At 37.7% G+C, this 132,896-nt stretch overlaps 2 protein-coding genes across 3 annotated transcripts; one reads left to right on the top strand and one right to left on the bottom strand.

Annotated features, from left to right (window-relative positions):
- The first annotated feature begins 68,180 nt into the window (after positions 1-68,180).
- LOC108704959 (apelin receptor early endogenous ligand) lies at positions 68,181-84,494 on the top strand. Of its 2 annotated transcripts, XR_001933712.2 has the most exons (4): positions 68,181-68,516; positions 71,775-71,864; positions 81,069-81,134; positions 81,592-84,494. XR_001933712.2 is itself a non-coding variant. In XM_018241706.2 (3 exons), exons 1-2 carry the CDS (start codon positions 68,441-68,443, stop codon positions 71,861-71,863), a joined length of 165 nt encoding a protein of 54 aa, XP_018097195.1. In that variant the 5' UTR covers positions 68,189-68,440; the 3' UTR covers position 71,864; positions 81,592-84,494. The 2 variants fall into 2 exon arrangements, 1 of the variants encoding a protein (XP_018097195.1); XM_018241706.2 differs by lacking the exon at positions 81,069-81,134 and having other exon boundaries at positions 68,189-68,516.
- Positions 84,495-91,937: 7,443 nt separating this feature from the next.
- On the bottom strand, positions 91,938-130,760 carry tmem192.L (transmembrane protein 192 L homeolog). Its single transcript, NM_001093002.1, is given in 6 exon segments — positions 91,938-93,216; positions 93,983-94,085; positions 109,268-109,402; positions 122,161-122,419; positions 123,991-124,137; positions 130,725-130,760. Coding segments are annotated over 6 exon segments (786 nt in total). The 5' UTR covers positions 130,749-130,760; the 3' UTR covers positions 91,938-93,098.
- Between the last annotated feature and the right edge of the window lie 2,136 nt (positions 130,761-132,896).

Raw genomic sequence — 132,896 nt, 5'->3', positions numbered from 1 at the left:
TGACCTACTTCCACTTTTTTAAATAAAACCTTTTCTTTCTTCAATTGCTTCAGGCACTCCAAAGAGTACTAGCGAGGAAGACATACATTTCGGGGATTGCAGCCTCACACAGTGTACATTGTATGCTCAGTATCGTATGCTTGAACTTTAAACAAACTCAACAGTGAATCTTCAGTTCCAGATATATCTCTCTGTGTCAGAAAAATAAATCGAGAGGACTTTCTGTTCAGGTACATTTGTATATAAAGATCATTGCATTCCATATTACCAGCAGCCAGTACAGCCGGATGTAGGTAGATGTGTTCACTGGTTCTGCACATCATCTGCTTCTTCGTATAGGAGCTTTTAATGCAGGTCGGCTGAAATAACTTATTAAAAAGATACTCTCACACGGTTTTGACTGCATTCCACTGAAAGGCACAGTGAATCTAACACTATTTACTCATTAACTGCATGCTTATACAAATCAGCATTATTGAAATATTTAAAGGGATTCTTTTTTCAAAATGCAATAGTTTATGCTAGGAGACATGTTTGAAAATACATGTTAGTCACTTTCCCAATTGAATAGAAACAGTGCAGTTATACTTCATGCTTATGCCACGTGTAGCATTTCTCAGATGCTGGAGGAGAAACGCCCAAAAAGCTCCATGCCCCCTGTTATTCATATGAATGGGCCGGTTAAACAGATATTTAAATGATATTTAAATGAACTTGGCCTTGTTATTGGGAAATATAAATGCCCCCTAAGCTTCAGTCTGTTTGCAGACTCTCTCTTTCAGTATTTTCCTGGATTTTGCATTATCCATTAATCCATAGTCTCTGCGAAGAATAGGTAGTACCACCACTATACTTCATGATGGAGACATTCAACAAAATCCGACTGCCCAAATGCAATTCAATCTTTTTTGTATTCTCTTGCCTGGCAGGTTAACAAGCATCTCTGTGAATCACATGTGTAGATTATTATTAACATGTATTTATATAGCGCCAACATATTGCGTAGCACTCAATTAACATAGAACTCCAAACCTGCACCAGCCAGTTAGATCCCTGACTACAGGCTTTATAGATTGTATAATCTATAGTAGATAAAGGGTTAAAGGAATATTAACATCTTAAAGCATGTAAAGGCAAAAAAATAAAATCCAATTTTTACTTTCTGTAATAAAAAAGAAACCTTTATCCACTTTATTTAATTAAAAAATGTGTACCATTTTTACAAGAAACCTGACTGTATGCAGTGAAATTCCCCCTTCATTTACTGCTGTGAATAGGAATTGACAGACGGTCCTAAATGCTGGGCAGGGAAACAATCATACTTTTGAACAGCAGGGGGAGCCCCCGCCTTACTTCCCATCCATGCAGAACTCAACAGCTTTGTTTGTTTCCCTGTAGAGCAGTTGGCGACTGTGTAGAGATTTGTGTTGGATTTTATTTTTGCCTTTACATCCTCTTTACTGTTTCCAACTGCAGGGACAAAGATCATGGAGCCAGATTTAAACAGAGAAACAGGGATTCTCAGAAATAAACGATGTTGCTGTATCCCTCAGAGAGGAGGGGGAGATAACCGAAAATTTATATAGTGTAGTAATTTCAATGTTAAGTAAAATACACCCAGCAGAGAGCAGGAAATGTTATCGCTCAGGAGAAAGCCGATAGGCGAAACACGTCAGCGTGATTACGCTCCTACGCTCTTACCTTGCAGAAGCACCGAGCGTGTTTACGCCTGCGATTTGGAGCAGCGCCGCTCGTGTTTTTTAAAAAAAAGTAGCACAAAGTTCCAAGGGACGCCGAGGAAACCTAAGTGCTAGAAGGACTTTACAAGGACATTTCAATGCGACATACCAGAGTGTGTTTGTGAGTGTGATTTTACTTTTTTATTAAATATGTTTTAAAAGCGCTTCTGCACAGGATATCTGTTTTATCTCCCCATCAAGAGATTCAGGAAGAAGGAGCCTGGATGAGAGACCATCCTGTTTGTGTTTCACATTAGTTGAAACTCACTTCTTGTGAGTACATAATACCACCGGAAAGCAACAATCCGGATTTTTGTTGCTAACCTCACTATCCCTAAGTTACAGACCCACCCACCCCTGTCTGTTCTCCTGTTTAAAATAAGGGTGAAAAAGCTATAATTTAACACACATGGTGAATAAGTTAATTTAACACACAAGTGTATGTTCTTTTTTGCATCACAGTAAAAAAGTGTTTTAGTAAGGTTTGGAGGACACTGTGGGTGTATTTTACTTAATATTGAAATTACTACACTTATTCCCTAGTTGAAACTCACTTCTTGTGAGTATATAATACCACCGGAAAGCAACAATCCGAATTTGTGTTGCTAACCTCACTATCCCTTAGAAACGGACCCACCCACCCCTGACTGTTCTCTTTTCTTCCTGTTTAAAATAAGGGTGAAAAAGCTATAATTGAACACACATGGTGAATAAGTTAATTTAATACACAAGTAAGTGTATGTTCTTTTTGCATCACAGTAAAAAAGTGTTTTAGTAAGGTTTGGAGGACACTGTGGGTATATTTTACTTAACATTGAAATTACTACACTATATAAATTTTCTGTTATCTCCCCCCTCCTCTCTGAGGGATACAGCAACATCGTTTATTTCTGTGAAGCTTTTGTTTGGGCAGAGGAGGGCCCTAAAAGAAGTTGCTGGATTTTGGGGGAACTTCAATCCCGGATTCGTTTTTTACATTTAAACTGGGATTCTATTTGGAGGATTATTTTGCTGCAGCCACTGGTTCTGCAGAGTTGGAGAACGTTTATATTAAACAATACAAAAACTATAAAATCCACATTAGATTACACAAACACAGGACCCAGTGCAGTCTGCCTATTCTGATTATTAATCAGTCTTGCTTTATCAGTTTCTGGTAGATATTATTTCACTTGTGCTATATTGATAATTTATGACGATCCCTAAGCAGCCCAGACCACACTGAGCATGTGCACAGTCTTGGTCTTGCAAAGATGTTTAACATAGTTACAAGATGGTGACCCCCTGTGGCCTTTGAAAGCATAAATTATTTGTTTGATTAGGCTTGTGGTGCAGTAAGTTCATGTTTATGTTTAGTATACAAAATACAGCATTTCTAGCCTTATTTTATTTTAGACTTTACTTCACCTTTAAAGCATGCTGAAACAACGGTAAATGTTAAAATTTTGCATTTTCACTTGAAAGAAAAGTTTGTCATTTCATATTTTTTTTCTCGTTGGTCAGCTTTGCTCTGATTATATCACATAGGCTCTATTTTTGAGTGCATGTGCACATTTATAAAAGTGTCAGCAATCATGGTAAACACTAAACAAGCAGGTACATTCAATAAGATACTCATATTTTTCCCCTGGGATGTCGTCATTTCCAGGACTCATTGTCAAAATTACTTCTGCCCTCAAATCTTTAGGCCCAAGTGTGCTGCGTCAGTAAATGCACAGGAGGTAGTAGCCGCCCAAGAGTAAAATGCAAGGAACGTCTTCAGACGCAAGTATGGTATCCATTATCCAGGACCCTATTATCCAAAAAGCTCTGAATTACGTGAAGGCAATCTCCCATATATTTCCTTTTTCTCTGTAATAATAAAACAGAACTTTTTTGATCAAAATAGAATTCCCAGGCCAGGTCATCAGAGGTGCAGCTTCATTGCTCCTCTATAACTGCTCCTCTATAACTGCAGGCAATTGTCAGACACACTGGGACTGCTGCTTCCAAGTGCTGTGCATCACTGGAGACATACGGCTGATTGTAAAATATCCTGTAGTTTGAGACAGATAAATAAAGAAGGTTACATCTATAGATATGTAGATACAGCGTATCCTGCTGCACCTACATATAACCAATGTTCCATGCAATTGAAAAAGACAGTCTAGAGGCAGAACTCATATTTCTATAGCATTAATTAAGGTTGTATAAATCACTCAAAAATAATTAAATAGGAAGGGGGCAGGATTGATGTGGTGACAGTATGCATCCAGTATATTGGGTATAATTCACAAAGCAAATGTTTATAGAAAGTCAATGGTTAGATGACCATTTTTTTAAAAAAAACAACAAAAACATCTTTGCAGCTCATTTGTCCTTCGGGCTGCTTTTCAGGTCTGGGTAAACAGTGCTTGTTTAGAAATAAAATTTGAATTGGAACTGTATCCCAGTTTTGCCTGTGGGCTGATCGGAGGGATGTCCCTAAGGTTAGGCATATTTACCAACAGTAACATATAAGCAATGAGTTAATAAGCCTCAGTAAAGCTGTTGAACTTGTTTTTGTACTTTCGAATGCCTTTCTGTGTAGGCAACCTTCAAACATCTTGTCCCTGTGTTACTTGAGCAGGTAAGGACCACTTTACATATTGTCTCTTTCTTTTGTTATATATTTAAAGGCTGTATTATCTTTTGTTGCAGATTAATGACAATATCTGCACATGGAGTTGCCATTCAGTAATCTGGAAGTTGCTTTCATATTGTTGGCCTTTACTGTTTTCTCCATATTTTCTCTGGCTTCGGTCTACAGCGAACCTGAGCAAGCCAACACAGGTAATAAAAAACCACCCTATAAAACACCCATAACTAAACTTATATTGGATTTTTTTTTTCAGTCTGAAATAGTTGTGTAATGTGCATTGTGTTCTGGGGGGAGCAGTAGATGTGATCTATTTGGATTTTGCCAAATAATTTGATACCGTGTCCCACAAACGACTGCTTTCTAAACTAAGGTCTGTTGGGCGTAATGAAGTCGTTTGCACATTGATAGGAAACTGGCTACAGGATCGGGTACAGAGGGTGGTTGTTAATGGTACATTCTCTACTTGGAGTAAGCTTCTTAGTGGGATCCCTCAGGGATCCGTATTGGGTCCACTTTTATTTAAAGGGATCCTGTCATCAGAAAACATGTTTTTTCCAAAAAGCATCAGTTAATAGTGCTACTCCAGCACAATTCTGCACTGAAATCCATTTCTCAAAAGAGCAAACAGATTTTTTTTATATTCAATTTTGAAATCTGACATGGGGCTAGACATTTTGTCAATTTCCCAGCTGCCCCTGATCATGTGACTTGTGCCTGCACTTTAGGAGAGAAATGCTTTCTGGCAGACTGCTGTTTTTCCTTCTCAATGTAACCGAATGTGTCTCAGTGGGACATGGGTTTTTACTATTGAGCGTTGTTCTTAGATCTACCAGGCAGCAGTTATCTTGTGTTAGGGAGCTGTTATCTGGTTACCTTCCCATTGTTCTTTTGTTTGGCTGCTGGGGGGAAAAAGGGAGGGGGTGATATCACTCTAACTTGCAGTAAAGAGTGATTGAAGTTTATCAGAGCACAAGTCACATGACTTGGGGCAGCTGGGAAATTGACAATATGCCTAGCCCTATGTCAGATTTCAAAATTGAATATAAAAAAATCTGTTTGCTCTTTTGAGAAATGGATTTCAGTGCAGCACTATTAACTGATTCATTTTGAAAAAAATGTTTTTTTCCATGACAATATCCCTTTAACTTGTTTATTAATGACATAGGGGAGGGTATTGTAAGTAATTTATCAGTGTTTGCAGATGACACAAAACTATGCAGCCCAATTAATTCTATCCAGGATGTGACATCTTTGCAACACGATCTTGACAATCCGGCAATCTGGGCAGCTAAGTGGCAAATGAGATTCAATGTTGATAAATGTAAAGTCATGCACCTGGGATGTAAAAATATCCAAGCCATGTATGCCCTTAAAGTGGACTTGTCACCCAGACATAAAAAGCTGTATAATAAAAGTCCTTTTCAAATTAAACATGAAATCCAAATTCTTTATTTTATTAAAGCATTCATAGCTGTTGTAAACCCATTTAAAAATCTCAGCTGTCAATCAAATATTGTCTGCCCCTCCTCTGTGCCTTACTTTCACTTTCCATTCAACACTTTCTAGATGTCACTGCGCTCCCCACATTTCCCCAGTTCTGTTAACCATTTAATTGTGTAGCCAGGGCATGGGGATGGACATCAGGTCCCCCATTCTGGTGCACAAACAAGATTCTAAGATGATGCAAGGCTTGTCTTAATAACAGTGTCCACAAAATGGCTCCTGCCTGCTTGCTAGAATTATGAGTTCCCAGACTAATGAAAACAAGATTCAAATAATTTATATAGTGTAATTAAAAATAATTTTGCTTGACTGACATGATAAAATAGGATTTGGAATATTTTTTCTGGGTGACGGTTCCCCTTTAATTTTAATGCACTAGGCAAATCCATTATGGGAAAGAACCTTGGAGTCCCTGTAGATGATAAACTTGGCTGTAGCAAGCAAGGCCAGTCAGCAGCATCAAGGGCAAATAAGGTCTTGAGCTGTATTAAAAGGGGCATAGATTCAAGGGAGGAGGGGGTTATTCTTCCACTTTATTGACCACTTGTATGGCCCCATCTAGAATATGCCCTACAGTTTTGGTCTCCATCACTCAAACAGGACATTATTGTATTAGAGAGGGCACAGAGAAGTGCAACTAAGCTGGTAAAAGGTATGGAAAATCTTAGCTATGAGGAAAGACTGGCCAAATTGGAAATGTTTAAGCTGGAGAAGAGGTGATATGATAACTATGTATAAATATATAAGGGGATCATATAATAATCTCTCTAATGCTTTATTTACCAGTAGGTCTTTCCAGTTGACACAAGGTCACCCATTCCGATTAGAAGAAAAGAGGTTCCGCCTTAATTTTCGGAAGGGGTTTTTTACAGTGAGAGCTGTGAAGATGTGGAATTCTCTCCCTGAATCAGTTGTACAGGCTGATACATTAGATAGCTTTAAGAAGGGGTTGGATGGCTTTTTAGCAAGTGAGGGAATACAGGGTTATGGAAGATAGCTCATAGTACAAGTTGATCCAGAGACTAGTCCGAGGCAAATGTGTTGATAGATGCATGTATCCAGTTATTCCAATAATACATGCCCAGATAAAGACTAGCAGTGTGACCAATGTCAACCATACTACCTGACCATTTGCCCATATATGTCAACTAAGGGTCAGTTTCAACAAACTATTCTGCAATCCTGGAAAGGAAATGAGAGGAGACTTATAGCTCACATGAACAGAACAATATTATTTAGCCATATCTGCGTAAGGCAAGTTGTGCAGATCTGTCCATTTGGCTCATTGGGTGGATACCTTGGTAATAGTGATGTGCAGGTTGACCACCGGTTTGCGTTGAAATTTGGCCAACCATTGCGGGTTAGGGTTGGGTGTGGGTCAGACTGGAGAAGTACACTCCTCTACTTCTTCTAAAGATTCCCTGTCTTGGAATCAGAGGCAGCAAAGAAGTAGTGTTGAGAATGAGTAGATGCGGGCATGTGTCATGTTATACAATGGCAGCATTTTGCAGGTTAGGGTCGGGTATGGGTTAAGGTTTTGTGGGTTACGGTTGGGTGCAGGTTACGCTTGGGTGCGGGTTGAGTTTTTCTTACCCACACATCACTACTTGGTAGGGTAGGCCAGTGTATGGACATCTTTAAGGCTTTTGGCACACTAAGGTGCCTATTTACTGACATTCATACATAGTTACATAGTTAAGTTGGGTTGAAAAAAAAAAGCCATCAAGTTCAACCCCTCCAAATAAAACCCATCACAACAACACCCAGCAGGGCACAATCTCACTGCCCTCACTGTGAAGAACCACCTACGTTGCTTCAAATGAAAGTTCTTTTCCTCCAGTCTAAAGGGGTGTCCTCTGGTGTGGTGATCCTCTTTATAGGTGAAAAAAGATCTCATGTTATGCTTTCCAGAGAAAAAAACCCCAACCTTGACATTTTACCCTCATAATTAAAATCTTCCGTTCCGTCTAACCAGTTTAGTTGCTTGTCTCTGCACTCTCTCCAGCTCATTTCTATCCCTCTTAAATGAGAACTAAACCCTAAAAATTAATATGGCTACAAATGCCTTATTTTATATACTGAACTTATTGCACTAGCTTAAGTTTCAGCTTCTCAATAGCAGCAATGATCCAGGACATCAAACTTGTCACAGGGGGTCACCATCGTGGAAAGTGCCTGCAACACTCACATGATCAGTGGGCTCTGAGCAGCTGTTGAGAAGCTAAGCTTAGGGGGTGTCACTAATGATCAAGCAGAAAATGAGGTTGGTCTGTGACAGAAGCTGATGCTACAATGTTGATTATTAAATTCTGAGGCTAGTTGCACTGGTTTCTGTACTGCCATGTAGTAATTATCTGTATGAATTACTAATCAGCCTTATATTGTGACATTTCTATTCTATGTGTACTGTATATTGTAAGTCTGTCCCTATGCTCAGTAAGTGACAACAGCACAGAGCATGTTCAATAAATCAGCAGAAAAGAAGATGGGGAGCTACTGGGGCATCTTTGGAGGCACAGATCTTCCCTGCTTAAAGGCTGTGGTTGCTTTGGGCTGGTACTGAAGCCTAAAACAACATGTACAGCCTTACTAGTCTACTTCTTTAGTTAAGCTTTAGTTCTCCTTTGAGGACTAGAGTCCAAAACTGCACTGCATACTCCAGATGAGGCCTTACCAGGTACCTAAAAAGAGGCAAAATGATGTTTTCATCCATTGAGTAAATGCCCTTTTTTATGCAAGGCAGTTATTTGCTTTAGTGGCCATAGAATGAATTAGACAACCTGCTATCTACAAGATCGCATTTGTATTGTTTTAATGAAGCAAATTTTTCCCTCTCAAAAATAGTGCAATAAAACACTTTGGCAAGTAAAAGCAGTTGAGGTCCTATATAAGTTAATGGGAGCTGCACTGACCCTAAGGGACCTTTTTTTTAGCCATTCAGACATTTATAGATGTTTGTATTTTTTTTTTCACTAGTAATTGTTGTCCAAACAACTTGAATTTTTAGAGGTTTTCTTATTTTTTAGCTCATGGTTTAGCGTTTATTTTTTCATTCATACTTTTTCTATTCGATCTTTTAAGAAATTACAAGGCATTCAGGATTTTAAAGAAATATAGTTTAATCTTAGCTTTTAAAAAAAAACAACTTCTGGCTTCTGCTGTATTATATCAAGAGTACCAGCAGTGCAGGAAGGGGCAAAGAAATATCACTTTCCATTGCTATTACATTTACAAATAACTTTAAAGCCATCAAACATGTTTAATTCATGTACTGTATATACAGTTACTGTATTGTTTAAAAAAAATACGATGATGGTATTCTCCTTTCATAATCAGTCCTGTTGCATCAGTTTTTGGGACAGATGAAGCCTCACTTTTTGTATGTTTGACATAAGTATAAACATGATGATTCAGATCTGCAATGTACACAACTACCAAGCAAGTCATGGGTGGCTAGAGGCTAGTTTATAAATAAAAATGAGTCTGAAGATCATTCTCTTGGATTTTTCTCCAAACATGTTTTATTCTCTTGATTATTCTAGAATGATTTATTGGATTTTATCAGCAGTTAATGGAAATTGATTGAGTTTTCTCATTCATGTTCTATGTACTGGCACTTTTTGGCTTTGAAGTGGCCGGTGACTCAGAGTAGCATCAGTATAGGCTAAATACAGTAGCGGGTGAACAGAAGACGGACAGTGATAGATAAACGACTATCTTAAGGTCAAGCACCAATAAAGCCCTGGCGCTTCCTTGGGGGGAATTAAGTGGAGTAGGCTGGACTCTTATCTGACTCAAAATGCTATTTTTGCTTTATATAAGTTGAAGGAAAGGCACCACCAAAAGTCAGTTAATGTTTCTGAAATGCTTTAGTAATAGTTTATCACATTGAATACTTTATGCATGATGCATTTATACTTCCATTATTTTTCTATAAATAAACAGTTTTACAGTTTCTACAGGATACAGTGGCATCAGGGTTGCCACCTGGTCGGTATTTTATCGGCCTGGCTGGTAAAAAAATTATGGTTGATCCCAATGTTATTAATAGGGAAAAAAGATAAATATATAGGAACACCGGTATTTTTTTTCCAGAAAAGTTGGCAACCCTAAGTGGGAGACGTAACGGACCTCATATCCTGTAATATGATGATTTTTATTTGTGGTGGCGTAGGGCATGTCTTAATGCACTGACACATTCAATTTCCTAGGGTTGCCTTGGGGAGTAGAGGTTTATACTTCTGAAGAACAGAGGGGTGCTTCTGTAGACCCACCACTTGCCTCAAACAGTTTTCAGTGATCCACATTGATAGCTCTGCCGTGATATTACCTCTTTTTCCCTACGGCACACATAGCAATCCCAGACACTTTGACATCCATGGTTATTCATGTTTGTTTGTCAGGTAATTCTATCACATCTCAAGGCAATAATCATCTGACAAGTAATGATGGGTGAATCTGTGCAGTTTTGCTTTACCGGAAAATTAGCGAAATTCGCGAAACAGTGAAAATTTTGCGAAACGCATAGATGTCAATGGCGCCAAAATAATTTTGACGTACATCAATTGTGACGCGCACGTCAATTTTTATATGTAAGACTATTTGGTCCAAACGCATTAAAGTCAATGGGCGTCCGAATAATTTTGGCGTGCGTCAATTTCTGTGCGTCAGCTTTTTTTGAAGCAGTGGATTTTTCACCTTGCGAATTCTTGTCTGCCGAATTTATTCGCCCATCACTACTGACAAGCACTAGAGGGCAGTTTGTACAATTATTTTAGTCCTACTTGTTTGTTTGGGCTACTAAAAAATAACTTGCTGTGCCATATGGCCAAAATCATTGCCATTGTCCCAGGCTTGAACCTATTCAGTTAAAGGAGAAGGAAAGGTTAAAACTAAGTAAGCCTTATCAGAAAGGTCCATCTAAATATACCAGTGAACCCCCAAAGTAGTGCTGCTCTGAGTCCCCTGTCAAAAGAAACACCACATTTCTTTCCTTCTATTGTGTACACATGGGCTTCTGTATCAGACTTCCTGCCTTCAGCTTAAACCTCATTGCCCTGGGCAAGAGCATGCTCAGTTTGCTCCTCTTCCCCACCCCCCTCCCTTCTCTACTGTAATCTGAGCCCAGAGCAGGGAGAGACTCAGGCAGGAAGTGATGTCACACCATGTTAATACTGCAGCTCCTATCCTAAACAAACAGAGAGTTTCTAGAGCTTTTTACTCAGGTATGGTAAAACATTCTACAGAATAAATATAGCATTTTAGCTTGCACTATTGCAGCTAATCAATTGGCAATAAAATGCATCCGTAGCTTTCCTTCTCCTTTAACCCCAAAAGCCTTGACTACATATATTATATAATTAATAATGTTTTATATATTAAAAAATGCAACTATATAGCCGATTCATACAGTGGGGGCCGATTCAGAAAAGGTTGTTATTCCTTAACGGACAGTTTTGTGCATTATTTAAGACGCATTATTTAAAGGAGAAGGAAAGGTAAAAACTAAGTAAGCTTTATCAGAAAGGTCCATCTAAATATACCAGTAAACCCCCAATGTAGTGCTGCTCTGAGTCCCCTGTCAAGAGAAACACTGCATTTCTTTCCTTCTATTGTGTACACATGGGCTTCTGTATCTGACTTCCTGCCTTCAGCTTAAACCTCATTGCCCTGGGCAAGAGCATGCTCAATTTGTTGCTCTTCCCCCCCCCCTTCTCTACTGTAATCTGAGCCCAGAGCAGGGAGAGACTCCGGCAGGAAGTGATGTCACACAACATTAATACTGCAGCTCCTATACTAAACAAACAGAGAGCTTGTAGAGCTTTTTACTCAGGTATGGTAAAACATTCTACAGAATAAATATAGCATTCTAGCTTGTACTATTGCAGCTAATCTATTGGCAATAAAATGCCTCTGTAGCTTTCCTTCTCCTTTAAGGAATGATTCATCAAAGTATTTTCGCATGCGTTAAAAGACAAATCGCAAATGTTAATTCTATGTTTCTGCCCAGAAGTAGGCGTTACTAATCAACATCAGATGCATTAATAGAGGAAGACGTAGTAAAGAGCTGTAGGGCAGCAATTAAAGACCTTTATGAGGAACTGGAGACTTATCTACAGCCACTAACACATTTTCATGATACCTTGGGCAGGTCAAGAATGCACTACCTTCTGTGTCATGGAATTATATTAAGTTTCCCAGGGAAAGGAATGGCTTGAATACTCTAAAAAGAGACTTCTACTCTGCCCGTGGCATCCCGAATGTCATAGGTGCTATAGATTGTACTAATAACGTGTGACAATATCAAATGCCTTAAAATAACGCACAAAATAATGCATGTTATAAAATACCGCACACAATTCAGCTAAAATGAAAGTAAAAATATTGCTTCTTAAGTTAGACAAGTGAACTTTTAGTGAATCGATCGTTAATTCTAAAAATATAAGAAGTGATATAATGTAAGGAATGCTATAAGTAACACTCAATTTTTCGACCTTAGTGAATCGGCCCCAGTGTCTCACAGTAGAACTCTATTCATCATGTTAATGAACAGAAGTTATTGTTTCTTTTAGATAAACCAACTAAAGCCAAGACCCTGACAATGATAACTACGTTCATGTAATTCGTATCTTTTACACATACCTAATGCTAAGCAGCAGTGTTACTTAAACAAACTTGGCATTAACTGAATCAAATTGTAGTTTATTCCTTTTTTCTTTAACAAAATATTGAGTTGCTATTGGGTGAGTCTGTATGACTGTGTGTATGGCAGTTCCTCACTGTGATTGTGAACAGACATTAGAGATCAGTGAATCATTCAAAGTTATATTTTTTGTAAAACATTTGAGGGTTAATTTTTAATGCCCCACATAGTGCACAAATGAGGCTGCAATATCCCTCTGTAATAATGATGATGGCATGAGCATCACATGACCATCGCTTGCATCATCAATGACCCCTAATTCCTGCCTCCAGAATCATCATTGAACATGGAAAAAACACACATAACCGCAACTCATTTGATGGGATTTTCAAACCTGCCTGATTGGAATCTGGATGATTTTTGGCCAAAAAATAGGCCTGGCAGGCGCGTTGGTGGGACCAATAAGCTGCCAATCAATAAGTGGATGCCAAACAAGGGTTGTGTGTGGGTATTTAGTAGCCCTTATGTGAACTGGTACGCTAAAAGAGGCCCTGTACAACCAAAACTTACCTCCAACCCTGTAATTCAAAAATAAACACCTGCTGGGAGCAAAATCCAAGGGGTTGGTGAGCAACATTGCATACCACTGGTTGGGGAACACAGATCTAGAACATAGGTTTGGGGCCTGTGCCAATTTATGCACTAGCTTATATCAGAAAAGACTTGGACAGATACTGTAGATGCCTCACACAAATGAAAATCCCCCACAAAAAAGTATTGCTTGAGACAATTCATCTGAATTCATTTGACACTCTTTCACTTGCTAAGTATTTTCATGCAAATTTTCACATTTTATTTCATGTCTAAATCTACCCCATACTGTCATGTTTCCTTTGAAAAACACCTTTATGATCAATAATCAGCTGTGCATTTGACTGAGGCTGAAGAATTGATGTTACTGCTATAAGAATATATAAGTAATGTACACATAAATATGTACAAACTGTTGTTTTAATGCAGAATGACTATCAAGCAGCAGAGGGCACATTTCAACCAAGAACATAATGTATGCAATGCGAATGTGACTTCATATTCTTTAGGTGCTTTGAAACGGCAGTTATCACCAATAGTAAGCTTAGAGAGGAACTACCACTATTATAAAATATCCACTTACCTGTTTTGGAAGTTTATTTTTTGCATACGGAAAAAAATGCAGTTCTAAGTATCTTTCCAATATTCATTCATTAACCATTTCCAAAGGTCTTAAAGGAAAAAGAAAGTCTTCTTTTAGACTTTAATTAGAATTCTTTTAGAATTTAAAAAATTAGATGAATTCGGATTTTAGTATATAACCCCCCGCATTTTTTAAAAGGTGCAGACAGACCAGCATCACAGATGCAAATGCTATGCCCAGGCAGATACACTAGTTGGCACTAGGACCATGGATCAGATCATACAGTGGGTTCTAAAGAGACCCATTAAACAAAGACTGTATCAACACGCTGATGTATTCCTCATCTGATGGATTTGCCTCCCAGCCAGGAATTCAAAAATAAGCACCTGATTTGAGGCCACTGGGAGTCCAAAGGGTTGGTGAGCAACGTTTTGCTTGCAAGCCACTGGTTGGGTAGAACATAGATTTTGAGGTCTGTGCCACTTTAAGCTGGCCACTATCCCAAAAATGCACTGACTTGGGCCTTTGGATGTTCAGTATTGATGGAGAGTGAACCAGAGTATGATAGGTGAAATGGAACTAGGCACGCTTTACAGATTTGGTGCATGTTTTGCCAGCCATAGAATAATCTGTCACTTTTGCACTTTAAATATACGTTTTGGCAACACATTTTACATTTTGTATGTTTCCCCTCACAGAAGACATACACGGTATACCAAAAGACTGCATCAATAGGACCAGATCCAAGAAAAAAAAGAAAAACAGCTCAGTCAGAGCTGACATTGTTGAAGCAATTGAGGTTAGTGATATATCACAGAAAAAGACCAGTTTCCCCAGTGCCTGCTGCCCAGAGCAGATATGAGAACTGATCACCTGGAGTCAGACACATGAAGGATGAGCTGAAGTAGATGCTTCCCCCTGATCAGCAAACAAGTCATGGAGACACGAAAATAATAGGGGTTGACAGACTGCATCCCAGTCAAGTGTCTTCGGCACCTTTTCATTCCTGGGCCTCTTGACCTTCTAATAAGGCACTGGCTGGTTTCTACCAAACAAAGGAAGCGCCGGGGTCAATCTGTGTCATGAGTTACAGGAATTTTACTACTGAATGTGCAATAATCATTTTTCCAAGATCTGAATTGCGTAATCCACATTGTTTTTGAGAAAATCTAGCAATCAGAACATTGGGATATTGCACCAAAGAACTCTTGTTCCAAGGAAATCATCTCTGAAAAGAACTTACCATCTACTGCAGAAAACAGAAGCATAATTTCCCTTCCATGACTAATAGTTGTACTTCCATGCATATGTCAGAGCTGGGAATATTATAATAAACAATAGGCTTTCTATCCTCATCCAGTTTGCCAATGGGCCCAGTAGCCAAAATCAGTTCAGGTGTGGGATCCATTATCCAGAAAGTTCCTAATTACGGAAAAGCCAATCTCATGGACTCCATTTAACCAAATCCAAATTTTTATAAACGATTTCTTTATTCACTGTAATAATAAAACAGTACATTGTACTTGATCCCAACTTGAAGGCAAAACCAGCCTATTGGATTTATTTAATGTTTACATGATTTTCTAGTAGACTTAAAGTGATACTGACACTAAAAATTTTCTTTTCAAAATATCAATCTACATTAAAAGTTACATATAGGTCACGTTGATCGTATTTTGCTGATAGTTATTTTTTATGTTCAAAACTGTCAAATTCAACTAGGGAGTTATTCAAATTCAATTCGAGTTCTTAAAAAAATTAGAATTCAATTTTTGAGATTTATCATACTCTGCCCCTTTAAGAACTCAAATTCCACTTTTCGCCACCTAAAACCTGCTGAATTGCTGTTTAAGTCAAAGGGAGATGACCAGGGATCAATTTGGAGATGTTTGCAGCCTTCCTGACATATTTTTGGAGAAAAAACTCGAATCCATTTTTTTTAAATTCAAATCGAATTCAGTTCGAATTAATTTTTCAAACTCATCCGAGTTTGAAAAATTAGATTTTTTTAATAAATTTCGATTGGTCGAATTTCGAATTTATGGACGTTTAGGGGAGTCTTTGATAAATGTGCCTCGGGGGCCCATGTATACTTTCCCAGTAATCAGCTATAATATATTCCATGAATATATTAAGTCTCCCTTTTTGTCTGTTTAACTGCTGTTATTCATTATTGACAAACTCTTTTATAAGAGTTCACTGTAGACCTCAGATACTACACCACTCCAGTTATAGAACCAAGACAAGTCTTTACAGTGTTCCTTTGTAACCTTTTTAAACGGATACTTTATTGAAGAGTAGCTGGGACAAACCATTTAGTTCAAGGACCCTTAAGGGAGGTGATAGGGTAATGTAGTTTGCAGAAGAGAAGGGACTGAAAAACATGATACAAACATTTGTGACAGTTTTATTTAGACGTTGTAATGGTGCCCTTGAAATATAATATTTTTGTGCAAATTGTTAAAATAACAACTTTTTCCCTATATTATCTGGTGTTTTACAGACATTTAGGGGGTAGTAGGCATATAATAGTATATATCAACCATATCAGTTTCCATGGCCTAATAACATATATGAAATGATATGCCAATATGCGAGTTCATAGGTCAGTGTTACAATCGGAGGAGTAGGACAGGAATATAGAAATATGCTATGCTCCTATGGAGATAATGTCACATGGTTTTCAAGTTTTTGTTATGAGTTTTAAATGTATTGATGAATGGGCTTGATGAATGATCTTACACACTGCCATTTTAACAAGATAATTAGATGACATCTATCATAAGAAACAGAATTCAAGGTCGGGATAATGACACGGCCCAGCAGGTCAATTGTTCTACCCATTAGATCGCAGTTATGGACAATTAGATCTACTTACTAGAAGATATTTTCCTAAAAAATATTCAAGAAAAAACAACCAATTGATCAAACGTTTCAACGCCTGACAAATCTGAAAGAAATGTAATTATTCTAAATTCCAGGAAATTAACAATGCAACTCAACTGACATAATGGAAACAAAATACAATATTATAGAGAGATTGCATCACTGGTGAATATTCTATATACAGTACTAATAACCAAAATGCTTAAAAGTGAATATAACGAGAAAAAACATAGTGTATATAAAGCAAAATATTTTCATTTTACTAAATAATTCCTGATAAAATATCTGCTAGCCCCAGCATACAAAATTTTAAGAGATCTTAATAGACCACAACTGGAAATGAAAAACTCTGATAGCTTAGGCTCTGTTACACCCATTCATCTGTATAAATAATGTGCAGCTTGTAATATTAAAGGGACCTTTCACTTTAATTCTTTTTCACTAATAGTTTTTATTATATTTTTTTAAATATTTTTTTTTAATTTTCTTTATTTGAGATATAAATGTTTTATTTCTGTGCTTCCTTTATTTAATATTTTTATTTTTTACCTAGCCATGCTGTTTGTCCGTAGTGTATTGTAACATGCTGTCTCATGTTGGAATCAGCCAATCAGAATAGGTGAAATCTGGCTCACAGCATAAGTGTATTGTATGCAACCAAAAAAATTAAATGTTAGGTTGATTAGAGAATAATAATAATAATAATAATAAATCGACGAAACAGTGTGTGTGCATTTTGTTGCAAATCAAGCATATTTGCAGTATAGTATATAGTTTATGAACTACACACATGTTTATATTCATAAAGAAGGAACTGGATTGGGATGTGGAGGATTATTTCTCGAAAGGAACTGTGTAATCTCTTTTAATGTTTCATGAAGAAATACAAAACATATCTATAAATATATATTTGCTTCAATTCCATTGAATCTTAGTTGAATGCTCCACCACAATGCTTTAAAGAAAATGCTCACAGGAAAATATACCAGGTCACACATAGGTCACTAAATGTGACTAGTTACCCTTTGTTTATTCAAGTGCAGACCCTGTGTTTGAGTGAATAATCATATATAATTACCGTATATTAGTCTGCAGTCTCTAAGGTGCCAGAGTGTGGTCAGCAGCAGGGCACAACTGTAAATATGCAGTCTGTCTATCTATCTATCTATCTATCTATCTATCTATCTATATCTATCATCTATCTATCATTTATCTATCTATCTATCTATCTATCTATCTATCTGTCTGTCTGTCTGTCTGTCTGTCTGTCTGTCTGTCTGTCTGTCTGTCTATCTATCTATCTATCCATCTGTTTATCTATCTATCTAATCATCTATCTATCTATCTATCTATCAGATATGTATCTATCTGTCTGTCTGTCTGTCTGTCTGTCTATCTATTATCTATCTATCTATCTATCTATCTATCTATCTGTCTATATATCATCTATCTATCATCTATCTATCTATCTATCTATCGTCTATCTATCCATCTGTTTATCTATTTATCTATCTATCTATCTATCTGTCTATATATCATCTATCTATCATCTATCTATCTATCTATCTATCTATCTATCTATCTACCTATCTATCTATCTATCTATCTATCTATCTATCTATCATCTATCTGTCATCTATCTATATATCTCTCAATCTATTTATCTATCATCTATCTATCTATCTATCTATCTATCTATCTATCTATCTGACTATCTATATATCATCTATCTATCTATCTTTTTATCTATCTATCTATCTATCTATCTATCTATCTATCTACTGTATCTATCGTCTATCTAGCCATCTGTTTATCTATCTATCTATCATCTATCTATATATCTCTCTATCTATTTATCTATCATCTATCTATCTATCTATCTATCTATCTATCTATCTATCTATCTATCTGACTATCTATATATCATCTATCTATCTATCTATCTATCAATCAATCTATCATCTATCTATAAAATTAAACACAAAATCACAGCAGTTCTACACATATAACATTTATTTGGTGCACATACATCAACACTATATTATACCAAACAGCAGAGTTGACTTGGTGCTTCATAGCCCATAGCTCCTCCCTGTTAATGGATTTTTTTGCCATTGGGTTCGATTTAGTAAGTATTGAACAAATTGAACCCTAATACATTTTTAGAGCTCAATGCATTAATGTTCATTAATTCTGGCAATATTTTTTTTAAAAAAACACTCAGTAATAAAATACTTTACAATAGCAAACGGCAAACAGAAACTGAAATTTAATTTACAAATAATCCTAAAATCAGATTGTACATTGCAAAGTGGAATTCAGTTTTATTCCATAGAGCAAGAAAAAGTTTCATTTTTGAGGGGATATCCCCTGTAAGACATTATCTAGAAAGATACATGTTCGGCTTATACTCCTCTTGTATCAGCACAATATATTATAATATCATTGCTCAGCTATTTGCAAATTCCTGCACAAGCCATACCCTCTTCATCTACTCTATCCATTCTGTGTTACTATCTTGTTCACTTGACATGTTCATTGTACTTTGTAGTAGTAGTAGTATATCTTTGCACTTTATACATTTTAGATAATAAACAATTTCCCAAGGTTTATTCTTTTCCAAATGAGCTCGGCTGGATTATATCAGTGAGGTGAATTACTGAACTGTTTCTAAGTAAGTCAATAATAAACTGATTGTAAAAAATATTTCCTGTGACCCATTCACTTAAAAATACATGTATTCACTTGGAAACTTCCTCTCCCTTCCTGTTTTCTGCTTCTCCCTTTCAACCCCATGCTTCCCCGGGAATGTCTGCAGCTGTTCCTGCTGAGAGGACTCCATTCGAGCATAGAGAAGGAACTATGCAAACAATAAGGGACAAAGACTTCTTCTATTACCCATCTGGACTGCAATTCTACCCATATACTCAGTGTTGCTGTTTGTTCATGCAAGTTGCCATGCAATGGCTGAATGACAGGAATCCTGCATGACATCAGATACCAGCATAGTGACATTAATGCTCTGACACCAGTAATAAAAGTGGCAACTGCGGAGGGTACTTGAACATTTCAACAGATGTTCAAGAAGCACTGACACCTAGTTGTTAGTAAAAACTGATAGTCCAAAAAGAGGCTGATGGAATAAAGTGGTTTCCAAGGTATAAAATATTTTTCAAATAAATCTCTCAGAAATGTAGTCTAAAAAACTACACTGGGAAACATAAATACTTCATTGGGCTCTGAGCCAAATTTTGTAGCACACTAATAAAAGCATTTTGTAACGGTTAGTGAGTGAGCTGAAAATGAGATTTAGGGAGTTATTTATTACGGTTCAACATGTCTTTTCCTCGAACAATTCAAGTTTTCAAGGTTATTATTTGGTCAAAAACTTGCATTTTCAGGTTTTTGAAAAAAAACTAGAATTTTATGAGATTTATTATACCCTGGAAATAGCTTGAATCTGAAATTGTATCATCTAAAACCAGTCAAGGTCATGTAGGAGTCAATGTCAGAGGTCCCTTGAACCATTTGAAGATGTTAAAAGCCTGCATGATATTTCAAATTTTTTGGAGGGTTTTGCCCGAAAATTTGTTCAATTAGAGCAATTCAATTTTTTTTTGCAGAAAACTCAATTTATCAGAGATTTTGGATTTTGTAAGGCGAACTTGCAGGATTCCATTCAAGTTTTTTCTTAAATAAGAAACAATTTGATTTCATTCGAGGTATAAAAAACTCTAACATTTCACCTATGATAAATAACACCTTATTATACCAAAAGAATTCACCAACCTAGGTTGGTTAAATAATTTGGACTGAGCCTAAGCAGAAGAGACTGAGCTGGTATTGTCCATGCTCCATGAAACTATGAAATATTCAACATTATAATGGGGAACCTACTGTATATATCTACTGTATGTTTAAAAGCTGTAGTTCACCTTTGAGTTAACTTTTAGAATAACCTATTTTTATCAACTTTTCTTGTTTTGACTTTTTTTAATAGTGCATTATTTGAATTATTGAATTATTTCACGGTGCTTTCCTGCCTCTTTCCAGCTTGAAACTTAAATGCTTTATGGTTTCAAGTTGTTGCTTACCTCAGAAGCCAAAAACAATTCCTACATGGAGCAACAATGTAATAGTTACTGTCACATTTTATTACTGAACTTTTTATTCAGGTGCTCTCCTATTCATCAAACTCAAACAATTACTTGGTCACTAGGGTAAATAGGACCCTAGCAACTATATAGCTGATGAAATTTCAAACTGGGGAGATTCTGAACATAAAGTTAAATAATTAAAAAATTGAAAACTAGTTTTCATTTTACCTTTTGAATAGAACAGGGCTCCAAAAGGCATCATAAAGAGATGGAAAAACAAGAGAGGTTCAGCACTGCTGTTTCTACAATGACATACATTGTAATGTGGGTTTTATCGGATTTATGGAGCACTCAGCTGTTGCAGTTGTCTGACTCTGTTTAATCTCCACTATTGTACAATTGTTTTATTAATTATGCCCTGTGCATTATGTACTTATGTATACATTTTTGACTGATAATAGGACTTATTTACTAAAACAAACACAATGTCACCATGTGAGCCCCTCAACAAAAATAAATAATATACAAGGTAGCTCACTTCAAGCACTTATTAGTGAAAAATAATCACAGCAAACATCAACACCATTGCATCAAATTGTATTAAAACATACCACAAAGCAGTGTCCTCCTGCTATTATTTTTTATTTAGTACTCATTTACTAAGCGCAAATACAGTTGGAGTTGTGCAAAGTTTTTCACTTGCACGTTGGCAGTAAACAGGGCCACTCCTGCCATGAGTCAAGGTAAGACCTGTGCCTCAGGCTACAGTAAGCGGCCAGTTACCGGGGGTGGTTATCAGACAGAAACAGCCATAGAATTAGCACTGACTGTAAATGCATCAGAGGCTTGTGGCTGCTGCATTGTGGGTAAAAAACACTTGCGCCTGAAATTGCATTTGCACACTGCACTTGCTTGTAAATGAACCCTAATATCGTGTACTTGATGTGAACCAGCATAAATCCATGCTAACAACATAACTGTTTTATTGGTTGTTTAATGGTTCTTTAGTAGATTCTTGGCAGTGTATTTGATATTATTTACAAAACCCCTGGCTCCTAGAATAACAGATTCTTATTCCTTTTTCAAGCGAAGACTTCATAGGCCCAGAATGGGACTCAAAATTGGCCCTGGCATTTCAAGTACACACAGGCCCAAACAGCCCCCATCAGACCATCAGATAGTGACTTTCTATGCCCCTCTGGCATTTGCCAGAACCCACAGATTTCCAGTTCAGGCCTGTTGGCTTTTAGCATTACAATCATACCTATTTGCACTAAGCCTTGATGAAAGCTTTAGGAGTCCCCATAACAACCTTAGGATCAAATACGTGGCCAAGTGCTATGACCATCATTGAAAAGCACAGAAAACAAAAAGGATAAAATAAGTTTTTGATTTCACAATACCAGGAATATAAATAAATGTTAACATTGAAGAAATAATAGTATGCAGAAGAGCTTCAAAGCTTAAGCTATAACTGATGGGCAGGCAAATATTAGCTTCAGTGATGTAAGGTGAGAAAGTTCACGTGTACTAAAAGGTTTGTCTCACATGGTGCACCGAATAATCCATCAACATTAGCATTATACCAATGGGGCATGCCATAGCCATCACAAAACAAAAAACATCATTAAAGCTGATATATCAAGTGGGCCTAAGGGCTTTCTGCTGATGCACTGAAGACAAAAGCAATCACCAACATTTGAAGTTTTTTTTGCCTTTTGTTTATTTTTTTACTTTCTTGAACCTTTTGCATGGAGGGGCTTTGCTTTTCACTCTTCAACACAAGTGTCCAGCATACCCAAGGAAACTTACCTACAATTATAAATACATATATTTTGTGGGAGCTGCTCTTTTCAACACATGAACCCAAACTATAGCACACTATATTAGTGTACATGCCTTTAATGCAATTATATGCAACAAGGGTGTATTGAAGGGATGCATGTTAATTTTCCAAGGGCAAGTTTTTTCTCTTTTCTTAAAGTTTATGCAGGAAACCCTGTCCTTCTTAAGATGTACATGCATAGGCTGCTAAAAAGGAATAGTCCTTCCAGAATAAGTTGCCAGCTTATTGGATGTGTATGATGCCTGCCGATTGGCCTGCCCATAATCAGCCAGCTATCTCTCGGTAAGGTATGAAAATTCAATTGGGAGAGGATCGCAATGGCACATTGATACAGTTTTATCTGAATTCTGCCCTTCACTAATTAGATGAGACATAATTCATGGATCATTTCATAAAACATTTTGGAAATAAATTGTGTGTTTGTGTTCCATATTGTATTTGGTTTGGGGCTTTTTTTGTTTGTTAAAGTTTGGCCTTTGTGTAATGCAGTATAATGTATTCATGATCCCCTAGCTAAAGGAGAACTAAACCCCAAAAATGAATATGGCCAAAAATGCCATATTTTATATACTGAACTTATTGCAGCAGCCTAAAGTTTCAGCTTCTCAATAGCAGCAATGATCCTGGACTTCAAACTTGTCACAGGGGGTCACCATCTTGGAAAGTGTCTGTGGCACTCACATGCTCAGTGGGCTCTGAGCAGCTGTTGAGAAGCTAAGCTTAGGGGCCATCGCAAATTATCAAGCAGAAAATTAGGTTGGCCTGTAATACAAGTTGATGCTACAGGGCTGATTATTCAATTCTAATGTTAATTGCACTGGTTTCTGTGCTGCCATGTAGTAATTATCTGTATTAATTACTAATCAGCCTTATGATGTGACATTTATATTCTATGTGTACTGTATATTGTGAGTAGGTCCATAAGCTCAGTAAGTGACAGCAGCACAGAGCATGTGCAGCGAATCAGCAGAAAAGAAGATGGGGAGCTACTGGGGCATCTTTGGAGACACCACTAAAGGCCTGTGGTTGCCTTGGGCTGGTAGAGAAGTGCAAAACATAATGCACAACATTTTTAGATACTTCTTTAGTTAAGCTTTACTACTCCTTTAAGTATGGTACAGTTTTTGTATCCCGATTTTAATTTCATGACCTTACTCTTTCAGAGATGCCAACACAAATTCAAAATGATTTGGACGGTTCAAACCTGAAACGTGGCTCTTAAAGGAACATTAACACCAAAAAAGTGCACTGGTAAAACTGCTGTGTTTCCTTCAGAAACACTACTATAGCCCATATAAACAAGCTGCTGAGTAGCAACGGTGGAAATTGAAAAAAGGCTATATGGCACAGGTTAAATAGTGGATAATAGATAACACCATTATGTTCTACAGAGCTTATCTGCTATCTGCTGTGTAACTTGAGCATTTTCTTCTTTTATTCTTTGAATGGCTGTCCCCATGGCTATACAGCAGCGTATTTATATAAACAATAGTAGTGTTTCTGAAGCAAACACAGCAGTTTTACTAGTGCAGGTCAACACTGCATTATATTTGTATTCCTTTAAAACACTTTCATTTTTTGATGTTACTGATCCTTTAAAGTTACCAGGAGTGGCATTTTCACCACCCCTGGTAACCAATGGCGCTCTGCTTCCTGAAGCGAGTTTCTCAACTTATTGACACAGTGCCCCTGCACATCTGTCCATTCTGTATAGGAATGATCGTCCCAATCTACCCTAAACTAGACCATAAAAGCCTAAATCTAAATTAATGCACCAGGTTAAACTGCCAACCCATGGACAACACAGGCTGTCCACTCATATTCATGGTTAAAATTGTCATAGAATCTTTCCTGATGACTACAGGGGAATCAGAGACCCATTCATATAAAATTGCCTGAATTCCGCGCTGGAAATTATATATCTACATATTTGCCAAAGCATTGAATGGCTGCATATCTAAAGAGTTTTATGTGTGCTTTTGTTTTCTACAACATGTATGGATACTTGCTGCTTTAATTAACAATGTGGACATTCCAGACAGTGATTTGATGAGTCACCTAATTGCACGGGTTTAAAAAGAAATTCATATCATTCTAATGTCTTTTCACAGCACAAACCAAACAGTTCAAGTGGCATCTACTAGGCAGTTGAAATGCTGTACAGCTTGGAGATGGAATTTCACTCAAGGATAATAAAGGTGTATGTTTAAACAGTAACAACAATGAGACACATAACAGACACAATGAGGAATATTCTGGAGAAAACTGGTAGTTTTGCATCATAATCAGATATTAGTATATTAGTTCTAAACCCCTAATTTGTGACATTGATTTAAATCATCCCCGACAATCTAATGGCAGTTTGTACTTTGCAACATGCTTTTCTGTATCACCGAGATGTGTTATATTATTGTAGTTTTCCTCAAAATAAATATTCCTGTGGTTTGCCTTGAAATATGTTTTCAGAAGAAACCGTCTACAGCAAGGCATGTACATTATCTCACAAGTACAAATACTTTTATCCATTTTGAAAACAATATCATATAAATAATAACCTTGGAAACATCCTTACTTTTCTTATGCTAAAAGAACAATACATATATTGTCTATATATGAGGCTTTCTGTTCTCGAAATCAAATTACCTTAAATTACCTTGAACATTTGTATATTGATATACATATATAGCAAAGAATGACACCAACAAATTAACAGAAAATTACCATGGGAACAAGAATTTGTTTGCTGGCATACTTTGTGTAAGCTATGGTAAGTATTACATTAATTGCATGGAGTCTAATTTGCAGAGCTTAATTCTTAGTAGTTGGGGACCTATAGGAAAATATCCAGGCTGCAGCTACATTGGAACAAGGTAACCAGAGTGGCTCTGATGTAACTAGATTATATAGTTGCAGTCAGGCCTGGACTGGCAATCTGTTAGTTCTGGAAAATGCCAGAGGGGCTGCTGTAGTGTTGGACCAGGAAAACTCCCGGTGGGCCCAGGTGTCAGTGGGCCCTCATGCTGCTAAACTTTAGGCCTTTTTCATGGCCATTCCATCTTTCTATGAGAACAAAGAGGCTAAATAGATGGAATAATTGACTATAGTATGTAAAGAAAACAGACTAGGAAAATAGAGTTTGAATGAGGAGATGAAGAATATTAGTAATGAGAGTGGGCCCCTAGTCTAAAGTTTTATGGTGGGCCTCTGGTCTAAGGTTTTTGGGTGGGCCCCTGGTGTCCCAGTCCGACATTGGGCTGCTGTAAGATGCCATATAGACAGTCACTATTATTGAGTTGGTGGGGGTCTCTTAGCGCCATTGTGCACCTGAAATACCAGGGCCTATTTTGATTCTCAGTCCAGACCTGGTTGCAGTGTTGGCCTGATTATTAGAGACTGAATTGGTGTTAAATTTGCACCTAAAAATTACCACTGTTGATTAAACCTTGGGGACAAATAAAGGGTGCTCTTTGATGTTTTCAGTTTAGACTTATATCACATGGGGCTAAAAATCAGAATGCTGATATACGTAGGCCAAAAATCAGTCCCTACACTGGCATTAGCCTCCTTTCCTACCTCCATCCACCTTGGAGCAGGAACAGGAGGCTTTCACATGTGCCTGCACCAAGGCAGACACTATTTTCCCAGGCACAGGCAGGACAGGAGGATGATGCCAGCATAGGGACTGATTCTCAGCCTGTGTATTTTAGTAGGGCGATTTTCAGCTCCCTGTGACATTAGCCTTAACATGGATAGGTTACGTTTATTGGGGACTTGTGCACAGTTTTGTTTGCTGAAGCATATTGTATACGAAAGTGTTATTGGAGGTTGAAAGGACAGAATTTCCTTGTACCCTCCAACACTGTACTCTGCATTTATGACAGATTATTCATCTGCAAAGCACAGCAATGCCCCAGACAAAAATACTTTGTAAATGAGCTCTTAAGGGTCCAACTTGTGGCATTGGTAAATGACTCCCCGTGTGTTTAAGGTCTTAACGATTTTAATTCATTAAAATTAAGCAGATCTTATGATGGCAGATTATATTAATGCCTAAGAGTGGCTTGGATGATTTCTTGGACAAGCATAATATTAGGATATATGTTAGTTTACTAAAGGTATCAGTATATATCTAGTTTAAATGTGTGTATATTTCAGTCTGTATAGGTATGTGTGGTGGGATTGAAAGTGATGGACTTTTGTCTTATTTAATACAAATTCACCTTGTAACTACTGTACTGTCATACAATGCCCCTTGTAAAAAGCCTAATAAAAAGCCTGCAATGTTTTATATTGTGAACACAGTAAAGTATTTGTTATTGGATCTCCACTCTTCACGTTGTTAGGAATGCTATTTTCATATAGTGGATATTGAAGTCACATCCATTTATGTATTTTATACTTTAAACAAGCCAATATTTGGGAACTCGGAGAAGGCTGTCATAACAAATTGCTTTGACTCATTTCTATTGCCATTTTCTGGGGGTCATGTAAAGGCCAGGTTATCTGCGGCTGACATACAGATTTACTCAGCATATCTCAGCTTGATGTTTGGTTTGTGCAGAGCTAAGGAGCAGGGAGTGGAAAGTGTTGCCTCATAAAGTAATTTAGGTGCATGTGAAATGATTGAACTGTGCAGTGAATAAGGAGGAGAGTATTTATTGGTGTCCAGCAGCTGTGATTATACTTTAGGAAGAACCTTACTAGCATATACAAATATATATATAAGCACTGCACACAGTTCTTGACTCTCACATGAGGCAAAGGAAGGAGAAGGGCAAGCGGAGCTCATCTACCCTTGTCCATGGTACTGAATAAAATGCCAAATAATGTGTAATTTATATGTAATTGAGCTCCAGTGGAATTCAAAGCACTTACATCAGTCAAAGCAGCCATCTTTGATTCTTAGAATACTTGAAGACTGACTTGTCCAAGGTCAAAAGGGGCTGACACTTGGATTCTAACCAGGGTCTCCCACATACGATCATGTGTCAGAGGTAGATATTATTGCTAGGATCCCCCCATGCTGGGAAGGGAAGAGCGGGCACAAGGGATTTTACATGTGGGAAAACATGCAGCCACTCTATGCACTACATTAACATTCATGTGCAAACTTGTCCTTTAAACTCCTGGCCAATTACTCTTTACAGTTGGGCATATTTATATTCATAAAGCTGCAGACAATATCAAAGCAATCAGAACAGTAGTCTGTATTACAAGGATACTAGTTACCACATTGTACATTGAATGTTTTCCCAGTTTATATGCTGTTTCTTAATACAATAAAGGGATACAGATTCATAGAACAAATATATGACAACAAAAAGTACACAAATATACATTATGTGAAAGTATGATTATAATGTATAACCATGCAGGACAACTGCTAATACAGGTTAAAAAAAGTAACCCTAAATATTCTATTTTAACTATTGTTGTATAGTACTGGACAGTGTCCTGTTTGTAACATTATAAAATTGTGACATATTTGATTCAATAAGTCACTCTGAGCTTTATGCTTAATTTGTTGACACTGCAAGTGTGTGTGTGTGTATATATATACTGTAAATTACATCCTTCGGCCTTGTGCCTTTATGGTCATGGAACGCCTGAAAATCAGTGGCGTAACTAGAAATTACTGGGCCCCACAGCAAATAAATTTTCAGGCACCCCAAATGTCTAGATATTGACCTGTTTTACCCATATTTATTGAAATTGTATATGAATTAGGACCTCATGGGGCCCCTATACTTTCTGGGCTCCCCCTGTGGCCGCGGGGTCTGCTTCCTCTGTATTTCCCCTGCAGTATAACTGCTGATAATCCTTATATTTTAAAATAGAGGGCATTATTTATATAAATGTTAATTGGGGGGTATATATCATATATGTTTTCCTTCATGAAGAAGTTTTTAGCAACAAAGCATTACGACAAAGGAGAAAATGATTGAAAGACTAGGAACAGTAAAAAACTAAATGGTTTTGTTTGTACAGGTATGGGACATTTTATCCAGAATGCACTGGACCTTGGGTTCTTCAGATATTGGATCTTTTAGAAAATCTATTTAGAAAATCATTTAGACATTAAATAAACCCAGTAGGTTGGTTTTGCTTCCAATAAGGATTATTTATATCTTAGTTGAGATCAAGTACAAGGTACTGTTTTATTATTACAGTAAAGAGGGAAATCATTTTGAAAAATGTGGTTTATATGGATAAAATGGAGTCTATAGGAAATGGTAATTCTGAGCTTTCTGGATAACAGGTTTTCGATAACAGATCTGATACCTTTATCTTTATATATAATATACTGATACTCACCTGTTGTAAAAAATTGTAAAGGGGCATTTATAACAGCAAATGCAAAGTGCAATTTGTACACAAATCGCAAATAAATGTAAGCCACAGCTATGATATTTTTCAGGAGTTTCAGATTCACTTCCACTGGCTGGAATGAAAATTACTTTCTGTGTGATTTTTTTGGGCGCAAGTACAGTATGTTGAGCCTATCTATACAGCCCACTGTAGGAACCCTAAAATTCTCGCCACACTCAGGGCGGCAGGTAACTGGCATATAAACATCTGCATCCATTTTAAAACGACCACACGTACCATTTCTACAGTTTGTCTATATATATATATATATATATATATATATATATATATATATATATATACAGGTATAGGATCCCTCATCCGGAGACCCGATATCCAGAAAGCTCCGAATTCCGGAATGGCTGTCTCACCTAGAGTCCATTTTATCCAAATAATCCAAAATTTTATTTCCTTTTTCTCTGTAATAATAAAAAAGTAGCTTGTACTTGATCCCAACTAACATATAATTCATCCTTATTGCAAGCAAAACCAGCCTATTGGGTTTATTTAATGTTTAAATGAATTTCTAGTAGATTTAAGGCATGAAGACCCAAATTACCAAATTATCCGGAAAACCCCAGGTCCCGGGCATTCTGGATAACAGGTCCATACCTGTGTGTGTGTGTGTGTGTATATATATATATATATATATATGTATATATATATGTTATATATATATATATATATATATATATATATATATATATATATATATATATATATATATATATTATATATATATATATATATTCAAAGCCATGTGGAGCTGGCACTCTCGATAAAATGCAGTAGGTTGCCTGGGTGCACGATCAACAAACATCTCCAATTTGCGATTGTATATATATATATATATATATATATATATATATATATATATATATATATATATATATATATATATATACTGCTGTGTAGCCATAAGGGCAGCTATTCAAGTTAAAATTGGGTTATAGGGCCCACATTTACATAATACATAGCTAAGCTGTGTAGAATGGTTTTAGCTCTTACAAAGAAGGATACACAGGGGTCAAATGCCATTCATGGCTCTATATAGAACCAAAAACCTTAAATAAAACACGCTGAGCAGATTTCCTATTCATCCAAACATCTGTTTGCTAGAAAACAGCTCCATTATTTAATTACATTCAAAGTATAATTATGTTTAGAAATAACCTGCATGAAAGCAGCAGCCTTGTTATAATCAAAATAAACAAAAGGATCTCATCACGAGAGGTTATGAAACTGAGGTGGATATGTGTAATTACCACTGGCATAGGAAATACTGTAGTGTACATTCAATCATGTTCCAATTAACATCATTCAGATAATTCTTTATCAGTGACTGCAGATATTTAGCAGAAAATGCACATCCATTCTTTTGATTTATTCATTTGGTGGAGCAGGGACATTCCATGTCACCCCAGTGAGAGTGTTCATCATTATGTCTTTCAAACTGTAGATAATACCAGTAAGCAGTTCCACATTTCTGAATGCTTCAGAGATAATAAGCCTGGGTCATGCGCGGGTCTAATAAGAGACACTAGTGACAAAGTACTAATTAAAAAGATACATTAATCAGTAGCGCGGTGCCTGCAGAAATACCTGAATGCAGAAGAGATTAAAATAGAACAAATTCCATATTGCAAGATGATCCCATTTCTTTCTCTTGCTTTTCTTTCATCAACAATATCATCTTTAGAATTCAGAATATTCATTTTTCATCATGAAACTAATATTTTCAAATATGGTATTGAAGGATAAATTTAGGCTGGAACAGATGGGCAGCTTTCTCATTTGTGGAAAAAGTCATGAAAAACGAAGGGAAATGAAATAAGTCTCAAATAAAGTGATTATTCGCAGAACAAAAAAAGACAGCAATTGTTCGATCGAACGAATACCGCTAAATCCTTCGACTTCGATGTTCGAAGTCGAAGGATTTAACTTTGTCAGTCGAATATCGAGGGTTAATTAACCCTCGATATTCAACCTTAAGTAAATTTGCCCCCTAATGTATAATATTTGAACAGTTTAGAAAGTCGACAACCAGGGTTCTTGAGACTGTACAATAGGAAGCTAAATGAAGCCAATTTATATTTTGAAATCCTTGATTTTAGAAAAATGTTTAAAAACTGTAAATAGAAAATGAAATGAAAATTGATAGGTTTGTGAGGTGAATTGCCCCTTTATACATGTTTCTAACTTATAAATCAGCCATTAATATTAGAAACCAAACAATCCTCTTTTAGAAAGGAAACTAAACAGTTGCCCATTATCCTTTATGTCACAATCAAACACTTTCCTTTTTACACTCTGGCTGGTTTTCATTCACTTTCTTTGGATGAAAGTTGCTACTTCTGTTACCTGACCTCTCTTTCATTTCTCTGCTAACCCTTTCCTCCCACCATTATCTCTTTGCATGACTTCTTCCTAACCCTAACCCCACATGTGTCACTGACCTCTCTTTGCTATCGATCTTCAGTCTCATTGAATATTCACACTAAATGCCTCTTTCTAGTCTCAGCTTTAAAGGACTCTCAATTGGAAAGAAAAACAAAAAATAGTTAATAACCCCTTTTATAAAACATGGTGTCCTGACAGTGCAGCTATTAGTGCAGAATAGACTAGCAAAAGGAAATTAAGAAGTGTGGTTCCGTTACATATATCTGTTCACCTAAAAAGAACGTTTCTGACAATCCTGCATTCTCCCAGTTGAAATCTTAAATTATAAAACAGTCTGAGCAATGGTAAATGGAAACTGCATGCGGACACTGGTGAATATCTTGATGACTACATATGCTGCTATGCTACATGAAGTGCTACAATATTATTCCTCTTTTTATAATAATATATAAATGTACATTTTCTCACATTTATGCTTTAAATTATATTTTATCAGTGATGTAGTAAAGCAAGCAATTCACTACTAGGAGCAAATCGCTGTGGTTCTGATATCTGGTGCAAATTTTGTGGATCAGTTAGGAATTTGGTGAACTGAATCCATTTTTATACTGTGCTTTACTTTAGTGAATCATCATTTACATGAGATGTAGATATTGCCACAAGACACTTTCCTTTTTTTCTAAAGGATGTGACATAGGACTGTCATTGGGCAAATAAGAAATTCATAGAAATGTATTCAACTAGGAAATATCACCCCAAGTGTGATGAAAGGCACCAAGTTTGCCCAGGTGCTGCAACCCATAGCAACAAATACAATCCTTGCTTTTAAACAGATGACCAGTAAATTCTACCTGCTGATTGGTTGCTAACGTGCTATGTGTTACTCTACCTATATCTGCTTTTTACTATTAAAATATATACCTGTAGTTGCCTCTTTGCCAGGTACTCCTATAGATCCTGGTCAACATGAAACACAGCGTATATCTTTTTCTGCTGTCTTTTGGTAGTGCTCTATCAGAAATTATGTCTTGTAATTCATAGGGCAAAGGGGAAGGTATGAGAAAGTTTAGTTATGACAGAACAAACATAACTTGTGACACATCAGTTGCTGCAAAACCTAGATTAATAATAGATAAATGCATAGTTGTTTAGTATAATAAATACATATCTTAAGAAATAAATTTTGAAAAGAGAAAATAAAAGTGTTCCTTTAACTGCTGCTTACATGCTATAGTATTTATATTTAAAAAAAATGATACAGACCCACTGTGGACTACAACACTTTCCATCTCTGTACTTTTTCCTTAACAGACTCATCAGCTCCTTTGGCTTCCAATTTAATCTTTATGCTGGTCTATCTCTTTTGTCCTGATCTTTGCTCCACAATCATGTCTCAAATATTCACCTGCCTCTCTGCTACGTGCACTTACAGTATATGTCCTCTTGTTTTCTAAAACTCAACTTCGACAACACAGAACTGATCTTATTCCCACCCACACACAAATGCACTACCCCAACACTATTTTTAATTCAAGTACTGTATAGAAGTTTGTGGTTTTGGAGTCATATTTGATTCCATACTCGCCAATCACATTCAATCCTTTACAAAATCTTACTGAGTGCATCTTAAAAATATTAGAAGAAGTCCAATGATTAATTTTCTCCCACCTAGACTATTGCAACATCCTCCTTATTGGCCTGCAATTCACTCATTAATCCTCTCTACAATCAATCCCAAATACCACTGCCAGACTCATCCACCTCACCTGTCCAACCACCTCTGCTGCACCTCTCTAGAGTTTCCTGCATTGGATACAAATACATTTGATTTGATTGTAAGCTCTATGGGGCAGGGAACTCGTCTCCTTGACATTAAGCTCTTAATATTTATTGTAACTGTTCTTTGTATTTATTTATATTGTATTTTGTACTTATTTGTATTCATTATTGTAATGACTTCCTGTTGGTTCTACTAATTTATTGTTCATCTGTACAGTGCTTCATACTCAAGTAGCTCTGTATAAATAAAAATATACATACATACATGCATTCTAGCTACAAAGCTCTCGGTACATCCAGATATTCTCCAATTATACCACTTTCCTCTGCTAATAACCTTAGACAACCTAAAGGGATCCTGTCATCAGAAAACATGTTTTTTTTCAAATCAGTTAATAGTGCTACTCCAGCAGACTTCTGCACTGAAATCCATTTCTGAAAAGAGCAAACAGATTTTTTTTATATTCAAGTTAGAAATCTGACATGGGGCTAGACATTTTGTCAATTTCCCAGCTGCCCCTGGTCATGTGACTTGTGCCTGCACTTTAGGAGAAAAATGCTTTTTGGCAGGCTGCTGTTTTTCCTTGAATGTGTCTCATTGGGACATGGGTTTTTACTATTGAGTGTTGTTCTTAGATCTACCAGGCAGCTGTTATCTTGTGTTAGGGAGCTGCTATCTGGTTACCTTCCCATTGTTCTTTTGTTTGGCTGCTGGGGGGGGGAAATGGAGGGGGTGATATCACTCCAACTTGCAGTACAGCAGTAAAGAGTGATTGAAGTTTATCAGAGCACAAGTCACATGACTTGGGGCAGCTGGGAAATTGACAATATGTCTAGCCCCATGTCAGATTTCAAAATTGAATATAAAAAAATCTGTTTACTCTTTTGAGAAATGAAGGGGGCAGTTTAGGAATGCTGCAGTTTAGAAAGAGCCAGCCCCCCCTTGATAGCACCGAAGATCTTGCGGCCAGCCGAACAGCCGAAAATGCGGAAGTGCCGAAAAGCCGAACAGCCGAACTCCCAAAGCAGCGAAAAGACCCGACGTCACGACAATAGTCGAAGTCCCGAAGCGGCAAAAAGACCCGAAGTCACAAAAACAGCCGGAATTAAAGTCCTGAAGCGGCGAAAAGACCCAAAGTCATGAAAGGAGGCGAAGTTGAAGTCCTGAAGCCACAAGTTCAATTCCAGTGAACACCAATTTGTGTTTTTTGTTTTTTTTTTTAATCCCCTGGCCACCAAAGTATTATTTTAATATTCTATAGGCCCCTGCCACCAATGTTTTTTTTAAAAAATATTTTTTTGGGGCCCCAATTTTTTTTAACTTGTAAGGGGGGACCTGGCACCAATGTCTTTTTTTAACTTGTAAGGGGGGCCCTGGCACCAATGTTTTTTTTTTAAAAAATATTTTTTTGTGGCCCCAATTTTTTTCCTTGTAATATAACTTGTATGTGTGGGGGGGTTACTTTTTTAGCGCTGATGTCTGTGTGGTCTTTTAACTGTGGTGTGGAGTGGCTGGGGTCTGGAGCGGGGCTTGGGCGCCAGGGCGGGTGGGGCCCACAGGGGGCCCCAAAAATGTTGTGGGTGGGGCCCAGGGGGCCCCGAAAATGTTGTGGGTTGGTGGAAGGGGTGGGTGGGGGGGCCCCGAAAGTGTTGTTGTACGGGGCCCCGTGATTTCTAATGACGGCACATCAGCCTTAACACATAATATTCTAATATTGAAAGTCCTTGTGGGCAGGGCCCAAATTATCTTAATGTATTAGTTTGTATGTTTATTAGTATGTGGCCCAATGTAGAGCGTTGCGGAATATGCCTGGGCTTTAAAAATAAATATAATAATAATAAAATGCTTATAATACTATACTCCCTCTCTATTACATCTATGGAAATGTAAACAATGGAAACGTAAACAATGGAAAAGAGTTTATGGATAGAGAGGATCACAATTATCATTCAAATAGCTTTGTGAGGCTATTGTTCTTTTGAAAAAATAGCTAAAATCCAGGCAACAAAGCACATTGGGTTTTGACAAGAAAGAAGTAATTCTCCATTCAAGAAAATAAGTTAACTATAAATTCTTCAGAATCCATGGAACTTAAAGGGGTTGGTCACCTTTAAATTAAGTTTTAGTATAATGTAGAGAGTGATATTCTGAGACAATTTGCATTTGGTTTATTTGTGGGTCCAACATACCCTAGCAACCATGTATTGATTTGAATAAGAGACTGGAATATGAATAGCAGAGGACCTGAACAGAAAGATGATCAATAAAAAGTAGCAAATAAAATGACCCCCCATTTGAAAATCAAGAAGGCAAATAATTCAAAAACTATAAAAAAGAAAAAATTAAGGCCAATTGAAAAGTTGCTTTGTAGCCATTCTATAACATTCTAAATGTTAAAGCTGAACCACTCATTTAAAGTTTTCAAATATTATTTTACTTTGAATGGGTTTGCGAGGCAGAAAATCTAATCATACACTTTAATTGCAGCATGGATAACAGCAAAACGGTTAACATAAAGTTGATGTTGTCCCAGGAAGGGCCTGAGGGTAGGGAAGTCCATATACCATTAATATTGTACTCTTCAGACATTCGACTTTCTCCAGGTTAGAGCAGAAGAATGGTTCAATTAACCTGTTCATAGCTACAGATTTAAACATGCCAATCCAAACCTGTGAACCAAAGTTGCCTTAAGGAGTCACTAGTTAAGGAACTGAGCCCAATATGTTTCAGAATGGAAATTCTGGGGAAAGCTAACTGTTCCATGTGAATTAATGGCAAGAATGCCTGGTTCTATGTAAGTTTTATGTGATAAATTATTATAGGTTTCCCCACTATTACCTTTGTACCGTCTGGAGCCATTTCGCCTGCCTGTATCTGCATAACTCCTCAACCCTAACAGCAAAATCCCCCTCTTCTTTAGTAAGTCAGTTCTTTAATGTGTAATGGCAGTGTCAGAATGACAGGCAGATTTTCTTCTTTTCCAAGCCGATGCAATGTGGTAGTTTCCAATGGGCTTATTTATTTATTATTTTGTATATTTCTTAATCTGACATTAACTGCAGACTAAAATAAATAACGGTATTCTGGGCAGTTCAGGGCATGAAATAACTGTGAAAATGAAAGAGAGAATATAGAGAGGCACTAGGTCATCAAATCGCCGCACAATTTTAATACCTCAAATACAAAAAAATGTTAGCTTTATCTGAACACAGAATTATTTAATGCAAGAAGATGCCTAAAGCCATCTCAAAGCAAATGTAATGTATTTATTGTGTATATTTGATGTTACTATATAAGATCTTTTGTAGATAAAAGGCATGTTCACACTACAGAAGAAGAGTTTCATGACAAATGCACTGAGTGTATGCTGAGCAAATTTGATGGCAGAGCTTGAATCAGTACAGTAGCACTCGTAGGCCTGCCTTCCATTATCTCCAGGGTGCTGCAATGTTGGTTGATATGCAGGGTGGCATATGTTGTTCTTGCATCTGACTATAGTGTTTATTGAATGTCACTGGGCTGTCACTGTGACCACCCACATTACACCACAGACAGTAGGTCCATATATTGAAATCAATTTGCCACCTTAAATATGATCATCCAAAACTTGTTCCATCCCAAAATATTACCTGTACTCTAGATTCTCTAGATCACTCACATAAATTCCTGTCCCCAAGTAGATTAGATTAGTGGGGAGCGTGGGGAGCAGGGATCTTGTACTACCCAAAAGGCTAGTTTTTCCCCAACTGAGAAACCATATTCCGCTGTGCAGGTCTGGACTGGGATTCAAAATAGGCCCTGGCATTTCAAGTACACAGAGGCCCAAACAGTCCCCCAGTAGCCCACTAAATAGTCACTGTCTATGGCAACTTACAGCAGCCCCTCTGGCATTTGCCAGAACCCACGGATTGCCAGTCCGGGAATGCCGCTGTGGATTTATATATTTACAGAAGTATACATTTTCACTCTGAAATCAACCCCTTATGTGCACTGACTTTCGGATGCCAGCATATTCTAAAAATGGGGCAGAAAACCCCCAGCTATAACCAGGGTCTGTAGAGATTTGGAAGGTGGAGAGTGTTCCCCATCCATTGGTTAGAGGACATAAAAATAAATAGTGGGGGTCATTTTTGTTTATTTTGAAATTTTCACACAAATAAAAAATAAACAAAGGATAAGTGGCCAACCTCTTTGCACTGCAGGAAAGGCATTTACCCCTGAAGCAAAGTAAATGGTTTCACCATAAGGGTGGTGAGACTATGGACTATGGATGTTGCATATATATATATATATCCACGAATTTCAAAACCGGCACACCCATGTAAAAATATTCACCTGTTTATTTTAACACATCATATTAGAGTCCTATAATGTTTTAAAATAAACAGCTAAAGATTTTTACATGGGTGTGCCTGTTTTGAAATTTGTGGATATGTATTAATTATAACTGTGCACCCCAATTATACATACAAATTTTGCATTTGAGTGCGGATACTCACCGGACATCTATTCAATATCTGAGTGCCGCACACTCATGTCTTGAAATCAAAAGGTTTTCACAAAGAGTCCAGCCAAAACATCAGTCCTGTTTTGATTAAGACTACAAGCAGCATAGCACACACTGCTTTTTTTTAAAAAAGGAAAAAAAGTGTTTATTTGTGAACCAAGTTTCAGGTCCCCCTATAGATCTTTATCGAGATTATTGTCAAGGTATCAGTGCAGCTACTTGAGGACTTTTAGACACATTGTGCATTAAGCTAGAAGTATTTGGGCTCCCAAAGAATTCCTTGTGAATGTATAGTGCCTTTAAGGTTTATGTTGACACTCCTAAAAAGACTTACCCTTGACTCTGCACAATTCCTTAGTACACCTGAGAATGTTGATGACTTCTGGGCATGTTTGTTCACACTTCAATAAAGGAGCATAAAAATAATCTTTGGCATTCCACTCACTGTTCCTTCGGATGACGAAAAACACCTAAAGGCAATGGAAAACTAACTCTAAAATGCTTTCACTCAATCGAAGCAAAATGTTGCAGCATTTACTGATAAACGTGAATAAATATGTGAATCACAAGCAACACAAATCAGCAAATGCAACCATATATTAGTTATGCATTAATTATGTAGTCCCAATCCCGTAAGGGTAAGGGCCCTTTCTAAGATTCGGGGAGATTTAGTTTGGCCACTAATCTCCCCAAAAAGCCTTCCCGCAGGCTAGAATCTAAATTGCCGGCGGCATGGCACTCGGAGGGCTTCGTTTTCCGAAGTCGTCCGAAGTTGCCTCACAAGGAAACCTAGGGCGACTTTGGAAAACAAAGCGCTCCGAGTGCCATTCCGCTGGCGATTTAGATTCTAGCCTGCGGGAAGGCTTTTTGGGGAGATTAGTCGCACGAAGAAGAGGTGATTAGTCACCGGGCGACTAATCTCCCCAAATCTTCACATCTCTCTCTGCCCTAAAAGTATCATTTTATTTGTCTCCCCACTGCATGTACATTGTAGGGAAGCAGTGTCGGACAAAAACCTTAGACCAGGGGCCCAACCAAAAGACCTTAGATCAGGGGCCCACTATCAATACTATTATAATTCCTCTCCTCATGCAACCTCTATTCTCCTAGTCTCTTTTCTTTACATGCTACAATCTATTATTCAATCTATTTAGTCTCTTTGTTCTCATAGAAATAGGCAATGGCCATGAAATAGGCCAAATGTTTTGAAACAGGAGGGCCCACTGACACCTGGGCCCACCGGGAGTTTTCCTGGTATCCCTGTGGGCCAGTCCGACACTGTAGGGAACTTACACTGTATGCTACTCTGGGGCAGGAAGTAATGGGAAGGATAAACAATTGCTAGAATGTGCTGCATAATATATCACGGCTATATAATTGTGGATTATCATCATATTTCAGTTACAGTAATCTGTAAAAGGAGTTGTTTACTAGGGATGTAGCGAACTGGCGATTTGGTGTTCGCGAACGCCGTTCGCGAACACCGCCAAAAAATGCGAACGTTCGCGAACAGTTCGCAAACTTCGAACACCCGCTAAAATCGTTCGATTCGAACGATCGAAGGATTTTAATCGTTCGATCGAAGGATTTTCATTCGAATCGAACGATCGAAGCCATTCGATCGAATGATTTTCATTCGATCGAATGCTTACAATCGTTCGAACGAATGGAAATCGTTCGATTTTTAGCGGTCGAAGGAATTCGAATGGTCGAATGGTCGACGAAGGAACGTGAACTCAAAATGCGAACGTTCCCAAACGTTCGCGAACATTCGGCGGACGCGAACGGTCGAAGTTCGCGCGAACTAGTTCGCGGGCGAAAAGTTCGCTACATCCCTATTGTTTACCTTTGAGTTAACTTTTAGTATGACGTAGATAGGATAAATCTATATCATACTTACAGTGATTTTCCTTTCCTGGCCATCCCCCTGGTCAGCAGTAACGATCAGGTAGCCCCACCCCCAGCTCTGTGTAGACATGTCCCCTAGCACTCATTTAAATACCCCTCCTCTACTACCCACTGTGTCTATGTACAAAGCAAGTGAGTAAGGGCGGGCATGCTGACCAGGGGGATGGCCAGGAAAGGAAAATCACTGTAAGTATGATATAGATTTATCCTTTCCCTGGCCATCCCTGGTCAGCAGTAACGATCGGGAAATACCAAAGCAATAAGGGAGGGAACAATATGCTTAATGAATTTAATTTCTGTTTGTAGCATTTTGAATAATTTTCTGGCCAAAAGTAGCCCTACTTTTGGCTCTTGTATCAACATGATAATGCTTTATAAAGGTATTAGAACTGGCCCAAGTAGCTGCTCTACAGATGTCATCTACCGAGACTCCTGCCTCTGCCGCCCAAGACGCCGCCATACCCCTTGTTGAATGTGGCCGCACTCTCTCAGGTGTATCCTTTTCTCTTAAAGAATAAGCCTTCTTAATAACCGTCACAATCCATCTCCTGAGAGTTACTGTGGAAGCCATCTCACCCTTCCTTGCTCCCACAGGAATCACCAATAGTCTGTCTGACTTACGAATTGACTCCGTAGTCTCCAGGTAAGCTTCCAGACAACTCTTCACATTTAATGCCTCACTTACATCTGCAACATCCGCTGGTAAGTATATTGGCTCATTCATGTGAAAACTTGAAATAACCTTCGGTAAAAATTCCAGTACTGGTCTGAGTGTCACCCCTTGAGCATTAAAAATCGTATGTGGAGAACGAGCTGATAATGCTTGAATTTCTGAAATTCTTCGACCTGAAGCAATGGCCACCAAGAAGGTAATCTTTAAGGTCAAATTCCACAAAGAAACCTCTTCTCTCGGCCAAAAAGGAGGATTAGATAGAACATCCAAAAGAAGTGGCAAATCCCAAGGAGGAGCATATCTCCTTCTTGGAGGCTTAATTCTTACTACTGCTCTCAGGAATTGAATGATCAATGGTTCTGCCGACAAACTTCTCTGTAATATTGCAGACAACGCCGATATCTGTACCCTCAAAGTGCTAGCACTGAGACCCTTATCCAAGCCCGACTGCAAGAATTCCAAAATTTGTTTTATTTCCGATTTATGAGGATCAATCCCCTTGAGTACTGTCTAAGATGAAAAACAGTCCCAAATGCTCTCGTATCTCTTAGAGGTGCTGCCTTTCCTGGATTTTGACAAGGTCTGAATAACTGCCTCTGAATAACCCTGCTCTCTCAGCCTGCAGAACTGAGTCTCCAGGCCACCAGTCTTAACTGTCCCGGCTCTGGATGAAGGAACGGGCCCTGCTGCAAGAGATCCTCTCTTACTGGTAATCTGAACGGATTCTCCACTGCTAATCTCACTAGAAGCGGATACCAAGGCCTCCGCAGCCATTCCGGCAAGATCGCTATTACTTCCATCCTGGAACAGAGAATTTTCTTCAGGACCTTGAATATCATTGGAAGTGGAGGGAAGACATATGCCCAAAGATTGTTCCAACTCTGAGCTAAAGCATCCACTGCTCGTGCCTGTGCGTGCGGAAATCTGGAATAAAAGTTCTTCACTTTGCAATTCAGTGGAGTGGCCATGAGATCTATTAATGGTGTTCCCCACTTTCTCGTTATTGAATTGAACACCTGACCATTGAGGCTCCACTCCCCCTGATCTAAGCTCTGACGGCTGAGGAAGTCTGCTTGTTGATTCAACACACCTGGAATATGCACCGATGTTATAACCATCAAAAAGCTCTGGGCAAAACACATTATTGGCTCCACTTCTCTCATCAATGTTGGGCTCCTTGTACCTCCTTGATTCTTTATATAGGAGACCGCCACCATGTTGTCTGACCTTACACAGACTTGCTCTCCCAAAATGAAAGGCTTGAGAACCTGCAAAGCTTGGGCTATGGCCCTGAGTTCTAGCAGATTTGACTGTACATGTGACAGATCTTGACTCCAGACACCTTGAACGAAGTTCCCTAGGACATGGGCTCCCCAGCCCAGCCCTGAAGCATCGGTAAATATATCTATTTGTCGCTCCTCTCGTAAAGGCATTCCTCTTCTGAGGTTTGCTGGTGTCATCCACCACGACATTTGTTCCCTTACTTCTCTGGACAGGTAAATAGGTTGTTCCCAGTCCTCTATCCTCCTGTCCCATTGATCCAAAAATAGATATTGTATGCTTCTCATATTCCATCTCCCCCATTTGACCATCGGAATGGTGGATGTCAAAGTGCTCAGGAACCTCATAAACTGCCTGGCTGGAATCCACTGCCGTTGTCTTGTCAATGCTACCATCCTGGTAATCTTGAAAATCTTTTCCCTCGGCAACGATATCAAACCTAGACGAGTGTCTATCAGAGCTCCCAAATAAACTATCGTTTGAGTTGGATCCAGTTGACTCTTCTCCAAGTTGAGAATCCACCCGAATCTTCGGAGTTCCTGCATAACCAGATCCCGATGACTGCTTAATGTCTCCGGCTCTCTTGCTACTACCAGCAAATCGTCGAGGTAATGATAGATCTCTATCCTCATCCTTCGTAGTCTTGCAATAACTACTACTAAGATCTTTGAAAAAGTTCTTGGCGAGGTGGAAAGGCCGAACGGCAAGCATCTGAACTTAAAATGATGGTTCTGGTAACAGAATCGTAGGAAACGCTGATGATCTTGCGCTACAGGAACGTGCAAATAAGCGTCTCTTAAATCTATAGAGATTAGCCAATCTCCCGGGTTTATTACCGCCTTTATGGTCTGCAAAGTCTCCATTTTGAATCGTCGAGGCTCTATATATTGATTCAATCTTCTGAGATCCAAAATAGGTCTCATTTCGCCTGATGCCTTTCGAACTAAGAAGAGTGGAGAATAGAATCCCCTTCCCACTTCTGCTTCTGGCACCTGTATCACTGCCTGCTTCAAAAACAATTTTTTTATGTAATCGAGCAAAATACTTCTCTTTTGCTCTTCCAATGGTGCTGGAGTATCTACAAAACATCTTTGCATGGGTGTCCTTGAAAATTCTATTTTGTAACCTCTTACTACTACCGACGTAACCCATGCATCTTCTGTTTCTTCTGCCCAGACCCCCGCAAACTGCAACAATCTTGCCCCTACTGGAATCTGGACAGGCGTCTCCTCATTGCTGTTTAGACTGAATTTTTAGAGACCTTGTCTCCGTGGACTTGTTTCCTCTAAAAAAATTAGATTGTCCTGCCTTCCAAGAGGCGGCTCGAAAAAACTGTTTACCAGGTCTGTAGGTCTTCACCTCCTCTCTGCGCCTAGATGAAAATCTGTCCTGGCGTCTCTGAACATTCCGGAAAAACGCCTCGGTGTTTGGGGTAGAAAAGTACTCTTCCCTCCGGAAGACTTGGAAATGATTTCATCCAGTGACTTTCCAAAAAGCATCTTACCCTCAAAAGGAAGCTTGCATAGAACATTCTTAGATGCAGTATCTGCAAACCAAGCCTTTAACCATAAGGCACGCCGGGCCGCTATTGAAAAAGTCATGTTTCTTGCAGCTAATTTTGCCAAGTCTACAGACGCCTCCAAACAAAAATTGCACGCCATCTTGATATCATTGAGCCACTGGAGAGCCTGCTCACTCACTGTTGCTCCCTCCAGAACCTGAATAGCCTCCTCAGACCATAAAGACATAGCTTTAACAACTGATATCAAGGCCACTGCAGGCCTACACATGGCCCCTGCCACCATATACGATTTTCTCAGTTCCGTCTCCATTCTCTTTTCTATGGGTTGTTTTAATGCAGACTAATCATCTATAGGAAGTGCTGTCTTCTTAGACAAACGCGCCACAGGGGCATCCACTGTAGGTGGTGTATCCCAGATTTCTGTACATTCTACTGGAAAAGGATACATCTTTTCAAACTTTGGTTCCACTGGAACCTTTCTAGGACCCTTCTGCCACTCAGATGATAGGAGATCCTGAACTTTCTTATGCACAGGAAATACCTGTTTCCTCTTTCTTGGAATAAACAAGGAAGTAGATGGCTGTTCATCCTCTTGAATTACCAGCGTTTAACTGCCCTAATAAGGGCTGGGATCAGCTTCATATCAAATGATCTTTCTGATTCTTCCTCAGAAGAATCCATCTCTGAGTCCTGCACCTCTGGATCTGTCTCCCTGTGCCTTGGCGACCCAGTCCTATCACGTCCAGTAGCCTCCTTAATGCCTTGTGCCACTGCCTGTGAAATCCAGGACAGAATCTCTCCAGAAGATGGATCCCCTGGGACTGAGTCAGATTTAGCAGAAAAGGATTGAGATTCCTGAGACTGAGACCTTACTCTCTTCCTATAAGGGGAAGACTGTTCAAGATCCCCATCAAGCAGTTCCAATATGCATAACTTGCATAATCTTTTTCCTTTGGCAGCAGGCTTACTACAAGCGTTACACAGGCTGATAACTTCAGCTTCCACCTCAGTAACCGACTTTCTCTTGCCGGATGAATCTTCCATCTGCCAAAATATAATAACCCCCAGTCAGTGAATGAACACCTCGCTCTTTTCGCAGAACACTTACCCAACATGACTCACCTTACACCTGAGAGGCGGCTCAATTCTCGGCAGCCAGCTCAACTCACACCGCAGCACAGCAAAAGTTGCAGCTTAGGCGTAGGAACTGACCGCCGGCTAATCTTTTAAAGGTTCGCGCCGCGGGCACCTAGGGTGACGTCATCGGAACGCGACCCGCAACCTCTCCATCAGCAAAGCTGTAAACTCTGTCCCCGGCCGCCACGAGGGACCCCAGCTTGAGGAGGCGCTATGGCCACCACAACAGCTGAGCCTCGGGCAGAGAGAGCGCTGAACTGTGCCCGGTATCCAGCCCAAACAGACTGAGTGAGTCATAAAGAAAAACCTTCTCTTACAAACAGAGGACACATCTCACGTAGCTAAAAAAAAAAGACACAGTGGGTAGTAGAGGAGGGGTATTTAAATGAGTGCTAGGGGACATGTCTACACAGAGCTGGGGGTGGGGCTACCCAATCGTTACTGCTGACCAGGGATGGCCAGGGAAAGTGGTATTCTGAGACAATTTGTTTTCATTTTTATTATTTCTATTTTTTACATTTTAGGTTTTCATTCAGCATCTCTCTAGTTTGCAGCTTCAGCAATCTGGTATCTAGGGTTCAAATTACCCTAGCAAACATGCATTGATTGGAAAAGAGACTGGAATATGAATAGGAGAGGCCTGAATAGAAATATGAGTGATAAAAAAGTGGCAATAACAAAAAATTTGTAGCCTTACAGAGTCTTTTTTTTTTTAGATGGGGTCAGTGACCCCCATTTGAAAGCTGGAAAGAGTCAGAAGAAGAAGGGAAATAATTCAAAAGCCATAAAAAAGAAAAAATGTAGGCCATTTGCTTAAAATTAGCCATGCTATAACATGCTAAAAGTTAACTTAAAGGTGAACCACCCCTTTAAAGAATAATTAGTCGTTAAAGTGTATAAAGGATCAGTTTATAATATATTAAGCCCTTGAATTGTGAAAAGGCAACAAAGGTACAGACTGAATTAAACTGTATAAATTATAGAATGAGTCTAACACAAATCCTAGTGGGGGGGGGAGTGTACAGAAGTTGGTAGTAGTTGGGATTTGTTATTGGTTTTAGGCTGACAGTTAAGTGTAAATCAGAAGTTCTAAAATCAATACAGTGACATTTATAAATTCTATGAGGGGGTCAGATGTAAGAACCACAGATGTGATTGTAACTTTGAGCCAACTGCATACTGAATGTTCCTAATATGAAGACTTGTTTAAGAGTGCAACTAATTATAGCCATGGACACATCACTCTTGTTCAGTTTTTACTGCATTCAACATTAGTCTTCTTCATTCACATAGGCACAGACCCAGTCACCCACCGAAAAACGTATGCATTGCTGCGCAATGTAATCATAGAACCAAGCAGCATGGCAGACAATTTGTCAAAAAAACTCTGCGTGTACATAACTAATACATAATGACACGTCTGAGTTGGTAGAGTTATCTGAGAATAGTTCAAAGCAGTCCCTTTCATTTGGGAGGACCTGTGTCCTTTCTTTAATAGTTGCAGGTCTCCCAGACATGCATTGGCTACAAAGGCAACATTTCCTTTAGGGAGGTCCCATAGGGATGTCTGAAAGAACTGGCAGTGCAGCACTGGCACTCTCTTAGTATATGTACTGATTGATGGAAGCAAGAGACTCATGATAGGTGTTGTACCATGTTACCCAGTCCCAAAGTTATGGGGTAATATTTTTAAAATGACAACAGAAGTGATATAAAAGTGATACCTTATTGGCCAAGCAAGCTGACTGCAATAGATTATGGTGGTTTAGGTTTATGTACTTTCCTTTTTATTTGTCACTTGATTTACATCAACAATTCTGTATATATTCAGTCAATGAAATCATTGTTTCTCCTGTACCCAACAATCACTTCCTTGACTTAAGTTTGAGACAATTTTAATGCTATTTTAGGAGCAGGGCCGGCACCATGATGAATTTACAGTGATGGCAATAAGTCTTGTTGTTAAGTGGTGTCAATTTTTTAATGTGGTAAATAAATGTTACGTTTTGACTTTTTCTCCAGTTGGTTGTAGTTAAGTATACCAGTTTAAAAAAGAGGTTTTCTGGCTCACTTTCACCTAATGTTTATAAATATGAGAAGCACAAGAAAAAAAAACACATTTTCGCACAGTGTATTAAATTGTAACTTTTTTAAAGATGTGAAAATATGACGAATCAACTACAGTTAGTAACAGAGTTAGCAATAGAGTAGAATGCAATAAGTTATTCAGAAAAAAGGGACTGAACTACTGAATCTTTCATGTTACTTGGCTATGTAAGAAATGTATGTAGGGATCCATAGGGCTTTAAATCGTTAAATCGTTACACATCTTAATTTCCGTAGTTGCTGGGCAAAAGCACATGTACTGTATATAGTTTAATCATTTCTATATTTCTTTTATTGGTACTTAGGCTTATGACCACTTCCTGCCACACTTTAATATAGTGTTTGGTAAAGGGGCGGTCCTTCATCTTTGGCCTACAATTGCTGACTCAGCTGGATGTGCACTAGGAAGCCTGGGATCAACAAGTCCCCAGCAAAGCATTCTAGAGGGACAACCTCTTCGGTGAAGTCAAGTAGCAGGGACCCCATGAACAAGGCAGTTACAGGTAATAGCACTTTCTAGGAAAAGAGTAAACTAGAAAGAGCAGTCTATGCTCTGACAAGGATTGTTAGCCAGTAGTAGCACTCCCCTAGACCGCAGGACTGAATAGAAAATTGGGCTTCGATTATTCTCCCAGATCCATTTCTGCTGTATGGGATCACATGAGACATTGAAACCCTAGAAGGGGAACCTTAAACTTCCCTAAGCTGTCTCTGTATGGTGTCACATTGTGCTGTGTCATCCTTTGAGACATTGCTGACATTGATCATCTATCATTTATTGCTGTTCTGCCTAATTGGATCTGTAAATATATTGAACCTTGTGGAATTGTGTTGGACAATAAATATTTTCTGATTTTTGCAAAGAACTTGGTGACCTTATTTTTTATTTGTCACAATAGCATAAGTGAGTTGTAGTTCAACTACACCTCCCCTTCTTACGTTACACTTAGCAAAGGTCCACACTGGGTGTTAGAGAATGTAACCAATGATCTACCCTTTCCTTGCTGGACAAGGCCTAACCTAGCAAAATTAGGGTGACACGTATGCAAACCCCGATTATGTTTGGACATTCATTCCACTTAATTAAAGTTTACTAATTGTGTAAAAATAGATTAATAAAAGAAAATGTCAGGTTAGAAACCTTGCTGTTAGCGGGTTTTTATTACACTGGATACATCATCTTCATAACTGGAGATATGATGAATAACCTACACGAAAGATGGAATCAATTCCAAAAATTATGTTTCCACATGTTTCAAATAAGCTAAAATAAAGTATAAGGACTTTAAGAACAGTGCTGATATGGGTTGATAACATAGTGCAGAACAGGGATTTACTTGTTATAGATAGGTTTGATCTTATGGAACTTAAAAGAAATAATAAACATCTTAAAGCAATCTATTCATCTACATGTTACCTTCATCCTATAACAGCAAACACCCAGCCAGAACGGCAGCTCCATACTGTATCAGTCAAATGGAGCCTTCCTTATCAAAGGGACTCTCAGTGCACCATATTGGGTAAGGAATGTAGATCTGGTGTTCATCAAAGCTATCTTTTCAGTAGATTTTTTATAAATCCCTAACTTGACCTAGAATCCTCTAAGGAGGAATCTACCCAGAAATGACAATGAAAGATCTATTGTTCAAAGGCCATAAATAGAAACTATGTTTGAAACAAAGCTTGCTAAGAAAAGCAGAAGTACAAGCCTATTTTAAGCTAATGATGGCATTTGCATTTTGGCCAGCTCTCTCACATTATCTCAGTGATTTTCTTTACCGGGGCAAACTTACCTTTGAGGTCTAAAATTTGGTTTGAGCCCCATTAGCTTATAACAAATAGTCAGCCATAGTTCTAAGAATATTTAGAGAAGCAAATACATTTTAACCCAAATTTCACATGAATTAATCTTCAAGCTGGGTTTCCAATACCCCCAAATTCGTTTTTTTTATTCCCCCAAATATCCCCCAAAGAGACATTCAGGTTAAGCCATCTAAGTCACCACTATGGGCCCCTGCTGGGAACCACTGCATTTTCTGCCCTGGCCCCCCATACACGGGCCGATAAAAGATGCAGACAGACCAAGTCGGCAGATTATTGGCCCGTGTATGGGGCCGAATGACGGGCTTCCCCGATCGATATCTGGCTGAAAGTCGGCCAGATCTCGATCAAGCAGGTTGAAAAAATCCAGTCGGATCGCGGGCGCACCTATGCGTTTATGCGGTCCCGCGATCCTACCACCCGTATTGGATCCATGATGATCCGATCGTTGGGCCCTAGCAGGGCGGGACACCCCAGGCAACCCGGCCGGCACCATTGCCCCCCTCTGAAGCTCGCGTGTACCCAAGCGCACGCAGGAATGCATGTACATCAGCGCGCACTTGTACATGAGCGTGTGCATGCATTAGGACCGTTAGGGTCGCCCGCTCACCTCTGGTACGCGTGTGCAGACGCACAAACATTCAAAATTTGCCAGACTTTGCAGACCGGACAGGGGATAGGCAGCAGTGCAATGTTCGTGCCTGGCAACCCCTTAGTTTTGCACCCTAGGCACGTGCCTACTCTGCCTACCCCTAGTTCTGGCCCACGATCAAATCAACCCAATGTCACCCACTTCAATGTGGGCATATCGGGGAGAGATCCGCTCATTTGGCGACATCGCGGATCTCTAAGTCTATAGCCCAAGTGTGGGATATTTATCCGGATCTCTATGTCTATAGCCCAAGTGTGGGATATACATATATATAATCTATATAGCGATGAGTGAATCTGTCCCATTTCTTTTTGCCAAAAAAATTGCGAAACAGGAAAATTTGTGAAACGCATTAAAGTTTCAGAATTTTGCATATCTTTTGACGCAAAATGCATTGCATTGTAGTCAATAGGGGTTTTGCAGCCAGTTTTTTTTCAAGCAAAATACATTGGGATCAGTAGGTATTTTTTTGCTGCAATGTTCATTAGTCCCTTTATGATATCTTTGACTAAAAGATCTTATAAAAGCCAACATTGACCACTTGGAGTTAAGAGACCAACAAATGCTTTAACATAACTGAATATTTTTCAGGTTAATAGATCTAAGGGAATATTACAATGGTTCTGCACATGCAGCAAATAAAATGGCGTAGGCTTGGGAATATGTCAGTAGAATCTTCAGTATGGGATGAAAACAAACATACCAACAGGGATTGAATTTCACAACATAAATCTACAATGAGAACAGCCCTGACATTGCCCATTGAAGTAGATCTCATGAGTTGCATCAATCAGTGCATGAATTAAAGTTCAGGTTATTGAAACCACAGCATTTCCATGCAGAGGAAACATGAAGGTACATAATTAATGAGTAAAAGAAATTAATTTTGAATCTATACATTTCAAACTCCAGTACAAGTATTTTTTACCTACAGATTACAATGTTTTTATTATCACAATGAAGGTTATACCGGTATAGGATCCCTTATACCGATATCCAGAAAGCTCCGAATTACAGAATGGCTGTCTCCCATAGACTCCATTTTATCCAAATAATCCAAATTTTTAAAAATGATTTCCTTTTTCTCTGTAATAATAAAACAGTAGCTTGTACTTGATCCAAACTAAGATATAATTAATCCTTATTGGAAGCAAAACCAGCCTATTGGGTTTATTTAATGTTTAAATTAATTTCTAGTAGACTTAAGGCATGAAGACCCAAATTACAGAAAGATCTGTTATCCAGAAAACCCCAGGTCCCGAGCATTCTGGATAACAGGTCCCATACCTGTATATATAAAATATATAATTACATTTATAAACATACAGGAAGGAGCACACTGCACTATAAAATGATCTGCCTGGGTGCTGACAACAGAAAAACATAAAGAAAAAAGTATAGCACGCCTAAAGTCTTGGAAAAAAAAACTAATTTCTAAATCCCAACATTTCGGTCACTACTTGTGACCTTTCTCATGGGAAACAAACAGAAAGCGAGTTTATATTTGTTTCCCTTGAGCAAGGTCACAAGTAGTGACCGAAACCTTGAGATTTAAATAAATTTGTTTGATTTTTTTTTCAAGACTTGCGGTGTGCTATACGTTTATACTTATATTTAGAAAATATACATTTTAGAATGTTTTCATCCTAATTTCACCGTGAGATTTTGGAGTTACAAATGTACCATTTCCCATACAGGTGCCCCTAAACAGGCCAATGGGCCTGCAGGGCCAAAGAGTTATCATACAAGGGGCCATACATGTGAATGGCCACCTTTGTATTTTTCTGCTTGCTCAGACTTACCATCTGTAAACCTGACAGTGGATCACAGTCCCAACCCCCATGGGAATTCTGTCTTACCCACAACATATGATGTTTCCATGGATAAAGCCAACTCCCAGCATACCCCTGATAGCCTGAAGACCACAGTACATAATGAGCTATAACCATTTACCATCTTTTTTAACATTCAGATTGGAAATTTTTGTCAAGCTTCCTATAAATCAGTTTTCTATCCTAGTGAATTTCTGTAGTTGTTTGTTTTACAGCGTACTGCTATTAATTAACTCACAACCCCTCGTTCCAGGACAATCCCTATGTGGACAATGGCACCATGGTTTCTTCTGTAACTGGCTGCTTCTTTCATTATACATAACAATACAGGGAGGAAGAAATGCAATTCGGACTGATGTCAAGGCTCTAAATCCAAGACATTGTTTTTAGGGCTTTGGTAGCACCTGCAGACCACTGGAGATTTCTATTAGACTGTTTTCACACCTACACATACACACACACACACCGGTATGGTACATTTTCATTTAAGTGCATATAATGAATATGCTAATTCAATACAGTATGTATTTGGTTTATTGACTATCTGGTAGGGTTTGTAAAGTCAGACTGCATTCATGCTAGGTAAAAGGAGAATCAGTTACCCCATAGCTTTAGGGTAGAGACACACGTGGAGTTTCAGGGAGACTCAGTCGCCCTGCGACAAATCACCTCTTCATTTTCCGAAGTCACATGAAGTTCCCTCATAAGGAAACTTCGGGAAAACGAAGCGCTCTCAGTACCATCCCACCGGCGACTCTAGCCAGCAGAAAGGCAGTTCAGAGAGATTAGTCGCCCTAATAAGAGGCGATTTGTCGCTGGGCGACTGAATCTCCCCAAATCTCCACGTGTCTCTACCCTTAAAGAAGTAGAAATAGGGGGAACTCCCCACACATAATGGGCTCCAAAGAACAGCAGTGGTGGATTAGACTGCTGTTGGATAACATGGCAAGGCCTATTTATCAAAGTTTGAATTTGTGAATGTTAGAGTTTTTTTTAATTCGAATAAACTCATAATTGGACCAAACTCAAATGCTTGCTTATTTAAAAAAAAAAATCAAAGAAAAATAACTTGATTGAATAAAACACTAAAAAATGCAGTGAATTCTTATTATACTCATCATTTTCTTTAGGTCTAATTAAAAAAATGTGACAAAACTTGAAAAAATCACTTACATTTTGCCTACGACAACTCCCATTGACGTCTACATGAACTCGTTAGATGCCTACGTTATTCAGATTTTTTACTTAATAAATGAGTTTTAGCTCAAAATGTTAGTCAATGTCAAAATTCAAATACGAAAGTTGATATGTCAGCCCCATAGAGTGAGGAAAAATTTATTCCAGTGCTCCCCCCAATTTGTGATCCTTCAAGTATATTTCCCAGTTCTGCCTGGGGGATTGTAGTTCCATGAGGGCTGAAGTATTAACGGCCAATTTCGTATAATTAAAACAGTGCCATAAAGTTTTTGCCTGTGTTCCAGATTCTATTAACACAAACTTGATTTTTTTTCTAACACTAACTCATAGGGGCAGATTTATCAAGGGTCGAATTTCGTTTTTTTAAAAGAAAACAAGCTTTTTTTTGAATAGGCTGTATTCGATCATTCGAATCAATGGAAGATTGAATTCGATCAAACTGATTCCAAGTATTTTCAAAAAAAAAAAAAATTAGATTTTTCAGTCCACCAATTGACTCCAAGTAGGTTCTAGGAGGTCCCCCATAGTCTAAAACAGCAATTCTGCAGGTTTTAGATGGCGAATGGTCTACGTCGAAGTTTTAAAGAGACAGTACATGATAAATCTCTATATTTGTATTTTCAATTTTTTTTTAAATTCGAATCGATGTGGACTATTCCCTAGTCGAAGTACACAAAAATAGCTTGAAATTCGAATTTTTTTACTTTGAATTTTCACTCGACCCTTGATAAATCTGCCCCATAATATACTATTTATAATAAAATAAATGGTAATATCCCTGCAAACAGAGGAATAGTGAGGATGTTTCCAGCAAACAGATTCACCTACTCCTTATACAGTATATTGAATATATGCTGCTCTGCCTACAATTCAGACTAAAAGACTTTTTATTATTAGCCAACTAATCATTAAGTAACAGTTATCCTGCCAGGTAATTTACATCTGAATTGCCTCCTGTTTATGATGCCTATACAAGCAGCACAGAAGTTGAGGGAGGAGATTTCTGTCATTCTTTGCCCTGGGACAGAGAATAGGTAAAACTTTTGTCCCCCCCCCCGCAGATCCTCTTCATAGTCAAGGAGGAAGGGTCTACATAGTAACATAGTAACTTAGATTGAAAAAAGACACACATCCATCAAGTTCAACCATATATATATATATATATATATATATATATATATATATATATATATATATATATATATATATATATATATATATATATATATATGTAACCTGCCTAACTGCTAGTTGATCCACAGGAAGGTAAAAAAACATTTGAAACCTCTCCAATTTGCATCAGAGGGAGAAAAAAATTCCTCCTGACTCCAAAATGGCAATCAGTCCCTGGATCAACTATGAGTTAACCTCCTCCATAAGATAAAAAGAATAGTTATAAACAATAACTGCCTTGTGCATATTTCCCAAAAAAGTAAATGCTAAAGAATGGTCATTATTTACTTTATTTTTACCCAATGCAAAGTAACATATTCAGTCAAATTCATTCAAATGAGAAAAACCTATCATCTAATACAATTCCAGATTTTCCCATAGACTTCAGTGAAGTTTTCAGTTAATAAAGCTTTCCATCAGTTTTCCTCATTAAATTAAATCAGGGTTATTGTGCCACTTGGCAAAGGCAATACATTAAAGAACACAACTAAAAGCAAAATAAAGTTATGTTGAACAAGGCTCTGTTGTGTTAGCACCCTCCCATAATCTTTACCTCCAACATGTTCTTATTACAGGAAGTAATTATTTAGTTCATTCCTCCATATTCAATTAATCACAAAGGGTTTAAACTGAAATTCAGCCATTTTTTCTGTAATAGGCCCTTAAAAATGAGCTAATGTAAATACAACTGTACATTTTCTGACATATTCATAATATTAAGGTCACCAAGTTAGTGATTTGCCAGACTACTACATGTATCTGCAAGCGCCTTAACACATTCCTTTAGTAAATGTCTGTGACCTTTCTCTTTGCAAGTTAATTTGTATTATATGTTAATTTACAATGATTCATGCATATTAGTCACGCTGTGTCAAGGTCAGAAGAGAAACGGCTTTGGATATCACGTGGGAGTGCTGGATAAATGTGTCTGAAGTGCTTTCATCATTCTTCACATTCAAAAAGTTCCCTCTTAAAGCCAACAGCCAAAAGCAGCAATAGACATATTTTTATAAGTATTGATAGAGGACTAGGTAAATGTAAGTTAATAAAGTATACAGGGTTTTTTTTACTATAATTCCATGTTCATAATGACAAAATAATATACATATGCAGTGAAACTCAAAAAGATGATTTATGGGAAAAAGGTAGAAATATCTTCTTTGGAAATATTTTCTGCAAAAAAAGCGGAGCTCTTGCAATTTATTTAAAGATGTATATTAAAAGTGTTAAAAAGTTTTTGAATTGGAAATATAAGGGGTCATTACTGAGTGCACGGCAGGGTGAAAAGTGCAAAAAAATGCAGCCATGTTTTTTGCACTTGGTCTGTTCTGCATTAAGCAAAACTGCTCCAAAAACAAGTACAATTTGCCTCATGAATACAGCCAGGCCCAGATTGGCAATATGTGGGTTCTGGCAAATGAGCCAGAGGGGACGCTGTAGATGCCATAGACAGTAACTATTTATTTGGCTGGTCGGGGCTGTTTGGCCTCTGGTAGAACAGGAACTAATAAGATTAGGAACTTCGGTTAAGAGAACTCCATCAAATTTAACTGAAGATGAACAGAGAATGTTGTCTGACTTAAGATCTGATTCAGATATAGTAATAAGGAAAGCCGATAAGGGTGGTAAGGTGGTTGTTTTGGATACAGTGGAATATATAAAAGAAGCGGAAAGACAATTGTATGATGTGGACGCCTATCAGGTCTTAAAGGGCAATCCACAAGAGAAATTTAGAGATGAATTGTTACAGTTAGTGGAGTTAGGCTTTGTGAATGGAGTATACAATCATCGAGTGAAGGCACATCTGGTGCCTGAAAACTCTAATATTCCCATTTTTCATCATCTGCCCAAGATACATAAGAAAAAAATTCCTCCAGAGGGCAGACCTATAGTGTCATGTGTCGGATCTTTAAATGAAAACTTGTCTGAATTAGTTGATATGTTATTGCAACCACTGGTTAAACGTTTGGATTCGTATTTGAGAGATACTAAGCATGTTTTACAGATTTTGGATAGTTTTCCTTGGGATAGTTCTTCTTTAAACTGGGCTACGATCGATGTAGCTAGTTTGTATACGTGTATTCCTCATAACAAAGGCTTAGAAGCCGTAAAATACCATCTAGATACTTACAGTAATTATGAGGTAGCAATGGCAGAGTTTATTCTGAGAGCCCTTCAGTATTTACTCACTCATAATTTCTTTAAGTTTGATTGTACCTTTTTCCTCCAAAAATGTGGGACTTCGATGGGTGCGAAATTCGCACCCACCTATGCCAACCTATATATGGGTTGGTGGGAAGAAACCCACATTTTTGGAGGCACTTCTGTCCAACTGCAAAATATTAAATTTTACAAAAGATATGTGGACGATTTATTGTTTATTTGGCATGGGACGAAGTTAGACTTCGACAATTTTGTTGCTGATCTAAATATCAACAATTGTAATTTAAAGTTCACTAGTGAGTTCGGAGGAACAAAAATTAGTTATTTGGATTTGGAGTTATCTTTTGAAGGTAACAAGATTATGAGCACTGTCTTCAGGAAGGCAACGGCTGGTAACACCATTTTGAGAGCAGATTCCTGTCATCCACCTCATGTCTTTAAGGCCATACCTTTTGGCCAGTTCCAACGACTTCGCCGGAACTGCAGTACAGATAACGAATTCATAAATAAGGCTTTTGAGCTTAGGGACAGGTTACTAGCTCGACACTATTCCTTAGACTCACTTAAATCAGCTTTTAAAAGAGCGCTAGAACTCGATAGAAACACTCTTCTAAGTAACAAAACCCGGAATGAGCAAAAAGGGGTTAAAGAAATGCCGATGTTCATTACCACCTACAGTAAACAATATCCCATAGTTAAAAAAATAATAAAGAGGCACCTGCCTATTTTATATGGCGATATGGACTTGCAAGCCATTTTGGGTAATGGTTGTAAGTTTGTTACTCGTCGTGCTCCTACTTTAGGGAATTTGTTGGCCCCAAGTGTTGTTCAAAGAAAAGGAAAAAACAGGACTTGGTTGGATGTAAAGGGGACCTACAAATGTGGTTCTAATAGATGTGTTACGTGTGAAAGGATCACGACCTCTACTGATTTGTGAGCAATAGTTTGGGTAAGACTTTCAAAATTAAGAACTACATAAACTGTAATAGTAAAGGGGTAGTGTATCTTTTGAATTGCACTAAGTGTAAAATTCAATATGTTGGCTGTACAACAAGAAGATTAAAAGATAGGATGAGAGAGCACATTAATCAAATTATATCAAAAAGTAAATTAACGACAGTATCTAGACATTTTTTAGAGTGCAATGGCGGTGATGTCACAAAACTTACCATACAAGGCATAGAGAAAGTCGAGCCCGCATATAGAGGAGGGAGTCTAATGGACAAACTCCTCCATAGGGAAGCCTTTTGGATATTCTCTTTGGGAACGCGACAGCCAGTGGGTTTGAATTGTAGGTTCGATATCTCTTGCTGTGTTTGACTTCACATAATAGGACATAAACAAGTAATATATGTGAAGTGTCTGTCTTTATTGTATTAATATTTTGTGTATTTTGTCTTTACTTATTTTTCCCCCCCTTTTTTTCAATTTTTTCATTTATTGCATTTTTCATTTATTGCATTTTTCATTTATTGCATTTTTCTAAATTTCTGAGTTTTCAACTTTTCATATTTTTCATAATTTTCCATTCGTTTATGATATATTATTATCTGGTGTATATATTCTAGTTTTCAATCCATAGTGAAGGTTATAGTTCAACTTTCAACATATTGTTTCCTTTGAAAAGAAAGTATAGCTAATTTTAGCATTCAGAAAAGTCTTAATGCAACAAACAAAATTGTAACTAGTTGCTCTAAAAAAAATGCAACATTTGTTTAAGAGATTAACACATTTTGGAAACATGGATTGAGCAACATTGCAGCAGTAGGTTATTTGGCTATATAGCTAGACAAGTTGAAAGAAAATTTGTATTGGTTTTTCTTCAGTTAATTTGAAAACATTTTGGGTAATTTTTGTTTTATATTTAACATTTTAAATGGATGTACACGAAATGGTTAATGAAACCTATTTGAGATTTAAATATAGTGTCATCTTATATGTCATTTCCGGTTTAACAATTTAAATAAGCCGACATGTTACTCTGTTCATTATGCCTATGACTACGTATCGGTGAGATACGAAACGCGTCAGGATTCCATGTTTTTAACCGACTGAATAAAAGCTGATTTTACTTACGAGTGGTTCCAGGAGTGCTTGCCGTTTTCTTCATATTTCCTTACTCACCCCAGCTACGGGTTCGGGGCGATGCACCCGGGCCACCCTGCATGTTTGGTGAGTGCTATTTCTACATTAAGCCGTGTTTGAGTTAATTGCGGGATTGAATTCATGTGCAGGACCCAGGGTTCCCTATACACCTGGGTCAACAGAGTTCAAGGGTGAGCTCATTTGAGACAGATTTTCGTTCTCACCTTCCTCTGAATATAATTTTATTAATTTTGCACATGCACAAGACGTTTTGTCTTTTCCCGTTTCTTATATATAGATACAGGACTATTTGGGCCGACAAAAATTTCTTTTTGTTTGGCCTCTGTGTACTTGAAATGCCAGGTCCTATTTAACCCCAAGTCCAGACCTGTTTGTGCCAATGTCTCAGGGCACTTTTTCAAATCATGCATTTCATTTCATAAGAATCCCACGCATCCTAGTCTATGTACCACGTACCATTGTACCTCAGTCTTGCAAAAGTCATGGGAAGTCTTCCGAGGGTCTGAGATAGACTGTAAATGCAGTAGCATGTTCAATGACAACAATTACTGAAAATAGAAATATGAATCCCTCAGGGGAAAAAAAGTTTCTCCCCAGAGATCAATAGTGTCTTTAAATTAACTTCAAACAGTTTTTTCATTTGCAGCGGGTAGAACCTCAGATGTGGGAGTTGCAAAATCCTCATTAATCACAGTCAAGGGCTTGCTGATAAAAATAGCCTTTGATGCATACATTCTATGAAGGAATAAATTTCATTTATTGTCAGTGCATCTTTTCTCTACAAATCTGCAGGCAAAAACATAAGCTCTTTAATCAACATTTTTCTTGACGTGAAGATATGTCTTTCTGCTATAAAATGTTGTGATGAATATAAAGACTCACCTTTATGGTGATGGGACACCTTGAGACTAGTCGCTCCACCGCAGGTGACTAGAATGTTTCCCTTGTGGGACTACTTTGGAGAAACAAAGCGATGTGTATGAGTTCCCACTGGTGGGAAAACATTTTCAGGAGATCAGTCACCCATGGTAGAGCAGATTTATCCCGGGTGACTAATTTTCATGTGTGCCATAGCCTTTAGTGGGTGAACCAGTTTGTTCTGATAATAAAAATGGGCAAATCTGTATTTTGCAATATATTCAAACCAGTGTGCGGAGCTTACTTGCATGAAACCTTTAATGATGCAGCTAATGAAAATGTTCCTCTAGTTTCTTGCACACTGTGTGAAGAAATGTTTTGCATGTCACTGTCTATAAAACTGGACTATTAAACAGTGCCAACCTAAAGGGCATCTGCAATCCATTGCAAATTAGCTCCAGCCCTATGTCACTTAACCCCCACAAAAACAGTATGGTTCCCTTTAACTCTTTTCTTTGGCTCAGTGCATTTGCATTGGAAAACCATTGAATGCAGGGTGCTGGGTCTAAAATAGGGGTGCTTTAAAATGAGTGTTAAATATCCTATCCCTTTACTGGATCACATATAGGGGCAAATTCACTAACCTCAGCGACATCTTTGCTCACAGTGCAACAGTTTGCCAGACGTAGATTCGCCAGGACAACGCTAATTCACTAAAATCTAAAGATGTGTCCAGGGTGTCAAACGCTGGCGAAGTAGTGCTAGCGTTACTGTGGCAAGCGAAGCGAAGTTGCGCTAGTGTTGCCTAATTTGCATACGGTGGGAAGTTAACATTCAATGGACGTATATGTTGCAGCCAATACATTACACTACACAAGCCCAGGAAACCTTAATAAAATAAAATAAAGTTGTTATATTGCCCTACACATGAGCCCAGTGTATAGTTTATGTGCCATATGTTAGGAATTGTAGGGGGGAAGCCGGGTGCCCCAGAAAAAAATTACGATCTTTTGCAGCCTATCACCCTGAAAAAATGAAAAGTCGGCAGCGTTTTTGGCACAGTTATTTGAGGAAGTCTTATCTACTCTATTGCACTTCGCCTGGTCTGAGGTGGCGAAGGCAAGTCTGGCGCAAGAAGTAACGTTCAGTAAAATCCACATCTTAGTGAATTTGCTTAGTTACGTCCATTCGCCAGAGCACAATTTCGCCAGGCGCAAGGGAGTGAATTACCACTAAAGTCTATCTCCTTCACTAGCGAACATATGCCAGCGACCGTTAGTAAATCGGCGAAGTAACAAAATGACGTCACGCTGGCGAATTTTCGCTAACATTAGACACTTCGCCCTTTAGTAAATCTGCCCCACAGTTTATTCTAATTTATAGGCCTACCAAATACTGGATTATACTTAAAGGACTTGTTAAAGGGGTTGTTCACATTTGAGTTAACTTTTAGCATGATGCAGAGAGTGATATTCTGAGACAATTTGCAAATGCTTTTCATTTTTTATTATTTGTGGTTTTTAAGTTATTTCGCTTTTTTTATTCAGCAGCTCTCCAGTTTACAGTTTCAGCAATCTGGTTGCTAAGGTCACAGTTACCCTAGTAACCCTGCATTGATTTGAATAAGAGACTGGAATATGAATAGGAGAGGACCTGATTAGTAATAAAAAGTAGCAACACTGGTTGGTATCCCTGTATGTATATATATATAATACACAAAAGCCATGAATATCCTGTAAATTATATCCTTATAAACGGTGAGTAGTGATGTCATCAGTTATAAACGGTGAGTAGTGATGTCATTTCTGTCACGACTCACTAAAATTTGTGTATTATAATAAATAAAGTACCCCCAGTTGTAAAATATGAGGATATTAGAAGTTACCTCGGAGTTCCATGACCTGTATAAAAACACTCGGCCTTCGGCCTCGTGTTTTTATATGGTCATGAAACTCCTCGGTGACTTATAATATCCTTATATTTTACAAGAGGGGGTACTTTATTCACTATATAATACACAGTGTTTTTATATGGTCATGAATCTCCTCGGTAACTTATAATATCCTTATATTTTACAAGAGGGGGTACTTTATTCACTATATATTTAATCCTTATTTAGCCCAAACTATAGGTAGAGGTCTGGCAAAGTCAGATGAAAAAATGTTAATATTGTTTAAGAAAAAAGAAACCCCACCAAATAGAGGGTTACTATATCTATACCAAGTAGGCTGAAAACAATTATTTTGGTTTTGTAATTTTTGTTTTGAGCCTACTTGGTATAGATATAGTAACCCTCTATTTGGTGGGGTTTCTTTTTTCTTAAACAATATTGAGTAATTAAAAAGTAGCAATAACAATACACTTGTAGCCTTGAAGAAAATTAGTTTTTTTAGATGGGGTTAGTGATCTCCTTTTCAAAGCTGAAAAGAGTCAGAAGAAAAAGGCAAATAATTAAAAAATGATATAAAAAATAAATAATGAAGACCAATAGAAAGGTTGCTTAGAAAAGGACATTCTATGACATCCTACAGGAGAGACACATGGTCAGATTCGGGGAGATTAGTCTCCCGGCGACAAATCCTCTTCTTGGGCGACTAATCTCCCCGAACTGCCTTCCCGCAGGCTAGAATAAAAATAGTTGGCGGGATGGCACTCGGAGCAATTTGTTTTCCGAAGTCGCCTGAAGTTGCGTCACAAGGAAACTGACCGTGTCTCTGCCCTTAAAGGTGAACCACCCCTCACAAATACATCACTTTATACAGACCCTTTAGAACAATGGAGCTGTGAGAAAAAGGTTTATCGCGTGAAAACTCATGGATGTAATTCAATTCCAAAAAACTTATCTCATGGTTTATCACTTGAAAACTCTATTGAAGTCTATGGGAAAAAAACTGGCACTGAATTACGAGAAAAGTTTTTTCTCCTCAAATTGTCCGTGAGTTTTCACGCGATAAACGAAAAGATAACATTTCCTCACTGAATTGAATCTGGCTCAATGTGTAATGTGCACACATACAGTGAGATGGGTGTGTACAAACAAGTAGTCATATCATACATTTTGGTGCCATTGGATTGTTTAGCTTCTGGCAGTCATCATACATTGTTAATGAGAATAAATTAGGTTATTTTGAAGAATGAAAGGCCTTTCCAATAAATACAGTTTGCTGGGCTGCACTGATAGCAGATTAGTTTTATTTAAATGAAATGAACCAGTGCAGCACGTTTAGTTGGATGCTCTAAAGCTGGCTATAGACGCAAAGATACTACTGTACGAAACAAAGATTCCTATGATTTTGGACTGTGTGTGAATTGTCCCGACATTTTTTCGTGCCACGGCAATCAGTCGTTCAGTTGATGGGACAGGTTCAAAGATTTATATCGGCTAATGATAATATTTCTGCATGTATTGTCGATCTGACGATATCAGTGGGAGACTACAATTTGTCGGAGATAATTAATGGCCTGAGAATCGTGTGATTTGTTCTCTTTACTACTTTATATAAATCTGAGTGGTTAGTTGCAGGTCAGAAGATTGGAACAGACGTATGTTCATCCGATATATCCTAAGAATCTGCACATCTATGGCCATTTTAAAGGTGGCCATACACGGGCCGATAAAATCTGCCGACAGACCGATTCTGCAGTCAAAACAATCCTGTGCCACAAGCCTAATGAACAATACTTTGCAAAGAACTCATTAGTGAATCATGTAATTTCCTACACTAAATCCTCCCACTATCTACATAATAGAAGTTTTTTATTGTGTAGATGCAAATAAGGGATGTGCAAAGCAGGCTAATTTAAATAAACAAACGCTGATTTCTATGACATGTAAAACAACTCCTGATGGAACAATAGTCACTACTGTACAGTGTGTAAAGATCTCAGGTGAGTTATTGGCACTCATCTATTTGTTTTGCATTTTATCTAGGCATTATTAATTCATTATACCCTGCAAATAGCCCAAATCCTGGGAAAAAAGTCAACTTTTTTAATTTTATCAGCATAGGAATATCATTTAATAGTTATTTATAAAGAATAAGTGATATAACAAATATATCTTCTTGCTTTTTAACATCAAATGACTTGATAGTAAATCATGGAGCCAGGGGACATGCATTAATCAGTGCTTCTAATTTCTGACAGCTAGATGTGTCATTGAAAGAGTTGTTCACCATTGAGTTCATTTTTAGGATAATATAGAGAGTGATATTCTGAGAAGATTTGCAATTATTTTAATTTTTTTATTATTTGTGGGTTTTGTTATTTAGCTTTTTATTCAGCAGCTCTCCAGTTTGCAATTTCAGCCACCTGGTTGCTTGGGTCCAAATTACTCTAGCAACCATGCATTGATTTAAATTATTGACTGGAATATGAATAGGAGAGGGCATAAATTGAAAGATGAGTAATGATAAGTAGCAATTAATATAAATATGTAGTCTAACAGAGCATATGTCTTTAGATGGGGTTAGCGACCCCCATTTGAAAGCTGGAAAGAGTCAGAAGGCAAATAATTAAAAGACTATAAAAAATAAAAAAATAATGAAGACCAACAGAAAAGTTGCTTAGAATTAGCCATTCTATAACATACTAAAAGTTATCTTAAAGGTGAAGCACCACTTTAAAAATATAAGTACAAATGCAAAAATTCTGCAAAACTTTGCCCAAGAGTTAATGGTTGGACCAACCTGATCTGGCTCATTTAGGTAAGGATCCATTTGTCTTCATGTTTTTCTTAGGGGTCATTTACGAGTGCAAGTGCAGTTGCTTTTCCTCCCTGTAGGCAGTTGCACATAAAACCCCTTTCATTAAAGGCACTTGGGTCAAATGTGCTCCTTGCACATCCATATAGTTTCACTCTGCCATCTGTTCCTAATCAAGTGCTGCTGAGCCTATTGACACAGGGGTTAATGCTACTCAGTGGCGGAACTACTGGGGGTGCAAGGGGTGCAATCACACCAGGGTCCACACCCCCTTGGGTCCTGCCACAGCCTCAGGCATACGCATACCCGACACGAACGCTGTGTCTGGAGGCGGAGTGGAGTGCCCGGGTGTGCTTTTTGCACCAGGGCCCTGTCAGGTATTGTTACGTTACTGGGGCTACTGCCACCACCAGAATAGGAGAGAGCTTCAGTATTCTGGTGACTAAGGCATTGGAAGCGGACATTTCATTTTCACGCCGAACATTGGAAATGACACCTACTGAACTTTAAAAACTTTAAAGGAACAATAACACCAAAAAATTTAAGTTTTTTAAAGTAATTGAAATATAACATACTGTTGTGCCGCACTGGTAGAACTGAAGTGTTTGCTTCAGAAAGGCTAAAATAGTCATTTAAAGCTGAAAAAGTAGAGAAGGCACAGAATACAAAGAGGATAACAGATAAACTCTGTAGTATACAATGGGATTCTTCAAAACGTATCTATCTACTCTGTATCCTGTGCTTGAATGGCTGTCCCCATGGCTACACAGCAGCCTGTTTATATAAACTATAGTAGTCTTTCTGAAGCAAACACACTTACCAGTGCAGGGCAACAAAACATTATTTTGTCATTCCTTTAAAGGAATTGTTCAGTACAAAAATAAAAACTGGATAAAAAGATTGGCTGTGCAAATTAAAAAAATGTGTCTAATATAGTTAGTTAGCCAAAAATGTATAAAGGCTGGAGTGACTGGATGTGTAACACAATAGCCAGAACACTACTTCCTGCTTTTCTGCTCTCTTGGTTTTCGCTGTAACCAGGCAGTAACCAATCAGTGACTTGAGGGGGGGGCATATCTGTTGCTTTTGAATCTGAGTTGAATGCTGAGGATCAATTGCAAACTCACTGAACAGTTATGTCCTATGTGCCCCCCCCCCTTCAAGTCCCTGACTAACTCAGAGTTGGAGAGCTGAAAAGCAGGAAGTAGTGTTCTGGCTATTGTGTTAGACATCCAGTCACTCCAGCTAGTAGCGTAACTAGAGGGGGGCGGGCCCTGGTGTGTGATCCGCAGCTGGGCCCCGCCCCTCCGTACGGCCCGCATTTTCAGTGGCACGCGGGCTGCCGGGGGGCCCTGAGGGGGTGCGGGCCTTGGCTCACTCACACCCCCTGCTCCCCCGGTAGTTTCCGCCACTGCTCCAGCCTTTATACATTACTTTTGGCTAACTAACTATATTAGAAACATTTTTTATTTTGCACAGCCTATCTATTTACCTAGTTTTTTTACACTGAACTGTTCCTTTAAAGCACTTTCATTTTTTGGTGTTACTGTTCCTTTAAGCATCCAATTTGTGTTGACTTGCATGTGCGCTTCGTTTATCAGCTGCAACACGTAACTTCCCCCAGCCTGCGCATTGCTGGAATTCTAGAAATGTAGCAATTGCACTTGAAATTGCACTGTGCTCACTCTATTGTAAATGACCCCTAGTGTGTCTTTTATTCATTTGGAATAAAAAAAATAGCATCTATTTCAAACAGAGGTGGGAAACGTCTCTTTAAAATTAGAACAAGGCCCAGCATTAGCATTAGAGTGCTTGCCATTGTAGAGAGAGCAGGTGCAAAAGGTGTTGCATCAAGTGACAAATGATTTTGTTGTGTGTGCAAAGTGTTATATAATTAGGGAAAAGCCAATATCATTCTTTAAAATGTTCCCGGGTTAAAACCATACAAGGATAATAAAACAACAGTTAAATAACCCTTGTGTGTGTGAAAAGGAAATGATCATACACTCCTCATGTTTACTTAGGAATATGGATCTAGAGATGGGGCTGTTACTTCACAGCACACAAAACAATGGAGACATTTAGCCTATTTATTTAGAAGTGACAAAAATCAACTTATTGGTTAAACTTGTTGGCTGTGATTAACGGCCACAATAAAATGCAGCAATGAATGTCTCTAAGTTGAATATTCCTCGCTGGGGTTTGAATTCCCAGGAGTCAGAGTGGGAAAATAAAATTGTGGAGTTCTGATTTGCACTGGAGATTAAGTACTTGTCTTTGAAAAGAAATAACTTTTAGAATAAGCATCTCTCCTTGTTTAAAGTACCAGAAATGTCTACAAAATTTGTTTTTATGAAAAGGTAATACAAATCCTTTAATCCTCTCCTCTTAACAAAGTGTTAAAACAACTTACTCAACAATTTGTTTCAACTCTAAACAAAATGATACCTTGCAGGGGCAGTGGTGCAAAGTGCATCCATCTAAAGAGGTAATTTAGTTCAAATACCACTGTAGCTGAGTCAGGAGGCCCAATGCTACAAGTCATAGGGGCATATTTATCAAAGAGTGAAGTTAGAGATCACCACAGTCCACTAGAGTAAAATTCAGCCACTCTCCATTTATTTCAATGAGATTTTTGAAAGAGTATTCCTCAATGGGTAGAAGTTCATCCTTTGACCAAAAATGCCTTTAAAAATCCCATAGAAATGAATGGAGAGTGGCGGAATTTCAATCTAGTGGTGATCTTTAACTTCACTCTTTGATAAATATACCCCATAGTTTGTTCAAATGCAAAGCGTTTGGTTTTCCCTAGGAAATTGGCTCTCTCTTATAGTCCCCACTACTACTTTAGGCATTATATCAACCAAGTATACTTGCCATATATTCCAAAGCCACAGTCCCTACTCAGAGGCTACTATAGGCATCATCTTATTCCACTTTACCTATTATACTACATTTCCAGGAGCTTCCCAGGGGCTATTACCCCTACTGCTACTATAGGCACCATCTCTTTCTTTTATACCTGCTATCCCTCAGCCACAATCCCTTCCCAGAGTCTATAATCCCCATTGCTACTATAGGCACCATATCTCCCTATTATAACTGCTATCCTACAGCCACAGTCCCTTCCCAGAGACTATTATACCACTGTTACTATAGGCACCATCTCTCCCTACTATACCTGCTATCCCACAGCCACAGTCCCTTCCCAGAGACTATTATCCCACTGCTACTATAGGCACCACCTCACTCTACTATAACTGCTATCCCACAGCCACAGTCCCTTCCCAGAGACTATTATCCCACTGTTACTATAGGCACCATCTCTCCCTACTTTACCTGCTATCCCACAGCCACAACCCCTTTTCAGAGGTAATTATCCCAGTGCTACTATAGTCACCATTTCTCCTTACTATACCTGCTATCCCACAGCCACACTCCCTTCCCAAAGACTGTTATCCCACTGCTACTATAGGTACAATATCTCCCTATTATACCTGCTATCCCACAGCCACAGTCCATTTCCAGAGACTATTATATCATTGCTACTATAGGCAACATCTCTCCCTACTATACCTGCTATCCTACAATCACAGTCCCTTCCCAGAGACTATTATCCCACTGCTACAATAGGCACCATCTCTCCCTACTATAACTGCTATCCCACAGCTACACTCCCTTCCCAGAGACTATTATCCTACTGCTACTATAGGTCATCTCTACCTGCTATTCCACAGACACAGTCCCTTCTCAGAGGGGGGCCTTGTTTTATCAATCACCCCTCCCTAAATCCAGAACTATGTAAAATAGGGCAATCCAACATCATTTAATATCATGTAATATAATGAATTGTATCAACTATTAAACCCACACTAGGCATTGTTTTGTCTCACCACTAAAATAAATTTTGATATCTAAAAGAGAAAAACATGAATTAATAAAATGTCAAGTATATAGTTATAATATACAGATGAGGTCCCTGCCTGAAGAGCTTGCAAACTATTAATGCTATAACATAAAATGCTAACGTAAAATATGTAGGTAAAATGTAGAGTTCTACTGAAAGTTACAAACTCCTTTGGCTTTAAAGCTGCCTTCAGAGGGTACAAGTTGAGGTGATTGCCCTGGACCCCACAGAGCAGCAGCTGTATGCAATAAAAAAGTAAAGTTTATTAAAGGCTTCTGGGAAGTTGCTGGTGCAATACGAGCTTGCATATAATAAAGGGGATAATGTACCGTATGTATCTGTAAAATACAGATATTAGAGGGTTCCTTATAATTCCCTGTCTATATAATACCATTTGCTTTTATACAGGCCATGGAATTGCAGGGGACTTCAAATGTTTATATAGTGAATAAACGACCCCCTCTTGAAAATATATGTATATTATAAATTACCGAGGAATTTCATGACCATATAAAAACACAGGTCATGGAACTCTGATTTTTTGTTTTTTTGCAACAGGGGTACTTTATTTATTTTAATAAACAAGTTTCAGTGAGTCATGTGACAGACATGACATCAATAAGCTCCTATTACAACCAATATAAGGATATCATTTGCAGGATATTCATTGCTCGTGTGTATTATATACTTATAATACACAAGAACCACGAATACCCTGTAAATTATATAGTGAATAAAGTACTATATCTTGTAAAATATAAGGATATTATGAGTTACCAAGAAGTTCCGTGACCATATAAAAACACAAGGCCGAAGTCATCATTATGCACTGTGTATAAGGATATAATTTACAGGATATTCATGGCTCTTGCGCATTATATTCTTATAAACGATGCTTAGTGATATCATCGGATTTATAATCAGAGCTTAGTGATGTCATTTCTGTAACACATGATTTACTGAAATTAATCATGTGTATTATAATAAATAAAATTGCAAAATGGCAAATGGGAATGGCACCATACAATACGCTCTAACAAGGATATAGTAGAATTGCTGCAATGTGAAGAAAGCAATAGCTGCTCCATTCTTCTGCCTTAATGGTGCATAAAATAAAATAATACATGGATTAAGATGCGCTTTTTAAAGGATGGGAAACTCTGACCCCCCCATTGCTGGGTCAATGGGCTTGCCATTTGCGAAGATATGCCAAACTCAGCGCCCATTGGGGAATACAAAAGGCTACGGATTAGATTTAAACAGCCCACATGTACGTTTTCAATGAATACTACTTTGCTGCTTTTGGAAAGATAAAGCATTGGAGCATCAAGTGTCCTCACAAAGCATTTTGGGGTTTAAAGTATGTGCTCTGGGATTCTTTCAAACATGGGACAATAGAGAGACTTCCTGTCATTTCCATGGCTTTTCTGCATATGGGACCAATATGGGCAATGCAAAGTTAAACAGTTGCAAATGTGAGAGTATCATGCCTTACTTTACATAGAACCCCCCCTTCTCTGGTAGTATTTAAAGGGAAGACCCCCTCTTTGTTCTTAGTCCCCATACACTGGCAGGAACTACTGTTTACATCTTTTTTTTTTTTTCAGCAATCAGTATTTATCTAGGGAAACTAGAGTAGGAAAGTAGCAGAGACAAAAAGAGGCTTATTTGAGAGGGAAGAGAGAAAGGGGAGGCACTGTAACCTTGCCTTCTCTGATCATTAACCTTGCTGGATATGCAGCAAACACTTCACTCTGAACTGAGTTACTTGGAAGGCTGATTCCCTGGGAGACTGTACCAGACCTGATCTAATAGTTGCCTATCTCTGAAGAGCAATATGGATTTTCAGAAATTATTGTATGCCTTATTTTTCATTCTGATGAGTCTACTGCTGATTAATGGCCAGAAACCAGGTATGTTTATTCTAAAATCCTTTCTGTTTTTCTCCTTTTTTTGTTTAGCAGGCAAATCCAGAGTTTATGCTTCTTGGGGATGAAATTACTTTTTTTTAACAGGTTATAGACAAATGTATTATTGCATTAATTTTTTCTAAGATCAGGTAACATTCCCTCAAGCACATATTATGAAAGGCAGTGCTTTTCAGACAATGGATGTTATTATAGACCAGAACAGATAATCTTATGACTTCAATGCTTTGCTAAAATTACAGCTGCTGGACACTTAATTTGTAACAAGAGCAGGTCAGTGACCACACACTTGGTTACGTTAGATCTGGTCCGTCTGTGAATGAACTGAATGAACGGCAAACAACTATGAATTATTAAGATTGTGAGGTCATTTTGTTTAAATAACAGGTTAAATATTTACTGCTTCTATGGTTACACAGTGTACTGGTCAAGGATAATGCTTACATACTGTACAAACATCTTACACATGCACGGATAGTCCTGATTGGTTTCTAATGCTTCCATTTGGGGCTTATTTATTATATTTATACTGGCCTTGTAAGTAATTTGTTCTGTCTTTATATCATTTTGCTTAGGTTCCCATATTTTGACAATAAAGTTATTTACAGTTCTGTTTATGCTCCCAGAGAGACCCAACAGTGCATAGTTGTTACCACATACCCTGAAGGTAGTAACCCCCTCAGGGTCAGGTGAAAATTAACTTATGCACATGCTCAGAGATAAACTAGATCAATTCTGGGTGGCTAGAAAAACAGAAAAAATATAGAATTAAAGAGAAAATGCTTTAACCTAGGTAAACACAGGCTTTGTACTGTATATAAGCTAGTTGGAATGATATTGTTTTACAGTATCATTTTACTATACACATGATGGCAATTATAGGGGTAAGGCACCTTTCACAAAACGTTATGGTTTTCACAGAGAGCACTACAAATAATGACTTTTTCTGAAGTGATTAGACTCTTAAGGGTAATATTTATCAAAGAGTGAAGTTAGAGATCACCACAGTCCACTAGTGTGAAATTCCACCACTCTCCATTCATTTATAGGGGATTTTTAAAAGAGTATTTATCAACGGGTGAAAGTGAAAGTTCACACTTTGATAAATATGCCTTTAAAAATCCCATAGAAATGAATGGAGAGTGAAGGAAGTTCACTCTACTGGACCGTAATCATCTCTAACTTCACTCTTTGATAAATACGCCCCTTAGAATGTTACATTTTAAAAATTCATTTGTTTTGCTTTCTGGATCAGCAACTGATCTCAGCATATTGCCACTGGGAATTTTTCTAACAGAAGTGGCAGAGACAAAACACAAATTGGCAAGTAATTTATTGGGAGAAACACAACTGCCATACAATAGGTTGTATAGCAGGAATATCCAGCTATGCTTATGTAGCGGTGGTTCAACTGAAACTTCTATTGTTGTCACTGTATAGCTATAGCAGAGCTATGTATATGTGGCTATCCAGGCATACTTTTAGGGGCAGGTTTATAAAAATATGAGATTTATCAGTTTATCACAGAAAACCTCACCCACTTACTATTCATTCTTATGAGATTTTTAAAAGTGTATTTATTGTGGGTGAAAGTTAGAGTTCACCATTTGATAAATACACTCAGGGTCGGACTGGGCCAACAGGACACCGGGAAAAAGCCTGGTGGGCCCTGACCCTAGCATCTTCCATGCATGCGTGCAGTGCTGTGTCTTTTGCGGATGCACACGGTGGGAGTTTGGATTTTGGGAGGGGGCCCCCCGGGACTGCCAGGAGGGCCCTTCGTTTTGCAGTGGTGCACCAGTCTGACCCTGAATACAGTTCAAAAAATCCCACAGGAATGAATAGAAGATTTTCTAATCTCACATTTTGCCCTTAATATTATGCTTCTCTCAAGCAGAATTCTCCTAAAACTATTAACAACTGCACCCCCTCTTTTTATAAAGCAATACAATAAAGTAGATGTGGCCGGTAGCCAAAGGGGTTAAACCAGTACTAACACCTTTGCTTCAGGGGGACTGTGTGCTCCATGCAGTGAATAGACCCATAAAACTCATGCAGTCTGCATAACAAATCAAGTGGGGACGGAGGAAGAGGGAGTTCATGGAAGAAAGCTACAACAATGTTCTCTGTGATGGGTGGTTTACTGATTGAACAAAGGTTCAGTGAAACACTACATGCATATCAAAAAAAGTGATGGTGCCCTAGACAATGGGAAGGCATCTGCATAGATTTCAATCTGAAGCTCAAAGAACAGTTAGCATGTGTAAGCTCCACCTGGTTGAGGTATATTTCAGCTTTGTGCATTTGCAAAAAAACTGGTATGGTGGGGTATGGCAGAAAATGCGATCTCTATCTAAAGGACTTTAAGTACTAGGAAATCTCAGATGAGAAATATAGATAGGAACAATGCTTGTCCTAATTAAGGGCGGAGACACACGGTCAGATTCGGGGAGATTAGTCACCCGGCGACAAATATCCTCTTCTTCGGTGGGTACTAATCTCCCCGAACTGCTTCCCACCAGCTAGAATGAAAATCGTCGGCGGGATGGCACTCGGACCGCTTTGTTTTCTGAAGTCCGGCGACTTCGGAAAACGAAGCGCTCTGAGTGCCACCCCGCCTGCAATTTTCACAACTTTAATGCATTTCTGCCATACAAGATATAATGTCACTGACATAAGATTGAGGAAGATGAAGCTTCGTTTTATCAGTTCGCCTGATCTGAGGTAGCGAAGTTAACTCTGGTAACGTTCAGTACAATTCACATCTTAGTGAATTTGAGGAGTCACAACCGTTTGCCAGAGCGAAAAGTCACCTGGTGATGCAAACAAACGCTAGCGATGATCTTGTTTGCTAGCGAATTGTCCTCTACGCCTGTTAGTGAATTGCCAATGACCCTTCGGATGGGATTTCTGGTGAATTGTCGATATTGTCGGCCACTTCGCCCTTTAGTAAATCTGCCCTTTAGTGTCCCTTAACAGAGGTGGGTTCAAAGAGATGCAGCAAAATTCATAGTAAATCAGACCTTATATGTATTAGCCAATAATAGAAAGTATAGTTGTATTTCAGTGAGTGAGCTGCTCAAGTAACTATTTAATTAAAAGGTACATTTTAAACAGGGAAACTATAATGATCAAGAGTAATATTATTAGCCAAAAACCGATAAATAACCATAATGTATCAATGTTCTACAAATATAATTGCTAGATTGACAAATAGATTTTATGACTTGTACTTCATTTCAGCCAACCTCGCACAGCGCCGGAGGATACACAGACACAACTGCTTCCTCAAGAGGTGCATACCACTACATTCAAGAGTTCCATTTCCATGAGGTATGTAATATCCGAAAACACAGGATAATGGGGATAATGCTGTATATTGTGTGTGCAAGGGATAATGGTGTTGTAGGTACTATGAGGTATTTAACTGTTTAAGCTAGCCATAGCAGGTACTATAGCAGCTCACAATCAGCGCTGCGAAATGTTGGCCCTATATAAATACATGTTAAAGGAAAACTATACCCCCCAAACAATGTAGGTCTCTATAAAAAGATATTGCATAAAACAGCTCATATGTAAAACCCTGCTTCATGTAAACAAACCATTTTCATAATAATATACTTTTCTAGTAGTATGTGCCATTGGGTAATCATAAATAGAAAACTGCCATTTTAAAAAATAAGGGCCACCCCCTGGGATCGTATGATTCACGGTGCACACAAACATACCAAACAAACTATACTTCTTAGGTCACATGAGCCAATTAACAGACAGAGTTGTGTCTTTTGCGTCTACACTTCTTCCTGTTACAGTTAGAGTTGTAGTATTTCTGGTCAGGTGATCCCTGAGGCAGCACACAGACCATCACAAAATGGTAGTTTAAGGCAAGAGATGTAAAAGGTTAATATTTACTTAAATATTTATTCCAGTTTGGTACGATTCTTTAATATGCCACTTAATATGATATAAACTATCTGTTGCTCAAGTATTCATTTTGGGGGTATAGTTTTCCTTTAATAATAATAATAATAATAATAATTGTACATTTATTTATAAACAGAAACCCATTATCCAGTAGGTTCTAAATTACAGGAATGCCCTCTCTCATAGAGTCCATTTTAAGTAAATAATGTATATACATTATTTAAATATTATTTAAGTTGCATGAATCCATATTGGTGACAAAACAAACCTATTGGATATTTTTTTTTTTAATTTAATTACACTTAAATGGATACTGTCATGGGAAAACATGTTTTTTCCAAAATGCATCAGTTAATAGTACTGCTCCAGCAGAATTCTGCACTGAAATACATTTTTCAAAAGAGGAAACTTTTTTTTTATACTTAATTTTGAAATCTGACACGGGCTAGACATATTGTCAGTTTCCCAGGTGCTCTCAATCATGTGACTTGTGCTCTGATAAACTTCAGTCACTCTTCACTACTGTACTGCAAATTTGAGTGATATCACCCCTCCCCCCCAGCAGCCTAACAAAAGAACAATGGGAAGGTGACCAGATAACAGCTCCCTAACACAAGATAAAAGCTACCTGGTAGATCTAAGAACAACACTCAATAGTAAAAATCCCTGTCCATTGCGACACCTTCAGTTACATTGAGTAGAAGAAACGATAGCCTCTCTGAAAGCACATGACCAGGTAGAATGACCTGAGATGGCTGCCTAGAAACCAATATTACAACTAAAAAAATACACTTGTTGGGTTAGGAATGAAATTGTACATGGTAGAGTGAATTATTTGCAGTGTAAACAGTGTATTTTAGAAATAAAAACGTCACCAAAAAAATCAAGAAAGAATCACTTTAAGGACACTTATGTATGTAAATTCAAATGACCAGAAATCCCCAGGGTCCAGGCATTCAGGACAATGGATCCCATACCCATACCTTATTAGTATGTTTAGCACTAAAGGCACAGTTGTTCTCTTGTGGATATACACCAGATATGACGTATAATAAACTCATTGTTGTAAAATAGACACAATCAATATTTCAGCCTTTCAAGACAACACAGTATTATTTTGTAAGAATGTGTGTTGCCTAATACAACATTCTGGTATATAAATGTATGGTATTTGTTTTCAGTAATGTGATCAGGGTTGTCATTTTCTACATAGGCACCCAAGGGCCTGTGCCTAGCGCAGCACAGCTTTAGGGAGGTGGAGCCAAATACAATGCTGACAGTGATCAATATACCTAAAAACTTTTAAAATATCCAATTGGACTGTTTTACCATCAACAGTGTTTTATTGAAATAGGTCACTGTGGAAATTAGGGATTGCCAGATATAAGATCAAATATATTTTATATATATATATATATATATATAGATAGATATATATATATATATATATATATATATATATATATATATATATATATATATATAGTCTTTGACCAGGATTATGAAGTAGGACGGATAAAAACCTAAAGAATGTAAATTTGCCACTTCACTACATATAGGACTAGAGCAGAGCCTCACCTAAAAAGGTTTCATATATCAAGAAGAGTTTTCCTAAAACAATTAGCAAAGCCCAGACAGTGTTTGTACCCATTGTGAGGTGCAGAGTAGATGAATGCACAAACTGGATATGAAATCTGGAAATGATCGGGGAAATAAGACAGCATGGCACCAGATATATAGATCATTTGCTTTTAAAACATGTGTGGCTATGTTTTAGCAGACCACAATTAATATACTTCAAAAGAACCAGCCATATTTTATGAAATTAAACTGTCAGGTATGCATTTTGCTGGGTTATAGGGTTACAGTCCAGTTTTAGAGTAGAGCACAAATGCTATTAGCTAGGGCACACTGTCTCAGAGCATTCTTGAAAAAAGTATATTACGGGTGAAAGTACATACAGATGCCATTTTTGTTACACTGTGTAAACATTGGAAGAAAGTATTTCAGGAATATCCAACAATGGTGCCCGAGAATAATTTTAATGACAGCAAGGGAAACAAACAGCCTAAACATTGTGCACAATGGACAATGTTTCCCAGTAGAATCAAAAGAGTCAGTGACATTGCTACTGTACATCATAGAAAAATCTTTTTAGTGCCTGACTAAACTTATATAATAAGAATTTATTTATTTATTTATTTAAACAACGTATTGAAATTATCAGTCAGTGTGCCCTGGGCCCCTACAACTCCTGTGCTGCTTCCTCTATATGGCCCTGGATTCAATGAGAAACTAGAAGAGCTTTGGAGAAGCCGCACACCACACAGACCCAAAAATTCGTATCCTGGTGCCCAGCGATAGAGGAATCGGCCACCTCACAACAAGGATAAGAAGAATTTCAGTGGCACACAGGAGTGTGCCAGTGAAATTCTTCATTTCAATGAGAAACTAGCAATATGAACTGTTTTGAGGCTACAGTTATGAACTAATATCAAGGGAAAGATCACACTGACCAAATATCACAGTGTACACACACATGAGGCTCTTCTGTCTCATGTCTAGTGTTTATAACACTATATATAGTTTATTATATAGTTTTCCCCGAGGTCAGTTTTAAGGATATCCTTAGCTTCTCTCAGATTTGTCATTTAGATGCTTAGCTGTATTCCAAAAATCCACGTGTATCATGGCACATGAGCTGTTCACATCAACTAACCTTCCCAAGCCCTGCAAAGGTGCTACTAGAAAAACATTATGCCTGATCATAATACAGGCAGTGTTTTTCCAAAAGCATACTTTGATTTGCTACATAAGAAAGTTCAGTCAGAGGATTTAATTATCAGGCCAATGAAATGGACACTGGACATTTTGATCATAGCAACGATGACCAACGTGGACCTATCATTATTTGCAATGGCTGTGTAACTTTCACATTATCAGGAACTTTGCACAGTGATGGGTACCTTAAGATGCACAGGTGGACCCTGTGGATTCTGGTGTTCACAGATGGCCTTTTGGGGCCCCGGGCTTTCTGCTGTGGAAACCAACAAGAAAGTTTGTAACCAGAAACAAGTCCGTAAGCGAGGAACTGACAGGGATTTAGAGAAGACAGGGTCAGAATCAGGCAAAGGGTTCAAGGCAGGAATCGTAGTCAAGGGTCAGGCAGGAGTCAAAAACCAGGATATCAAACTCATAATAAACGCTTGTGCTGGAACAGATGAATTGAAGCCAGCTTGGGCATTCAAACGGAGTCACTTGGGGCCAAAAACCCAGAAGTGCTGGGTTTTTGGCGCACCAAGAGCCTTGGAGAGACGCGCCGGGAGGTAAGAGATTTCGGCAATCTTCGGAGCGTCTTATAGGTTGTTTCCAAGCAATAATACAGGTCTCACAGTGACCACCCTTCCTCCAGATTGCTTTCAAAGGGGCACAACTCCCAACAATACATAGTAACCTGCAGTGGTCAAACCCCTTTAAACCATTGACATTTTTCCCCCGAAGATCACTTTTTTTGGGCACCTATGAGGCTAAATAATGATGGCCCAAGCCAATCATTGGGTTTGTGTTTTTTTTTATGACAATATCCATAGAAGTAGTCGAGGCAAGAGGACAGTGAAGAGGGGGTGGGGAAGGGTGGGAAAAAAAGGAGTGAGAGAAAGAAAACAAATGAGAGATTGGGAGATTGTATTCAGCCAACATTTCAACTACCTATGACCTTTGTTAAGATAATGATCACTAATGTTTCAGAGGAAAAAAAAGAGTTTGTTTACTTATACGTACATATTTACTTGGCTCAAAGGGCAGAGGCACCACATATTCCTGGCATAGGCAGTGTGTTTCTAATACGTAGCACTTAAGGAACTTTGACTAATATGGGTGCTGACTAGTATGTGGCCCTCCAAAGAATTGTTATGGCTCCAGCTTGCTAATATGTACCATAGTTATCTGTATATCATCACTTCTATAATATTGTATATTCCATAATCAGCTCTCTAGAATTAGAATTCCAGCACTACAACAGTAATTTGATAACACCAAAATTTGACATTCATTCTACTCAGTGTATTCAGATATATAAATAGAACATATACATTGCACTTGCCAGTCCCATACAGTGATAAATACAATTATTCTTTTCCACATTGTTCAGGTACAGTTTAGGTGCTGCCCGTCCAATGCAGGCTTTAAAGTTCAGTTTCAGGCTGAAACTGAATTCCTTTACATGAAATCTAAAGTTTTCACCTGTAAGGTGCAGTCTATTAACAGGAAAACAAACATAATGCTACCCACTGATTTTTGTGGGTCCATCTACACAAGGGGCAGATTTATCAAGGGTCGAATTTCGAGGGTTAATAAACCCTCGATTTCAACCCTCGAAGTAAAATCCTTTGAATATCAAATTCGAAGGATTTTAGCGCAAATGCTTACATCGAACGATCGAATAAAAATCGTTAGTTTCAAACTATTCGAATGATTTTAAGCAATCGATCAAAGGATTTTTATTTGATCAAAAAAAGCTTAGAAAATTGCTGGGGAAGGTCCCCATAGGCTAACAGTGCACCTCGGTAGGTTTAAAGTGGCGAAGTATAAAGTCGGAGTATTTTTTAAAGAGACGGTACTTCAACTATCAAATGGTCGAATAGTCAAATGATTTTTACTTCGAATCGTTCGAATTCGATGGTCGAAGTACCCAAAAAAATACTTTGAAATTAGAATTTTTTTCCATTCGAATTCTTCACTCGAGCTTAGTAAATCTGGCCCAAAGTGTGTTGGGTCTGCGCTACCCATAACAGAAGAAGGCAGAAGTGAGCAATGACTGCTGTGACTATTATAGATGGCTGTTTAGGGGTGTCTTTGCAAATTGCTGGTTCTAAATACCTTCTGGGGACAGTCCAGATTTTGACAGCTCACCCCACAGTCCTGGGTTTCTCACTGAAATGTTCCGATTTTCTCTTTGATCTCTTGCACTCGAGAAAAAGATACAAAATTTCTGAAACAATTAAAAAAAGAGGCTTTTTGGCAGAGAGCCCAGAACAGCTGCACTTGGATATGTTTGTAACAATTTAAGATAAGCAAAGACACAGTTGTAACTGTTTAAGAGAAGCAGGTCTCGTGGGAGAACTGAGACTAGCAGCTCAAAGGGCAATTCACTTTCATTATCAAAACTGTTATAAGACATAAAACATTGCGCTAAAACTCCCAGAAATGTGTTCAAACTTTTATAACCTGCCAAATTTTGTAAAATGGACATGGTAATTGTGGGGGGGGGGGGTCATAAAATGGGCGCAGGCAAAAAGTTTTTGTCCCTCTTTTAGTTTTTTAAATGTTGGGAGGTATGGTTCTGCTTTAGGTTGAACTAAGCAGCAGTAGGATGCAGATAGCCAGTCACAAAGGGAAAGACAGACTGTCGTTTCTAAAACTTAAACTTTTCAACTCAGTCTCAGACCCTTGTGGAAGGACTCTAAAGTATGTGTGGTGTCTGTGACTAAACAACTATTGCACTCATGGCATGAGCAAACTGAAATAAATAATTAAAATAATTAAAGGGGAACTATCGCGAAAATGAAAATGTAATATAAGCTTCCTCATACTGAAGTAAGAAACTCTCTAAATACAATCAATTAAAAATTCTGCATTGTTTCTGAAAAAAATTGAGTTTATATTCACTGTTCCTCTCTCAGCGTCTGTTTCTCTTCAGTCTCTCTTCATGCAGCAGTTAGGAGTCAGATAAATGACCCAATATATCTTATATAGGGACATCCTTTCCTAGCAGATGAATAAGAGCTCACTCAAATAACTGATTCCAGTAAAAACAAAATCTAACAAAATAACTGCCTTTTACACAAATTCTGCATGTAGAGAGACATGATGTCTGGTGATTTGCATAGAGTGAGCTCTAATACATTTAGGCAAAAGGAGCCCCCCTAATAGGTATATTGGTTCTAACTGTCAATGAATATCTGACACCCAACTCCTGAATGAAGACAAAATTAAGAGAAACAGATGCTGAGAGAGGGATAGTGAATATAAACTTGATTATTTCAGAAACTGTACCGAATTTCTATTTGATTGTATTTAGAAAGTTTCTTATTTTAGTATGATGAAGATTATAGTAAATTTTAATTTTCATGTTAGTTCCTCTTTAATACAGGCATTTACCAACACAGCCCTAAACATGAACAGCGTTGGTTGGTAAAAAAAAAATCAGCTTAATGAATAGAAACACAGGGATTTTAAGTGCCAAATAATTTGTTGTCATCTATATAAATTGCTAAAGTTGTCTTTCCTATTATTTTACTGCCTGGATTACTGGAGGAATCCTTAATAAGGCTATGATTCTTACACCCACTGGAAACCTGCAATACAATGAACTTTTATTCCCAGTTGAAAGTTATCTGTCTGCCCCATTCAACCCACTAATAGGAGCACAACCACATCACAAAAGAGCCACATGATTAAGTCAAATTGGGCTCTATTGGAAGTTTAAGCTTCAGAAAAGACTTAGTATTGTTTTCAACGCTTAATCCTCCACTGGTTCTGTTCACATTTACACAAGCATGATGGGAACTGTGCAATACAGACATATAATATACATCAGATAAATAGTTCGTGGGTGGCCCTTCCAGTCTAACTTTGGTATATCACAGTAAATCACAGTTTTCCAGGTGCAAATTTGTTGGAGGGACTACCACTACAACTAATGCCTAGCCTAGTTCACTAAATGATTACACTGTTGGTGTTATTAATGGGCTCACATTTTGAGTTTGATACAAATAATGTAAGAAAATTTGCAATTGGTCTTTATTAGTTTAGTATCTTTTCTGCCTGTCTTCCTAGTGAAACTTAAAATGAAACCTGGTTTCTAAGGTGTGGCCCTTCTCACTGGAAAACTGATGATTTACACGCTAGATTTTTATTGACATAATTATGGTCAGTTTCTTTCTATTCACCACTCTTTTCATCCTGAATGGTTATAAATTAGAATCAGGGGTCTGCACCAGCTGTAGGTTTCATTTTCAAACTGTGCAAGAAAAAAAAGAGAAATTATAAATTGAAAAAGAGCGATTGCCTTAGACTGTATGCAGCAAAGCAGAATATGATTTCAACTTGTCCTTGAATCAATACAATAGACCACTGGTTTTGCTTTAAATTCAGCATAGCGGTAGAGCAGATGATAAAGCTTGGGGGAGCTACCCTGTCAGATGGAAAACATTATTAAGAAATTAGATGACCTACTTGCCACAGTTTTATAAATATTATTGCTACAATCATTGCCAAAGTGTTATTTTAGTAACTGGATATTAAACGTTTAATCCCATACACTTCACATCCAGATGTAGCATCAGTCCAGCTTCATTCGATGTGAAATATGTTATTTGGTTTAAAAGGAACGTCTCTGTAATTGTTTGTGACTTAAATCAGATGTTTATTGGCAAATTATCCCAAGATAAATGGACACAGGCTAAATGCTGGCAGCTTGAGTTTCAGCTGTGAAGGGAGCAATTTTTTGGAGTTTGTTGATAAAGTGCAGGGTCCATAAATCATACAGTGACTGGGGAAGGACAAGGTTTATCCAGATACAGCATCTTATGCAGTTACAGGACATCACAAATGTGCAGGGCAGAGGTGGAATTTGCTCTCAGCTTCCAGAATCACAAGGTCCCACTGAAACAATTTCTACATCAAGGATGTCCTTCCTGAAGACCTCCAGGATTGACAGCCCTGAATTGCAGAATTGTTTACTTCCATGGAGACTAACCCCATCCCTGAAAGTCACAACTCAGCCCTTCAACTTAATGAAGATGTCACAAATCTCAGAAAACCTATTTAATATGACATTAGAAATTAATGTTGGTGAGAGAGGAGCATCTGCCACTACTGTGTTGCAGCCTAAACTATCAGTACAAAACCTAGAGTCCTCCATATGAAAAGTTTGAAAATCAATGAAAATAAGTCATTAGTATATTTCCCATTCCAATTATATAATAGGTAATATTAGGGTACATTAAATTACAAACAATAGAGTTCCTTTTTTGCAGTATACACCAAAAGTTCTTTTAAGTTATTGATTGGTAAATGGCCACTATATATTAAATTAACTGTCAGAGAACTTTCATATTGGTAGCTGTAACATAGATAGTTGTAAGGTTTCTGCAGAAGTTGTGACAAAACTAAAACCTGCTGCCAAGATTACTATTTATGGCCTATTTTATTTGTGCCATTTAAAGCATTATTGGGTATCATAGCAGAGGAGTAGTTCATAAGTAAGAATAATTGCAGTGACTGATTTAGAGGGGTGTGTATCTTGGTTACTATCTCTGTACCATAGCTCCACTATAACTAAAAACATTACTATATTTAGAGCTGTTTTCCTATGCTCAGCATACTATGCAAAAGATTGGAACGTCTTCTTTCCCAGGGCAACAGAGTAAGTGATGCTATTGAATTTAAGATATGGCTTTGTTTGTTAAAGGGACACTATATATATAGGATCACTAATTGACTGATACTATGCCTATTAAAACATTACTATCTCAAGGGCTTCCGCAATCCCATTGAAAACCTGAAAGCGATGATTAATGAGTCACCTGATAATGTAACTGTTTTCGACAGAACCTATTTACCAAAGACCCTTATTCAAGTGGAGTGGGAGAGACTCCAGATCAGTTCCATATTAAGGTATTTGACTTACACTGTAAACGCCCCGCCTCTATAGACCAAATAAAATAGCCCACAGAAACCAATTGTTGTTTGACTGACACAATTGTCTGCAGTTATCAGCCGTTCCAAAGGGAATGCTTTCAAGGTAAAACTTAGCCTTATCTTCTCTTGTTTATGAAAAAAAAGATGTGCTGTAGAACACATATAACGTTTCTAAAGGTATTAAGTTACAGTCCTATGGGGAAAAAAACCTGTTGGTTTAAAGTGGTGAGTAGCGGTAGTGCAATGAAAAACCTATAAATGTAATTTTGAGCAACTTCTGCATTAACTTTAGAACACAGAACAGATTTGAGAAAATTATATATTTATTGATGACAGAAGCCATTAAATAAGCACCCAAGTGCATGTACTTAATGTTAACATCATTTTAAGTGCCCTTATATCATCTTTATCTCATTTTTTGTTCTTTTTGTAGACCACTGAGGAATCTCATCATGATGTAACATAGGATCTGACTCAAATCTACAGAAATAATATTTATTTTGAACAGTGTTTAAGTTGTTCTTTGACTTATAAGTGGATGTTTCTTAAATGAGCTGCCCACAAGAATGGGCACAGACAAGCTCCAACCCATGTAATTGGCTGTTAAACTGGCACAGGAGTTGCCGAAAGCAATGTCCCTCCATTAAATTGATCCAGGAGACATCTACAGCAACCTGTGACCTATATTCCACCAAAACAGACAAGAGAGCATATTCTCCATCACATTCCAAGGAAGTGAATGTACAAAGGCTTGCATTTATTATCAAAATGAAATGAAGCATATCATAATAAGGCTCAATGTCCTGTACCTCAAAAGCTGTGCTTGTTCATGACACTGTGGTGCACCAAACTACTTGACTCAGATTTAAAAGAAGGGGATAAAATGAAGAAAGACAGAAGATGGTTTTTGGACAATCTGGTCATATTTCAAAATATTGCCCCGTGTGCAAAAAAAGAGAGGACGTTGATATAGTACAATGAAAGGGTGTAATATCTATTGTTTTATATGCTCTCCTAACAGTGCATGGAAATCTGTTGTAATATTTCTAAAGGTCTCAGCAATCACTCATTGTTAATGAACTAAAATTACCAGCATAAACTTTCAGTAGACTCTTGGAGCTGTAGTTTCACATCATCTTATGTTATTGATTGCTTTATCAGGTTGTTGTCCCATATCAAGCTTTTTTCTAAAGGGCCATGCGTAATAATTAACATAACAGTTACAAGGTCTCAGCATGTGATGTTTCTGTATCTGTCTGGGGCAATTCATATGTTAATTCATGTGAGAAGAAGGTAGTGAGCTGTAATATATAGAGACAGAAGAGGAGATCTGCATTCAACCATATTAATGTATTAAGGGCAGAGACACACGCTGCAATTCTGGGATATTAGTCATCCGGCGACAAATGTCTCTCGAACTGCTTTCCCGCCGGCTAGAATGAAAATCGCTGGCGGGATGGCACTCGGAGTACTTCATTTTCCGAAATTTCCTTTCGTGCGACTTCGGAAAACGAATCGCTCAGAGTGCCATCCCGCTGACGATTTTCATTCTTAGCTGGGAAGGTAGGGGAAGCAGAGATTAGTCTCCCAGAAGAAGAGGCGGGCGACTAATCTCCCTGAGATTAGTGTGTCTGCCCTAAAGGACATTAAAACATTTTGTACAGAAAGCTACTAAGAAAATGCTCTCCCCTTTAAACAAAACTGGGATTTAGTCCCTGCTGTATACTTCAACATGTTTAGTGGTGTGCACAACTTTCCCCTTGCTATAAGACTAATGGCACACAGGTCATTTTCTCCACTATTACAAAAAAACTTGATCCACTGACTTCCGCTCCCTGTATGTGAGTGTACTAACAGGCATGGGATAAACCAGTCAGCACACACACATGCAAATTCTGTTTTAGCCAGTTAATTTAATGTTTAAATGGAAAATGCTTCATTTAATAGAATGTGCCCCCTATTTTTTCCACTTAGGCATGTTTCTGTTGCAAAAGGGATCCAGTATTAAGATATTATATATGTTAAAGTACCATGGGTGTTTACTCTCCTTATATTTACATTTCTTATCTATACTGTGCTCTGATTTTATTTAGTTTATGCAGCAGCACAAAATAGACAAAAAGTGGCCATGGGTTTGGTGTATATTGCCAGGCAATTTGGCACGTTTCAACCAATATTACTTCTGTAGGTCTTAAGGCGGCCATAGACGCACAGATAATATCGTACAAAACGAATTTTCGTATGATATCCAGTGCGTGTATGGTGGGAAAAGAGCCGAATTTTGATTGGGTGCCTTTGAAGGCACCCAAACATCGGCCATTGTTAGTGTTGAATCTTCAGATACAGGTTGAATTCTATTGTTCCTACCTGTATATCTGACGATTCAGCTCTTCATGTGCATATGCAAATTAGGATTCGGTTCGGCCGGGCAGAAGAATTCGGCTGAATCCGAATCCTGATGAAAAAGGCCGAATCCGGCCCGAATCCCGAACCAAATCCTGGATTCGGTGCATCCCTAGTGATAGCTGTTAATATGTCCAGCCTGAGAATCCTGTCTGCTAGGACAGTGGATGGAGTCATACCCCCAGATGAACTTATTCACCTGATGGATAAGTGCAATTTGAATACTCACATGTAAATCCAAATCATAGAGTACCATGAAATTAGGCCCAGGTGTAACCACCTTATGCTACCCAGCTGGGCTGTGTTTCATGTAGTCTAATGCCTACTTTTAAAGTAAACCAATAGTACCTGCATTCTTCTAGAACAAGCAAGTGGTGCTATTAATGTGTTGACTTGGGCAACCACACTCAATAATGATAAAAACCAGGGCCATGTAAATCAAACAGAAAACAATGTTTGGTTAATTCAGTAACCATTGTGAGTAATAAAATTAAATTCATTAAAGTAGAATAAATGCCACTTGAAAATAAATGAAGCCACACTGGGCAGTTTCCAGATACAAATAAAACCATTTTAACTATTTTCCAGTCACACTGTTTGATTCACAAACACAATTTAACTACAACTTTTTTTTTCAGACATATGACAATATGACAAACTTCCCTTCTCCTTGTTTGTTCTAAGTGGGGAAACTAAAGCTCTCAATGATATTTGAATTTTACTGAGAAATTTGTAAATACACATAAGCAAAATACAGTGTTCTGCATGTTCTACAGTGACTTTATTCTGTGTAAATCTCCATGGTAGGTTGTATTTGTAATTATATTACTGTCTATATAGTACCTGTATGTCTATTTCTTTAAGGGGAACATGCACTTCAGATATATTTTTGTGTAATTGCAATAAACGCTATGTATCTTTTTTTATGATCCATATTTTTAAGTGTCATTGGTATTTTTCATCATTCGTTTTACTAGTTAACTAAAAGTAATAAATGCAACTGGCAAAATCAGACCATGATGAAACAACTCTTGCATTCCTCACCATTTGGGCATCAAGCCAATCACCTTTCATTTAGAAGGTATAGTAACTATGAGCTCCCATTGAAATTCTTCATACTTGAAGCCATAGATTTTTTGCCAACACATAATTTTTTCCTGTTTGATATTAACTGCTGCCTGCAGAAACTGGCAGAATTTGCCCCAATGTATGGCAACTTATACATGGCATGGTGGGAGTATATGTAAGTCTATGGCGATTACAATCCATTTAAGAATTATAGACATTTCTATGGGCACTATACAGATGACCTCCTGTTCATCTGGAAGAGGGGCCCCAGTTTTATTTGAAGAATTTACTGATGCAAATTACTTTTCCATACGTGTATCATTTTCCCTGATATTAAATTAAGCTGGCCATAGATGTAAAGTTTTTGAAAAGATCCGATCGTCATCGTGAGACCACGATTATCTCGAAACGATCGTACGAATTGTCCATCAACTAAAAAGACCATTTGCCAGGAAACCAAAGGGGAGCTGCCTGCTTGGCCCTGCAAACATAGATAGATTGCACTAGATTTTTTAACCTGGCTGATCAATTTTCTGACCAATATCAACATTTTGGGGGGTACACTTCGGGTTCTACCCCCAAAAACATTGATTTTGGTGGTTTGAACAAATAAAAAGAACGGGCACTTTCTCCACTGCAGAAAACTTTATGTGTGCGGATCCGTGATTAAATAGTTGCTGTTGCTGTGGGACCTTGCCGGGTCTGTGGAGAACCGGCACCACTACTGCAGAGTGAGTAGATTGTGGGTGTGCAGTGTATCAACTACATTACTTTGGATACCAGATTGCCACAGGGGACTCAATTTGACGTTTCATGTTGCTACTAGTTGATTCCCCTGTTTGAAGATTTGAATATATATTCTCTTTATGTAAACCATATATAATGTGAGTGATCTTTCCAACCTTTTGGTTATGTTTTTACTTGCGCTTACACTCTTAATATGTTAAGTGAAGTTTTTTTTCATATTGACTTCAATATATCCGCTTCTTTGGGGTAGAATTCAAAATATTTGTTCTTCATATACCCTCCATTCTCTGATTTTTATGTATGTATGTATGGTGTGTATATATATATATATACGATATATATGCGATATGCTGTTCTATTGTTATGAGTATATACGTGTATTTCTTTGAGACTTTGTTCCTTTAAGAACCATTCCCCTGCCCCTTTTGGAATTTAAATAGGTTTTGCATTTTGCTGTTCATTGGTCATGTCTCATATAAATATCCACTTCCAGGGATGTGAAGGTAGCCCATGATTAAAAAACATAACAAAACATGTAGGGCCAATAGAGATACTGATCCTTTTTTAAAATAATCTACAATAAACAATATATTTTTTATACTATTTGGTGGCCCCTGTGGAGTTTTCTGAGTGCATGGATGCCCCGTACTGCTATTGGAAAACCTGCCCATGCAGGTTTTCCAAAAGCATCAAAAGAACAAATATTTGTCTAATCTAGTACGTGGTCTCTTTTTACAATCGGGGCCTATGCAGATGCACAGTGGGCTTCAAACCTGCATGACCAACCTCTGGCCAGATATTGGTCAGACAGGTCAGCTGTTGGGCCCCATTACACCCTAAGTATATTCATTAACCTGCAGAAACAAAGTTAACAGCTCAGAGAAATGCAAAGGTTTACTTTATTACTTGAAATCATTTCCTTTACAGCCAAAATTAATCAATACCATATTTATGCATTACATAAAAGGTGAATAATTGTAAAATGTTTCTAAACTTTACAACAAAGTGCCTTTTATATGATCCAAGACTGCACAGCATGACATAGGACCACCGGGGCTGTTGACATATTGCATCACAGTGCTGGTCCATTTTTCTCTCAATAACCGCATGTGCAAGGAGACGTAAAGGAGAATTAAAACTTAAAGAAGTAGTTTAGAAATGTTGTACATTATGTTTTGAGACTTTGTACCAGTACCAGTCCAAGGCAACACAGCCTTTTCTGCTGACTCACAGCACATGCTCTGTGCTGCTGTCACTTACTGAGCTTAGGGACCCACTCACAATATACACAATATATGTATATAGAATATAAAAGTCACAATAGCTCTGAAACTGGAGTAATTTGCACCAGGATTTAAAGGAAAACTATACCCCCCAAACAATGTAGGTCTCTATTAAAAGATACTGAGTAAAACAGCTCATGTGTAAAACCCTGCTTCATGTAAATGAACCATTATCATAATAATATACTTTTTAAGTAGTATGTGCCATTGGGTAATCATAAATAGAAAATTGCCATTTTAAAAAATAAGGGCCGCCCCCTGAGATCGTAAGATTCACTGTGCACACATACAAACCACATGTAAGGTCACATGAGCCAATTAACAGACAGAGTTCTGCCTTTTGCTTCCTCACTTCTTCCTGTAGTATTTCTGGTCAGGTGATCTCTGAGGCAGCACAGATAGAGTCACGAAATGGTGGTTCAAGGCAAGAGATGTAAAAGGGCAATATTTATGTAAATATATATTCCAGTTTGGTAAGATTCTTTAATATGTCATTCAATTTGATATAAACTATCTGTTGCTTAAGTATTTATTTTGGGGGTATAGTTTTCCTTTAATAATTAGCCCTGCAGCATGTGAACATCATTTTCAGCTTGAGGATATACAATGGCCCTAAGCTGAGCTTCTCCACAGCTGCATAGCGCACACTGAGCATTTGAGTGTCACAAAATCAAAATCAAAGATGGTGAATGCTTGTTCACAATTTTGAAAATTGCTTCAACCACATTGAATGAACTAGTGGGTGAAGTGGGTGCAAAGCAATCCGGAAACCCTTGCTAGGAGTTACATAGACATACAGGAAAAAAAATACAGCTGCAGAACCTCCTCGTTGCAAAAGTGAAAATTTCAGGCCCGAAAACGTTGCCTGGTTGTCTTACCTAATAAATTCAATGTTTCGTGAGGAGGTGCTGTACATTTTACAAAATTTGGCAGGTTATAAAAGTTTGAACACATTTCTGTGGTTTTTATGTGTTATTACAGTTTTGCTAATGAAGGAGAAGTCTAAGTTCTCCCGAAAGACCTGTTTATCTTAAATAGTTATTCTGGGCTCTCTGTCAAAAGCCAGTTAAGTTAGAAACATTGTATCTTTTTCTGGCTGTTCAGTGCAGGAGATCAATGCGGATTGATCAGGACTGTCCTGTGAAAAACGGGACAGTTGGGAGGTATGCCACCAATATTTGTTTTGAAGGTTTAGTTTGCCTCTAAGTTACTTCCCTTTCATGTCATGAGAAGATATTAAACTGTAAATGACAATTCAAACACTGTATCATTCACTATTACAAAGGATTGCCACATGTAAACAGTTTTCGAATGGACCCAGATTATTTTCAGGATATCTGTTACCTGCGGATTTGGTTTGGTAAACGTCGTACTTAACACTGTCAGAAAAAAAATTGAAAATGACAAGGTTATCTGCTGATCTACAATAATAGATACAATTGTTAGTATAGAGGTGCACTTGCAGTGCCAAGACATACCCTTATGCCCCTGCAGCTTTCCAAATTTACATAAATAAATATGAGGTAACAATTTATATATATATATATATATATACCGTATATACTCGAGTATAAGCCGAGTTTTTCAGCCCCCAAAATATGTTGAAAAACTCTACCTCGGCTTATACTCAGGTCAAGCGCAAAAACGGTCGCCGGCGCCTAAGAATAGTCGCCGGCGCCTAAGAATAGTCACTGGTGCCTAAGAATAGTCTCCATGAATATTTGCCGGCGTCCAAGAATGGTCACCGGCATCCGAAAACGAGACGCCGGCACCTCCAATGGGAGCAGAAACCCTAAATTTTTTGATTGAAACTTACCAGAAGCTGCTGCATTTCTCACCCTGGGCTTATACTTGAGTCAATAAGCTTTCCCCGTTTTTGGAGGTAAAATTAGGTACCTCGGCTTATACTCAGGACGGCTTATACTTGAGTATATACGGTATATATATCCATAGACACTTATACACCTGCTTGAGCACTGTACATCCAGAAGGCCGGGAGTTAAATCTCAAGGCCTGTTGCAGCAGCAAATGTGGCAGACACCATCTGAAATGTGAACCTAGTGTACATAGGCTGCCAACAAAAAAAGTTTTAAAAGAACTGTAAAAACAACAGTTACATAACATACACTGTCAGGTGCACACAAGGGTGCCCAGATACTGTATTAATTCCCACTTAGCAGCAATACTTGTTTCTCTTTTTGCATTCAATAGTGATACAGAGAGCATTTTAAAAATAGGTATTTTGATGGGAGGAAAATAAATCATAATTTCTTTGTTCCTTATCAAGAACATTAAATACCTGTTTTTGCTACAATTTCTTGAAAAAGAGAAAGCAAGACATACAAAACCAGTCAACCAAAACAGTTCCAAAAATTTACAGAGTTAACAATTGCTATTTTACAAAAACTAGTACCCCCCTCCCGCACTAACAGAATGAAGCCACACATTCATTAAATAAAAGTAATGCCCAAAAGGCTCCACTGCAATGTTTTTCAAAAGCAATGGTAACAATTAGGTGGAATAACTGAAAAAGGGGGAGGTTGGCAGTTGCTGCATCAAGTCACAATAGAACAGCCTGGAAAAAAACTGCACATCTAGATGTTGCAACTTGTAGCCCCCTGCAACTCTTGCAGAATCATAAGATCAATGGCAACATTTTCTAGCAGTGTGCCATTAGCCTATAAATAAGTGTTAGATGTAGAACTAATATCATGTATATGAATAGTCTTTGTCGCAGTGGTGGTCCTGTAGGACATCATTTGTAAAGCAGATTACAGATAAGTGAGAATACAATGGATTAGTATTTAAGTGGGTGATAAACAAGGGTCAAAAGTCATTTGTGGTTATCTACAAACCTAGTGCACGAAAACCCCTGTTAGGACAGTGACACGGGGCTATTTGTCACCAGCGTGTTGTTGCGGTGAAATGCCAGAAATTACCATGCCAAAGGGATACTGAGATTCTTTTCTCCTAAAACGCTCAAATTGCATACAAAGACATTTTGAGAGGTTATGAAAAACTTGACTGATGGCACACAGTGTTCTGATTAGTGGCTGATCCCCATTAGGCCTATTGTGTGTTTGAAACTACTTCCTTGCAATACTATTGGTATGGTCATATGCACCACAGTTTTTCTCTTTCCCCCCCTCTCCTGTTGCGTCTGCCTGGTGTTGGTTAGAGAGGTTGGCACCCTTCCCAAAAATATTGCAAGGAAGTATTACCAAACACACACAATGGTTAGTGAAGTGGTGTGAACCTCAGCATGTTTATTGCGTCAGTGATGTAACATTTCAGGGCCAAAGGGGTACACTCCCCTGAAATCACTGACATAAACAACATGCAGGGGTTCACCCCACTTCACTAACTATTGTGTGTTTGGTACTATTTCCTTGCAATACTATTGGTATGGTCGTCTAGGTCCATGTGAATAAGGGGTCCGGCGCCAGTGAAGAGGGAACTGCAATTAATCAACCCTGGTTCTGATCACTACTATTTTATTTCTGACTAGTAGTAAGTAACCAGACCAATTCTTGTCATTTACCAGAAACATTCATGCATTCAATCTGTTATCAAGAATGCTTGGGATCTAGAATTTTCCAGATAAGGGACCCTTCCACAATAAGGGTTTAAGCACACTGGCAGATTCGGGGAGATTTAGTTGCCTGGCGACTAATCGCCTCTTCTGAGGGGCGACAATCTATCCGAACTGCCTTCCCCCTGCTAAAATGAAAAAATGCCTGCAGTAATGCACTCGTGGCACTTCAATTTACGAAGTCGCCCAAAATTGCCTCACGAGGAAACTTCCGGCGACTTCGAATCGCAGCGAGTGCATTGACGCAGGCGTTTTTTCATTTTAGCAGGCGGAAGGCAATTCAGGGAGATTAGTCGCCAGGAGACGAAATCTCCCCGAATCTGCCCGTGTGCTTAAACCCTAAGGCACAAAAGAATTAAAACTACTCAAAATATTTAAAGGGATTCTGCCATGATTTTTATGATGTCATTTTTATTTCTAAATTACACTGTTTAAATTTCAAATAATTCACTTTACCATATAAAAATTTAATTCCTGAACCAGCAAGTATAATTTTTTTTAGTTGTGATATTGGTGTGTAGGCAGCCATCTCAGGTCATTTTGCCTGGTCATGTGATTTCAGAAAGAGCCAGCACTTTAGGATGGAACTGCTTTCTGGCAGGCTGTTGTTTCTCCTACTCAATGTAAATGTGTCACAGTGGGACCTGGATTTTACTGTTGAGTGCTGTTCTTAGATCTTCCAGGCAGCGGTTATCTTGTGTTAGGGAGCTGCTATCTGGTTTCCTTCCCATTGTTCTGTTATTAGGCTGCTCGGGGGAAAGGGAGGGGGGTGATATCACTCCAACTTGCAGTACAGCAGTAAAGAGTGACTTAAGTTTATCAGAGCACAAGTCACATGATTGGGGCAGCTGGGAAATTGACAATAAGTCTAGCCCCATGTCAGATTTAAAAATTAAATATTAAAAAAATCTTTTTGTTCTTTTGAGAAACGGAGTGCAGAATTCTGCTGGAGCAGCACTATTAGCTGATGCATTTTTTCCCATGACAGTATCCCTTTAAACTGTAAAAAAAAACAAGGAGCATAATCATTTTTATTATTATTACAGATAAAAAGCTAATCAGTCAAAAATAAAAACAATGTTTATTTAAAAAGACATTATGGGGAAGTGGCACACTGCTGTATTTCAGAACCCGCTGGATTAAAATAGACTTCTGAACAACAGATCCCATAACTGTACAAAAGAAATCTTTATATGAAAGAATTATAATTATCTTGATTATTCCTTGTAGTGCTTCCAACTTTAGATAAGGGATGAGACTCCGGCAATGGTCAAAATGCTGAAAGTGATTTGCCCAAGTTGATCAAGTTATAGTTCCAGATATCCTTTCATAGTACCATTATAAGCCACATTGTTCTAAACTGAAATGCCAAAATATTTTTTTTCTTTTTAAGGAAGCACATTTTTTATATATATTTCACAAACTAATGGTAATAAAAATAATTCCTTCATCAATAACAAATGTCAAAATGTACGTCTCGTAGGAAATCCCATTTAAAAAGGTAAAGTAAAATATATGCATCTGCCGTAATTCCTCTGAAACAAAGGAATAACTCGAAGCATTCCCCGCTCCCTAACACCCCTCTCAAGAAGTGATTTTTATAACCACTGCCTTTGTCCAACTAATGTATAACCTTATGCAGCAGAGAGTTGGGCTGAGGTATAAGACAGATATTAATGTTGCAAAATGCTTTCCAAAAGTTTTTATTTTACTTTTTCGTGTGTGTTGATTACTAGGATTCCTCTACAGATGCTTTTTTTTTTTACACGTGACTTTTTTTTGCTATTAACAGCGAGTTGTAAACTTTGTAACACATATTCTTATTTTAAAAATATGATTTTTAACATGGTAATTGACATCCTGAAAATACCTGTAGGCTCATGGATCACACAGCATTTTGATTGCCTCTGCTTGTAGTGGTAAAGGATGCCAAGTCCACCCAAATGCCTCCTGTTCACTGGAATGAGAAGCCCTGCAGGTAACCTTGCCACCAACTACTAACTGAAAAAGACGTGCTTGCGTATTTTTGATTACTAGTAGTCGGTGTCAAGCAACCCATGGTGCTTCCCATTGGACTGAATGGGATTTAATCTCATGCAAATAGCAATATTTTAACCACAGCCACATGCAGAAGCAATTAAAATATTGCATGTGCCATAGACCCAAGGTATTTGCAGGACGCTATACGGAAAGCATGGGCAAGTAGCAGCATTTCGATGCCTGTTAAGTAGCCCTTAGGGTAATAGAGCACTGGAATTTTGAGTGTTTTATAGAGTTTTTCTGTAGTTCCATGGGTGGGAGTGTAATGCTTGCAATCAACACCCCCTTCACTTTGAATGAGAATTACCTAGAGTCAATGCTCAGTGCTCCATTTTGAATTAATAAAGCGCCTGTCATCTGACTGCACCCCCCCCCCACACACACAATGTGAATGGTGGGTGGCATTTCATGTATTTTTCACCCCATCCGTAGAGATAAAAAAACATTCGAAATCGCCCAGTGTGCCATTACCCATAATACTCACAGTTAAAAAGTTCAGACATCTTTGCAACAACCAAAATATATATATGTTATTTACACTGTATTATTCACAACAGGCCAACAAAAAGTCACATGGTTACATGCAAAGTAAAAAAAAAAAAACCCAAAAAATTAAAACAGAAAAAGTTATATAAAAAACAAAACCAAATTAAAACAGAAAAAATAATTTATCGACATGACAATTATTGGCTTAATACTGGAATTATCAACTTCATACATTTGACTGTGATCCGAAAAAAAAAAAATACATATTGGGCTAAAGGGAAAAGTTCACCAGCATGCTGGTATTGCAGAGAAGCTGTAATTCTAATCTTGATTTGATGTCAGAGCAAGTAACTGTTTGCTCAGCAACGCGTTGTGATGCTTAAGGTATTCTATTGTGTCACCTTGTTTTTCGACAACTTCTTCTAAACTTGCACGGTGCCTACAAAGAAAAAAAAGGTAAAAGTTTTTTTTTTCACCAACATGACATTAGAAATTTTTTTCCATCAAGTTTTCTCCAGGGACCAAACCTCCCACATTTATTAAAGGGATCCTGTCATGATTTTTATAATGTATTTTTAATTTTAAATTACACTGTTTACACTGCAAATAATTCACTCTACTGTATAAAATTTCATTCCGGAAACCAGCAAGTGTATTTTTGTTTTAGTTATAATATTGGTGTGTAGGCAGCCATCTCAGGCCATTTTGCCTGGTCATGTGCTTTCAGAAAGAGCCAGCACTTTAGGATGGAACTGCTTTCTGGCAGGCTGTTCTCCTACTCGATGTAACTGAATGTGTCGCAGTGGGACCTGGATTTTACTATTGAGTGCTGTTCTTAGATCTACCAGGCAGCTGTTATCTTGTGTTAGGGAGCTTCTATTGGGTTACCTCCCCATTGTTCTGTTGTTAGGCTGCTGAGGGGAGTGATATCACTCTAACTTGCAGTACAGCAGTAAAGAAGAAATAAGATAAACTTGATTAATTTAGAAACAGTACAGAATTTTTAATTGATTGTATTTAGAAAGTTTCTTATTTCAGTATGCTGAATCCAAAATTAAATCCTCATTTTCACGATAGGTACCCATTTAAGAAGAAAACTTAAAGACCCACTGCAAACAGAATAGCAATATCAATAGCATACTCGATGCTTATGTCAATATGAACTTTAATGCTAACATGTAACTGAATTAAATCATAATTTTTACCTGAATCCAATTTCTGGATTTACATGACCTTCGTATGCATTAATCTTCTCTTCTTCGATAATATCTGGTCTAGGTTTACGTTTGTTAAATCTGTAAATCCTCACTGAAATATATATACAAAAGCATAAAAAAAGTTCAGTATTAAAAGACAAAATTCCCATAGTGCCCTATTAACAAAGAAACCCCCATGTTTGACAGACATGCTTTTTCAGTGTTATACTAAACAGCTAATATTAATCCGTATTTTTTTAGATGTTCATGGGGAGGCAACATGTGTGCTGCAACTGCATGCATAGGCTTGGTGCAGTCAGCAGCACCAGCCTATGGTTTCCTGTGTGATCAAGAGACTACTACTTCTAGTTAACTTTAGCACATTGCCTGCTGTTGCCTCAGATTCAAGAGCCTGCAACAAATACGTTTTGTTTCAAAGATGGGCCTATATTTACAAAGGTATCACTACTGAAACTCATATAGAACAGGATGCATTATTAGTAAAGACAAAAGATTCTGCTCAATAAAATCATTATGGCTTCTAGTTAAGACAAGTTCTAAATGTCTTTTTTTTCACAGGAAGCCACAAGTAAAGATCAATTGTCTTTGGCCCCTACAATTTATTAGGTAGGATTAGAATGGAAGCTGGTATTCGTAAAATTTGAGGTTAACCTGGTCATCACTTTCAAGATATTTTACGTTTTTTGAGTAATTGAAATCTGTCCTTTACGTAAGCAGGGCCAACAAGCTATAAAATTATTGCCAAATCACAATATCAAGAAGCTGATTGCAGTTAAATAAAGTCTGCCACAACATGCACAACTTTAGGAGGCAGATTTATTAAGGGTCGAATTGAAAATTCAAATTTTCAAATTTTTTTTATGGTCAAAATTCTCAAATTCGAATTGTGAATAATCCAAACTAGATTCAGTTTTTAACTCGAATTCGAATTTCCAGATTTATCAAACCTTGCCCCTCAAATTCAATTATTCGCCACCTAAAACCTGCCCACGTTCATGTATAAGTCAATGGAAGAAGTCCAGTGACCAATTTGAAGAAAAAACTCAATTTGATTTTAGTCGAATGAGATTCAAATTAAGATTTTCGGGTCGGTAATATTCATTCGAGTTTTAGATATTCAATTTATTTATGAAATAACCTGCAATCGAAATTTATTACAGTTAAAAAAAATTCACAAGAATTCAAAATTCTGATTAATGTGCCTCTATATGTAGAGTAAGGGCAGTGGCCGAGGGGGGGGATTTGTTGCCTACGATTGTTTATGCACAAATGTTCATTGAGTGATGTTAAGGAGGAAAAATTATGAGAACAATTGGAGCTCTAAACATCACTTCTGTACTATATGTTTCCCATAAAAATTGGACCATTAACTGCTCTTTGTTCCTCTTTGTGTAAAATGCAAGGTTTTAAACCATTGTCCATGAAGACCACCTGCTTGTTTCAGAACAGAGTATACGACTTTGACAGTTTGGGGACAGTTTAGGTCACAATGGCTTTCTCACAGAAGCACACGAATATCAAACAGCAGGCTGTAAAGTAATCAGACAGGCCACCATCGGATCAGTTGTTGGTGGTCGTTTCCCACCTTCTCCATTGTCATTTACACCTCAGGAACAGAAGTCCTGGGTACTACAGATGCACTCAAGAAATAAAATGAAAACAAACTATAAAAAGGATCATAAAGCAGGTCAAAGCAGCCTTTGCCTTTCGGAAGGTGTTTATTTGGTGGATAATAAAATGGCAGTAACCTTAACTGGAAGCATTTTCCCTTAGCGAAAAGGCATAATATTATTACAATGTTCTTGCAAAGCAATCATCAACAGAGAAGGGATAACTGATTTGCTATTTTGTGTTAAAAGAAATGGAGAATGACACAGGCAGGAAACATTATGTAACGGTCAGACTGTTCCAGAGGTGCAGTGGAGCGAGTCTTCAGACAACAGAAGAATGCTTGCTACAGAAAGCCTGTGGCATATCTTAAGTTTATCTGTGTAATTATAAAGGGTAAAAAAGTCAACAACACTTCAAGCATAAAATACATGCTGTAAAATATGCTGTTGGCACTGGGGTTTTGCATAGAACAGCTTTCAGAAATGCACTAACTCTTTCATCCCTATATAATGAATATAAGCTTCATCATACTGAAATAAGAAACTTTCCAAATAAAATCAATTAAAAATTCTGACCCGCATCTGAAATAATCAAGTTCATCTTCACTATCCCTCTCTTAGAATCTGTTTCTCTTAATTCTCTCTTAATGCAGGAGTTGGGTGTCAGATATTCATTGACAGTTAGACTAATAGCTATATTATATTATAAATTACCAGACATCATGTCTCTCTACATGCAGAATTTGTGCAAAAGGCAGTTATTTTGTTAAATTTTGTTTGTACTGGAATCAGTTACTTGAATGAGCTCTAATACATCTGCTAGGAAAGGAAGCTCCCCTATAAGATATATTGGATGTAACTGTCCGACGCCCAACCGCTGCAAGAAGACTGAATGAAGAAAAACAGATCCCGAGAGAGGGATAGTGAAGATAAACCTGATAATTTCGAAGGATTGGTCGGGCTTCCCTAAAATCGGTCGTTCAGCAAGAAGAATCGTCGCGTCTATGGGGACCTTAAGTGTCTCCCCTATATAAATCAAGATGTATGGCACTTAGAAGCCACAAACAATGCACAGTAATAAAGTAAAAAGATTTTAAACGTTTGAAAAAGGCATCAACCACAAATGAATGACTTTAATTCGAAACTATTGATTACACACTAGTTGTGAAAAGACTATCAGCACTGCCAATAGGACCATCCTTCTTATATTATGCACTACCCTCTCATCAGTGTCAGTTACACCAATCTGCTTAAATTACTCACTGGTCTCTCAACAGTGCCAGCAGCACAATGCTACATATACTGCTTACTAACCTATCTGAGAACACCATACTGTTTATTGTAGTAAAGGGACACCCGTCCCAATATTACTATGCTGTTTTTATTACTAAGTTACAAATGGTTATCCCATGAGCCTTGCAGATAAAAAAAAAAATCCGAAAATAAATGTTATGAAAAATGTTCTGTGAGCTGTGGAGTCGGGAGCAATTTTGGGTTATCCGTAGTTGGACTTGCCAAAAATCCACAGACTCTGACTCCTAATAATTTTAAATACAAGCACTAAAAATAATCAAATCAATTTTAAGAGTTTCTATTAAGGAGAAACAATTCTGTTTCTAAGAACAATACTTTAGTTAATTTTAGAGATGCACCGAATCCAGGATTTGGTTCAGGGTTCAGCCAAGATTTAGCCTTTTTCATCAGGATTCGGATCTGGCTGAATTCAAATGCTGAACCAAATCCGAATCTAAAAATCACATGGCTTTTCATCACACAAACAAGAAAGTCAAACATTTATTAGCAGCTCGCTGCATGTGCAGTTATCTTCCCCCCTGATTCCCCTAATTTACATATGTAAATTAGGGTTCAGATTCAGTATTTGCCAAATCTTTCACAAAGGATTCGGGCCGAATAATAAAATAGTGTATTCGTTGCATCCCTAGTTCATTTTGGATTGTATTTAGCAGCTATTCTACAGCTACATGCCAGGTTCAATTAATATATAAGTTGTTTTAGGTTTCCCAATTGTTTTTGGTTTATGTAGTTTAACTTTGATTTTCTTTTAGAATTACCAGAGGATATGGTTTATATTTTGAGCTTTGGCAGTTATATCATGCCTTGTATGTTGTGTACTTAAATTTTTCATGCACGTATAAAAGCTGTGTGTCTTAAGAAAGATTAAAGGGATCCTTTCATCAGAAAGCATGTTTTTTTCAAAACGCATCAGTTAATAGTGCTACTCCAGCAAACTTCTGCACTGAAATCTATTTCTCAAAAGAGCAAACAGATTTTTTTATATTCAATTTTGAAATCTGACATGGGGCTAGACATTTTGTCCATTTCCCAGCTGCCCCATGTCATGTGACTTGTGCCTGCACTTTAGGAGAGAAATGCTTTCTGGCAGGCTGCTGTTTTTCCTTCTCAATGTAACTGAATGTGTCTCAGTGGGACATGGGTTTTTACTATTGAGTGTTGTTCTTAGATCTACCAGGCAGTTGTTATCTTGTTTTAGGCAGCTGCTATCTGGTTACCTTCCCATTGTTCTTTTGTTTGGCCGCTGGGGGGGGGAAGGGAGGGAGGTGATATCACTCCAACTTGCAGTACAGCAGTAAAGAGTGATAAAAGTTTATCAGAGCACAAGTCACATGACTTGGGGCAGCTGGGAAATTGACAATATGTCTAGCACCATGTCAGATTTTCAAAATTGAATATAAAAAAATCTGTTTGCTCTTTTTTTCCCATCACAGTACCCCTTTAACTATAGTTTATATAAACAAGCTGCTGTAGAGCCATCGGGGCAGCAATTCAAGCTGGAAAAAAAGAGATAAGGCTCAGGTTCAGGTTGCATAACAGATAAGCCCTGTCCAATACAATGGTGTTTTATCTGCTATCTGCTATGTAACCTGTGCTTTTTCTTCTATTTTCCAGCTTGAGTGGCTGCCCCATGGGTACACAACAGAAGAGTTGGAGCCGGAGGTACCATAAACGGAGTCGAAGGATTTATGTACCAACTCCACAGCCCTGGTTCTGTCAAGTGACAAATTAATAGGATCAAGCATATTCTGCCATGGTTGCAAGACAAAGAAACAACCATGGAAACAGGGGTGCAAAAAATGACAGGGGTCGTGTGCATGAGATCTCAAATGTATTGAATATTATGGTTCAGAGAAAAACATACATAAATATGTTGCACAAACATTGTCAAATCCTCCTGTTTGATCACCAACCTTCACAGCTGTAATGCAATATTGTTCAGTAGAGAGATTTATGCAAAAAACATTAAGTAATACCAAGAACGAATTAACATAACCAATAATATATAAAATTTTTGATTGTAAGCTTTTCAGGGCAGTAACCTTATACTAACTGTGTACTGAAACTCCTTTGCATTTAAGTATTTCTTTTCATCTAATTTAGAACTATAACAGTGTTTGTGTTTAGACATTGTAAAGCACTGCAATTTTGATCTTTAGCTGGTAAATATGAACATTTAACCATTTCATAATTATGAAAGTCGCATCTGCACTGAAAGCTTTAAGCCTTGTATGACATTTCTTCATCAAGCTCAATCTTGGGCCTCAATTTCAAACCTTGCTTTCAATTTCTATAGCTGTGTAATGCAGTCATTAGGCTATCACCATTTTTATTATTGCAGGAAGGGCTTTTTATACCAATAAGAGCAGCTGTATTTGCATTCTATATCCAACTAGCAAATTCAGCCTCAAAATTGAGGCATGGGAACATTTAGAAAACTGACTGATGGAAGTCAAATCAAAACAGACAGGTCTCCTTGGCTACTGAAATGCAATTATAGATTCTTGAGTCTGAATTCCGAAACATAATACAAGAGGCAAAAGAGGGAGCAAAGGATATCTTAAGATGGAAAATGTCTAAAAATTTTTTCTTGTTTATTCAATGCCCTTTCCCCCAGAAGAGTAGGTCAGCTATTATAAATTGTCCTCGACATCTAGTTTGTTAAGATCTTTGTCTGATTTACAGAGCAAGTCAACAATTTTTGAAACAATGTGGGATCAACCAGGTGTCAAAATCTGAATTTTAGATGCTTATTTCTTTCTGTACCATTACAAAAACTTGAATGACTTTGGTTTGACCGTGCAGAATAAAAAATTAAAAAGAAAAAGCACATAGGTACCCTCCCTGTTTGAGCAGAAGTTGTGTAGTGAAATCTGCAATAAAACTTTGATCAGGGCTAAACAGTTTCAGCACACTGTTTCACACAACTACAATCATTCCACAGGACACTGATCCCCAGGCCCGTTTCAGGGGCTGCTGCCGCCCCTCCTCCCGCGCTTCTAACTTGCGGGTCGATGAGGGGCTGCATCGCTAGTCCATTGAGCGCTATTGCGCACTGCCCTAGAAGAGCAGAATTTCCGGGAAAACGGAAATTCGGCTCAAAGTTACCAGAGGCAGGATGATCCCACAAGACCAAAGTAACATAGAAATGGCTTAAAGGAACAGTTCAGTGTAAAAATAAAACTGGGTAAATAGATAGACTGTGCAAAATAAAAAATGTTTCTAATATATTTAGGCAAAAATGTAATGTATAAAGGCTGATTGAACAGATGTCTAACATAATAGCCAGAACCCAACTTTCTGCTTTGCAGCTCTCTTAACAAGCCTGTGACTTGTGGGGGCCACATGGGACATAACTGTTCAGTGAGTTTGCAATTGATCCTCAGCATTCAGCTCAGATTCAAAAGCAAACAGTTAGAACCCATATGCCCCCCTCAAGTCATGGATTGGTTACTGCCTGGTAACCAGAGAGCTACAAAGCAGGCCGTTGGGTTCTGGCTATTATGTTAGACATCCATTAACTACAGCCTTTATACATTACATTTTTGGCTAACTAACTATATTAGAAACATTTTTTATTTTGCACAGCCTATCTATTTACCCAGTTTTTATTTTTGCACTGAACAAAAAAAACCAGGATGTCTTAAAATAGTTTAAGTCCGAATATGAAATGAAGGCTGTGGCTTTATTTTAAAATGTATGTGAACGAGGGTAATCTGACTTACATGAATAGGATATATTTACTACATGATAGGATATGATATTCAGTATACATAAGAAAAAGTTGAGTCTGGGCAGTTTTGCAATGCACTACAAATACACATATGATGTCTAAAAACGTTTGTAGAGCCCATTGCCTGCACATTCTGGGTAGCCATAAAATGTTTTGAAGAGCCACATCTAGTGTATGGGCCAAAAATAATCTCTATATTATGAGCTGCTCCTTATTTATTAGTCAGAAACCAAAGGACACAAAGAAAGCTTTTTAGAATGAACAAGACAAAATAATGCTCGGACAAAGGGCTCAAAATTAAAATAAGCTTAGTCTTAAAACATTATTACAAAGGTAATCCTTTCAGTACTCCTGTGTGCAAACAGCCAATATATTAACTGAGCCACTGCTAGCAAACATTTCAGTTTGAGTTATTATATACATGGGGATTGTTATAAACCTAGCAAGAAGTATGTTGGATTCTTGATCCCTAGAAAGATTTTTATATTAATTATATATTAAAAAAAGAGGAAATATTTAATAGCAATTTCTTTAAATTGAGTTCTTTTGTACTTACGGTATTATTTAAAGGGGTTGTTCACCTTTAAATTAACTTTTAGTATGATGTAGAGAGCGATATAGAGTGACAATTTGCAATTGGTTTTCATTTTTTTTTTTTGAGTTATTTTGCTTTTTATTTGGCAGCTCTCCAGTTAGCAATTACAGCAATCTGGTTGCTAGGCTCCAAATTGCCCTAGCAACCATGATTTGATTTTAATAAGAGACTGGGATATGAATAGGAGAGGCCTGAATAGAAAAATGAGTAATAAAAAGTAGCAATAACAATACATTTGTAGCCTTACAGAGCATTTGTATTAAGATGTGGTCAGTAACCTCCATTTGAAAGGTGGAAAGAGTCATAAGTAGAAGGAAAATAATTTAGAAACTAAAAAAAAATAAAGACCAATTAAAGAGTTGCTTAGAACTGGCCATTCTATAAAATACTAAAAGTTAACTTAAAGGTGAACCACCACTTTAAAAAAACTGAATACAGTAGATCTATTCAAAGCATTTTGCTATTTCATAGTTTGCCTTCAGTGAAAGCAGTGCCACTTCCAGTTTATTCTGACTGTAAAACATGGATTTGATCCTTGTAAAACAAGACATACATTTAAGTGCAGATATATGGTATATGCACCAATAAAAAGAACTTTTTGCACATATTTTAGCTGAAATCCACCTGTCACTGCAACTTCATTAAAGTACACGAAAGGCTCCACTTCCACATTTAAATATGCATACAATTATTTGTACACTATGTACAATACATGAATACAAAGAAAGGTAAACAGGGCCTCGCTAATTGTATCACAATTGAAACATGTAATCCCTTGAACATATTTTTCCGGTAGAGGAGCCTTACTAAGCACGCAACTATTTTGTAAAAAGCATTGCACAGGGACCACATACTAAGAACCTGAAGTTATTTGTACAATGGATTGTCGGATTCTCAAATACACACGTGGTTGAAGCACACGGTTGAGTCCAAAGAAGCAACAGCAGCAGGATACAGGAGGAAGCATGAATTATTCAGTTAACATTTTGCTGCAAACAGCTCCACATATAATCACACATCCAATTAACTTTTTAAATTACATTTTGCACACAGTGCATTTATAAATAATGCAGCTGGATTTTAGAAGGTGATTCTAGTGCATCTGAAAGAAGAGGAGGATGTTGGAGAAGAAACAAGTATTCTCTGGGCTGGCAGCAGATGCTGTGCTTATCCTTCTTTCAGTGACACAGAATTGCATGCTGTGCTCTCTGTAATTATCTATGCAGATTCATTGCAAATAAAAAAATATAATAACAATGAATAAAACAATAGCACTATCCAGCTGGCGGCAAATTTGGGCTCACCACGGGATATGGCCCATGGGCTCTTTTCAATGGCATAATGTTTTTATTCCAATTAAAGTCTATAAAACACTCTTTGTAATAAATATTTGGCCCACTAAGTAGAAAAGTTTGGACGATGCTTATTTAACATATTAAATCAGTAATCTGACCTATTTGATAGATACAGATGTATACAAACTATAAACAATGCAGTAAAGCACCGTATAAGTGTTTCAGTACAGGTATGGGACCTGTTTTCCAGAATTCTCGGGAACATGGGGTCGTCCAGATAACAGATCTTTCCGTAATTTGGCTCTTAAACCAACTAGAAAATCTTGTAAACATTAAATAAACCCAAAGGTCTGGTTTTGCTTCCAATAAAAATGAATTACCGTATATCTTAGTTTGGACCAAGGACAAGGTACTGTTTTATTTTTACAGAGAATTTTTTTTTTAATTATTTGAATAAAATGGAGTCTATGGGAGACAGCCTTTCTGTAATTTGGAACTTTCTGTATAACGGGTTTCCGGGTAACGGATCCCATACCTGTACTTTACAAATAAATAATAATATATCTCTGACTGTATATCTAATATATTCTAGTATAGACATGGGATCCGTTACCTGGAAACCTGTTATCCTGCCATCTCCCATAGACTCCATTTTAGCCAAAATAATATAATCCAAATTTTAAAAAATTATTTAATTTTTCTCTGTAATAATAAAACAGTACCTTGTAATTGATCCAAACTAAGATTTAATTAACCCTTATGGGAGCAAAACCCGCCTGTTGGGTTTATTTAATGTTTTAATGATTTTAGGTACAAAGATCCAAATTACGGAAATATCCGTTATCCCGAAGACCCCAGGTCCTGAGTATTTTGGATAACAGGTCCCATACCTGTATCTGTAAATCAACTAACTGGCTCACTAAGTAGAAAAGTTTGGACAATGCTTATTTAACATATTAAATCAGTAATCTGACCTATTTGATAGATACAGATGTATACAAACTATAAACAATGCAGTAAAGCACCGTATAAGTGTTTCAGTACAGGTATGGGACCTGTTTTCCAGAATTCTCGGGAACATGGGGTCGTCCAGATAACAGATCTTTCCGTAATTTGGCTCTTAAACCAACTAGAAAATCTTGTAAACATTAAATAAACCCAAAGGTCTGGTTTTGCTTCCAATAAAAATTAATTACCGTATATCTTAGTTTGGACCAAGGACAAGGTACTGTTTTATTTTTACAGAGAATTTTTTTTTTAATTATTTGAATAAAATGGAGTCTATGGGAGACAGCCTTTCTGTAATTTGGAACTTTCTGTATAACGGGTTTCCGGGTAACGGATCCCATACCTGTACTTTACAAATAAATAATAATATATCTCTGACTGTATATCTAATATATTCTAGTATAGACATGGGATCCGTTACCTGGAAACCTGTTATCCTGCCATCTCCCATAGACTCCATTTTAGCCAAAATAATATAATCCAAATTTTAAAAAATTATTTAATTTTTCTCTGTAATAATAAAACAGTACCTTGTACTTGATCCAAACTAAGATTTAATTAACCCTTATGGGAGCAAAACCCGCCTGTTGGGTTTATTTAATGTTTTAATGATTTTAGGTACAAAGATCCAAATTACGGAAATATCCGTTATCCCGAAGACCCCAGGTCCTGAGTATTTTGGATAACAGGTCCCATACCTGTATCTGTAAATCAACTAACTGGCTCACTACATGAAAAAAGTTGTGTAATATTGTCTTATATTAAGCCTTGTGGATTTAATAGTGGTCAGCAACAAGCAGGGTTTCAGTAATTTGGTAATATGTAATGTTTTTTAACACAATTATTTATATTCACCTGGCAGAAAGAGAAGGGTAGCACTTGCATTGTCTCCAATAGGCAAGTGAATTTAACAGTCAGTGGAATCTTTATGCATTTTAAAGAAGTATATTGAAAAGGCATGGCTGGGTACATAAACACATGGAAATCTCTTGAAAGCACAAATAAAAAAATAAAAAAAGGAGAAGCAACACATGAGTAGACTTCACCAATTGCTGGCCATGCAGGGAAGCATGGGGTAATGCCAGGTCAGACAATGCAAAACAAAACCTGGTGTGTCCTTATCACTGCCATCCCTAAACATGGGCCAGATTCAATTACGTCAGAAAAACGTATCTCCTGATTTATAGAAATGGAAACTCAATAGAAGTCTATGGGGAAATTTGGAATTGATTTAGCAGATACATTTTTTTCTCACTGAATTAAACCTGGCCCTATGTTCCTTATGATTACCAGGATATTTCTCATATGGACTCTATAAATACATAGCCACACATATGCTTAAAGGAAAACTATACCCCCAAAATGAATACTTGAGCAACAGCACTTGCCATGTTGGCACCCACTATAGTCATAGTTAAAAAAGCAATCAAATTGTATGAATAACAATAGCAAGTTTATGCCTGGAATTAATTGTGTTCCCATATAAGCAAATTTAGTACAGTCATACACTACCACTTTCTTGTTGCAGCAGGAAAGGGAGTGTATGATGGTATTTATTGCACTGGAACTGCTTTCAAAACCTGAAAGCTGGGAAACCACAAAAAAGCTATATGGGGTAATTCAGTAACCATTCAGTAATCACCTATGTAACCCTCAGGGTGCACCCACAATGCACTAGCAAGGTCTAAATATTGCCATTATGGCAATGATAGTGCCTCCTATGGAACCTTTGCAGTTTCAGGTTCCTATCCAGTATATCATTAGATAAAGGCTTTTCAATGTAGAATCTTTTGTGAGTGCAGTCTATACTCATCTCAATGGCAGTGCTAGTGGTGGGACTGTGTGTAGACATAGCTTATTGATTTGAAAAGTCACACAACAGGCCTATAGCCAATACATTTTAACCAGTGGAGAAATGCCATTTTACATCCACATGCTACGTGTCTTTCATATGAATGAAAACCTCCAGCACCTCGGATTTCGAATTCAAAACTCCCATTAATTTGAAATTTGACCAATCTAAATTGGTTATAAAAAAAATCTGATTTTTTAAACTCGGATGAATTTAATCGACCTGAAAACTCGAGACGAGTTCTAATTGTAAAAACTCGATTTGAGGGTTTTTTTTGACGAAAAATGTCAGGAAGGCCGCAAACAACTCAAAATTGATCCCTGGACGACTCCCATTGACTTCTTGGCAGGTTTTAAGTGGAAGATAGTCGAATTCGAGTTCTTAAAGGGCCAGAGTATGATAAATCTCGAAAATCGAATTTGAATTTTTCTAAAAACTTTTGACCACAAAAAAACTCAAAAATTTGAATTTTCAATTTTCAATTCGATCCTTGATAAATCTGCCCCTTAGTGTTGAGTGGCAGAAAAATGACCAATACCTCTCTGTACCTGTCATTCAAATGAATGGAAGTTACCGGTCACTACTTGTGAGAATTTGATCCCAAAAAATAATACACGTTTACTCGTTTTCTGGCCAAAACTCATCTGTCATTTCACTGAAGGGTATCAAAAAAAATGGTACTGAGCTTGTTTCTGCCAGCTGAAATAAACTAGTGGAAAAATACTACTTGTTCCACTTACCTAACATGGTAGTAAGAAAATAAACGATTCAAAGAAACTAACTGGATGTTGGATGGAGGTTAAAAAAAACTGTGATCTTTGTTCTTATCCCAATTTTTTTTTTTTTTTGAAAAGCCCAAGATGTTGTGATGGCTGATTCTGTTAATGCATTTAAGAGTGGCTTGGATGATTTCTTGGACAGACATAATATCAAAGGCTATTGTGATACTAAATTCTTTAGTTAGTATAGGTATGGGTATATATAATTTATGTGAGAGTATGGAGGGGTGTGTGTATGAATGCTGAGTTTTCATTTGGAGGGGTTGAACTTGATGGACTTTGTCTTTTTTTAACCCGATTTAACTATGTAATTGTGACTTCTGCTAATGCGTGGCAGATGCATATTCCAGCACTGGCAACACTGTATCTGGTGACAAGCCATCAGAGAAAAAAAACTCATGTGCCTTCAGCCTTTGGGTAATGAAAAGCGAGATGATTCAAGGCGTTTAGTCGACCAAACGATTTTCAGCTCTGCAAGCGGGTGACAAAGTGCTCAAAAATGCCCATCATTCATTTGAGGTTCATATGATTGCCTCTCAAAAATGCTGACAAATGCATGACTTGCAAGTGCACCAAGCGGTACCAGACACTGCCACTTAAATGAATAAGTAGAGGTTCTGATCATTTTGTTGCCTGCGTGCTGAAATGTTAAACAGTGACAAAACCCCCCTGAATCATTGCCTTAATGTCTGTTTAACTAGGGCAAAAAATCCAGCTGTATTTGCTACAGGTCTACAAAGTAAACACAAATTGTTGCTTTGTTGTATTAGAAAAGTAGTAAAGACACACCAAGCGCCATTGTATTTAAACCAGTATACAGCTTAATTGCTCAGTGTTTTCTCTTTCTGAAGATGTAACAAATGGCCACTATCTCATGGGTTGCCACAATGCAACTAAATTGCAGCTAAAACATTACATTCAGGCGTGGCTGCTCATAGTTGCGATGTTTATTTGGTATTTTTTGGGCAAAGAAACTGCAATGCATTGGGAACAGTGAAAGAAACTTGGTGTAGCATCAAGAATCACTGGGGTTCAGCTGGTCTTCCAGTGGTAAATTATGATGTGACCCAACAAGACACAAAAGTACCGCAGAGCATATTTTTTACTATATATTATTATTATTATTATGTGACCCAAGACCAAGTATTCATGTAATTAAATAGAATTTGCCAAGTTCTATTGCTACAGGCCGTCTAAGCTTTCCTGTATTAACTCAGTCAGGCTTTGTAGATGTGATCTTCAAAAATAAAAACTTGTTCTTTTCCAACAAGACTCAATTCTGCTGCACTTTACTCAAATTCACTTTACTCAACTGGCACATGGAAAGATTTGTTGCTAAGACAGTATTCATATTATCCACCTACCATTTAACTTTTCCCCAGCAGTTTTTACTTTTATTCTTTATCTTTTACTTAAAAACTGAAATATTTACAGATTTTTTTATTGTTTTATTTGGGACAGCCTAACTGTTTGCAGTCAAAATTTCATGGTGCTTAAAAGAAAAAGACGCTTGTTTGCTGCAGGGATCAGGTTGTCAGTTGCATAAAAATCTAGTCTTATAATTTAGCCTTGTTCAAGAGCATTTGCATGTTTCTTTTATGTTGCATCTTATTATATATCTCTGCTTATATATCTCTGCAATTCACTTTATTTAAATGGTACATGGAAAGGATTGTTGCTAGGAGTATTCATAATATCATAATATCCACCTACAATTTAACTTAGCTTTTCCCCAGTAGTAGTCTTTTTTTATCTTTTATTCTTTATCTTTTACTTTAAAACTGAAATATTTACAGATTTTTTTTATTGTTTTATTTGGGACAGCCTAACTGTTTGCAGTCAAAATTTCATGTGCTTAAAAGAAAAAGACGCTTGTTTGCTGCAGGGATCAGGTTGTCATAAAAATCTAATCTAATAATTTAGCCTTGTTCAAGAGCATCTGCATGTTTCTTTTATGTTGCATCTTATTCTCTGCAATTCTGAAATAACAGAAGCACGTATATATGGGATATGTATATTATCTTTAAGTGGTTAATCTTCCTTTCTATGTCTGAAGATGAGGAAGTAATTAAATTATAAGTAAAGGAACAGTCTAATTCATTGTGTGTACAATGCTGTGGAATATGTTATCGCTTTATAAATAATTGTGTTGTGTTGTTAATAATTGGGGTCAAGAGCTAGTTACTAGCAAAAGATTATTATTATTATTTTTATTATCAATATTAAATCTGCAACTCTGAAGCATAAAGGCATACGATTGTAGAAAGACAGTGATTGATACTATCTAGAAATATAATACTTGCTTTGAATAGAAGGGTGGGAAATGGTGTAGTTAGGCACAGGGATGAATGTGATTGAGAATGAAATACACACATTGCAATGCAGCTGTCATCGCTGTTTTGGAGAACTCTAACCAAGGTCTTTTAAACAAGCCTGAGGGACACATGCTAAACAGGTAATAGCACAAAAAGGCTGCAAAATCTTCATCTCTGCAGATAAGGTCCTTGAGAGGGCATAAACTGACATCAAAGAAAAAGTTGGTCAGAAGAGGAAACACTTTTCATTCCACGGATAGTTCCATGGCCAGCCCTAGTGCATAAGATAAAACTGCTTAAAAGAAGGCGCATTGTCTCAGGAGGGCGGAATGTATCAAACAAAAGGGAAAGAAACATTAGAAAGAGTTTAGAAAATGCAGTGTGCGGTGCTTGAGCAAGTTTCTCTAACTGTTTGATAGAAATTCATTTCACTGCACTTCAAAGGAAAGCAGGAGATTTGGGAATACGCACATTCCTCCTGCATTCCTCCTTCGCACGCTCTCAGGTATTCTGATTTTCAAACAAACTTCCCAACTTTAATGATGCACTTTTAATTGTTAGGCTTTCCAGTTCCTCAAAAGCAAAAAAAAGTTTTAAAGATAGTCTCAACAATATAAAGGTCAAAAAAAAAAAAAAAAAGGTTTGACATGTGTGGCACCAATGTAACCTCTTTCTGGTCTGTTAGACACTGACACAGAGGAAGGAAAATTTATGGTTAAAAGGTATTGTAAAAGGTCCGGATTTCTAGCAGAGCAATGATGGCAATTCTCACCTGTGTAAATTATGAGACATATCACAGACAAGATCAGCTCCAGCAGTAAAACACTCAGGATGAGACAAGGATATAACTGCCTGTTGCTTGAGATGGAATCCTGAACAGAGAGTATCAGAAGTAGAGCTGCATTGCCTACAGAGAAAAAGAGAGAATAAATACTGAATCAAATTTAATTTTTTAGCCCGGGGTCCCCAACCTTTTTTTTTTTACCCGTGAGCCACATTCAAATTTAAAAAGAGTAACACAGGCATGAAAAAGGCCAAATAAGGTCTTTGATTGGCTACTTGGAAGCCCCTATGTGGACTGGCAGCCTACAGGAGGCTCTACTTGGCACTATACTCAGTTTTTTATGCAATTAAAACTAGTTTCCAAGTCTAGAATTCAAAAATAAGCACCTGCTTTGAGGACACTGAGAGCAACATCCAAGGGGTTTGAGAGCAACATGTTGCTCACGAGCTATTGGTTAGGGATCACTGATTTAGCCCAAACTGCTATTTTTGCTTGTTTGTGGTTAATCTAATTAACTCCATGATGAAGTGCACATTAGGAGCTATTTTGTATGCACTTAAGTGTTGTTAAATAAAGCTGGCCATAGACATAAAGATACAGTTTTACGAAACAAAGGTTTGTATGATTTTGAGGCTGTATGTAGTCAGAATAATCGTCCTGATATTTATAGTGCACGGTGATCGCCCGTTTAATCGACCGGACAGGTTAGAAAGTTTCAGTTCAATAATAATATCTCTGAAAGCATTGACTGTCACTGCTATTTGTTGGACATCCCTTTCATATGATTGCTGTCTGTCAATTAATGGCCAGAACATGGTCTAATTTGCTAATTTTTTTCCATACTTATTTAAATCTGAATGGTTAGTTGTAGATTGTTACATTTTAACAAACAATCTTTTGTCATACAAAGAATAAAATCTGCACGTCTACGGCCAGCTTTAGACCTAGCTTTGCCTGCTCTGATAAAACTGTGGGAAGATGCAAAATAAGGGTCGCACGGAACGCAAAGGGGCCCTAAAATGAACACCTGCCCTGAGGAGGTATTCTCTCTTTGAACAGTTATTATCACACTTTTGCAGTTCTAAAACTGCAACTCTTACACCCTGAAAAAAGATACAGATATAGGAAAAGATTGGTGTAAAGGACATCAGCCATAGTTCAAAAAATATGTAGGTATGGTGGTCATGCAAGGGCCGATTTAAGATGCCAATTTGGCCACTTATCTGCCTCTGTATAGGGCCCTCAGACAGGTCTACCAGAAAATCAAACTGTTGGCAATTGGGAGCATCTGCACGTTGATGCAGTCCCTGATTTGATGGCTGCTATAGCAGCAATTATGCTCCGATCTTTGGCGAATATAAGCCTAATATAGTGGGCATATAGGTGAATGACCCACTCATTTGGTGAGGATCTTACAATACATGGCTAGTTTAAAGAGGAACGATCACGAAAATGAAAGTTTAATATAAGGTTCAGCATACTGAAATAAGAAGTATTCTATATATAATCAATTAAAAATTCTGTACAATTTCTGAAATAATCGATTGTATCTTCACCATTCCTCTCTCGGCATGTTTGTCTTCATTCTATCTTCAGGCATGAGTTGGGTGTCAGATATTAATGGACAGATAGATCCAATACATCTTATAGTGGGGCTCCTTTTGCCTAGAAGATGTAATAGAACTCACTCTATTAAATCACCAGAAATCATGTCTCTCTCCATGCAGGATTTGTGCAAAAGGCAGTTATTTTGTTAGATTTTGTTTGTACTGAAATTAGTTATTTGAGCTCTAATACATCTGCTAGGAAAGTTAAATATTGGATCTTAATATTAATATCTGATACCTAACTGCTGCAAGAAGACAGAATGAAGAGAAACAGATGCTGAAAGAGGGAGTGTGAAGATAAACTCGATTATTTCAGAAAAGATGCAGAATATTTAACTGATTGTATATAGAAAGTTTCTTATTTCAATATGATGAAGCTTATATTAAATTGTCATTTTTGCTATAGTTCCCCTTTAAGTTTTAAATCTCCCCCTAACTGGCCTTCAAGCTGAGCTTTCTTGTCTATCTAAGAAAACAAATAGACAAGGCTGAGCTTATGAACATTCTGACTGCAGGAAAGTAAAATGAGACAATACTTACACCCTTAACACCTTCTGTTGGCCAGCACAAATAGCTTATAAAGAGAGCAAATTGCACAACTACAGGACTTTCTGTTGAGCCTACATTCCTGGCTAGAACAACCACAAATCTGTGATTTTTCAAGAACACATGTAACCCTTAATGCAAATAGCAGTCAAGTAACAGTACTGAAAATAAATGATGAACGGCATGTTACAGTCCACATAATTCTCTCTATTCTACTAATAGCATCTGTAAAATATATAAAAAAAAGAAAAGATGTATTTTATTGCCCCTCATAAAAAGTGTTTTGAAAGGGAAGGAAGAGGAAGTAAACGTGCTTCCCGTTGCTATTGAAAAACAGCATGCACCATTGCAAATATTTATAAAAGAACGTATTTATGGGAGAACACGTGTTCTGGGAAACAGGCTGCTTACAAAGGTGCCCACACACAAAGCAGTGTATCACCTTAAGCACAGGCAGTCGAAAAGTGAATATACTAAATGGGGAACAAATGTCTTCCTATGCTCATCCACTAGACACCCAGTATACTTAAAATATTATTGGAGTGCAAGTAACAGAGTTTTTCCAAAGTTTCATTGTGAGACAACTTCGGGCAACTCCAGAAAAGCATTCCTGCCATCGATTTCAGATTCTAGCCAGCGGGAAGGCTGTTCGGGGAGATTAGTCGCCAACAGAAGAGGCGATTTGTTGTCGGCCGACTAAATCTCCCCGAATCTTCGCATGTGTCTCTGAACTTAAGCTACAAATGTATTGTTATTGCTACATTTTATTACTAGCCTATCTATTCAGGTACTCTCCTATTCATATTCCAGTCTCATATGTAAATAAATGCATGGTTGCTAAGGTTATTTGAACCCTAGTAACCAGATTGCTAAAATTGGAAACCGGAGAGCTCACGCATAAAAAGTTAAATAATTCAAAAACCACAAATAATAAAAAACTGCAACTTGTCAACTGCCAACTACAAATTGTCTCAGAGTATCACTCTCTAAGGCATAATAAAAGTTAACTCAAAAGTGAACAATTCCTCTAATACTTATGGTTTAGAATTAGATACATGGGCAGGGGTTTGCTGCAGCCTGGAAGTGCCTTTAGCATTTGTAAAATTACTATGATACATGAGTTTGCAAAATATCCACAGTTGTTTCTTGCACTTGTATGAATGGGTGTCACTTTCTCCAGTAGCAGGCACTACACCTTTAATCCAAAAGATCAGGAGAAATAACTGCTTAGTGTTGCCTACAAAGGGCAGGAGAACAGCCATGCAGTAAAAAATAAATAAATAAAAGATTTCCAGTGGATCACACTTGCTTGATGAGACATCCTACAAGAGGAATAAGTAGTGGTTTGTAAGACAGCACTGGGGAGAAATGTCTGGGGTGAAGCAAAACAATCTTCATATTTTGATTGTCTTTACATGTGGGCCAATTAATTACATGAAAAGCAAAGAAATATGATGCTGAGCATTAACTGTTTTTCATTCTTGCACAGGAGGATATAAGATACACCCCAGTCACAATGGACAATGCAAATTGTGCTAAAACTCCTCATCTTGCAGTTAGAAATTGTAATGTGTTTTTTGATCACAAGTATGGAAACATGCAAATCATTTGAAATTCACAGAAAGAATATAAATGAGAAAATAAATAAATAAAGATCTCACCTAGCAGTGCCAGTAAAATCTTAGCACTTCATTTGCACATGTACTCGTTTCCAGAACGGAGGCTTTTATAAAAACAGAGAAAAAGTGTGTGTGGTGTATGTGCATAGCTTGTTTTTTAAATGTAAAATATATTGATTTTGCAGTTTCATTACGGCACAATTTAAAAGAGAACTATCTTAAAGGCATTGTTCATCTTAAAAATTAACCTTTAGTATGTTGTAGATTGAAAGTATGCAACTGGCCTGCATTTTTTTTTATTGTTTTTTTTAAATATATAGTTTTTTGTTCAGCAGCTCTCCAGTTTGGATTTTCAGCAGCTATCTGCTGGTTGGGGTCCAATTTAACCTAGCAACCAGGCAGTGGTTTGAAAGCAAAACAATAATATGAATAGAAGAGGGATCTAGAAGATAAGTAATACTAAGTAACAATGAAATTGTAGCCTCACAGAGCACTAGCATTGCCTGTGATGTTGCCCAGAGCAACCAATCAGCAATTTTCAACAGAAAACAAAAGCAAAGGGCTGATTGGTTGCTACTAGCAACATCATAATATGGTAATGCTTCGCTCCACAGCATGATAAATAGACCCGAAATGTTACACATTGTCCAAAGCTTCCACAGCCCTTTAGCAGGGAAGATCTGTTATGCCCCATGTGTATGTACCCTAAAGCTGCATAGTTTCTACCAGGTTTAGCCTATAGCAACCAATTGGGAAGTGGCATTTTTTTGGGAAGTGGCATTTTCCTGGTTGGAAAGTAAAGGTGATAATAGTATTTGAAACTTATATCACATTACTGAAATCTTATATATATTTTTTTTAATATCCAGGCTAAGCAGGTCAGACACAGGTACTATGCATGCAATGTGGTTACAATCCAGCCACCATCTGCTTTCCATTCAATAAAAAGTTGCCATTTGTCATGTATTGAAGGTGTTTACATTCCATCTTGGATGTACAGCTATGGGACCTGTTATCCAGAATGCTCAGGACCTGGTGTTTTCCAGATAAGGGATCTTTACATAATTTGCATCTCCATACCTTAAGTCTACTAAAAAAAATAATTTAAACATTCGTAAACCCAATATGATAATTTTGCTTCCAGTAAGGATTAATTATATCTTTGCTGTGATCAAGTACAAGGTACTGGTAATACAGAGAAAAAAGTAGTTTCGTAAAATTTAAAGGGGAACTATCGCGAAAATGAAAATGTAATATTAGCTTCATCATACAGAAATAAGAAACCTCCTAAATACAATCAATTAAATATTCTGTACTGTATCTGAAATAATCAAGTTATCCTTCACTATCTCTCTCTCAGCATCTGTTTTTCTACATTCAGTCTTCATGGAGTAAGTATATATCTTATAGGGGGACTCCTTTTGCCTAGAAGATGTATTAGAGCTTACTCTATTAAAATCACCAGAAATCCTGTCTCTCTACATGCAGAGTTATGAGTGAGCCTAATACATCTGCTAGGAAAGGGAGCCCCCTATAAGATATATTGGATCATTCAATATCTTACTGCATGAAGGTTTGTTGAAGGTGCATGGAAAATAAATGGTTAAAATATATATGCATAAGGAACTGAGCACTGGCAATACAATATTATCAGATGAAGTCAGGATGGGTTACCAAATACACAAGATGCAAAGTTAAAGATTTAGACAGAGAAAAACAGAAATGTAAAACATACTGAAAAACCTGATCATTTGTATAACAACAGAGCCTCCTAGTGGTTATTTATAGAATTTGCAGTCGGAAAAAGAAAATTCTTCATGAATAAAGGGCTCATTTACTAGTTCAATAGTTTGTCGCAGTTGATCTGAGAATCAGCATCATTCATTACAGGTACTTGCATCTAAAGCTGCTCCCTGCACATGAACTTTCCACTTTGGAAAATACGTTGAGACTAAAAAACATAGGGACTCTGCACTTATGTGCACTTAAGAGATACTGACACTTAAAAATTATTATTCAAAATATTAATGTACATCAAAAGTTACTTATAGCTTGTGTTGATAATTTTTCACTGATAGTTCTGCTTTTGTAAGTAATTGTTACTTGAAGTTCATAAACCTGACTGTTTTGCCAACCTGACTGTCCCTTCTCAACATGGCAGTTAGAGTTAATTCTCAAATATGGCAGCCCCCTCACAGAGGAACATGGGGGATCAGATGGGTAATGTAAAAGCATCTGTAAATACTTTTATGGCAAAATTATAAATAGCATGCAAAGACAATATTATGATAGATCTAATAACAAGGTTTAATTCCTGGAGTCAGTATCGCTTTAAGTTCCCACACTGTAATTAATATAAGGCAAATAAACGGACACTGTCGATAATGTTTTTATACAGATTACGTGTCTTTGTGTTATTTGGAGTGAATATAGCTAAACTCTTCGAAAACTGGCATTACTGCAAAGGCTCCAGAGCACAATGAAACCAGTCCGCTTAGTACAGGTATGGGATTTGTTATCCAGAATGCTCAGGAACTGGGTTTTTCCGGATAATCGGTCTTTCCATAATTTGGATCTTCATACCTCAAGTCTACTAGAAACTTATGTAAACATTAAATAAACACAATATGCTGGTTTTGCTTCCAATAAGGATTAATTACAGTTAGGTCCATAAATATTTAGACAGACAACTTTTTATTGGTTCTCTACATTATTACAATGAATTTTAAATGAAACAACTCAGATGCAGTTGAACTGCAGACTTTCAGCTTTAATTCAGTGGGTTGAACAAAAAGATTGCATAAAAATTTGAGGAACTAAAGCCTTTTTTAACACAATCACTTCATTTCAGGGGGCTCAAAAGTAAATGAACAAATTAAAAAACTGAAAATAAAATGTTCATTTCTGATGCTTGGCTGAAAACCCTTTGCTGGCAATGACAGCCTGAAGTCTTGAACTCATGGACATCACCAGATTCTGGGTTTCCTCCTTTTTAATGCTCTGACAGGCCTTTACTACAGCGGCTTTCAGTTGCTGTTTATTTGTGGGCCTTTCTGTCCAAAGTTTCGTCTTCAACAAGTGAAATGCATTTGGGTTCAGGTCAGGTGACTGACATGGCCATTCAAGAATATTCCACTTCTTTGCTTTAATAAACTCCTGGGTTGCTTTGGCTGTATATTTTGGGTCATTGTCCATCTGTATTATGAAACAGCTCCCAATCAATTTGACTGCATTTAGCTGGATTTGAGCAGACAGTATGTTTATGAACACCTCAGAATTCATTTGGCTGTTTCTGTCCTGTGTCACATCATGGATAAACACTAGTGTCCCAGTGCCACTGGCAGCCATGCACGCCCAAGCCATCACACTGGTGGTATGCTTTGGATCATGAGCTGTTCCACGCCTTCTCCATACTTTTTTCTTGCCATCATTCTGGTAGAGGTTGATCTTGGTTTCATGCAGTCTTCTCTTTATGGTAGACTTGGATATCGATACGCCTACCTCCTGGAGAGTGTTGTTCACTTGTTTGGCTGTTGTGATTGGGTTTTTCTTAACAGTGGTGGATGATCGCAGAATCATTTCCATGGTGGTCTTCCGTGGATGTCCAGGTCTTTTTGCATGGCTGAGTTCACCAGTGCTTTGTAGATTTGCCACTCCTAATATTGTTGCAATTTTTCAGATGTTTTTTTTTTCTGTTTTTGAAGCTTAAGGATGGCTTGTTTCACCTGCATGGAAAGCTCCTTGGACCGCATGTTGTCTGTTCACAGCAAAATCTTCCACATACAAGCAACCCCCCCCCCTCAAATCAACTCCAGGGCTTTTATCTGCTTCATTGATAACGACATAGAGAAGGAATTGCCCACAACTGCCCATGAAATAGCATTTGAGACAATTGTCCAATTGCGTTTGAGCCCCTGAAATGAAGTGATTGTGTTAAAAAAAGGCGTTAGTTCCTCAAATTTTTATGAAATCTTTTTGTTCAACCCACTGAATTAAAGCTGAAAGTCTGCAGTACAGAACCAAAATTAGAAAAAAGTTGTGTCTGTCCAAATATTTATGGACCTAACTGTATATCTAAGCAGGGTTCAAGTACAGCATACTGCTTTATTAATACAGAGAAAAATTAAAGAGCAAGGCAATCCCAAAATAAAAATTTGCCTAGTAAAAGAAAACATAATTCTAAGTAATGTTCCAATATATATTTATTAAAAATTAAGGTTTTTAAGTTATTTGTATATGTATTGCTATTGAAAGCAGTGTGTCACTTTATATTCTCTATAGGGATGCACCGAATCCAGGATTTGGCTTTTTTCAGCAGGATTCGGCCGAATCCTTCTGCCCGGCCGAACCTGCATATGCAAATTAGGGGCAGGGAGGGAAATTGTGTGACTTTTTGTCAGAAAACAAGGAAGTAAAAAAATGTTTTCCCCTTCCCACCCCTAATTTGCATATGCAAATTAGGATTTGGTTCGGTATTCGGCTGAATCTTTCGCCAAGGATTCAGGGGTTTAGCCAAATCCAAAATAGTGGATTCGATGCATCCCTAATTCTCTATCATGATGGCTAAAACTGCTGATACAATGTAAGACAAGACAGCTGATTAACAGACCTGTCTTCGCTGGGGAACTAAGACTTTTGCAACATTGTTTAAACAGTAACAACCAGGAGTTTAGCAAAAGCTGCTTTTAATAGCAGTTGTTTTTACAATTAAAGGGGAACTCCGGCTTCCAAACAAAAATTTGATAAAGAGGCCCACATAACACAGAAACCCCTAATATACCCATCACAGTTAACTGCTTGTTCAAAACGTATAAATAAATGTCATTTTCTATGCTGAAATTCAGCTGTTTAACAGTTCTTCTCTTTCTGCATCATTTGAAATCCTGGCAGGGAAGGAGGGACTAAAACAATGATGTTACAAATTGTAACAACTTCTCCACAGCTTACAGACAGCATGCAGGAACTACATAACCCACAATGCATTGCACTGTGATGTTCCTTTCCTTATTGAAATCACATGTGCAGGGAATTGTGGGGTCTGGAGGATGCAGGTTAAGGACAGATGGCTGCTGATACAAAGTAACGGTAGTCAGTCAGCTCAGCAAAGTAGTCTGAAAAATCAATCAGGAGAGCAGGGGGCTAGGCTTAGGGAATTGTCAGAAATCATTAAAATCATGAAAAGTCTGCTTATTTTTTAATCGATGAATATTGCAAAGTTGCTTGAAATTATATTTACTTTTCAAAAAGCTTAAGTTATGTTCCCCTTTAACTTTAACATCACTGAAACTTTTTAATAATTCTATATTGGAAAGTTGCTTAGAGTTACGTTTTCTCTTATTGGGCATTTTGGGGTTGACTTTTGAATAGTTTTTTTAAAATGTGGATTATTTGGATAAAACAGAGTCTATGGGAGACAGCATTTCAGTACTTTGGATCTTTATGGATAACGGGTTTCTGGACAAAGGATCCCATACCTGTATTCTAAGTATCACCTACTAGATGAGCAGCAATACCTTAGGCAGATTCATTACTTAGACCAACCGAACATGGTCTGTTGTTTTCATAGAAAAAGATAGTGTCCCTTTAAATATGGGCTGTGATTTTTACTGCAGAGTGCAGATTGGCAGTGCCACAGAGATGATGAAAATAGTAATCTTAGAGATATTTTGTCCCGAAGACTTTTGTCAGGAAAACGCCCTGTGTGCCTTTGTACTAAAAAAATGAGCAGTGGAGGAAGTGGAATAAATATAATTCTCAATGAATTGCCTAGTCTAGGGTGGCAATTTTTTCCTGTACATTTTGCATTGTAATAATAAGGCAATGTCTCCCAGCTATATAAATATGCCAGACAAACAAAATTGTATCACAGCAACTAATGTATTTGACATAAAAAGGTATACACATTCTATACTCATTCTGCTATTTTCTCAGGTACATTTTTATTGTATTTATTTTATTTATTTTTTTTGCATCTTTATAGATACGTCCCTTGAAATGTGTTTAAATTCAGTGGTTCTGTCTTGAGCCAGAACAAAAGTAGTAAATAAGTATGTCTGTTTCTAGGACAACAAACACTGAATTCACATTTTTAGCTCTCTACAAAGGCACAATTTACACTGTACATATCTAAAAGCCTTTCTGCAAAAGGGTAATAGATTTACTATAGACATGTCAGTTGCTTTAAATGGGTAGTTCATCTTTAAAGGGGTTGTTCACCTTTGAGATAACTTTCAGTATGATGTAGAGAGAGATAATGTGCAATTGGTCTTCAATTGTTATTATTTGTGATATATGAGTTACATAGCATTTTATTCAGCAGCTCTCCAGTTTGCAATTTCAGCAATCCAGTTGCTAGAGTCCTAATTACCCTATTAACCATGCACTGATTTAAATAAGAGACTGGAATATGAATGGGAGAGGGCCAAATGACAACAAATCTATCGCCTTACAGAACATTTGTTTTTAAATGGGGTCAGTGAACCCCTTTTGAAAGCTGGAAAGAGTCAAAAGAAGAAGGCAAATAATTTAAAAACTATAAAACTGAACTGAAAACCACTAAAAAAAAAAAAAAAATTGTCTTCGAATATCACTGTCTACATCATACTATATTTAAAGGTAAACAACTACATCTAAAGGTGAAACAATGAACACCATGTCACAGCCTGCAATAGAAGCAATGCTTAAGGAACAGTATCATCAAAAAATAAAAGTGTTTTTAAAGTAATAAAAATATAATGCAATGTTGCCCTGCACTAGTAAAACTTCTGTTTGCTTCAGAAACACTAACTTGTTTATACTGTGTAGCAATAGGGGAGCCATTCAAAGGAGAAAAGGCTCAGGTTACACAGCAGATAGCAGATAAGCTCTGTAGAACATAATGGTGTTATCTGTTATCCACTATTTAACCTGTGCTGTATAGCCTTTTTTCAATTAACGCCATTGTTACACAGCAGCTTGTTTATATGAACTATGTTTCTGAAGCAAACAGATCAGTTTTACCAGTGCAGGACAACAGTACATGATATTTTCATTACTTTAAAACACATTTCTGGTGTTACTGTTCCTTTAAGATATGAGTTCTTGATAGCAACTTTTATTCATTAATGCGAAACTAGTCCCAAGTGCTGAGGAAATTGCTGACACTATATATATATAAATGAGGATGATAATACAAGAAATAATTTCTGTTCATATAGTTCCAGAGCTGTCAGAGTATGAATTACAACTCTGTATGAATGAGACTTTATGTATTCAGTCAGCTGTCACTTAGTTTGCACAGTAGGTTTTATTACAAATGTTAAAGTAAAGTCTAAAATAGAATAAGGCTAGAAATGCTGTATTTTGTATGCTAAATATAAACATGAACTTACTGCACCACAAGCCTAATCAAACAAATGATTTATGCTTTCAATGTTGGCCACAGGGGGTCACCATCTTGTGATTTTGTTAAACATCTTTGCAAGACTAAGACTGTGCACATGCTCAGTGTGGTCTGGGATGCTTAGGGATCGTCATAAATGATCAAAACAACACAAGTCAAATAATATCTGCCAGAAGCCAATAAAGCAAGACTGATTAATAATCAGAATAGGCAGACTGCACTGGGTCCTGTGTTGTCATGTAATCTGATTTTATAGTTTTTGTAATGTTTAATACAAACTTTCTACAACTCTCCAGAACCAGTGGCTGCAGCACAATAATCCTCCAAATAGAATCCCAGTTTATCTGTTTAAATCTGGCTCCATGATCTTTGTCCCTGCAGCTGGAGTTAGAAATAGTAAAGGGGATGTAAAGGTAAAAATAATATCCAATACAAATCTCTACACAGTTGCCGACTGCTGTTTCGGTAAACAAACAAAGCTGCTTAAGTGGGGGGGGGTCTACCTAGGGTAGGGGGGAGGGTTTTATTTATTACAGGTTCAATTCTCCTTTAAAGCTGGCCATAGATGTTGAGATGTTTAAAAGATCCGATAATCATCGTGAGACCACGATTATCTTGGAACGATCATACGAATTGTCCATCAACTAAAAAGACCAATTTGCCAGGAAAACAAAAGGTTAGCTGCCTGCTTAGCCCTGCAAACATAGATAGATTGCACTGGGGCCGACAAAGATTTTTTAACCTGGCCGATCAATTTCCTGACAGATGTCGGCCGAAAAATCGTAACATGTTTGATCGTTCGAATCCCACTAAACGCACGATAATTTCGAAGGATTGGTCGGACTTCACTAAAATCGGTCATTCGGCAAGAGAAATCTTTGCATCTATGGGGACCTTTAGTCTCTGGGGGGGAAATGGAGCAATTGACAAGTTTTGTACACACTTTCCAGCTCAGGGAGAAGGGTGGCAAAACACTTTTAACTGCCCCTCCAATTAATTAAATGGTTATCGCCCTCAGGAGATTAAAGGGGTGGTTCACCTTTAAGTTAACTTTTAGTATGTTATAGAATGGCTAATTCTAAGCAACTTTTAATATGGTCTTCATTGTTTATTTTGTATAGTTTTCGAGCTATTTGCCTTCTTCTTCTGACTCTTTCCAGCATTCAAATGGGGGTCACTGACCCCATCTAAAAAACAAATGAAAAGCTACAAATGTATTGCTATTGTTACTTTTTATTACTCATATTTCTATTCAGGCCACTCAACTATTAATATTTCCGGTCTCTCATTCAAATCAATGAATGGTTGCTAGCGTATTTGGACCCTAGCAACCAGAGTGTAGAACTTGCAAACTGGAGAGCTGCTGAATAAAAAGCTAAATAACTCAAAAACCACAAATAATAAAAAATTAAAACCAACTGCAAATTGTTTCAGAATATCACTCTCTGTATCATATCAAAAGTTAATTTAAAAGTGAACAACCCCTTTAATGCCTAGTAAAAAAAATCGATGACAAGTTATGTAACATGTTTATCTGTAAGGACAGAGGATAGAGAATAGTAAATATTGATGGATCCTTCATGTTTTCCTAGTACTACACTAAAACCTCTCAAATATGTACTACATGATACATTTAATTATATGTTCATGTTCTGTTGCCACAGGACCGACCTGTCGGGCAATTCATATTTAAAGGGTCAGTTGCGCTGTCACAGCAGTGTCACTCACCTGTGGAATGTATAATGAGAGGAAGACCTTTGAGGTGCCTCGTGGATCTGTATAAGTGAAGGAAGCCTTTGTTTTTAGCTTTGCAGTGATGGTGATGGGCAAACCGCTCATTCACTACATGAAGCAGCCAAAGGATGAGTTTTGAAATGACTAACACAGTACTTAAATTAAATGGAGCAACTGATTGATTGCATTCCTTTTTTTTTCCAGAAAACAAACAAAAATAAAAAGCCACCACAGCAAGTGTCACATACGCCAACTAAAAAAGAAAAAGAAAAACATATTTACCAACTCATATAGGACAATATACACCCAATGAGTGAGGTTAAAGGACATGTAAACCCCACACAAAAATGTAATCAGCTAACAGTCACTTTAAAATGTTTATATTAATACTAAGGCTTATTACAAGGCTACAGCATTCACTTCCTTCTCCTTCTCTATCCCACTCGGCTCCCTCCCTTGGGAATTTACTTTGGCTGATGGCAATGAGCATGCACCGCTCTTCTCAACTCAGATTACTAAAGGCCCTTCAGTCTAGCAGTCAATAAAGAAACTCTGCTCTAGTGGTCTGCACGTATTTTTTCTCATAACCTGCTCGCCTGAGCTCAGCTTAACCATTACAATTCTCAATTCAAGCAGGATATTTTTTTACTTTGTGTGAAAAATGGAGGTTTTCCTATTTGGAATTATTCAGTGACAAATACTACTAGAAAAGTACAGTTTTATAAAAATTACTTTTAATTAGATGAGGCAAGTGTTTTACGTGCTCTGCAATGTTCAGGGAAGAAAATGGAGAAACGGAGTGGTCAGTTTGGAGTGGTCAGTTTGGAGAGTGCCTGGTTAAGTTTTGTTATGTAAGATGGGTCCTTGATAAAGAGACTAGTGGGTAATGGTCAGGTGTTTATATCTGGTATGAGAATGTACAGGTGTGTAGCAAGTGCAAGGATTTGCAGAGAGGTGAAGCAGATGAAGGTTTGACTGATCAGGTAGATGAGTCTTGCAGCTATATTCTGGATTAAATGTACACCATAAACTACAATCTAAAAAAAAACAAAAAACGTTTAATGCCCTCTAGTGACACACCGTAAAATTATAGTTATGTAGCTGAGGATGTAGTGCATATATCAATCAGGTAGGGGATGCATTGTCCAGAAACCCGTTATCCAGAAAGCTCCAAATTATGGAAAGGCCATCTCCCATAGACTCTATTTCAGGGGTGCCCAGGACATCTATCCTGGTCTACAAGTTGATCCCCGTCAAACACGAACACAGAAGGAAGGGTTGACAGCAGCAAGCACAGAGGGGAAGGGAGGGCTGAGCAGCAAACATGGAGGGGAAGGGAGAGCTGAGCAGCAAGCATGGGGGGAAAGGGAGTGTGTTTAAACTTTCATAACCAGCCGAATTTTGTAAAATTAACATGGTAATTAGGAGGTGTGGCCAAAAATGGGCGTGGTCAAACCCGACACCGCGCGTTACCAAGGTAGAGCTCCTGATTGGGCCAGGTGTCAAGAATAGATCCCAATGTAACAAAGTCTGGGCACCCGTGCTCTTTTTTATCAAAATAATCCACATCTTTAAAACTGATTTCCTTTTTTTCTGTAATAATAATAAAATAGTACCTGGTACTTGATCCAAACTAAGATATAATTAATCCTCATTGGAAATCGAACCAGCCTATTGGGTTTATTTAATGCTTAAATAATTTTCTAGTAGACTTAAGGTATGTATGTAGTAAAACTCCAGGTCCCAATCGTTCTGCATAACAGGTCCCATGCCTGTACTTACATATCACTGTATGTTACATTTTATAGGCAAATAGCTACTTACATTTATCAAGGCCAAAAGTATGGAGATGCAGACCGTTGGCACTGGGTGAAAGTGCGGCCTGATCACAGACTGAAGCTTCTGAGAGGGCAAAAGTGGGGCATCTAGGAAGCAGTCTTCATCTGCACTCTGTGTCAGGTCTCCAGAACTCTGTAAGGATTACACAACACTGCAATGTTACAAAAATCTCTGGGTTACCCTTAGCATTTACACATACAATGATACAAAATGTCTGCAAAAGCAACTACAGACAAGTTGTCTAAGCAGAATTCTAGCTGGTTAGGTTACAGCTACGCTTGGTATTTTCTATGACTGTGGGTACCACCCAGAACCATGGGTGAGGAAGGCTAAAAAGTGGGCTTGGCATTTAAGAGCAGCATGTAAATAGTAGGCTTTTTATGATTCATTTATATCTAAAATGAATACAAGGCTTCATAAATTTACTAAGTGGTGTAATTTCAATATGCTATGGTTTATAAGTAGGCCCCATTGTATGCATAAATGAAGGACTATTAGAGAAACAGAGACAGAACATTGTCTATGTACCCTAAGCAATAAGGACAATGAATATTATACTGGTCTGGTGTTGCTGGAATGATGAAAGAAACCCCTGGATTGTGTTACTGGACCAAGACCTTGATTAACTCCCAGTAAGGGTAGCCAACAATTGTATCCATTGACTTCTAATGAAGTTGGGTATGGCTTTTAAAGGAAAATTAAAGTTTATGTACTGGGTTGAGTCAAATTGTTAAGTATTCCCTAGTGAATGAAATCCCTTAGTTCTTACCCCAGGCCAGTGCTTTTCTTCAGTACAATCCACACCAACCTGCGGTCATTTATCTATCTTTTTTTCTAATTTCCCCAGGGATTCATGGTTTCCATCTCAACACCACACCACCATGTTTTCTCATTTTCCCATGCTTTTTATCTCAGTGCCATACTGCAATGTTTTTTTCAGTTCTCCAGGGATCTCATGCTTTCCATTCAGCACCAAGCCGCCATGTTTTCTAATTTTCCCAGGGACCCCATATCAACCATTTTTCATTCCTGTTACATTTAGCCACAATCAGTATTTGTGCTTTGAGAGTTTATAAATCAAAAATCAAGTGGCAATGGGAGAAACATTAACTAATGGGATGCAGAAGAGCCACATAAAACACATGAGAGGTAAGGACATATTTACCAATATACACTGTAAATTGCACCAGTGAAGATACCCATAGCAACCTATCAGCAATTTGTTTTGAACATTCTACTACCAGTTAAAAAATAAAAGATAAAACCTGATTGGTTGCCATGGGCAAATGCACTGGCACAATAGTAAACCAGCCTTGTAGAATGCTACACATCAATGCCATAGGCAGGCCATGTTGCCAATAAATATTTGTGTATTTACATATCTTTTTAAATACATAGCAAATGAAACATAAATGTCACTATAATATCTGCTTTCTGCTGAAGTGAAAGTAGTAAGTATGTAATATTCTTAAGTTTCACTGGAGGGCAGCATTCACCCAAACATTACCACAAATAACAATTCTCTTTCTTATTTATAGTTTGACTTCCCATAAAATGTCTGAAGGTGTTAGTATTACTGGCTATTTTGTGCAACACACTGACGGAGCTGCAAACCACAGGAAGGATGTCAATATACATTTGTAAAATAAACTGTAATATAAGTCTGCAGGCACACTTGGAAAACAAAACTTAATTAGATTACTTTACTAAAATTAAAATACACATGTTAAACAAGAATGAATAAGAATACCGTGCAACATGGTAGTTGTGCTTCTGCTCGTAAAAGTATACTGTCTATATGGCGATTGTGTTTCTGTACATAAATTCATACATCTATGGCAGTTGTGTTTGTGGGCCTGAGGGTTTGTAACATGTGAATGAAGTATCCTGTGTACATGAACATGGCAGTTGTGTTTCTGTATGTGGTGGTTTGTCTCCTGGGAATGAAGAATCCAGTGTACAGGGTAGTTATGTTTCTGTACATAAAGGTTTGTCGCATGTGAATGCATATGCATCATGTATATAGGGCAGTCGTGTTTCTGCATGTAGGGTTGCCCTCTAGTAAAAAAAAAAAAAAAACAGCCTATTGGGTTAATTTAATATTTACATGATTTTCTAGTAGACAATGGGGTTGTTCACCTTTCAAACACTTTTTATTCAGTTCAATTATTTTCACATTGTTCACCAGGAATAAAGACTTTTTTCTATTACTTTCCATTTTTTACCATTTTTCCCAAAATCTTCAAAATCTTAGTTTAAGCCTGTACATTTATATTTATTTTGGAAGTTCATTTATTGGTTATGCACTTTTCTACATAAACCTAAATAAAGCAGATCATGTTACAAAGGTGAGTACATTTTCCCTTAAAGGGGATGTTCACCTTTTAAACACTTTTTCAGTTCAATTGTTTTCAGATTGTTCATCAGAAATACAGACTTTTTTCAATTATTTCCATTTTTCACAATTTTTCCTAAATCTAAGTTTAAAGTTCCTGTCTCTGGTGTTTGAGTCTGTCAGCTCAGTAATTCAGGTGCAGACTCTAAATTGTTACAATTTTACAAAATTTAGTTGATACATTTCTCAGCAGCATCTGTGGAGAATTAGCAACAATTGTATCAATTCTAACAGTTGCCTTTAATGAAACCCAGGGATTCTGCTCAGCAGGGACAAAGATAAGAAATGTATTGATTTAGAACACTTTACGGCGACCCTTCTCCCAGAGCTGCTTTAGAAGGTGAAAAATAACATACTAAAATACTCTTCAATATTAGAAAAACACATAGAAAATAGACAGTAATTGGAAAAATTAAAGCCACAAACCGCTACCAAGGCCCAGATCAAGAATACCAGGAATCCGGCACAGTTAACATCAACGTTTGGCTTTATTCACGCATAGGAAGAATAACAGTGGAGGGTGTACAATTCTAACGCGTTTCATGCCCCATAGCTGGGCACTTCATCAGAGTGATTGTGTGCACATGTGTGAAGGGTTAAATAGCTACGTGTGTGCATATAGTTAAAACAGTATAAAGGCAAAGTGATAACTCAGTGCAGTTTAAGGTTCATGTAATAAGATTGCACAAAAATGTTAATCTTATTACATGAACCTTAAACTGCACTGAGGTATCACTTTGCCTTTATACTGTTTTAACTATATGCACACACATAGCTATTTAACCCCTCACACAAGTGCACACAATCACTCTGATGAAGTGCCCAGCTATGGGTCATGAAACGCGTTAGAATTGTACATCCTCCACTGTTATCCTTCCTATGCGTGAATAAAGCCGAACGTTGATGTTAACTGTGCCGGATTCCTGGTATTCTTGATCTGTGCCTTGGTAGCGGTTTGTGGCTTTGATGTAGTAGCCGGCGAGGAGTGACCGGCATATCGCGAGAGCAGCGATCATGCAGGACGGCATATTGGTCCGGGTGAGCTCCGCCATTAACGCTTAGTGAGTAGAGCTTTGAGTATTTGGAAAAAGCCTTTATTTTTGGTGAACTGTCTGAAACCTACTGAACTGAAGAAAGTGATGGAAGGTGAACAACCTAAGGCCTATTAATAGTGAAGAAGAAAAAAAATATAAAACTTGGAAGGTTGGTATTTATTTCAAAAATTCAGATTTTCAAAACGAAAAGTTTATGTGAAAAGATTAAGTGAATGGGAGCGGCATCAACTTGGCCGCCTCAGGGCATTATAGATGCCTGAAACACCCCTTCCCACACTCCAAAAACATACAAGAGATAAACCTAATAAAACTGAATATAGTGTGTGTTACATTAGATTGGTTACAGTGAATTGGTGGTGTGTATTTCTCTTTCTCAGACTTTGCCCAGTCTCTCCTATATATAGTGTACTCAATACAATGCACTGAATGTATAAAAGGGGAACTGTATATAGGAGAGACTGGGCAAAGTCTGAGAAATACACACCACTGATTCACTGTAACCAATAAAGAAAATGGACACGCCAATAGGAAATCATTTCAATGGCCTCATCACTCCATTAAGGATTTAAGAATTTTGGTTCTTAAGGGCACTTTTAAAACAGATAATGAAAGAAAAAAGCGTGGGAGTACAAACTAATGGATCTAGACTAAGGGTGTGGATCTAGACCACTGGTCCCCAACCAGTAGCTCACGAGCAACATGTTGCTCCCTAACCCCTTGGATGTTGCTCCCAGTGGCCTCAAAGCAGGTGCTTATTTTTGAATTTCTGGCTTGGAGGCAAGTTTTGGTTGCATAAAAACCAGGTGTACTGCCAAACGGACCCTCCTTTAGGCTGCCAATACACCTAGGGGCGACCAAATAGCCAATCACAGCCCTTATTTGGCATCCCCATGGACTTTTTCATGTTTGTGTTGCTCTCCAACTCTTTTTTACATTTAAATGTGGCTCACAAGTTAAAAAGGTTGGGGACCCCTGATCTAGACTAAGGGTCTGGCCACAGGAGCAGATTCGGCGAGATTAGTCGCCCCAATGACAAATCTCCTCTTCTTTGGGGCGACAATCTCCCCAAACTGCCTTCCCCCTGCCCTCCGCCGGCTAAAATGAAAAGGCACATGCGGCGCTTCGTTTTCCAAAGTCACCCGAAGCTTCTGACCCTTAGAGATCATTTGGAATTCCTTTAATTCCACTTTCCATTAATTCAGCACTAATTTATATTCAGCCTCTTTGACACACATTATCTTGTACTTTATCTGCCTGTCTCTTGCAGATCCCCTCGTAAATGACTTTGAAACTTTACACACAGATTGATATTCATTTTGTTTGTCAATTTGACCTATGAGCTGAGTGTTGTATATATACCAGAGAACACCACAGCTTCATTGTAAAAAAATGAACTAAAATGCTCTGAAAGCTTGCTATGATTGTATGAGTTAGCCAATAAAGGTATCACCTTTATACCTTGTTATCTTTTATTTCAAAAGGTTTGCCCTGAATTATGTTAGATTGTAAGCTCCACCAAAGCAGGGATTGAAGTGAATGATATAGACACAAAAGTCAAGAATATCTTGTAAATTATATAGTGACTAACGTACCCCCCATTGTAAAATATAAGGATATTATAAGTTACTGAGGAGTTTCATGACCATATAAAAATACGAGTTATAAGCAGACTAGTAGTACCCACGACTTTCACTTTCTTCCTTAGTTGGGTGCACTTCCTCCAATGGCCACTTTCCACTGGCAATACCGACAAAGAAGTTAGTCCAGCACCCACAGTTTTAAATGAAAGAGCCTTTATTGGTGCAAGGGAATTACAGCAATGTTTCAGACCATGCAGTCTTTTATCAAGCTAACCAGCATTTGTTTAACAGTGCTACTTATACTCTATTACACCATCAGGTGGTCATTTGTGCAAACTTGTTCAATTAACACAGAAAACAATTCTTATACATTTGACAATGTAACACCATGTGTCTATAACAACATGCAAGCAAGTGTTCAATATCGTTTGAGGCAAGTTCGACAAGATGTCTATAGTGAATTTATCTGTAAGAGATAAAAGATAAAAATATAGGATAAAAAATCTGTAAGAATTAGATTAAAATCATCTGAAAATGGGACTCAAGTCCTATTCTCTATTTAAGCACCATGGTTCTAGGGTTTCAAGTTTTCTAATCCAGAATGTCTCCTTGAATAATAACTCCTTTAATCTATTACCTCCCCAACGCTTTGGTTCAATGGTATCTACAATCTGGAATGTTAACTGATTGACCCTATGAGCATGCTCAATAAAATGACCAGCCACCGCTTGATCCTTTTTTCCTGTATTAATTGCGGATTTGTGTTCCTTTATACGTTCGCGGACCATTCTCTTGGTTTGTCCCACATATGCTAACCCACATGGGCATTTGATAACATACACTGCATATGTATAACCACAAGAGTGTCGGCCCCTTATTTTTATAGGATTACCTTTTCTGGGGTGAAAAATACACTCCCCTACTTGTACGTTACAACAACTGTTGTTCTAACGTACAAGTAGGTATTTTTTCACTCCTCCTGTTTTTATATGGTCGTGAAACTCCTTGGTAACATACTATCCTTATAATACACAAAAGCCATGAATATCTTGTAAATGATATCCTTACAAAAGGTGAGTTCTGCTGTCATCAGTTATAAACGGTGAGTTCTTTTGTCATTTCTGTCACATGACTCACTGAAACTTATGTATTATAATAAAGTACCCCCAGTTGCAAAATATGAGGATATTAGAAGTTACCTTGGAGTTCCATTACCTGTATAAAAACAAGAGGCCGAATGGTCGTGAAACTCCTCGGTAACTTAAAATATCCTTATAATTTACAAGAGGGGGTACTTTATTCACTATATTATTGCTGCATTGAGCTAGGGAATAATGACAGCAGCTACAATAACAAAGCAAGAAATCATCTGAGCACACATCACGTGACAGACAGATGGAAGATCACATGACAGTAAGCACGTTCTTCCGCACAGCTATGGAAAACAATGGATCACGCAATCACAAATTCACAATACACATAGAGCCGACACAGAGTGGCCGAAAAATGACTGCTTGTAACGTTTATAGCGCCGTATAATTATTGAATGCTAAGTAGGAGCTCACACTACTGCACAACAAGGTGCGCTTATTAACAGTACCGGCCAGACCAGTGTGTGGGCTCATGGTAGCGACCCACGACATTTTCCAAACCAGTGCGAGCTGTACATACTGAAGCTGGCTTACATACATCTATACGGCTGTTCCTCTCCATCCTCCGCCTCCTCACATTGGAGCGCTGCAGGCAGCACGGCTTCCTATCACCCCTGTCTCACAGCCCTCCCCTTCCTTCACTCACATTTCCTGTTCCCCGCACAGAGCGCCGAGGTGTAGCTTAGTTGTGGGTGAAACCATTAGTAGGGGTGGAGCACAACAAGCGCTTTCATATTCTACAAATGGAGCATATAGCTGTGCTGCACCGAGCAGCTTAGTTTCTGGTGTTCTGCCCATTTACCTCACCTTTTACTTGGACACGTCAAGTCTCGTTTATTAGGACAGTAACCTATGGCAATCAATCAATCGTTTGCTTTCATTTTTGTTAATACACAGCTGTCAGCAAAACCTATGTCTGATCGGTTGCTATAGGTTACTGTCGACCAGTTGTGGTAAACCCCTCTGTCATACCCTCTTTCCTGCAAACCTGTAATTTAGGAGGTTATAGAGGGAACCCATTGCTGAGGACATTTCCACTAGTGAAAAGCTCAAAGGGTGTGTAAACCCAGAAACAAATTGCAGTCAGAGTGCTTTCCTTAACAAGTCTCCAATTTACTGTACATTAATTATTTTTACTTTTTTGTTGTCATGATATTACACATTTTAGACAATTTAAAACTGCTAATAATTATGTAACAATGGCCGCCTTGTCATTTTGGCCTACTTGTCTACAGTCAAAAGAAAGCTGTTGTGGGGTGGTTCTGCTTTACACTAGAGAAACATCACATTACTCCAGGGTCGGACTGGCTCAGTCGGGGCCCACCGGGTTGTGAACCTCGGGGGCCCGGTGCGCATGCGCAAAAACGAGTGCGCATGCGCGAACGGCAGCCCCAATGCGCATGCGCGAACGTCAGCCCCAACGCGTGCATGCGCAACAGCGCCGAAAAACTTTTACTGCCATTCGGGGGCCAATCTAGGACAGGGACTGGGCCGGCGGGGGCCCAAGTGGGCCGGGGCCCACCGGGTTTTTTCCTGGTTTCCCGCCGGCCCAGTCCGACACTGCATTACTCTTCTAAATTGTCTCTGCACAGGTAACATTAAAGGGGTGGTTCACCTTTAAGTTAACTTTTAGTATCTTTTAGAATGACCAAAACCTGAGCAACTATCCAATTGCTCTTTCTATTCAGGGCAGGTCCTCTTCTATTCATATTCCAGTTTTTGATTCAAATCAGTACATGGTTGCTAGGGTAATTTTGGACCTTAGCAACCGGACTGCCAAAATTGCAAACTGGAGAGCTGCTGAATAAAAAACAAAACAACTTAGAAACCACAAATAAAAAGAAAAAGCTATTGCAAAATGTCTCAGAATATCACTCTCTACATCATAATAAAAGTAAATTTAAACTCAAACAACCCCTTTAAAACTAGGGTTGCTACCTGGGCAGTATTTTTTACTGGCTTAGCTTGGTAATAATTATGCTTTGTCCCAATGGTATTGATAGGGGGAACAGATATGAAGGCATGAGTAAAAAAATATAGAAAAGGCAGTATATTTTTCTCTGAGAGGTAGCTACCCTAATCACACATTATCCTAAATAATTAGTTTATTCCTAAAGCTGGCCACAGATGCAAAGATAAAGTTGTACAAATCGTCGTTTAGTAGGATTTCTGGACCGTGTGTGGATTGTTAACAATAATACTGTATAATACACAAAAGCCATGAATATCTTGTAAATTATATCCTTATAAATGGTGAGTAGTGATGTCATCAGTTATAAATGGTGAGTAGTGATGTAATTTCTGTCAGATGACTCACTAAAATTTGTGTATTATAATAAATAAAGTACCCCCAGTTGTAAAATATGAGGATATTATAAGTTACCTCGGAGTTCCATGACCTGTATAAAACAGGTCATGAAACTCCTTGGTAACTTATAATATCCTTATATTTTACAAGAGGGGGTACTTTATTCACTATATCTCTGCATGTATTGCCTATATGACAATATCAATAAGTGACTTTCACGACTATTTGTTGGACATAACTTTTGTATGATTGCTGTATTTAAAGTAATGGCCAGAACATCGTCTGATTTGTTCTTTGTACTAGTTTATTTAAAGGGGATGTTCACCTTCAAACACATTTTTCAGTTCAGTTGGTTTCAGATTGTTCACCAGAAATAAAAACTTTTTCCAATGACTTTCTATG

The sequence above is a fragment of the Xenopus laevis genome, chromosome 1L, assembly GCF_017654675.1.
Source record: "Xenopus laevis strain J_2021 chromosome 1L, Xenopus_laevis_v10.1, whole genome shotgun sequence".
NCBI classification, from domain to species: domain Eukaryota; kingdom Metazoa; phylum Chordata; class Amphibia; order Anura; family Pipidae; genus Xenopus; species Xenopus laevis.
Note: the sequence above shows the minus strand (reverse complement) of the source record. Positions and strands in the feature narration are given on the sequence as shown.

Bases quoted from the DNA above. Each gene is read 5' to 3' on its own strand.
- LOC108704959 (XM_018241706.2), top strand. From the start codon at position 68,441: ATGGATTTTCAGAAATTATTGTATGCCTTATTTTTCATTCTGATGAGT. The intron at 68,517-71,774 runs GTATGTTTATTC...ACTTCATTTCAG, and splicing joins GATTAATGGCCAGAAACCAG to CCAACCTCGCACAGCGCCGG.